General features: G+C 42.8%; 1 protein-coding gene and 1 pseudogene across 1 annotated transcript; one reads left to right on the top strand and one right to left on the bottom strand.

Annotated features, from left to right (window-relative positions):
- Window positions 1-18,346: 18,346 nt before the first annotated feature.
- Window positions 18,347-106,751, bottom strand: LOC138848176 (vomeronasal type-2 receptor 116-like; annotated as a pseudogene).
- A 19,725-nt stretch (window positions 106,752-126,476) lies between these two features.
- On the top strand, window positions 126,477-137,985 carry LOC149121520 (vomeronasal type-2 receptor 116-like). The gene is made up of 5 exons (XM_089315557.1): window positions 126,477-126,482; window positions 128,753-129,559; window positions 133,658-133,885; window positions 134,192-134,315; window positions 137,081-137,985. Exons 1-5 carry the CDS (start codon window positions 126,477-126,479, stop codon window positions 137,983-137,985), a joined length of 2,070 nt encoding a protein of 689 aa, XP_089171683.1.
- The last annotated feature ends 6,194 nt before the right edge of the window (window positions 137,986-144,179 follow it).

Genomic DNA, 144,179 nt, shown 5'->3' on the forward strand with positions numbered 1-144,179 from the left:
GACTTTGAACAGCCCTTTTCTCAATTTTTGAGGAATGGTTTATTTTTTCATACTAGTTGTTGAAGTTTTATTTAGCATAGAATTAAGCTTATGTGTATAAAGTTATTTGAAAATACATCTTGAAAAGATAGTTTAATAAAAGTGGAGTTACTGTAGTCTCAGGAAAAGGCTCGGAAAAAAATTGCAGAGGAAACACTTCCTGATCTAGTGGATATGACACAGAGGACCTACAGGGAGAGCAAGGATGCCCACGGCACAGAAGCCGAGGTGTGGAGTCTGCATGCCAGCACTAGAAGGGGAGGTGAGACAAAAACCTCGGTAACCAAGTCATTGGCGGGGAAAGGCAGAAAGAGCCTAGAGGGAAGGAGGCTTGAAGCCCCACTGTGGAAAGTTCACCAGGCTGACTGGAATGAAGAAAAAAAAATAAATAAGGGGAACTGGCATGGACACTAGCCTTTCTCTCTACTCAGCTTACAAAGCCAAGCAAGACAAAGAGCAGGCACCATTTTGGACATACAAAGCGGTGCCCACCATCAGCCAAGCAGAAAAACGTGACTCTGGTGGGGAGAAATAACTGGAGGTTAGAACATAGTGAGCTGAGCCGGCGCCGTGGCTCAATAGGCTAATCCTCCGCCTTGTGGTGCCGGCACACCGGGTTCTAGTCCCGGTCAGGGCGCCAGATTCTGTCCCGGTTGCCCCTCTTCCAGGCCAGCATTCTGCTATGGCCAGGGAGTGCAGTGGAGGATGGCTCAGGTGCTTGGGCCCTGCACCCCATGGGAGACCAGGAAAAGCACCTGGATCCTGGCTCCTGCCATCGGATCAGCGCGGTGCGCCGGCTGCAGCGGCGGCCATTGGAGGGTGAACCAACGGCAAAGGAAGACCTTTCTCTCTCTGTCTCTCTCTCTCACTGTCCACTCTGCCTATCAAAAATAAAAAAAAATAAATTAAAAAAAATAAAAAAAGATTTAAAAAAAAAAACTTAGAACATAGTGAAAGTGTGGAGCTAATGAAATGAGACTGTGAAAATCTAAGAGTGGGCGAGAGAACTCACTGAGTACACAAACTCGGTAACCTTGGCAATCTGGTGAGAGACTGCAGAGAAATTTGAGACCACACTGAGGGCTGCATAGACCCTTTGTGTGATCCTTGGGGTAGAGCAGACTAATACCCACAGGGGCCAGATCTCATACACAAACTGCCTTAAATTCCACTCAGCTGTGCAAATTACTTCCCTTCTGAGACAAGAGAGAGAGAGAGAGAGAGAGAGAGAGAGAGAATGAGCAAGGGAGAGAACAACCTGGGTGAGTCACCTTTTGTACAACCTTAACCCTGAAGAAACAAAAAGAGCTCTCTGGCCACACCCATCACAGCCTCTAAGGATCCATCAAAAGCAGACAGTCCACTTACTCTAGTCATAATACAACAAGAAAAAACACCACAGTGAAGAAACCAAAGAATATCTCTACAATGCCAAACAACAAATGCAGAGACCGAGGTAATAAGAACAAAGAAGACACTATGATGCCCCCAAATGAAAAAAAAAAAAAATTCAAGATTATGAAGATGATGAGATAGAAGAAATGTAAGAAACGGATCTCAAAATATTAATAAGAATATTAAGAAATTCTCAAAAACAAATTCTTGAACTACAGAATTCTTTACTGGACAGGATAGAAAAAAATGAAAAAATGAAATATTGAGGAGGAATCAAAATGAAATAAAGCAACTAGTAGAACAGGAAACTGTGATAGTGAGGGGAAATCATGATGGAATGAAGAATACAATAGATAAAATGACAAACAAATTAGAGAGCCTTAAAAACAGAATGAGTGAAGCAGAAGAGAGAATATCGGACTTAGAAGATAGAGCACAGGAAAACATACAGTCAAACCAAAGAAAAGAAGAGGAAATTAGAAATTAAAAAATATTGTCAGGAATCTACAGGATACTATTAAAAAACCAACATTCGAGTTCTAGGAGTTCCTGAAGGCATGGGGAGAGAGAAAGGATTAGAAGGCCTTTTTAGTGAGATACTAGCAGAAAACTTCCCAGGTTTGGAGAAGGACAGAGACATCCTAGTACAGGAAGCTCATAGAACCCCTAATAAACATGACAAAAAGAGATCCTCACCACGACAGGTTGTAATCAAACTCACCACAGTGAAACATAAAGAAAAGATCCTAAAATGTGCAAGAGAGAAATGTCAGATTACTCTCAGAGGATCTCCAATTAGACTCACAGCAGACTTCTCATCAGAAACCTTACAAGCTAGGAGGGAATGGCGAGACATAGCACAGGTGCTAAGAGAGAAAAATTGCCAGCCCAGAATATTATATCCTGCAAAGCTCTCATTTGTGAATGAAGGTGAAATAAAGACCTTTCATAGCAAACAGAAATGAAAGAATTTGTCACCACACGTCCAGCCCTGCAAAAGATTCTTAAAGATGTGTTACACACAGAAACACAGAAACATGGCCATCAATATGAAATAAGGTAAAGGAAGAGAACCTACCAGTAAAAGATCATAGGAACTTCAAAGCATACACGAGAAAATATCTTTGAGAAAATGGCAGGGCAAAGTCACTATCTGTCAATACTCACATGGAACATTAATGGACTCAACTCTCCATTTAAAAGGCACAGACTGGCTGAATGGATTAAGGAACAAAACACATCTATTTGCTGCTTACAAAAAACACATCTTTCAAACAAAGATGCATGCAGACTGAAAGTGAAAGGTTGGAAAAAGATATTCCATGCCAACAGAAATGAAAAAAAGCAGGTGTAGCCATATTAATATCAGACAAAAAAAAACTTTAATACAAAAACTGTTAAGAGAGACAAAGAGGAACACTATATAATGATTAAGGGTTCAATTCAACAGGAAGATGTAACTATTATAAATGTATAAGCACCTAATTACAGGGCACCGGTTTATTTAAAAGGTATGTTAAGGGACTTAAAGGGAGACTTAGACTCCAATACAATAGTACTGGGGGACTTCAATACTCCACTCTCAGAAATAGACAGATCGGGATGTCACACAGTCACCAGTGGGAAAGTTGGGATGCCCAGGGCTCCAAGTCCACACATCGGCTCTGGAAGGGGAGGTGAGCTCAATAACCTGAGACATTGGCGGGGAAACGGAGGTCAGAATCTAGAGGGGAGCGGGAAAGTGCACCAGACTGACTATAGGAGAGAAGGAAAAAAAGGTGGGGGGTTTCTCTCTCTGCCAACCTTGCAAAGGTTGCAAGGCTGCAAGGCTTGGGAGAGTTTGCAAGAGTTTGCAAGAGACAAAGAGCAGGCCCCCTCTCTGGATTTACATAACAACAGGGGAGAGCTAAGGAACTGAGTCACTACAATTCAGTAGCCTAGGCAACCCAGTGGGAGTCCAGAGGAGAAACAGAGCCTGCACAGACTCTTTGGGTAGAAGCCAGAGATTGGAAGCTAAATACCATCAATTCTGCACAGCCGTGCATGCGGTATTACTTACCCCCTGAATAAATAAAATAAATAAATAGATAAATAAATAAAAAGAGAGAGATTTACCACGCATAACCTGAGGGTGTTACCTTTGCACATCCGTAACAAGGAAAAACCAAGCAGAGCTCTCAGGCCACACCCATCTCAAGCCTCCAAGGCTCCTCCAACAGCATGCAGGCCACTTAACACAGACATAGTATAAAATAAAAAAAATTAAAAAAATGCACAGTTATGAAAGAAGAATTAACTATGCCAAGCAACAAACACAGAAATCGAGGGAACAAGATCAACGATGACACTATGATGCCTCCAAATAAACAAAACACCCCAAACCAAGATTATGAAGATGATGAGATAGAAGAAATGCAAGATACAGATTTCAAAAAATTTATGATAAGAATAATTAGAAGTTTTCAAAAGCAAATCCTTGAACTACAGAAATCCTTATTGACAGGATTGAAAATCTCTATCGTGAAAATGAAATTTTCAGGAAGAATCAAAATGAAATAAAGCAACTAGTAGAACAGGAAAGTGTGGCAGTGAGGAGAAATCAAAATGAAATGAAGAGCTCAATAGATCAAATGACAAACACATTAGAGAGCCTTAAAAACAGAATGGGTGAAGCAGAAGAGAGAATATCGGACTTAGAAGATAGAGCACAGGAAAACATACAGTCAAACCAAAGAAAAGAAGAGGAAATTAGAAATCTAAAAAATATTGTTGGGAATCTACAGGATACTATTAAAAAAACCCAACATTCGAGTTCTAGGAGTTCCTGAAGGCATGGGGAGAGAGAAAGGATTAGAAGGCCTTTTTAGTGAGATACTAGCAGAGAACTTCCCAGGTTTGGAGAAGGACAGAGACATCCTAGTACAGGAAGCTCATAGAACCCCTAATAAACATGACAAAAAGAGATCCTCACCACGACAGGTTGTAATTAAACTCACCACAGTGAAACATAAAGAAAAGATCCTAAAATGTGCAAGAGAGAAACGTCAGATTACTCTCAGAGGATCTCCAATTAGATTCACAGCAGACTTCTCATCAGAAACCTTACAAGCTAGGAGGGAATGGCGAGACATAGCACAGGTGCTAAGAGAGAAAAATTGCCAGCCCAGAATATTATATCCTGCAAAGCTCTCATTTGTGAATGAAGGTGAAATAAAGACCTTTCATAGCAAACAGAAATTGAAAGACTTTGCGGCCACTCATCCAGCCCTGCAAAAGATACTTAAAGATGTGCTGCACTCAGAAACACAGAAACACAGTCATCAATATGAAAGAAGGGAAAGGAAGAACACCTGCCAGTAAAAGAGCATGGGAAGCTCAAAGCATATACTAGAAAATATCTACGGGAAAATGGCAGGGCAAAGTCACTATGTATCAATAGTCACAGTAAACATTAATGGTCTGAATTCTTCACTTAAAAGACACCGATTGGCTGATTGTCTCAAGGAACACAACCCAACAATTTGTTGCCTACAAGAAACACATCTCTCTAACAAAGATGCATGCAGACTGAAAGTGAAAGGTTAGAAAAAGATATTCCATGCCAACAGAAACCAAAAAAAAGCAGGTGTAGCAATATTAATATCAGACAAAATAAACTTTAATACAAAAACTGTTAAGAGAGACAAAGAGGAACACTATATAATGATTAAGGGTTCAATTCAACAGGAAGATGTAACTATTATAAATGTATATGCACCTAATTACAGGGCACTGGTTTATTTAAAAGATATGTTAAGGGACTTAAAGGGAGACTTAGACTCCAATACAATAGTACTGGGGGACTTCAATACTCCACTCTCAGAAATAGATCATCCGGACAGAAGATCAACAAGGAAACAGCAGATTTAATCGACACTATAGCCCAAATGGATCTAACAGATATCTACAGAACTTTCAATCCTACATCTAAAGACTTCACATTCTTCTCAGCAGTGCATGGAACGTTCTCTAGGACTGATCACATACTAGGCCATAAAGCAAGTCTCAGTAAATTTAAAAGAATTAGAATCATACCATGCAGCTTCTCAGACCACAGTGGAATGAAGCTGGAAATTAGCAACTCAGGAAACCCTAGAAAGTAAGCAAACACATGGAGACTGAACAACATGCTCCTGAATGAACACTGGGTCATTCAAGAAATCAAAAATAAATCAAAAACTTTCTGGAAGTAAAAGAGGATAACAACACAACATATCAAACTTATGGGATACAGCAAAAGCAGTATTGAAAGCAAGTTTATAGCAATAGGTGCCTATATCAAGAAATTAGAAGGCACCAAATAAATGAGCTTTCAGCACATCTCAAGGACCTAGAAAAACTGCAGCAAACCAGACCCAAATCTAGTAGGAGAAGAGAAATATTAAAATCAGAGAAGAAATTAACAGGATTGAATAAAAAAAAAAACTACATAAAATCAGCCAAGCAAGAAGCTGGTTTTTTGAAAAAATAAGGAAAACTGAAAACCCATTGGCCCAACTAACTAAAAAAAAAGAAGAGAAAAGACCCAAATCAATAAAATCAGAGATGAAAAAGGAAACGTAACAACAGACACCACAGAAATAAAAAGAATTATCAGAAATTACTACAAGGATTTGTATGCCAGCAAACAAGAAAATGTATCAGAAATGGATAGATTCCTGGACATATGCAATCTACCTAAATTGAACCAGGAAGACATAGAAAACCTAAATAGACCCATAACTGAAACAGAAATTGAAACAGTAATAAAGGCCCTTCCAACAAAGAAAAGTCCAGGACCAGATGGATTCACTGCTGAATTCTACCAGACATTTAAAGAAAAAGTGATCCCATTTCTCCTCAAACTATTCAGAACAATTGAAAAAGAGGGAGTACTCCCAAATTCTTTCTAGGAAGCCAGCATCACCTTAATCACTAAGCCAGAGAATGATGCAGCAATGAAAGAAAATTATAGACCAATATCCCTGATGAACATAGACGCAAAAATCCTCAATAAAATAGAATACAACAACACATCAGAAAAATCATCCACCCAGACCAAGTGGGATTCATCCCTGGTATGCAGGAATGGTTCAACATTCGCAAATCAATGTGATTCACCACATTAACAGACTGCAAAAGAAAAAACATATGATCATCTCAATTGATGCAGAGAAAACATTCGATAAAATTCAACACCTTTTCATGAGGAAAACTCTAAGCAAATTAGATATAGAAGGAACATTCCTCAATATAATCAAAGCAATTTATGAAAAACCCATGGCCAGCATCCTATTGAATGGGGAAAAGTTGGAAGCATTTCCACTGAAATCTGGCACCAGGCAGGGATGCCCACTCTCACCACTGCTATTCAACATAGTTCTGGAAGTTTTAGCCAGAGCCATCAGACAAGAAAAAGAAATTAAAGGAATACAAATTAAGAAGGAAGAAGTCAAACTATCCCTCTTTGCAGACGATATGATTCTTTACTTAGAGGATCCAAAGAACTCTACTAAGAGACTCTTGGATCTCATAGAGGAGTTTGGCAAAGTGGCAGGATATAAAATCAATGCAAAAAAATCAACAGCCTTTGTATATACAGGCAATGCCATGGCTGAGAAAGAACTTCTAAGATCAATCCCTTTCACATAGCTAAAAAACAATCAAATACATTGGAATAAACTTAACCAAGGATGTTAAGGACCTCTACGATGATAATTACAAAACCTTAAAGAAAGAAATAGAAGAGGATACCAAAAAATGGAAAAATATTCCATGATCATGGATTGGAAGAACCAACATCATCAAAATGTCCATTCTTCCAAAAGCAATTTATACATTCAATGCAATTCCAATCAGGATACCAAAGACATTCTTCTCAGATCTAGAAAAAATGATGCTGAAATTCATATGGAGGCACAAGAGACCTCGAATAGCAAAAGCAATCTTGTGCAAGAAAAACAAAGCTAGAGGCTTCACAATACCAGATTTCAGGACATATTACAGGGCAGCTATAATCAAAACAGCATGGTACTGGTACAGAAACAGATGGATAGACCAATGGAACAGAATTGAAACACCAGAAATCAACCCAAACATCTACAGCCAACTTATGTTTGATCAAGGATCTAAAACCAATTCCTGGAGCAAGGACAGTCTTTTCAATAAATGGTGCTGGGAAAACTGCATTTCCACATGCAGAAGCATGAAGCAAGACCCCTACCTTACACCTTAGACAAAAATCCACTCAGCATGGATTAAAGACCTAAATGTATGACCTGACACCATCAAGTTATTAGAGAACATTGGAGAAACCCTTCAAGATATTGGCACAGGCAAAGAGTTTCTGGAAAAGACCCGGGAGGCACAGGCAGTCAAAACCAAAATCAACTATTGGGATTGCATAAAATTGAGAAGTTTCTGTACTGCAAAAGAAACAGGAGAGTGAAGAGGCAACTGACAGAATGGGAAAAAATATTTGCAAACTATGCAACAGATAAAGGGTTAATAATCAGAATCTACAAAGAGATCAAGAACTCCACAAAAGCAAAACCAAGAAACCACTTAAGAGATGGCCCAAGGACCTCAATAGACATTTTTCAAAAGAGGAAATCCAAATGGCCCACAGGCACATGAAAAATGTTCAAGATCACTAGCAATCAGGGAAATGCAAATCAAAACCACAATGAGGTTCCACCTCACCCCAGTTAGAATCGCTCACATTCAGAAATCTACCAACAACAGATGCTGGCGAGGATGTGGGGAAAAAGAGACACTAATCCACTGTTGGTGGGAATGCAAACTGGTCAAGCCACTATGGAAGTCAGTCTGGAGATTCCTCAGAAACCTGAAGATAACCCTACTATTCAACCCAGCCATCCCACTCCTTGGAATTTACCCAAAGGAATTTAAATTGGCAAACAAAAAGCAGTCTGCACCCTAATGTTTATTGCAGCACAATTCACAATAGCCAAGACCTGAAACCAACCTACATGCCCATCAACGGTAGACTGGATAAAGAAATTACGGGATATGTACTCTTTAGAATACTATACCGCAGTAAGAAACAACGAAATCCAGTCATTTGCAACAAAATGGAGGAATCTGGAACACATCATGCTGAGTGAAATAAGCCAGTCCCAAAGGGACAAATACCATATGTTCTCCCTGATCGGTGACAACTGATGGAACACCAAAAAGGAAACCTCCTGAAGTGAAATGGACACTATGAGAAATGGTGACTTCATCAGCATAGCTCTGACTGTAAATGAACAACTTAATACATTATCCCTCTTAGTAGTTTTTTTGTCTGTTCTACTTAATATGACTGGTTTAATTCTGTAATTAATACACAGTTATTCTTAAGTGTTGAAATTTAACTCAAATGTGATCCCTGTTAAACATAAGAGTGGGAATAAGAGAGGGAAGAGATGTACAATTTGGGACATGCTCAGGCTGACTTGCCCCAAATGGTAGAGTTAGAAACATACCAGGGGACTCCAATTCAATCCCATCAAGGTGGCATGTACCAATGCCATCTCACTAGTTCAAGTGATCAATTTCAGTTCATAATTCATCATAATGAAAGGACTAAGAGTCAAAGGGAGCACATAAACAAGTCTAGTACCTGCTAATACTAACCGATGGAATAAATAAAGGGGAGAGTGATCCAACATGGGAAGGGAGATACTCAGCAGACTCATAGAATGGCAGATGTCCTAAACAGCACTCTGGTCTCAGAATCAGACCTAAAGGCATTCAGATCTGGCTGAAAAGTCCATGAGAGTATTTCAGGCATGGAAAGCAAATACACTCTGGAGAAAAAAAAAAAAAAAAAAACACAAACCTAAATGAAAGATCTCTGTGAGTGAGATCCCAGTGGAAAGAACAGGTCTTCAAAGAAGGAGGTACCTTTCTCTAAAGGGAGGAGAGAAACTCCACTTTGACTATGACCTTGTCTAAATAAGTAAGAGTTGGAGAACTCAAAAGGCTTCCGTAGCCTTGGAATCTCATGAATGGAGAATAGGGAGATTAGTGATGCCATAAACAGGTGTGTCAATTAGTAAAGTCAACAACAGGAGTCACTGTGCTCTTACTCCTCATGTAGGATCTCTGTCCTTAATGTGCTGTACATTGTGATTTAATGCTATAACGAGTACTCAAACAGTATATTTCACTTTGTGTTTCTATGGGGGTGCAAACTGTTGAAATCTTTACTTAATGTATACTAAACTGATCTTCTGTAAAAAAAAAAAAAGAAATTATCAATTCCCAACTTGACTCTCACTGGGATTAAGCATAACAATAGTTCTGATCTGATTTCATTATCATTTAAAAAATCATCTATTATTTTTCACTTTATGTTTCTGTGTGGGAGCAAACTGTTGAAATCTTTAGTTAATGTATACTAAACTGATCTGTATATTAAGAGAATTGAAAATGAATCTGATGTGAATGGAAGGGGAGAGGGAGTGGGAAAGGGGAGGGTTGTGTGTGGGAGGGACGGTATGGGGGAAGCCATTGTAATCCATAAGCCGTACTTTGGAAATTTATATTCATTAAATAAAAGTTAAAAAAAAAGAAAGTTACACACTAGGTGAAAATATTTGCAAATCATATACCTAAAAGATATTATATTAATAATATCTAAATATTTCTTTCAACTCAGTATACTGTAAGACAATCTTAAAAAGCATAGAAGAAATCTGTCCAACAGAAATAAAAACATAGGTTCACATAAGAACTGGGGAGATTTTTTTTTTCTGGCAGTCAGAGTTGGACAGTGAGAGAGACAGAGAGAAAGGTCTTCCTTCCATTGGTTCACCCCCCAAATGGCTGCTACGGCTGGCACTGCACTGATCCAAAGCCAGGAGCCAGGTGCTTCCTCCTGGTCTCCCATGCAGGTGCAGGGCCCAAGCACTTGGGCCATCTTCCACTGCCTTCCTGGGGCACAGCAGAGAGCTGGACTGGAAGAGGAGCAACCGCGACAGAATTTGGCGCTCCAACCAGGACTAGAACCTGGAGTACCAGCGCCGCAGGAGAAGGATTAGCCTAGTGAGCCATGGCGCCAGCTGGAGATGTGTTTTTGATAATATTATTCATAATAATAAAATCTGAAAGCAATTTAAGGTCTATTCAGGTAGATGAATAAATCAAATGGGTATATTTGTGCAGTGGAATTCTATTCAGCAATAACAACCTAGATACTTGATACATGCCACAGCATGGGTGAAGCTCAAAATGATTATGCTAAATTAAAGAAGCTAGTCTTTTTTTAAACTAGAAACCTTTTATTTAAGGTATAGAAACTTCATGCATTTCATATATACAAATTAAGGATCATAGTGATTCATTCTTCCCACCCCACCCTCCCTCCCACCTTCTTCCTGCTATCCTTCTTCCTCCTCCCTCTTCTATTCCCATTATTATTTTTCACTAAGATCTATTTTTAATTATCTTTATGCACCTAATTTTTAAAAAAATTTTATTTGACAGATAGAGTTAGACAGTGAGAGAGAGACACACACACACAGAGAGAGAAGTCTTCCTTCTGTTGGTTCACTCCCCAAATGGCCACCATGGCTGGTGCTGCACCGATCCGAAGCCAGGCACTTCCTCCTGGTCTCCCATGTGGGTGCTGGGCCCGGGCACTTGGGCCATTTTCCACTGCCCTCCAGGGCCCCAGCAGAGAGCTGGACTGGAAGAGGAGCAACCAGGACTAGAACCTGGTGCCCATATAGGATGCCGGCACTGTAGGCAGAGGATTAACCAAATGAGCCACAGCGCCAGCCCTATACACCTATGATTAACCTTACATTAAGTTAAAGAGTTCAACGAATAGTATGCAAAAGAAGTCTGTTCCTCAATTGTTGAGACAAGGGCTGTTCAAAGTCATCACATCTCAAAGTGCCAAATTCAGTTCTATAGATTACATTTTAGGTACTCTATTATATTAGTTACCACAGATTAGGGAGAACATATGGTATTTGCCTTCTTGGGACTGGCTTATTTCACTAAGTGTAATGGTTTCCAGTTGAATCCATTTTGTTGCAAATGACAGGATTCCCTTTTTTTTAATTGCTGTGTAGTATTCCATGGTGTAATATACCGTAATTTATTCAGTCTTCAACTGATAGACATCTGGATTGATTCTATATCTTAGCTATTGTGAATTGAGCGGCAATAAATATGGGGGTACAGATAAAAAAAAAGAAATAGATCAACAGGACAGAAGATCAACAAGGAAACAGCAGATTTAATTAACACTATTGCCCAAATGGATCTAACAGATATCTACAGAACTTTCAATCCTACATTTAAAGATTTTACATTATTCTCAGCAGTGCATGGAACCTTTTCTAGGATTGATCACATACTAGGCCATAAAGCAAGTCTCAGCAAATTCAAAAGCATTAGAATTATACCATGCAGCTTCTCAGACCACAGTGGAATGAAGCTGGAAATTAGCAACTCAGCAATCCATAGAAAGTAAGCAAACACATGGAGACTGAACAACATGCTCCTGAATGAATAGTGGGTCATAGAAGAAATCAAAAGAGAAATCAAAAGCTTTCTGGAAGTAAATGAGGATAACAACACAACATATCAAAAATTATGGGATACGGCAAAAGCAGTGTTGAGAGGCAAGTTTATAGAAATAGGTGCCTATATCAAGAAATTGGAAAGGCACCAAATAAATGAGCTTTCACTGCATCTCAAGGACCTAGAAAATCTGCAACAAACCAGACCCAAATCTAGTAGGAGAAGAGAAATAATTTAAATCAGAGAAGAAATCAACAGGATTGAATCCAAAAAAATACTACAAAAAATCAACCAAGAGAAGAACTGGTTTCTGAAAAAATGAATAAAATTGAAAACCCATTGTCCCAACTAACTAAAAAAAAAGAAGAGAAAAGACCCAAATCAATGAAATCAGAGATGAAAAAGGAAATGTAACAACGGACACCACAGAAATAAAAAGAATCATCAGAAATTACTACAAGGACTTGTATGCCAGCAAACAAGAAAATCTATCAGAAATGGATAGATTCCTGGACACATGCAATCTACCTAAATTGAACCAGGAAGACATAGAAAACCTAAATAGACCCATAACTGAAACAGAAATTGAAACATTAATAAAGGCCCTCCCAACAAAGAAAAGCCCAGGACCAGATGGATTCACTGCTGAATTCTACCAGACATTTACAGAAGAACTAACTCCAATTCTTCTCAAACTATTCAGAACAATTGAAAAGGAGGGAATCCTCCCAAATTCTTTCTATGAAGCCAGCATCACCTTAATCTCTAAGCCAGAGAAAGATGCAGCATTGAAAGAGAATTATAGACCAATATCCCTGATGGACATAGAAGCAAAAATCCTCAATAAAATTCTTGCCAATAGAATATAACAACACATCAGAAAGATTATCCATCCAGACCAGGTGGGATTCATCCCTGGTATGCAGGGATGGTTCAACATTCGCAAATCAATCAATGTGATTCACCACATTAACAGACTGCAAAAGAAAAAACATATGATCATCTCAATAGATGCAGAGAAAGCGTTCGATGAAATTCAACACCCTTTCATGAGGAAAACTCTAAGCAAATTGGGTATAGAAGGAACATTCCTCAATATAATCAAAGCAATTTATGAAAAACCCATGGCCAGCATCCTATTGAATGGGGAAAAGTTGGAAGCATTTCCACTGAAATCTGGCACCAGGCAGGGATGCCCACTCTCACCACTGCTATTCAACATAGTTCTGGAAGTTTTAGCCAGAGCCATCAGACAAGAAAAAGAAATTAAAGGAATACAAATTAAGAAGGAAGAAGTCAAACTATCCCTCTTTGCAGACGATATGATTCTTTACTTAGAGGATCCAAAGAACTGTACTAGAGACTCTTGGATCTCATAGAGGAGTTTGGCAAAGAAGCAGGATATAAAATCAATGCAAAAAAATCAACAGCCTTTGTATATACAGGCAATGCCATGGCTGAGAAAGAACTGCTAAGATCAATCTCATTCACAGTAACTACAAAAACTATCAAATACCTTCAAATAAACTTAACTAAGGATGTTAAAGATCTCTACGATGATAATTACAAAACCTTAAAGAAAGAAATAGAAGAGGATACCAAAAAATGGAAAAATATTCCATGATCATGGGTTGGAAGATTCAGTATCGTCAAAATGTCCATTCTCACAAAAGCAATTTATATATTCAATGCAATTCCAATCAGGATACCAAAGACATTCTTCTCAGATCTAGAAAAAAATGATGCTGAAATTCATATGGAGATGCAGGAGACCTCAAATAACTAAAGCAATTTTGTACAGCAAAAACAAAGCCGGAGGCATCACAATACCAGATTTCAGACATACTACAGGGCAGTTGTAATCAAAACAGCATGGTACTGGTACAGAAACAGATGGATAGACCAATGGAACAGAATTGAAACACCAGAAATCAACCCAAACATCTACAGCCAACTTACATTTGATCAAGGATCTAAAACCAATCCCTGCAATAAGGACAGTCTATTCAATAAATGGTGCTGGGAAAACTGGATTTCCACGTGCAGAAGCATGAAGCAAGACCCCTACCTTACACCTTACACAAAAATCCACTCAGCATGGATTAAAAACCTAAATGTATGACCTGACACCATCAAGTTATTAGAGAACACTGGAGAAGCCCTGCAAGATATTGGCACAGGCAAAGAGTTTCTGGAAAAGTCCCTAGAGGTGTAGACAGTCAAAGCCAAAATTAACATTTGGGATTGCATCAAATTGAGAAGTTTCTGTACTGCAAAAGAAACAGTCAGGAGAGTGAAGAGGCAACGGACAGAATGGAAAAAATATTTGCAAGCTATGCTACAGATAAAGGATTAATAACCAGAATCTACAAAGAGATCAAGAAACTCCACAAAAACAAAACCAACAACCCACTTAAGAGATGGCCCAAGGACCTCAATAGACATTTTTCAAAAGAGGAAATCCAAAGGGCCAACAGGCACATAAAAATGTGTTCAAGATCACTAGCAATCAGGGAAATGCAAATCAAAACCACAATGAGGTTTCACCTCACCCCAGTTAGAATTTTTCACATTCAGAAATCTACCAACAAAAGATTCTGGTGAGGATGTGGGGAAAAAGAGACACTAATCCACTGTTGGTGGGAATGTAAACAGGTAAAGCCACTATGGAAGTCAGTCTGGAGATTCCTCAGAAACCTGAATATAACCCTACCATTCAACTCAGCCATCCCACTCCTTGGAATTTACGCAAAGGAAATTAAATTGGCTAATAAAAAAGCGGTCTGCACCTTAATGTTTATTGTAGCTCAATTCACAATAGCTAAGACCTGGAATCAACCTAAATGCCCATCAACAGTAGACTGGATAAAGAAATTATGGGATATGTACTCTGCAGAATACTATACAGCAGAGAAAAACAATGAAATCTCGTCATTTGCAACAAAATGGAGGAATCTGGAAAACATGCTGAATGAAATAAGCCAGTCCAAATGGACAAATATCATATGTTCTCCCTGATCGGTGACAACTATCCGAGCACCAAAAAGGAAACCTGTTGAAGTGAAATGGACACTATGAGAAATGGTGACTTGATCAGTCCTTGCTCTGACTGTTGATAAAAAACTTAATACTTTATCCCTCCTAGTATTATTTTTGTTTGTTCTATTTAATACTATTGGTTTAATTCTGTAATTGATACACAGTTAGTCTTAAGTGTTGAAACTTAACTGAAAAGTGATCCCTGTTAAAATATAAGAATGGGAATAAGAGAGGAAAGAGATGTACAATTTGGGACATGCTCAAGCTGACTTGCCCCAAACAGTAGAGTTAGAAACATGCCAGGGGATTCCAATTCAATCACATCAAGGTGGCATGTACCAATGCCATCTCACTAGTCCAAGAGATAAATTTCTGTTCACAATTGATCATAATGATAGGACTAAGAGTCAAAGGGATCACATAAACAAGACTAGTGTCTGAAAATACTAACCGATAGAATAAAAAAGTGAGAGAACCATCCAACATGGGAAGGGGGGTACACAGCAGACTCATAGAATGGCAGATGTGCTAAACAGCACTCTGGCCTCAGAATCAGCCCTTAAAGCATTCGGATCTGGCTGAAAAGCCCATGATAGTATTTCAGGCATGGAAAACAAAGACACTCTGGCAAAAAAAAAAAAAAATTGACCTAAATGAAAGATCTCCACGAGTGAGATCCTAGTGGAAAGAACAGGTCATCAAAGGAGGTACCTTTCTCTGAAGGGAGGAGAGAACTTCCACTTTGACTATGAACTTGTCTAAATATGATCAGAATCAGTGAACTCAAAGGCTTGCATAGCCTTGGCAACACATGACAAGAGCCTAGGGTGATTACTGATGCCATAAACAAGAGTGTCAATTTGTTGAGTCAACAACAGGAGTCACTGTGCTCTTACTCCTCATGTAGGATCTCTGTCCTTAATGTGCTGTACATTGTGATTTAATGCTATAACGAGTACTCAAACAGTATATTTCACTTTGTGTTTCTTTGTGGGTGCAAACTGTTGAAATCTTTACTTAATGTATACTAAACTGACCTTCTCTATATAAAGATAATTGAAAATGAATCTTGATGTGAATGGAATGGGAGAGGGAGCAGGAGTGGGGAGGGTTGCAGGTGGGAGGGACGTTATGGGGGGGAAGCCATTGTAATCCATAAGCTGTACTTTGGAAATTCATATTCATTAAATAAAAGTTAAAAAAAAGAAAATAGATCTCAGTGTAAAGTAGGAATGGAAATTGGAGAGGAAGGAGGAAGAAGGATGTGGAGATTCACAATGTTCCTAAGGTTGTATTTATGAAATGTTTGAAGTTTAGATACCTTAAATAAAAGTGTTCTGGGGAAATAAAAGAAAAAATTCATTTTGGCTATGAAATAAAAATAAATTAAAGGAAAGTAAACTGTCTGAGTGTATCATTTTGGCTGAAAATACAATGTTTTGCCATGCTTAGTTTTAAATCTTTGTGGAATAAATTATTAAGAACTACATGGTAGCTTTGGGATCCACAAGGAGAGAAGGCCTATACTTCTGGGAATGGAGAGACCCTACCCGCACTTCTGGGAAAGAAAAGTCCTTGTGAAGGTCCACCGGTTGCCTAAAGGTCAACCCACGAGGATCAGACCTGCCTCAACCTTTAACCTCTATGCCCTATATCTATAAAAGGAGCCCTTCCAACCTCTGACGCTCTGTTGGGGCTGGGAAACCTTGCCCAGGGGCGGAATCCCAATAAAAGCTTGTGAATTAATTGATTCGTCTGCCTGGGAAGGTTTGTTATGTGCCAGAAACCTTCCACTGCACACTACCATAGCATGAATGTTCAAAAGTTATTTTAAAATTTGCTACATATAAGAGAAGTTGAACATTTTTCATTGGATTATCATTTACATCCCCTGCCTATATTCCTGCAGAACTATGGTCTTCTTTCTTGGTATTTGTTGAACACGTTATGTAGTGCAGCATTAAGCCTTTGAGTCAAATGCAAACTAAAACTATACTATCTCAAAATAACAAATAAAATATTACTAGGTTGAGCAATAAAATGAATCAATAAAATTGTAAAACAGAATGATAAAAATCTGTAAGATGGAAAGTTATACAGTTTGAAAAAAAATAAATCATGCCTGCTGCAATGTGGATGGGTTTGAAGCCAGACTCCTATGCTACATATTGATCAGAATTATTCAGAAAAGGTAAGCTCAGAGAAACTAAAGAAGATGATTGCTTGCATGATATGAGTTTGAAACTGACTTCTTATTGCATAAAGAAATTTTTATAGGGTGATGAAAATGTCTTCAATCCACTTAGAGAAGACTAATGCATGAATGTGTGAACATACTATGCACAATCTGAATGTTCAATATGAATATGCATGTACTTAAATGCTTTTGACTTATCCAGTTTAAAATTGGTTCATCTTAGCTATGAGAATTTCACATTAATAAAAACAACATTGTGTCGCATGTGCAAGTGAAAAAATAAAACTTAAAACAAAGACAAAAACAAAAACCAATATATTGATGAAAGAACATACAGTTAATGATTCGGTGCCATGTTTAAATGAATATTCCATATATGTTTGATAAAGACATCATTTCAAAATAGCTCAATAATGAGAATTTATTAAGATATTTTGGGCAACACAATATCTCTACAGAGGAACACTGTATGACCAAGCACCTCCCGTGTCTGGAAAAGGAATCTCACTTAAATGACAATGTCAACAAAGAGATGTCAAGCACTCAATAGCCAGGGCAAACAGAACATAAAGCTTGTATAATTAGATGTCTTAGCAAATATGAACAATTACATTGTCTGTACATTGATAAAAAATATAAATTAATTCAGTCTCCACCATTTCAGGGATAGCCTTTTAATATAAAATAACATTGTCGTTGTAGCCTGGATGAAAATTTACATCATAATTTATTTTTACTCAATATAAAATTTTTCTCTAAAATCCATTACTAACTCTGAGAGGGAGAGAAACACAACCCCATGCCTGTCCTGGACTGAGGCTACAACCAACAACAGGCAGTCAGACCCCAGTTTTTCACATAGGTGGCCAGGACCAAGTTAACATGAAGATTCAACCCTTCCTTCCAGGGTCCCCAGGAGTCAGACGTCCATGTCAGGAGCCAAAGCCAAAGGTAGAAATTTATGCCATGCACTCAGAATGCTAGGATAATGTCCAATACAATAAGTTTTTAAAGGAAAAATCAATTTTAGTTCCCCCATATTTCTGGAATGCTATTTCAGAGTGGATTCTTGGTACTAAACTCTAAATATATGATAATAAAACAAGTGGAAAAAATTTAGAATCCTTTAGAACTTGCTTTTTTCTTTAAGCCTTTCAAAGTGTTCTTCTCAGGTCTAATAAGAATAACATAGCACTTGGGAAAAAAGATGCAGCCTAGGAGCCCTGCACTGGAGGCCAAGATGGAGAAGACCTCCACGGCCACCATGACCTTCCCCTTGGTGCTGTGGTAGACAGGCAGGAAGGTCACCCAGACACTGCAGAACACCAGCATGCTGAACGTCAGGAACTTGGCTTCATTGAAGGTGTCAGGCAGATTCCTGGCTAGGAAAGCTACAGTGAAGCTGGCCAAGGCCAAGGAGCCCAGGTAGCCCAGGACACAGTAGAAGGCAGTGGCCGAGCCCTTGTTGCACACCAGGATGATGTGGTCAAGCTCAGAGTGTGTATCTAACTCAATAAAAGGAGGATAGGTTCCCAACCAGATGCCACAGAGAGCCAGTTGGATCAAGGAGCAGATGGGTATAACAGAGTTATATATGCCTGATACCAGCAATCTCCTCATTGTTCTTCCAGGTTTTGTAACCTTGAAGGCCAGAATCACAGTGATGGTCTTGGCCAGCACAGTGGAAAGAGCCACTGTGAACACAAGGCCAAATGCTATTTGTTGCAGGAGGCAGGTGGCTGTGTTGGGACGGCCAACGAAGAGTAAGGAGCAGAGGAAGCACAGGAGGAGGGTGATAAGCAGGATGTAGCTGAGGGTCCTGTTATTGGCCTTGACAATGGGAGTGTCTCAGTGCTTCACAAAGACCCAGAGGACTGCAGCTGTGAGGACAGAGAAGCACAGAGCCATGCAGGCCAGAGCCATCCCCAGGGATTCTTCAAAGGCTAAGAAGGTCACCAGTTTAGGGAGGCAGCGACTTCTTTCCTGGTTTGGGTACTCATCGTCTGAACACTGCATGCACTGCTTTGCATCTGATGAAGGAGAAATACTGAATTTTTACTTTGCAGAAATTTTGAATTTTTTCCTATTGTCAAAAATGGTCAACTCTGCAATGCCAGTGGGAGCTTGTGATGTATACCAGGGCACACCCAATCAGGTTTCTGCATTGCTGACCAGGGAGCATGCCCATCGGCAGATTGGAATAAACTCATTCAAACAACACCTTCAGGAGATGGGGGCTCGGTTAACTCATCCTGTGACACAGTGCTGTTCCCACGAGCATGGATGCTTTCCAGCCTTTGTCTGTACTATCTCCTAAGTCAGCCTCATGTCACATCCTGTATCTCCATGCTTCAGACACAGAAATAAATAACCCAAACCTCACAAGATAAACTTACCATCATCAATACTCCAATTGCTAGCATTTCCTGACTGCATACTACTTGATATCTGCAGAAAAAGTCTTTTCTCATTTTATATTTTTATTTCCTTGAGAACCTTGTTTCAATTTTAATGTAATCTTGAGGTGCATTTTATCAAGTAAGCAATATTTGGATTTGAACAGAGGTGTTTTTTATAAATAAAGAAATTTGAGTGCAATTGATAATTTATCAAGTTATTGATTGAGAAATTAGATATTTTTCAAGTTAGTACATAGTATAAATTAATTTCAAAATGAATTTATTAATATATTACATTCTCAGGGTCACAATTGCATGATAATTACTATAACATAATTCTCACCAATTCTCATGTTAGTATGATATTAATAAAAGCAAAAGAGCTAACATTCCATTCATTGGTACCATTTTAAGATACTTCCTTTTCTCCACCTCAACTCTACCTTCCTCCGTCCCTCCCTCCTTTCCTTTCTTTTTTCTCTTTTCCTTTCTTCTTTTCTTCTTTTTCTTAATTCCTTCCTTCATTTCTTCCTTTTTATTTTTTGAAATAGCATATTTTTAATTTACATTATAGTCAAAGGCTTAAAACTCCACTAAATCAAGAATTCAACAAGTAAAAATTAATAAGACTATAGTTCAGTGGGAATGGAGGCAAAGGCTATAAACAATAACCAAAACAAAGTGTCCATTTCACTTATACATATTAAAGTTTAAAATAATCGTAGAAACTCTGAGTAATTTTTTATTTTGTATTTTTTGAACTTTTCACTCATTTTCATGAAATCATGGCTTGTTACCCCATTGTTCTTGTGGATGGTGGGGAAAAACGTCAGCTCTGGACACCATGTTGTCTCTCTTGAAATAACACTTCAGTGCCAGTACGGCAAGAAATAAGTCATAGAGACAAGTCAATGAATGGACATATCTCTGTTTTAGTTAAATACAGAAGATGGGCTCCGGCGCTGTGGCATAGCAGGTAAAGCTGCCTCCTGCAATGCCAGCATCCCATATGGGCCCCGGTTCAAGTCCTGGCTGCTCCACTTCCAATCCAGCACTTGGTTATGGCCTGGGGAAGCAATAGAGAGTGGTCCAAGTCCTTGGTTGGGCCCCTGCATCCACATGAGAGACCCAGAAGAAGCTCCTGGATCCTGGCTTTGGATCAGTGCCACCCTGGCTATAGGGGCCAAATGGAGAGTGAACTGACAGATGGAAGAATCTCTCTCTCTCTCTCTCTCTCTCTCTCTCTCTCTCTCTGCCTCTCCTTTTCTCTGTGTCAATTTGATTTTCAAATAAATAAATCATAAAAAATACAGATGATGATATTGGGGTCTGGCTATACTTGTCATAAGGTTTTGATTTAGGTTTTGTAGATGATACTTCTTCAATCATACAAGATCCCAATGTAATTTAGAGTAAATCTTTCTGGATTTCTTATCTTGAAGTACTCATTCCTCCTCTTGGGGTCTCCAGAGGCTCTGTCTTCAATCTCAGATACTTTACACAGTATTTGCACATACAAGCAAGTATTGTTTTACAACATGTTTCCAGAATTAGTTTTTTTTTAATTCTTTTTACTTGTTATTGAATTTTTGTTAAAAAAAAAAGCATAGGTTAACTCTGTTCTGTTATCTTCTCCATGTCCAAAACTATTTATTTCCTCTAGGAAATGAATAAAGCCAGATGGTTGCTACTGCTAACACAATGGGAATTGAGATGCTCTTTTGGAGGTAATCAAATCATTACTAGGTCTATTTCTAATATTTTGAAAAAAAGAAATTATTTCTCAATGAGACCTTGCATAGTTTTTACATTCTCGGTACATTTTGTTTGATAGGTAATTCTTTTTATGTTTGTCTTGTTCAAACATTTTTAATGAGTATGCCAAACTTCATATTATAGCAGGATGTGATATTCATACTTCACCTTGAATTTTTCCTTTAATAAATTCTAGAAATCTAAATGTAACTGTGGTACTAATTAGACATCCTTAATACCATGCACAAGATTAATGAAAGTGCAGGAAGAAATATGGTATTTCCATGATGACATACAAGCGCTTGCTCTGTGCTTATCATGTGTTTGTAAAGATGAATTGGTTTCATGATCTACAGGCACCAATAGAAAGTCTTGATTATTATGCTTCCTGAATTTCTCAGCTGCAATATAGCAGGTTCCACCTGCAAATCTCAGATGATGACTCATCTAATGTGTTGTGATGTCTTTTAGCATCAGTGCTAAAGTTGACTTTCTAGAATGAGCACCACCAGACAACAGCTTAAACATAAAGAAATAGCTGTAGTGATCATAAATTGATATATTGAATTAACAAGTACATATGTGCATAGAAAAAATGATGCACTAAAAATTCACTGGGTCCTACTGAAACTCTTTGGTTTCCCTTTTGTGGAGAATTAATTAGGACCATAAATTATGGATTGGAAATTTTCTACCTGTCTGATTGGCAATTTCTCTCTCAGGACACAAAACACAAGTATAGCAGCAGATAGGTCTTCCTTCCTGTGACATTTTCCTGAATCCAGGACCACAGCTCTGGCTACACACAGATCGAGGAGTCTGAAGGAAAAAGAGAAGCATGATCATGGTTTGGTTTATTATCAGCCACCATGAAGGATGTCAGTAGAGCCCTCCTCACTACATAACACCTTGGTCTTCAATTGAAAGTCACAACTATATCCCCTCCTCCTGTACCTGTGGTCAATACCTAGACATCCATTTCAGTATTTCAACTATTACCACTCCTGTTTCACTGACCCTGATTCCCAAGGATTACAAAGGAACCTGATCATTTCACACTTAATCTCCTCACAAGACTACTCACGGATCTCTCTATGGGTATTCCTTGTCAAAAGAGAATCATACCACTTTGAATGCAACAGGCCATTCTATCATCTCTTCATTGATAAGTAAGCTTTGTTCATGTGGATTCTTGGAGGAAAACTCTCCAATTTTAATAAGCAAACGAAGACCACTAGGAAAATTCACAACGTTCTGGATATAGTAATGCACCATGTGGTTTCTTGTTTCATGGAAGGATACATCATCTCCAGCGCTGTTTGTAAATTGGATTTTCCTAAGAAATGGATGGAGCTGGAGGACAGATATAATCGAAATACAGAGCACATCCAAATTAGTTGTTGGAAGTCAGATGCTCTAAACAAGCCCTCTTTCTTGTCTTCTGCATTCATTTTTTCCATTTGGTAGAACATTAGTTTTCTTTGGATGGTTAAACATCTCCTGGGTTCAGGTACTCCTCTGCTCCCTCAATAAAACATCAAAGAGTGATTGTCCCCAATCAGAAAACTATAGTTTTTGGTCCAGAGGTTCACTGGAGCATAGGCTCTATTGCAGCCTTGGTCATGAAAGATTGGTTGGGGCTTTGTGGAATCTAACTTCACTGTTACTAGTTTGGAACCACATAGATGGCTACTGAAATAACTTGATAGGTGTTGTGATATATCACAAGTGTGCATCTACATAAGTTCTTCATAAGGTTCAAAATATAGTTGATGATTAGTGTATTTTGGTTGGGGAAAAATTAGAGATTTATGCATGATCGTTTCATAAGATATTTTCCATCAAGAGACTCAAGACAACTGGTAACACCTCAGAGGTCCATATTTATAAATATGTACATTATGTACATTACATATATCAGCAATATGTCTTATACCTTATAAGGTATACCTTAACACAGGTTGAATGTGGTACAACATGGTGTTCTTCCTTTCTTTGGTTTTGGGTCACTTATTGTGATGACTGTGACTATCTTTGACATATCAGGAAGTATGGTATGACTAAAGGCAAAATTTCAAATCTTTGAAAGCTTATTATGTTTTATATAGTATGTGTTAACCTTGGACCTTCTAGATCACAACACACCTGCTATGGGATACAACTAAGTTCTTATTTTTTAAACAGTTTTCACTTAATTTTTAAGTAATGTAGAGGACAAAATTCACAAATAATTCAAAATTATATCTATGGAAGCCTTCTTGAAAAATTCATTTTCTTTACCAAGGTTTGACTCTAATCATGTGGATTATAAAATATGCTTCTTATGAGTAAAATATAATTAATTTATGAAGTAAACTTTCTCATGTTAATTTTTGCATATACATTTTACCTTTTCTACATATCACACTTATTTAATTTATTCTGCAAATTTATGAATGTATTTGTCCTTTGCATACACAAACAGAAGTTCCTAAATACATTCTATATATAGGGAATGGATTATGTAAGCTAGGGTTAAAACCCAGACAGATTCATTTGTAATCCAGAGGGCATATCCTGTGCTTACGTGCATCCTCAGTAGTCTCATGTGTAAGAAATGGGACTACAGTCCATGCTCCCTGATTGCTGCAGAGTTTGTAAGGACAATTGGTCTAACATGCTTTATTTCCCATCCATTTCCTATCATGTTTAGGATATTATGTGAAATCCATGTCTATTTTCACAAAAAGTATCTTATCTCATTAAGGGCTGAGGCCACAGATTATACAGAATTATAGATCAATTTATTAATCAATAATTAATTATTGATCTAAAATCAATTATATAATAGTTAATTATTGATATAATAATTAATTGTGTACTATATTATATAATTACATAATGTATATAATTAATTTATATTATGTATAATTAATCAATTATAGATTTGATCAATATTTGCAACAAAATACATGGAATTGAAGATCACTATGCTGAGTGAGATACTGCAGGCCCAGGAAAGAAACATCAGATGTTTTTCTGATTTGTTCAAGTTAATATACAGAGTACAAACACTGTGATGATATCCTAGCATGTTGTTTCCATGAAGCATACCATGTATATGATATATACCCTAATTTCCCTTTATTAGGAACATTGTCATTAATCCCTCACCTTTTTAATTTAATAGTCCTATTCCAAGAAAAAGCTGTATATATGAATATGTATAAATATCTACATGTGATGTACACGTAGCAGGATGCCAAAATTGTTAAATTTTACAAATGAAAAATGAATAGAAATGAAAAATAATTGGTCAATATGTCTTTTTTGGCTTTATATAAATTCCAAAGAATATTAGGGAATGACAACTTTTTATCTGTTGTTTACTCATGTGTTTCATTGTATACTTTACAGTATTTCAGCCAGCATTAGAAACTTTCCTAATATGATTTCTGATTAGAAAGTAAACATTCAAAATCTACAGTGACTGAAATTTCCAGCCAAAGCCAACAATCACAGATATACCACTAACCAAAAGAAAGAGCCCACATTCTTTTGTACCTAATCTCTCTGAACTTGAGATGAAAAGCAGGGTCATGATGCTGTACCTCAATAAAACATCTCTAGATTCCATCAAGTGGCCAGTGCTTGTTCTGTTCTAAGGGAGGTTTACCTGCCAGGGAAGAATCATGGGCTGGGCTGCTTCTCCTGGAGATCCCATTTCTACTTTCTCCAAAAGCATTTTATGGAGGACATGAGCCACTGTGTAGACAGCATTGTAGACTAAATAGCTGGAGTCAGATATGGTCAACAGGTCAATATGTCCTGGAAGAAACTCTAAGGAAGTATTTCGTGAGCAGGTTCCAATACGTCCACAAAATGACCCTGCAAGTGAGCAGTCCAGATGGAAAAGCCATAATTTACTAAAGTAAAAGTCTTCTGGGTAGTGGGAAGGGTTTGCCATCTTGACAAAATGTTGGAGGCCAGGGATTTCTTCCTTGTGGGGTGAAAATGAGAAGCCTCCATGTAGAGAGTGCAACATGTGGTTTGTCTCAGACATAACAAGATCCCACTTTGATGTCAAGATCCACACCTTCCCCATGGTTAAAAAGGACCTCACTGAAATATCCACACTGATGAGACCTCTTACATCACCATAGAGTATATGCACATTTGCAGATGAAGCTCTGATGCTACTCATGAAAGTGAGATCACTATCCCCATACAACTTCTTTGTGACAGCGAGCTTCACTGTAAAGGCCACACAGATACCTTTCTTGAGCATCTCTGCTTCAAAGTACTGAAGGAACTGCTCTCCCTTCATGTCATCAGACACAAAGAGAGCCACCCACATCCAGCCAAAATGCAGCAACAAGGAGATCATTCCATGGCCCAAAGAGCTGTCACTGGTGGCCATCTGATAGAGTGAGGGAAACTGGTCCTTATCATTTAGCATGGGATCAAAAGGGCCATAGGTGAGCTGAAAGCAAAGAAAAACATGATCACATTTTTGTGAGATTTGTCTTATCTCACTTGGAAGTGAGTGAAAAAAAATCTCCCCAAGGTGAGCTTTAAGTAGGTTACTATTGTGTGAAAAGAAAAAGTGCAGTGAGATGAAAAATCTTGCTATATTGACCACAGAGAAGACCATGCTTCACATGCACATTACTTTAGGTTAATAAATGTGACTCCTCATCCTTAGCTTTAAGGAAAATCTGTCAGTTTCTGTATGCTCTTCATGTCCTGCAGTGGGGACTGAGGAATAACTTTGGATGCTGCTTCACCCAGCCAGTGGTCTTTCCCACATCCTTGCCCAGGGTGACTGGTGGAGCAGAGCCACCTTCTCCATGGTAGATAACTTTAGACAGAAATCTCTACTGTGTTGATCTCTTGGTATTTGGTGTACACTGATTACCACAGGAATCCTGCATTGTCTCCAAGAATACAATTACCAACCCTCTTTGATTTGGGGCAAAATAATTTTTCCAAAACAGAAACTTCCGCTCACCATGTGGCCTATGTTTGGCAGGCACATTTTCTTGTGTAGTGTGTCCCTGGGGAAGTATTTTTTAGATACTGGTGCAGACCTAAGGAGGAAGTGATAATGTCTCAAGTCATTGGGTCATGGAATTCATGTGGAATGACTTCCTGGTTCTACACATCTGCTCTGGCAGACTCAGCCCAACATCATGGCAGACATTTGGTGAGCAAACCAGCAGAGCTGGTTATATTGGAGCCCCTTGTCTGACTGGCTGCTTCACTGTCTCCTGAAGATTGGATTCAATGTCCACATGTTTGATATGTAGAGTTGTATATGGCATGGCCACTGAGAATGTGAAAAAAATCAATCTGTGTGCTTGTGACTAATTAGGATTGAAAACATGATTGGTTGAGCTCCAGTATAACTGGATATGAGTCTCAACACTCCATGGTGGAGCCAGCCTTGTGGCACTGTGTGTTAGCCTATCAATGATGATACCAGCATCCAATTTTAAATTGTCAGTTCAAGTCCTGGCTAATATGCTTCCGATCTACTTGCCTGCCAATGTGCCTAAGCATTCAGCAATGTGTTACACAAGTACTAGGCCCCTTTCTACCATGTGGAATAACTGGAAGGAGATAGTGGCTGCTGGCTGCTGGCTGCTGGCTGCTAGCTGCTGGCTGGCTCAGATCTAGCTGTTGTGGGAGTTTGGGGAGTGACCCTGTGGAATAGGAGATCCACCCACCTCTGTGTGTATGTGTATGTGCCTTTCCTTCTTTCTCTATTGCTTTGCCATTTAGATAAACACATATAGAAGTCTTTTTAAAAATAATTTTTCACTGTTACACTCAGTGTTTTCCCAAAGAGAACCAAGAGGTAGATCCCCATATCCATTAGTCCTAGATCTCTGGGTGCCACCTGAGACAGTGCTGTCCTAGGATGGGGCATGTCTGTGTGCTGTGGACATTTTTTATGAGGCATAGAGGTGTGACTATTAGATAGTCAATGCTTCCAGCAGGTGGGAGATGGTTACACAGGCCCTAGACAGGAATATTAAGAATATGGTCAGCCGGCGCTGTGGCTCACTAGGCTAAACCTCCACCTTGCAGCACCAGCACACTGGATTCTAGTCCAGGTTGGGGCACTGGATTCTGTCCCAGTTGCCCCTCTTCCAGGCTAGCTCTCCGCTGTGGCCAGGGAGTGCAGTGGAGGATGGCCCAAGTGCTTGGGCCCTGCACCCCATGGGAGACCAGGATAAGCACCTGGCTCCTGCCATCAGATCAGTGCGGTGCGCCGGCTGCAGTGCACTGGCTGCAGCGGCCTTTGGAGGGTGAACCAATGGCAAAGGAAGACCTTTCTCTCTCTCTCTCTCTCTCTCTCTCTGTCCACTCTGCCTGTTAAAAAAAAGGAAATATGGTCAACATACCCTGCTATTTGCCTTTATTCCTTATCCTTCCCTTGTTAATAATCTCATGTCCCTGAAAAATCCATGGGATCTCTCCTATACCACGGTGGAATATGCACACTCGGCTGCCCCATTTCCATTTTTCAGAGGTGAGAGAATGGTGTTGGAGGAGATTCAACTATTGTTCTCCAAATTCACAACTCATTTACCTGTGGGGTTTTGTAGAGCTCCAAAAGTGTTCCAAATTCAATGGACAATGCTGATGTGGTTCCAGCAATGATGGCAACATGTCTTCCTTGTTCATGGCAGCTGTAGTTAGGAAAAGCCAGATTCATCCCAGCCAACCAATACACTAAACTCAATAAGGTATACTGTTCACTGGCAAAGGCATTGAAGAATTTGAAACCCAGGGTCAGGTTGGGGAGTAGCTGGGGGTCCTTATTGATCTCCTGGATGGCAAAGCGGAAGGCCAGCACGTATTGGTAGCTCTTCCACAGCCACCTAAAAAGAGGGGCAGCATCAGGGAGAAGGTTCAGAGCATGGATTTCAGAGCAACAACACAGCCATGCCCTGAAGCAGCAATGGTCAGACTCAGGCTTCCACTCAGTTGTGCCACAGCTCTTGCACATGGAGGAGGTGTGAGGGAGGTTCCAAGGGCTCTAGAAGATCCTGGCAAGGTCCTTGGACTCCTCTGAAGCAAACCATGTCTATGATCACTCTCACCTTCATGAACCCTCTAGGGAATCTTTGATGTGTTCAACCTAAGACAACACCCAGGAGCAAGCATTTCTGTTTTCAGTAATTTCTGGAGTAGGCTGAATACCACCTGACTCATCTGTTGTCCAAAATTTTAGAACATTCTCAGGGCCACCTGAGCTGTTTTTCCCTAGTCCTCACTTTAATTTTCTACTCTAATATTTTGCTTTGCTCAAATCAGATTTAACATTTTGTTTTCCTTGAATGTAAACATTTGACTCCTGAAATCTGTCAGATAATTGCTGATGATTGCTTAGTTTCCATTTATTTTTTTCTCTATTGAATTCACATTTGTCATTTCATATTTTACACTTGCATGTTGCCTCCTGTTTTCTATATATGTTCTTAAAATTGTTATTAATACAAAGATTTCATATATTTCATAGATATTCTAAGAGGATAACCATATGTCCCTCCCTCAATTATCCCTCCTTCCTTTCCCTTTTTTCATTTAATCTTTGATATAACATAATCTCAATTTACTCTATAATCACAACATATATCTTAAGTGAAAATAGGATTTCTGAGAATTTAGGAACTCTCACATTTTATGAGAGAGTAGATGGTCTATTTCCTCACTATGGATTTCTTTTTTCTTCTTCCCTTGGAATTCTTTTGAACTTTTATAACTTATTACATTGCTTCCATAATTTGAAAGCTAAGAAAAGTCATACATGTTAATAAGTTACCTGGGACTCAATATATTCATCCAATCATTCCTTTAGTTTCTTTGCATTGGATATTATGTTTCTGTTTTGGGCTTAATTAAGAGTTTGTCATTTATCCTTATCCTCAATATTATAAACACATTCAAAAAGTTTCTAATTGACAGTGCTTTATTTTTAGCTGAACAGTATTTATTGGGTCAGACAGTGTTGTGCATGTTGTTCTTATATGTGGAGTTTAAAATTTAATTTTGTCCTCCAGATAAAAGTCAGTATTCTAGACACACTTAATCCAAGGAGATTTTCAGATATGTCGAGGACTTACTTGTTAAAAATGAAGTCAACCTGGCACAGAAATCATGCTACTGTCATGTGTCCATAGCTTAAATTTATTTATTTGAATAATAAATTAAAACCATTGAATAAACTTTTTTTCTTTTACACATTTAGTCTTAGTAATAGAATTTTTCATTGTGAAGGGCATACTGCATTCACCCTGGGTTATTTACAGCATGTGCTATCAGCTGAAAGTTGACTAGCTTAATTCTTTTTTTTCCTGAATGCAAAGTTGTGAGTTGTTAAGTACAGAACCTGGCATGCAGAGTTATTTTAAGTAAACAGGAGTGTCTGACACCAAAGCAGACCTAGATATTAAGATATTTTGAGAAAAGTATACTAAATGTTGTTGCAAGCCACAACATGGATAAAATAGGAAAACATGGTGCACTGCAAGATGTTAGTCACAAAAGACCACAAGGGGTATGAATCAGTTCACATGGAGGGGCTATAACAGACTGATCCTCAGACACACAAGACAGATGGGTGGTATGGACTAGGAGAGAAAGAATGAAAAATGTAGAGACACTGAAAAGGACTATGGGGATTTGTGAGTGGGTGATGAACATTAACAGGTTTATCAGCAATGAGTTGGTAACTCTTTTAAAAATCTTGATAAAAGACTTTATCTCATTATTCAATGATGTACCCCAATCTTCTAAGAGAAATATGCAGCTTATTAAATGAAATTGATCATTAGAGTATTACATACAGTCACGCAAAATGAATGCCAAATTAAAGGCCAAACACTGGGTAAACAAGTGTGGGATCTGCACATAAAATAACTCCTTGTAGGCAAATAACAACACATCTTCCATCAGCTTTAAGGGAGTTCAGTCATTGTATTGAAGCTGGAGCTTGAAGCCAAAGTCCACAAAGAATTAATCATCTGGCCCATATTAACTAAAGGAGACTAAAGCATACATAATTTTATTTTAGAGTGTGACAAGCACATGAAGGCTGGCATGTCTGCACAAACAAGGGTGACCAGACACTTTTCTACCTGGGGAACAGAAGGCAGGGCAAAGCCTGTCCTCCTCTTTTTGGCGTGGGCTGACCTCACCCTGAGATCATGAACAAGACAGGTCCTCACTGTCTCCCAGTGTCCCTGAGATGAGAGATTACATGGTAACCCTGTGCCTCAGAGGTTGCCAGGCCCATTATCAGTTGCCCACACTGCATGGCAATCTGCTGAGTGGATAAGCTTTAAATTCCAAAAAGCATGGAAAAGCCAGACACACACCATTTAAACCAACAGCTCTCTGCCTCACCCTCTTCTGAACACATGAGCATGTGGTTCTCTGCAGTGAGTCAGAAACACACTCCACTGTCACCATCAACAAGGGTGCAGAGACAGGATGTTTGTTTCTAATCCTCTTCAGACATCCATGTTAAAAGTTACTAAAACACATGCTGCACAGGTACGTCAAGCCCAGAATTTTCTGTGTGATTCCTGGAGAACCACCAGGATCCAAGCGAAAGAATTGGGGAAGACAAACCCCTTTCTCCTTGTGACTTTCAGAGACTTAATGCCTGCAGTCTGTTGGGGCTAAGTTATTGACATGTGGTGAGACACAGTCTGTCACAGTCTGTTTATGGTGGCACATCTCAGACACACATTGATTCACTATCAAGTGCATTTCAACAATGCTCTTGTCAGCACTGACACCCAGAATGACCTCTTAATCCTAACGCTGACCCCAGACCAGGGTCTCAGTGTCTCAGGACACCTGTGCCCACTCCATGCATGCAGGTGGGATGGGATCTGGAGTCCCCACATTTTGACTCATCCCAAGATGTCCAGGGCTACATGGAGTGGGCACATTTCTATTGATGTCACTGCTCTGTCCCTGAAAGACTAAGAAACAAATGTAAAAATGAACAGGAAGGTGTGGAAGGAACAAGAGTGGAGGGAACCTATGCCTTTCTTTATTGGCATTTATGCCACTTTCTGCATACCTTCCAGCATTCTCAGAAAGTATTAAACACAGACATAGTAACATACACTCACATTCAAGAATAACCAGACTTAACACATATGCACAATCTTGAACTTACCACGAAACAACAGTTTTATACTGGGGACGATGTAAAAAAGATATCTGGACCTTTTCAGTTTCTGTTTCTGGATAGTAGAGAGGGAAAAAGCCACCCAAGATCAGGTCTCCGTCTTGGTTGATACTTGGCTTAAGGTAATGATGGCATTCCCTGTGAGTCATGCCCTGTAAAGTGTGTATAGTATGCAGGAGTAGGCACAGAAGGCTCACAGACAACATCTTGCCAGTGTTTTCACAATGCAGAGATGAAGCCCAGAACATCAGCTGAGGTTAGGGAACAAGGAGCTGGCAGGTGTCAGCAGGCTCAATCCCCTGCAGAGAATTGCTCTCTGTGCAGGGCACTGCCGAATCCCAGTATCGCTGTCTTCAAGTCTAGTGAGTCAGAAAGGGGCACAACTAGCAACTACAGGGAGTTATTTCTAAGGAAGTCCATGCAGTGAGACATTGCCCTTGGTGTCCATGTGATCAGCACAGCACTTGCAGCTCAGCCTTTTCATTGCTTCACTGTGTCCCACACAGTAACTCAAGGGATCACCCAGCCCTGGGGCCCTGCACCTGTCACCCTCCATTATTGGGGAAAACATGTTGGAAAAACATGTTTTGGACTCTCTTTCCTCTCCTCCTTGTATGATTTCATCATGGTCCAACAAAGCACTGGGGACCACTGAATGATTGGACTGTGTACAAAGTGTTAAGTGTTACTCCAGGGGACTTCTTGGTGTGTTTGGCAAGTTTAGAAAGAGTCGATGCTAGGATCAACAAAATATCTAGTTGCATCATTCCACATATGAGTTGGAAAGAAGTCAAGGGCTGATGTCTATCATTGATGACTCTGTGCTCCCCACCCAGACTCTTCATTGCTGTATCTAATATCAATCTCAAGTCTACAGAACGCTGCTGGGAACATTGGCTTCATGATTAAGAATGAACGGGCATATTCAGAAAAGGGGACCAATTCTTTCACCATGTATACCCCTCCAGACAATTTATCCAGTTACCCACTTCCCTGAGGTTCTCCCCATTTAACAAGCATTTAGCATTGGTATGGTTTCCATGTGACAAGTGAAAGGAATTCTGTTCTGTATCAAACATGGATTTCTCAGGCTGTCTATTTTCTCTCACTTTTTACAGGAAACATTCTAAACAATATTCCTCTACCCTTTTTTTAAACTTTTATTTAATGAATATGAATTTCCAAAGTACAGCTTATGATTACAATGGCTTCCCCCCATAACTTCCCTCCCACCCCCAAACCACCCCTTTCCCTCTCTCTCCCCGCTTCCATTCACATCAAGATACATTTTCAATTCTCTTTATATCCAGAAGATCAGTTTAGCATATATTAAGTAAAGATTTCAACAGTTTGCACCCCCATAGAAACACAAAGTGAAAATACTGTTTGAGTACTAGTTATAGCATTAAATCACAATGTACAGCACATTAAGGACAGAGATCCCACATGAGGGGTAAGTGCACAGTGACTCCTGTTGTTGACTTAACAAATGGACACTCTTGTTAATGGCATCAGTACTCACCCTAGGCTCTTATCATGAGTCGCCAAGGCTATGGAAGCCTTTTGAGTTCTCCAACTCTGATCATATTTAGACAAGGTCGTAGTCAAAGTGGAGGTTCTCTCCTCCCTTCAGAGAAAGGTACCTCCTTCTTTGATGACCTGTTCTTTTCACTGGGATCTCACTCGCAGAGATCTTTCATGTAGTTTTTTTTTTTTTTTTTTTTTTTTTTTTTTTTTTTTTTTTTTGCCAGAGTGTTTTGGCTTTCCATGCCTGTAATACTCTCATGGGCTTTTCAGCCAGATCCGTGTGCCTTAAGGGCTGATTCTGAGGCCAGAGTGCTGTTTCCTCTACCTTTTTAATTAATAATCTTCTTACCTGTTTTTAATTGTTAACTTTAAATCGTCTAGACTTATGGTTCCAAGTGAATGAGTTGCTATCTGTGCACATTGTGAATCAGATCATCCAGCTCTTTGCCATGTGTTTACCTCACATCCTCTCATCATCTTCAATTTTTTGGGTTAACCACATTAAAGTCATCTGCCTCAGACATTTTGCAAGTAAACTGCATGCTGTTCCCAGGCTCCCCATGATGTGCAACACATCACTTGAACTCATTGGTCTTGTCTAAATGAAATTTTATTTCTCTAACTTCTGAGCATTGAAACTCCCAGCCTTGGTAACCTTTGTTCTTTTCTACTTCTGTGAAAAATGACATGGGGATTTTGACATGATTTGAACAAGTTATTATATGCCTTTTCATATTATGTATATTTTAAGGCTATTAATACTTATAATACATGAATACCATATTTCTTTGCATTTATTTGTGTGCACATCCATTTATCTTATGAAGATCTTAGTTTGTATATCTTCTACTTCCTTGCTTAAATTTATTGAGTTTAGTTTCCCCATCATGATCATGCCCTTCAAGGTTGTACCAATTACCTATGAGAAATCTGGTAGCAACCAATTACACTCATTCACATATAGGCCTCCATTCTACAAGACTCACACACCAACCTAAAAAGAAATGTGAAGAGTACTTAGTGCAGGAAGAATTAGAAATTGAATAAATAACATATCATAAAACAGAAGACAAATGCTTGACAATTTCATTAGATCAGGAAAAAAAGGGGTCATGTAGGTAGTGGGTAAGAATGTGATTTTTTATAGAATTCTAGAGGAATCTTTGATAGAACGGTAGCAGTAGTGGTGGGGAAGGGGCCTGACTTCCAAGGGCCACCATGTAATTGAGAGATGGAGGGTCTAGAATTTGTGGAGGTTGACAGCTGAGCCTTATGCTTCCTGGACTTCATCCAACATCTCTCTAACATGGCAATGATTCAGGGAACATGTATGGCTAATAATATTTTTAGCAAGCTGTCATCCTTATCTAAGCTGGAACTTTAAATTCTATATAAAATATTCTAATGATAGCATATTGTAGGCACAATACTTGGGGTAACTACTCAAAAATATATAGGCCAACAGAGAAATGAATGATATCACATTGTTGACATGAACACATATAGTCACATGTACATGGTTCATGTTTAAACCATTTCTAAGATTCTGAATCTGGGGTATGAGGGTTCCACTACTTAGGAACTAACTATGCATTAGGAATTCAACCCCTGTTGTTATGGAAAACACTTGAAAAATTCCCTAGGATTGTCCCACTCTGGCAACACAGCATGAAATAATGGCCTTACCTGAGATCCTCCACAGAGAGGGGTTGAATGGAATAAAAGTGACAAAGGCAAATATGTATGGTATCTACAAAGGATGACTGTGTCAATCATAATCTCTTGAATTAGGGTGTACCATAGTATGATAATTATTCAAATCATATATACCTAAGGTTTTAGAATATATGAAGGAACACTTTTGGTATTTATATAGATGCATTTGGGTCACTGCCTCTTTCTGTACCACTTCCATCTCTATTCATTAACTTTTTTGGAAAACTTTTATTTAATAAATATAAACTTCAAAAGTACAACTTTTGGATTATAGCAATTTTCCCTCCATAACCACCCTCCCACCTGCAAACCATTCCATCTCCTAATCTTTTTCCCATTTCATTCTTCATTTTTTGTAACAGGGTGAGGTGAAACCTCACTGTAGTTTTGATTCGCATTTCCCTGATGGCCAGTGATCCTGAACATATTTTCATGTGTCTGTTTGTCTGTTGGCCATTTGGATTTCCTCTTTTTTTTTTTTTTACAGGCAGAGTGGACAGTGAGAGAGAGAGACAGAGAGAAAGGTCTTCCTTTTGCCATTGGTTCACCCCCAATGGCTACTGTGGCCGGTGTGCTGTGGCCGCCGCACCGCACTGACCTGAAGCCAGGAGCCAGGTGCTTCCTCCTGGTCTCCCATGCGGGTGCAGGGCCCAAATAGCTGGGCCGTACTCTACTTCACTCCCGGGCAACAGCAGAGAGCTGGACTGGAAGAGGAGCAACCGGGACAGATTCCAGTGCCCTGACTGGGACTAGAACCCTGGGTGCTGGTGCCACAGGTGGAGGATTAGCCTATTGAGCCACGGCACCAGCCTGGATTTCCTCTTTTGAAAAATGTCTATTGAGGTCCTTGGTCCATCTCTTAAGTGGGTTGTTTGTTTTGTTGTTGTGGAGTTTCTTGATCTCTTTGTGGATTCTGGTTATTAATCCTTTATCAGTTGCATAATTTGCAAATATTTTTCCCATTATGTTGGCTGCCTCTTCACTTTCCTGACTGTTTCTTTTGCAGTACAGAAACTTCTCAATTTGATGCAATCCCAAATGTTAATTCTGGCTTTGACTTCCTGTGCCTCTGGGGTCCTTTCCAAGAAATTTTTGCCTGTGCCTGTATCTTGGAGGATTTCTCTGATGTTCTCTAAAAATTTGATGGTGTCATGTCATAGATTTAGGTCTTTAATCCATGTTGAGTGGATTTTTGTGTAAGGTGTAATTTTGGGGTCGTGCTTCATGCTTCTGCACGTGGAAATCCAGTTTTCCCAGCACCATTTATTGAATAGACTGTCCTTGCTCCAGGAATTAGTTTTAGATCCTTGATCAAATATGAGTTGGCTCTAGGTGTTTGGATTGATTTCTGGTGTTTCAATTCTGTTCCATTGGTCTATCCATCTGTTTCTGTACCAGTACCATGCTGTTTTGATTATAACTGCCCTGTAGTATGTCCTGAAATCTGGTATTGTGAAGCCTCTAGCTTTGTTTTTCTTGCACAAGATTGCTTTAGCTATTCGAGGTCTTCGGTGCCTCTGAATGAATTTCAGCATCACTTTTTCCAGATCTGAGAAGAATGTCTTTGTATTTTGATTGGTATCGCGTTGAATGTATAAATTGCTTTTGGGAGAATGGACATTTTGATGATACTGAATCTTCCAATCCATGAGCATGGAAGATTTTTCCATTTTTTTTGGTATCCTCTTCTATTTCTTTCTTGAAGGTAATTATCATAGAGATCTTTGACATCCTGGGTTAAGTTTATTCCAAGGTATTGGTTTGTCTTTGTATCTATTGTGAATGGGATTGATCTTAGAAGAAAATTGGGTATATTAGGAGCATTCCTCAACACAATCAGGGCAACTTGTGAAAAACCCCCAGCCAGCACCATATTGAATGGGGAAAAGTTGGAAGCCTTTCCACTGAGATCTGGCACCAGACAGCGATGCCGGCTCTCACCATTGCTATTCAATATAGTAATGGAAGTTTTATCCAGAGCTATTAGGCAAGAAAAAAAGTTAAAGGGATACAACTTGGGAAGAAAGAAGTCAAACTATCCCTCTTTGCAGATGATATGATTATTTAGGGGATCCAAAGAACTCTAGTAAGAGAATCTTAGAACTCATAGAAGAGTGTGGCAAAGTAGCAGGATATAAATTCAGTGCACAGAGAGCTGGATAGGACATGGAGAAGCCAGGACTTGAATTGGTGCCCATATTGATGCCAGGACTACAGGTGGTGGCTTTGCACACTATGCCACAGTGCCGGCCCCTATGGAATACTTTTGAAAACCATAAGCAAAATTTCTTTCTTCCCTTCAGAGAAAAGTACCTTATTTTTTTAAGACCCCTTTTTTCCCCTGGGGTTTCACCCACCGAGGTGCTTCATGTAGGACATTTTTTTTCTAAGTGTCTTGGCTTTCCATGACAGATATGTTCTTGTGGACTTTTTAGCCAGACCAGAATACCTTGAGGGCTGATTCTGAGGTCAGAGTGCTACTTAATGTGATTATCATTCTATGAGTCTGCTGTGTGGACTGCTTCCCATGTTGGAACAGTCTCTACTTTTAAATTCTATTATTATTAACAGACACTTGATCCTATTTATATGATCACTTTAACACTTAATTCTATCCAAATGATCATTTTCACACTTAAGGTGGTATTTTTACCACCCAGCCTATGGGGATTTTTGGTTCCTATGGATACCTACTTCTTTGATTATGGTACTGATATTATGATGTGTTCAATGTCCAAAGTCATCAAAATATATGCATGAAATGTGCTAAATTTGTATACTATACCTAAGGAAAGCTTGAAAAAGCAATAACATACATTTCTCCCCTGTACTTCCATAGCCCAATGAGGAAGTTCAGGGTTGGCCCCTGAGAGATGTTCCTCAGCCCTGGGCTGACTTCTGACACTTCAGCACAGTTTCTCAGAGTCTTCGCTAAATTTAAATCAAAGGAGTTGTCTGGTATCTCCCTGGTGAGTAGAAATCATTATTGATTTCTTCTGGTTTCTGGTGTGTGAGTTGACCTGTCAGGGATTGTTGGAAGCCTGGACACAGCACTACTTCCAGAACCAGGTCTGAGTTTTAGACGTTATCTCAGACCTCTGGTTTTGGTTTTCTGGTTTTGGTTCAACCTAATTTGTATAGGAGTCATCTTTATCTGTTCATTCACTGTTGTGCCTTGTGTGCTCAGTGTTTTACTCATTTAGGAGATGGGACAGGGGTCTTCTCTTCCAGCTGACCCCTCATTGGGTTTCTTCCTGAAAGACTTTGAGGAAGTCAAAAAGTGTGCGATTGTATCTTTTGGATATTAAATAAATGCTCTTAATGTCCACCTTTTTTGTGAGCAGGAGTGGCCAATCTTTAATGTTGGGTGGCCACTGGAAAGAACCACTTACCTCTTTATAGTTTTACAGTTTCAATGGGTGATTTTTGGGAAGCCAGATCATCCTGCCCAGGCCCCGTATATTGGGGTCTGGATGGATTTTCTCATAGACCCCCCCCAACATGGCTAAAAGCCAGCCTAAAGAAACAGATAAGGTCATCAAAAGGAAAGAGTGTTTTGGTGGCCCAAGGGAAGGATAAGTCACCCCCTTCAGTCATTCCAAGTCTGCCAGAGGATTCAGATGTCCTAGACACTCCCCAGTTTGGAATTATGCCTATGACCATAAGTGCCCCTGACTCTTCCACTCCAATGTCCCCTGAGGGCCTGTCAACACCAGTAACTCTGAGGACCTCAGTGAGTCCTCTGTTGACAGGGTCTGGAGACGACTGGCCTCATTAGTCCTCTGCACACACAGAGTGGGATGAGGTATTATCTTTACCCAGAGCTGCCAGAGGTTCCAGTCTTCCCTTTATGTCGTTACCTCCCCATTCGGGGAGGGCAGGACCCCCTGAATGATCTATATTCCCTTATTCACTAGTGATCTCTATAATTGGAAACAGCAAAACCCTTCTTTCTCAGAAAAACCACAGGTTCTAATCTCTCCTCTTGAGAGATTGGGATAACTGCCAGCAGCTTCTTCAGACACTTTTCACCTCAGAGGAGAGATTTTATCTGGCAGGAGACCCAAAAACTGGTCTTGGGCCTCAATGGACAGCCTACCTCTGAACCCATCAGACAGGAGAGCATACTTCCCCTTAGCTGCCCCACAACACATATTCCTTAAAAAGATTTTATTCTTCAGCTGCTTGAGCTAGAAGAATTGTAAACAATGGCATCAATCAAAATGACAGAGGTGAAACTTGACCGAGCTTTCAAATGTACGAATTGTCACTGATCTCTTCACTTGAAAATACTTCAGAGGCTGACCCTGTGGCATGGTAGGTTAATTCTCCACCTGTGGTGCCAGCATCCAATATGGGTGCTGATTGGTGTCCCAGCTGCTCCTCTTCCATTCCAGCTCTCTGAAAAGGCCAGGGAAAGTAGTAGAATATAGATGAAGTGCTTGGGCCCCTACACCAAAGTGGGAGACCCAGAAAAAGCTCCTGGCTCCTGACTTCTGATCAGCACAGCTTCAGCCACTGCAACCATTTGGGGAATGAACCAGCAATGGAAGACCTTTCTCTCTGTCTCTCCCTCTTACTGTCTGTAACTCTACGTCAAAATTAAATAAATACATAAACTATTTTTTTAAAAAGAAAATGGAGGATTGCCCAAGTCCTTGGGCCCCTGCACCCATGTGGGAGATCCTGAATAAGCTCCTGACTCCTGGATTCAGATCGGATCAGCTCCAGCCTTTGCAATCAAATGGGAGTGAACCAATGGATGGAAGAACTTTATTTATCTCTTCCTCTCCTGTTCCCTCTGTGTAGCCCTGACTTTCAAATAAATAAATAACTCTTTAAAAAATTCCTCTAAAATTGGACAAGGCTATGGAAAATATAATCATATCAAGGAGTGAGGGCACTTGTTTAACAGAATTGCATACCATAGGGAGTTCTTACTGGATTGGATTTTTCTTTTACTTTTATTGAATAAATATAAATTTCCAAAGTATAGCTTTTGGATTACAGTGGCTTTTCCCTCCCCATAACTTCTCTCCTACCTGCAACCCTCTTATCTCCCAAATATTCTCCCATTCCATTCACCAAAATTCATTTTCAATTATCTTTATATGCAGAAGATCAATTTAGTATATATGAAGCAAAGATTTCAACAGTTTGCACCTACACAGAAACACAAAGTGTAAAGTACTGTATGAGTACTAGTTATGGCATTAAATCACAATGTACAGCACATTAAGGACAGAGATACTAAATAGAGAGTAAGTGGACAGTGACTCCTGTTGTTGACTTAACAATTGACACTCCCATTTATGGCATCAGTAATCACCCTAGGCTCTTGTCATGAGTTGCCAATGATATGGAAGCTTTTTGATTTCACCAACTCCAATCTTATTTACACAAGGTCATAGTCAAAGTGGAAGTTCTCTCCTCCCTTCATAGAAAGGCATCTCCTTCATTAATGGCCTGTTCTTTCAACAGGGATCTCACTCACAGAGATCTTTTATTTAGATGTTTGTTTTGTGTGTGTGTGTGTGTGTGCATGTTTTTCTTTTTTTTTTTCTTTTTTTTTTTTTTTTTTTTGCTAAAGTGTCTTAGCTTTCCATGTAGAAATTTTCTCATAGGGCTGGGGCTGGGGATGGCTATATTTGATTGACTATCATGGATAGACAGACTGCCAGACTATCATTATCCCAATTGACTAAGTTCTGCTCAGCAAACCCCACCTCTCATCAGCCCATCAGGCTTTAAATACCAGAATGAAGCCAAGGCTACCATTCCTCCCTGGCAAATCGGCTGGCTCTACCTCTACCTACCACACCTGGAGGCGTTCCCAGGAGCTCACCCTCTTTGAGTTCACTCTGCCAGTGAAAGGCCACAGGAAACCTCCCCAGTGCTCAAGTTGTCTGGGGTACCAGCTATGGAGTGAACCATCTGACTCAGGTGAAGAGAAGGAGCAAGAGCCAATGGGACATCTGCAGGAAGCAGACAATAACTGGGGTTGGCACAGACAGACCAGAGAATCTGTACCATGAGTGGCTGCTGGTGCCCAAGGAGCCCCAGTGACTCCAGTCCAGAAGGGACCAGCAGCCCTGTTGGAGACAGCAGGTATGTTGGAGGAGAGTGTCTAGGTGACAGATTGAGTGTGTTTGGGGGGGTGGATAAGCAGAGAGAGAGAGAGATGCCTCATAGGTTCCTGTCCCATGTCAGTGTGTGCTGAGGTGAGCACAGTTTCAGGGGTGGGAACATCAGCCCCCTGGGTCCAGTGATGCTCTTTTGTTCAGCCTGTGCTAAAGGATCTGTAGGTGGGACCCAGATTGCAGAACAGCAGAGCAGACTCCTTTTTAAGCTGAGTGGTTGGTATGGCCCCCAATTGATGTTGTAATATCCACATGGGCCTTGGCAGATCAGAAGTCCCCACCCTCAGGGGAGAAGAGGGATTCGGCAGCCCCAGCGTTGGGCGTTGAATGTGGGGGACTGGGATGGGCTCAGGGCTGCAGGGCTGCAATGAGTTAGGGGCTTTGTGTAACAGGTCTCGCTGGTCTCAGCTGACTGAGTCCCATTCTCCTGCAGGCCATACGGGACACAAGGCAACCTCCCCAAACGGCAGAGACTACAGCAGGGTCCCAGGCCAGGTAAGGCATTTTCTATGCCCTCTCCTGAATCCCTCCTCTAGGAAAAGTTCCCCCTTCCAAGCCTGTCTGGAACAGGAGAGGGACTTTCTCTAGGATGCCCATGGCTGGAGCCGCCTCAGCTCTGGGAGCAGCTATGCTGTCCTGGGTTTAGGAGTCCCCAGATCAGCCCCTCCACTGGGCCTCCTGCAGGACAGCTGCCTCTCCTCAACATACTCTGTGTACCCAGAGGTATAGAAGCTACACAGGTGTGCCCCTGTTCAGTCCACAGTGAAGTGTTGCCTCAAGTAACACTGAATTTATGTCCTGGGGTCCCACCCAGCTGTTTGGGGTCAAGCACCCAGGGAATGTCCATAGGTTGAGCTTGCTGAGGGTTTCAAGATGGTGAGGTTTCTGTGCGGCCATGCAGATTCGGTTTCGGGCTAGGGTTGCAGTTTGGGCTGTCCTCTGCCCTGTGCCCTGAGAGCCTCTCCTTGACTAGCCCTACCTGCTGGATTTTCCTCCCCAGGGCCAACAGAGTGCCAGCCCCTCTATGATCATTTATGTCTTGGAAGCAGGAACAGAGCTGCAGGTTTGCCTGGGAGCTGAGGGCCTGGTGCTGGCCCCACAGAGACCACTGCAGCTCACGCTGGGCCATGTGGTGGTCGTGGTGGTCCCTGAGCATGTCCTGACAGCAGCAGAGGGGCTCTGGTTCCCTGGCCAGGCCCTCTGGCTCCTGCTCACAGGTGCTGAACCCACCTGGGAGATCAGCATGGAAGACGGGTCTGCTGTTCCCCAGGGAGTAGCCGCTGTGTGTGTCCCTCAGGCAGACAGGGTGGCTGGTGCTCCCCACAGCCCCCAGCCATCTTTGAAATTCCCAGCCAATACAGCCCCAGGAGCCCGCTCCTCTGGCCACCCAAACACCCTCTTCCTCACCCCTTGCTACAGAGCTGCCGCCCCTCGGGGCTCCTCCCACATGCCCAAGCCTTACCCGGAGAGGCATCCTCTGCCAGCTGAGTTCCAGTTGAGTCTCCATGGCCTGGAACCCCTGGCCTGCTCTGCCCTCAGACCTCTGCCTCCCTCTCCCTCTCCCAGCCCAGGGCCCAGAGCCCCTCCCATCAAGGCCCGCCCCAGGCCAGGCTGCATGGGGCACAGACATGTCTTCCAACACTGATGCCCTGGGAGCCCTCAGGCCCCACACAAACTGCAGACAAGCTGACAGCAAGACCATGGATATCTGCCCCTTCCAGGATTGCCCCCTTCCTGACCTCTCCCCCTGTTGATGAGGGGGACCTTCTGGGTTTGGTGGGCTGTGGAGAAATGCCGTGTGCTCTCACATCTGCCTCATGCACTGGAGAAATAGAGGCAATGATGAATTTCAGGGTTCAATGATTTCCGGTGTCCTCAGCTGTCAATGGGATAAGAGTTTTGGTGACACCATTGTAATACCCAATTCCAACTGTAAATACCAGGTCACTGTGATGACAATCAAAATAGCAGCACTGTCAGTTCTTACACATCTTGCATTTATTGAAGGTAAATTTGGACAGTTTGGGATTGTCAAGTTAATCTGGGGCCTGTAACTCTTGTGAAACCTGTGTTCATACCTGGTGTGTTACATGAACTGAAGTTTCTTTTTTATTTTTTATTTTTTTAACTTTTATTTAATGAATATAGATTTCCAAAGTACAGCTTATGGTCTACATTGGCATCCCACACCCCCCACCCCCGATAACTTCCTTCCCACCAGCAACCCTCCCCTTTCCCGCTCTCTCTCCCCTTCCATTCATATCAAGATTCATTTTCATTTTTCTATATATACAGAAGATCAGTTTAGTATACATTAAGTAAAGATTTCAACAGTTCACACCCACATAGAAACACAAAGTTAAATATACTGTTTGAGTACTCGTTAAAGCATTAAATCTCAATGTACAGCACATTAAGGACAGAGATCCTACATGAGGAGTAAGTGCACAGTGACTCCTGTTGTTGACCTTACAAATTGACTCTCCTGTTTATGGTATCAGTAATCTCCCTATGCTCCAGTCATGATGAACTGAAGTTTCTTGTGGAGTCCTTCTGCATGTGTGAAACACACCCTGGATTTAGAATTCAGAAGGAAGGACTTTGATCTGGATTATGTTTGATCTGGATTATGGGGCTCAATCCTTGGATTTCTTGGATTGAATAAAACTGCAAATAATCATTTCCATGTGTTTTGTATTTATTTTTTCTCTCTTAGAAATGCAGATCACCGAGAGAGAAGGAGAGACAGAGAAAGAGGGAGATTTCACATACATGAATCACTTCCTAAATGGCTGCAATATTTAGAGGCTGGACCAGACTGAAGCCAGGAACCTGGAGTTTCATTTGGATCTCCCACAGAGGTGGCGGGGACACAAGCACCTGGGTGATCTTCCACTGCCTTCCCAGGAGTGTTTGCAGGAAGCTAGATCAGAAGTGCAGCAACCTGTGCTCTGAGGACACTCAGCTGGAATGCTGCAGCCATGTGGGTGGCAATGTACGCTGGGCCACCACACTGGCCCTCATGGATTTTGGTTCTTGTGTTCACTGTCACACACAATTTTCAAGGCATATTTTAGCAGTGCCAATGAGCAAGTCTGCAGGATGCCATCTCTACATTGAAAGGACTTAGAGGGCCTCAACCTGGATGCAAGGGTCCAAGCACTGGGGCCATCTTTCGTTGCTTTCCCAGGTGCATTAGCAGGAAGCTGGATGGGAAATGGAGCGTTCAGAATCCAAACCCCTGCTCCAATGTGTGATGCTGGCATTGCACAAGGGCTGTTTAACAAGCTGTGACATGATGCTGGCTACAAATGTGTAGTATTTTCATACATGTGAGCGGTGCACAATGACCCAAACCTGCTAACAAGTATATCCATCACCAAAAATATTTATCCATTATGGGGCTGGCACTGTGGTGCAGTGTGTTAAATCCCTGGACTGCAGCACTGCACCCCATTGGGTGCCAATTTAAGTCCCAGCTGCTCCACTTCACTCCAGCTCTCTGCTATGGCCTAAGAAAGCAGTGGAGAATGGCCCAACTCCTTTTGCCCTTGCACCCATTGAGTGACCTGGAGGCAGCTCCTGGCTCCTGGCTTTGGATTAGCTCAACTCTGGCCAAGGTGGCCATTTGGGGAATGAACCAGCAGATGGTAGACCTTTCTGTGTCTGTGTCTCCCTCTCTCTGTAACTCTTTTAAATTAAATAAAATAAATCCTTAAAAACAATAGGTATATTTTTGGTCATTTTAACCCACAAACGTATGAGATGTTTTAAAGATGTTCATGGAAAATATGATTTATAAAGAAAACCAGCCTTTCAACATTTTTACCCATCGTATTTTAAATCCATTCTTCACTCACATTTTAAAGACCTTTGCAGAGAAATTGTCAATTAAAAATAACAAATAGGGACAAGTCTTTGGTGCTGCAGTTAAGAAGCCACTGTGACATGGACAGTGCTGTGGCATAGTGGGTAAATTCACTGCCTGCAGTGCCGGCATCACATATGGGTACCAGTTCAAGTCCTGGAGGCTAACCTTCTGGTGCAGCTGTCTGCTATGGCCTGGGAATGCAGCAGATGGTGGCCTCAGTTCTTGAGCCTATAAACTCCTGTGAGAGACCTGGAGGAAGCACATGCCATTGGGGAGTGAACCAGCAGATGGACGATCTCTCTCTCTCTCTCTCTCTCTCTCTCTCTCTTTCTCTCTCTCTCTGGCAAACTATGTGTGTCTACCTCTCTATTTAATTCTGTCTGTCAAATAAATAAAATAAACCTTTAAAACAACAGGTATCATCCTTTGGTCATCTTATCCCAAAAATGTATGAGATGTATTCAAAATGTTCATGGAAAACAAGAAAAAACTATCCTTTCAACATTTTTACCCGAATCATGGATTTTTCAATCCATTCTTCACACACGTTTTTAAGGACCTTGGCACAGTAATTGTCATTAACTTTAGAAATAAGGACAAGTCTTTGGTGCTGTAGTTTAGAAGCCACTGTGATGGTGCCAGTGCTGTGGTGTAGCCGGTAAAGACACCACCTACAGTGCTGGCATCCCAAACGGGCACTGGTTCAAGTCCTGGCTGCTCCATTTCTGATCCAACTCTCTGCTATGGCCTGGAAAAGCAGTAGAAGATGACCCAAGCCCTTGGGCCCTTGCACCCATGTAGGAGACCTGGAAGAATCTTCAGGCTCCTGGCTTCAGATCTGCCCAGCACCTGCCATTGCAGCCATTTGTGGAGGGAACCGACAGAAGGAAGATCTCTCTCTCTCTCTCTGCCTCTCTGTTACTGTGTCTATAAATAAAATAAATAAATATTTTTTAAGATTTCTTTATTTTTACTTGAAAGTCAGAGTTACACAGAGAGAGGAGAGGCAGAGAGAGAGAGAGAGAGAGAGAGAGAGAGAGATGGTTCACTCCTCAGTTAGCCACAATGGCCAGAACTGTGCCGATGCGAAGCCAGGAGCCAGGAGCTTCTTCCAGGCTTCCCATGTGGGTGCAGGGGCCCAAGGACTTGGGCCATCTTCTACTGCTATCCCAGGCCATAGCAGAGAGCTGGATCAGAAGTGGAGCAGCTGGGATTAGAACTGGCACCTATATAGGATGCTGGTGTTTCAGGCCAGGGTGTTAACCCACTGTGCCACAGCACCAGCCCCTAAATAAATATTTTTTTAAAAAAATAAGCCACTTTGAATGTCTGTATCCAATATAGAAGGCCTGAGGTCTGGTACCAGCTCTGCTCCCAATTCCAGCTTCCTGCTGATGCGACCTTCAGAGATGAAAGTGGTAGTTGCATGGTTAGGTGCATGCCATGCCTGTGTGAGAGCTGCATTGGGTTACAGGCTTTGGAGTTGGTCCACACCCTGGTATGCTTGTTGTGGCCATCTCTCTTCCTGTTGCTCCCCCCCATCCCTCTCATCATTTCTCTTTCAAATACATTTTTAAAAATAATGAGGGGCCAGCACTGTGGCGCAGAAGGGTTAACACCCTGGCTTCAAGCCATGGCATCCCATATGAGCTCTGGTTTGAGTCCCAGCTGCTGTGCTTCCAATACAGCTCTCTGCTATGGCCTGGGAAAGCAGTAGAAGATGGCCCAAGTCCTTGGGGCCCTGCAACCACATGGGAGACCCAAAGGAAGCTCCTGGCTCCTGGCTTCGGATCGGCGCAGCTCTGGAAATTGTGGCCTATTGGGGAGTGAAACATCTGAGGGAAGACCTCTCTCTCTCTCTCTGCCTCTCCACTCTCTGTAACTATGACTTTAAATACATAAATAAATCTTCAAAACATGAGTAGAAATATACATACAGGAAATAAGAATAAAATGCAAACATAACCACATCTATATTTTTACAATTACAATTTCATCATGGTTATAAAAATACAGAATATTCACAAAGTTAATCCTTCATGAATGAATACGCAAAGTCTCAAGAAAAGGAAACATCATATTATTCAATCCTTATATGATGGGTAGTGGGGGGTTGAACAATGTACAGAGATGATGTCTTTAGGAGCCTTATTTATTTACTTATTAATTGAAAAAAATCATATTTACAGGGAGAGACAGAGAGAGCAAGCACAATCTTCCATCTGCTGGTTCAATCCTCCAATGGCCTCAATGGCCGGGGCTTGGCCAGGCTGATGTCAGAAGCCTCAAACTCCATCCTGGTCTCCCACAGGGAAGGTGTAGGCTCAGGTACTTGGGACATTACTTGCTGCCTTCCAGGGCCAGTAGCAGAAACCTAGATGGAAAGTAGAGTAGCTGGGACTCAAGCCAGCACTCCAATAGAGAGTTGCAGTTTCACAAGTTGCAGCTTAGTGCACAGGGCCACATTGCTGGCCTTGTCTTTTCATTCCAAATAAAATGAACCATACTTTTCTTTTTAATTTTTATTCATCTGAGAGATAGAATTGCAGACACAGAAAGACAGACAGACTGCTAAAAAGTTGATTTTCAAAAAGAATCTTGCAAAGAATGTTACTCATAATTTGTAGGAACTCCTCATAGAAGTAGAGATAAACGCATCACATTATGTCACTATCTTCCAGAGCCATTAGCAGAAACCTAGATGGGAAGTAGAGTAGCTAGGATTTGAGCCAGCACTCCAATAGATAGTTTCAGTGTCACAAGTTGCAGCTTAGTGTGCAGGGTCACAATGCTGGCCTTGTCTTTACATTCCAAATGAAAGGAACCCTACTTTTTTTTTTTTTTTTTTTTTTTACAGATTTATTCATCTGAGAGGTAGAATTGCAGACACAGAGAGAGAGAGAGATAGACAGACTTAAAGGTCTTCCATCTGCTGGACAACTCGCCAGGTAGCCACAACAGCCAGAGCTGAGCCAATCCGAAGCCAGAAGATTCTTCCAGGTCTTCCATGGAGATGCAGGAGCCCGAGCACTAGGGCCATCTTCCACTGTTTTCCCATGTGATGAGCAGAGAGCTAGATTGGAAGTGGAGCAGCCAGGACATGAACTGGCACCCATGCGGGATGCCAGCACCACAGGTGGAGGCTTAGCCAACTATGCCACCATGCTGTCCCCAGGAACCCTACTCTTGACCCAGCGTCTGGATTGTATCATGCCACAATTCCATAGTCAATTTCTCTGATATGTGACTGTTCTCTGAATCACTGAGTACATGAGCCCGATGCTTAGGAGGAAGAAGAGGCTGACATTTTATGCACACTCATGGAAAAGTGCGCCCCCATCTTATTTGGTCATGGCCCATGCCAGACTCCAGCTGCACGCAACTATTTCTAGTTGGACTCTAGACTTCCTGTTTATGCAGCTTCCTCCTTTTAGGTTCTGATTTGTTCCCAAGTTTTGTGGAAAGCATGGGTCATGTTGAAATCTCATGCATTAGTTTCTTTTGACAATTTTCTTGTTTGCAGAACTGGATGTTCTAGCAGATGATATTGGCACATTCCTGGGAGTGATTTAATAATTCCAAAAAGGAGGGACATATTTATCTGGGTTTCTTTAAGAAGATTTATTTTTTAATTTTTTAAAGGCAGAATAACACAGAGAGGTGTAGGAGGAATATAGAGGGAAAGAATGAGGAAGGAGGAGAGGGAATGAGAGAGATAGAGAACGAGAGGTCTCCCATCCATTGGTTCACTCCCAAAGAGGCCACAACAGCTGGGGCTGGGCAAGACTGAAGCCATGAGCTAGGAGTTTCACCTGGGTTTCCCACATGTGTGCAAATAAAAGGAACCCTGCTTTTTTTTTTTTTTTATAAAGATTTATCCAGCTGAGAGGCAGTATTACAGAGAGAGAGAGAGACTGACAGATTTAAAGGTCTTCCATCTACTGGTTCACTCCCCCAGCACTTGGGCTGTCTTCTGCTGTTTTCCCAGGTGCATTAGCAGGGAATCTAGAAGAAGTGGATCAGCCGGTTCTTGAATCAGTGCCCATATGGACTGCCAGTGTCTCAGGCAGAGGCTACACCCAAACACCAGCCCCAGAAGGAATATGTTGACCACTTGATCCGCTAATCTCGGTGCTTTCTGGTGAGTTGGAAGACTTGCTCTCTTATCCAGAAAATATTTCATAGTAGTGATATTCACTTTCAGCTATACCATATTATTCCTTCCATGAAATAATTGCTTAGGAATGTTTACACTGCTAAAAAGTTGATTTTCAAAAAGAATCTTGCAAAAAATGTTACTCATAATTTGTAGGAACTCCTCAGAGAAGTAGAGATAAATACATCACATTATGTGAGTTTCTGATTAGAACTGCTACCTAATTGTCCAAACAGACCTCCTTGGGTTGTCCTTAAAGGAAAGAGTTTTTTTGGGGAAAAAAGCTTTCCTTATTCATTTTTTATTTATTTGAGAGAGATCAAGATCCCACTTGCTGTTTCATCCCCCAAATGCATGCCATCATGGGGTTGGGCTAGGCCAGATCAAGCGCTGTGAACTCAGGCCTGGTCTACTGCCTAGGTGGCAGGGACCCACCTACTTGAGCCGACACCTGCTGCTTCCCAAGGTACAAGGACAGGGAGTAGAGCCTGAACTTGAACTCAGTTACTCCAGTATTGGAGTGTGCATATTAAGCATGCTCCACAACATCCAGCCCAGAAAAGACTGTAAAAGGGCAAATTCATGCCATTGAGAAATCCTGAGGGAGTATGAAGATGACCTTAAGTGAACTTATGTGGGAGTTGTGGACATCTTTTTGGGATTAGGTACCTGAGGGTGTGGGCCAGATGGTAGAAGGGTGGGTGTGAGCTTCTCTGTCTTTTTTGTTTGTTTGTTTCAAGATTTAACTATTGGGGCTGACACTGTAGGGTAGTGCGCTAAGCCTCCACCTGCAAGGTCGGCATCCCATATGGGTGCCGGTTCGAGTCCCGGCTGCTCCTATTCTGATCCAGCTCTCTGCTATGGTCTGGGAAATTACAGGAAGATGGCCCAAGTACTTGGGTCTCTGCTCATGTGGGAGGCCAAGAAGAGGCTTCTGGCTCTTAGTTTCAGATCAGCCCAGCTCCATATGTTGAGGCAATTTGGAGAGTGTGCCACCGGAAAGAGGAAAAATCTTTCTCTCTATCTCTCCCACACACTGGATGTAACCTCACAAATAAATATATCAATCTAATTACAGAGAAATGGAGACAAAGAGAGAAAAAGAGATCAACCATCTGCAGGATCATGTCCAAAGAGATGAAATGGCCCAGGCTGAAGCCAGAAACCAGGAAGTCCATCTGGGTCTCCTTCATGGGTGCAGGGGCCCAAGGACTTGGGCTATCCTGTGCTGTTTTCTGAGGCACAGTAGCAGGGAGCTGCACAAGAGGTGGAACAGCCGGGACTAAAACCGGTGCCTATATGGAATGCCTGCACCACAGCCAGCAACATCATCTGTTGCACCAAAATTCCATCCACGAACTTCTAACTCATGGAGGTGGATACCACTACCTTGAGAATGTCCCTCCCTGTGTGTTCACTGTGACTTTGTCAAAAGGTGACATCTTCCAGCCAACAATTTGCCTTTTCAAATGTCTGCTTGGGTAAGAAAATAAATACAACACACACACAACTCATTTTTCTGCTTAATTCAAGCCAAAGAATCCAAGTAGCATGATTAGAAACAAAGAAATCATGTAGTGAATATGTGAATAAATTTGTCCTTTTTTTTTCACAGGCAGAGAGGAGAGACAGAGAAAGAGACAGAGAGAAAGGTGTACCTTTTTCCATTGCTTCACCCTTCAATGGCTTCTGCAGCAGGCACGCTGCGGCCGGTGCATCTGGCTGATCTGAAGCCAGGAGCCACATGCTTGTCCTGGTCTACCATTCGAGTGAAGGGCCCAAGGACTTGGGCCATCCTCCACTGCCTTTCTGAGACACAGCAGAGAGCATGACAGGAAGAGGAGCAACCAGGATGAGAACCCGAGGTGCCAGTGACACAGGGAGAGGATTAGCCTATAGAACGGAGTGCTGGCCTCTCCTTTTTCTGAATTCTAAAGGCAGAGTGTATACCACAAAGAGTATGAATCTCCATATACCATTTGAATACCAAGGAGTATGGATACATTTCGTGAGTTACAAACAAGAGAATGATTGTATATGGGCAAACTGTCTCATGTAGCGGAACATTTCCTGCCATTGGAAAGTGGAGCAGCAGATGGAAGATCACACACTCTCTCTCTCTCCCTACTCTCTCTCCTTCTCCTCCCCCCACTCTCTCTATCTGCACCTACCTCTCTCTATGTCTGTCAAAAAATAAAATCACTCTTTACAAACAATAGGTATCCTTTTTTGGTCATCTGCAAGGTGCCTTTTGAAATGTATGCTTGGGATAGAAAAGAAATAGAACACACACACAACTCATTTTTCTGTTGTATTCCAGCCAAAGTATCCAAGTAGCATCATGAGAAACTAAGGCATCACACGTTGTGACTCTCTCCCCTTTTTCTGAATGCTCAACCCAGGGTGTAGATCACAAAGAGAGCACATCTCCATAGAACATTTGCATACCAAAATGTGTTGATAGGATTCACAAGAGTTACAAACACGAGAATGATTGTCTATGGGCAAACTGTCTCATGGAGCGGAACATGTTCCAAGGACTGCGTAAGTCTCAGTTCTTGATGGTGGCTTTTCCACAGAGACAATGGCAGCGCACAAAATTCTCATCCAGATACAGCAGAGGAGACAATCCTCCCAGCGGGTCACAGTTGGTGAGTTCTCTCACTGTGGAGTGAACTTGGAGTCTCTTCTTTCAGCCACTAACAAGGCAAGTGCTAGGAGCCTTTCCACCATCTTCCCCAGCCAGCACAACGGGAGGGTCGCTGGCAGCATTCCACCCCCACCCTCTCCCCCACCCCCACTCCAGCGAATCCGGAGCTCCACTTCTCCTCCAAGCATCTCCAGCTGGTGACAGTCTGGCGAGAGCCCACGGCATTTCTCCACAGCCCCCCACACCCACAGTGTCCCCCTCGTTCAGCGGGGCATGAGGTCAGGGAGGCGGCAATCCCAGAAGGGGCAGGTGTCCATGGTCTTGCTGTCAGCTTGTCTGCAGTTTGTGTGGGGCCTGAGGGCTCCCGGGGGTGGGGGGCATCAGTGTTGGAAGAGACGTCTGCGCGCCTTGCAGCCTGGCCTGGGGCGGGCCTTGATGGGAGGGGCTCTGGGCCCTGGGCTGGGAGAGGGAGAGGGAGGCAGAGGTCTGAGGGCAGAGCAGGCCAGGGGTTCCAGGCCATGGAGACTCAACTGGAACTCAGCTGGCAGAGGATGCCTCTCCGGGTGAGGCTTGGGCATGTGGGAGGAGCCCCGAGGGGCGGCGGCTCTGTAGCTGTAGCGAGGGGTGAGGAAGAGGGTGTTTGGGTGGCCAGAGGAGCGGGCTCCTGGCGCTGCATTGGCTGGGCGTGCCGACGGTGGCTGGGGGCCGTGGGGAGCACCAGCCGCCCTGTCTGCTCCCTGGGGAACGGCAGACCCGTCTTCCATGCTGATCTCCCAGGTGGGGTCAGCACCTGTGAGCAGGAGCCAGCGGGCCTGGGCAGGGAACCAGAGCCCCTCTGCTGCTGTCAGGACGTGCTCAGGGACCACCACGACCACCACATGGCCCAGCGTGAGCTGCAGGGCTGTCTGTGGGGCCAGCACCAGGCCCTCAGCTCCCAGGCGAAGCTGCAGCTCTGTTCCCGCTTCCAAGACCACCACGATCATCTGGGCGCTGGCACCCTGCGGGCCCTGGGGAGGAAAAGCCAGCAGTTAGGGCTTGTCGTGCAGTGGCTGGCAGGGCACAGGCCAGGGCACAGCCCCAACTGCAAACCCAGCCCCCAATCCAGCCCTGCATGGCCACCCAGAAACCTCACCGTCCTGACACCCTCAGCGAGCTCAACCAATGGACTTTCCCTACACCTTGGATCCCAACAAGTCACGTGGACCCCAAAACTTACCCTCGAGCTTCCACGGGGCACCGCTACAGCATGGCATGGACACGGCCGCCATTCCTGGGCAGCTTCTGCACCTAGGGGAACACGGAGTGTGTTGAGGGGAGGCGGCTGTCCCGCAGGAGTCCCAGTGGAGGGGCATAGTTGCTCCCAGCGCGGAGGTGGCTGCAGGCCTGGGCATCCTAGAGAAAGTCCCTCCCCCGTTCCAGTCAGCCTTGGAAGGGGGAGCCTTTCCTAGTGGGGGCAGTCAGGGGAGAGCATAGAAAATGCCTTACCTGGCCTGGGACCCTGCTGCAGTCTCTGCCGTTTGGGGAGGTTGCCTTGTGTCCCGTGTGGCCTGCAGGAGAATGGGACTCGGTCAGCTGAGACCAGCGAGACCTGTTACACAAAGCCCCTAACTCATTGCAGCCCTGCAGCCCTGAGCCCATCCCAGTCCCCCACATTCAATGCCCAAAGCTGGGGCTGCCCGAATCCCTCTTCTCCCCTGAGGGTGGGCACTTCTGATCTGCCAAGGCCCATGTGGATATTACAACATCAATTGGGGGCCATACCAACCACTCAGCTTAAAAAGGAGTCTGCTCTGCTGTTCTGCATTCTGGGTCCCACCTGCAGATCCTTTAGCACAGGCTGAACAAAAGAGCATCACTGGACCCAGGGGGCTGATGTTCCCACCCCTGAAACTGTGCTCACCTCAGCACACACCGACATGGGACAGGAACCTACGAGGCATCTCTCTCTATCTCTCACTCTCTCTCTCTCACACACACACACTCAATCTGTCACCTAGACACTCTCCTCCAACATACCTGCTGTCTCCAACAGGGCCGCTGGTCCCTTCCTGGCAGGAGTCACTGGGACTCCTTGGGCGCCGGCAGCCGCTCATGGTACAGATTCTCTGGTCTGTCTGTGCCAACCCCAGGCGATGTCTGCTTCCTGCAGATCTCCCGTTGGCTCCTGCTCTTTCTCTTCACCTGAGGCAGAGGGATCAGCCCCCAGCTGGTACCCCAGGCAACTTGAGTGCTAGGGAGATGTTCCTGCAGCCTCACACGGGCAGGGCAGAGTGAGCTTGGACAGAGGGAGCTCCTGGGAACGCATCCAGGTGTGGGAGGCAGAGGTGGAGCCAGGGAGGAATGGTAGCCTTGGCTTCCTCCTGGTATTTCAAGCCTGCTGGGCTGGTGAGGGGTGGGGCTTGCTGAGCGGAACCCTGTCAATCGGGATAATGATAGGCTGGAAGTCTGTCTATCCAGGACAGTCAAAATCCAATAGAACCCTCCCTGATGAAAATCCCATCCAGGAAGAACTGCCTATGGGATGCAGTTCTGGTCAACAGGTCCTCTCACTCCTTGATGTGGCTATCTTTTCCCATGAGGCTTGTGTGATTTTACAGGAATGGATTTTTTAAAAGAACACTTTTATTTATTTTGATTGTATTTATGTTTTTGAAAGTCGGAGTTCCACAGAGGGAGCTGGAGAGGCAGAGACGGAGAAAAGTCTTCCATGCACCGGTTCGCTCCCCAGTGAATTGCAAAGCCATAGCTGCGCCGATCCGAAGCCAGTAGCCAAGAACTTCGACTGGGTCTCCCCCGTGGGTACACAGGCCCTAGGACTTGGGCCATGCTCTCTGGCCTTCCCAGGCTCTAGCAAAGAGCTGGATCAGCAGTGGAGCAGCCAGGACTCAAACCAGCTTCCCCCTGGGATGCTGACACGGCAGGCGGTGGCTTGACCTGCTACACCACAGCCCCGGCCCCAGGATGGAATGGTTGAGATCAGTCTTTTCCCATCTTTACTACTGGTTTCCTTCCTTCTGTATTGATTGAGAAAGGCGGAGGGACAGTGTGAAAGGGAGACCCAAAGAGCCATCTTGCATCCACTGGCTCTTCCCACTGCTTTTCCAGGCGCATTAGGGAGCAGGATTGCAAGGGCAGCAGCCAGGACTCCAACCTGTGCCTCTATGGGATGTGGGCATTTCCACAGGTGGCTTCCTCCCCTGGGCCACAACAGCAGCACAGTTTCTCCTGTAGCCTAGTAAAACCGATGCCCTATGCAAATTGGTGTGTCTGCAAACTTGCTATTGTTTTCCAGAGAGAAAATATGTTTCCCACCCAGAGTTTTGCCTTGGCCTGTGGCTTCACCGCTGATGGGATTGTGACCGGGGAAAGTGACTGCATTTATCCCGGGAGCTGTGGAGTTCCTGATGAGTTGGTTGTGTACTGTCTTCCTCTCGAAAGATGAGCCAGACGGCAGAGCTGCAGCAGCATTGTCCAAGGATCCACAGGCTGTGTGCGCATCCCGCACTGAGGGCAGCCAGGCAAACCTTGTGAGCATGGGAGAGAGAACCTGTGTCCTTCCATTCTGCAAGCCAGCCCTCCCTGGTGAGTAGAGAATGATTGTGACTCCCCAGTGTCCACTGGTATACTTCTGCCTTCACTCACATTTCTCTCCATAACTGACAGGATGTTTTCCTTCAGATTCAGTGATCTATTTGGAAGGCTGGGTTACAGATGGGGTGGGGGGAGGGCTGGGGAGAAGCCCTCCCCCTGCTGGTTCACTCCAAACATGGCCACAACCTCAAACAGTATTATCTCATGGGTCTTCACTCCATGGTGTCGAGGGACAGGCAATGTCATCTACTCTTTGTCATGTGAACTTTCTTGGGGTCATAGACCAGATTGTGCTGAAACATTTCTTAATTGATTTCAAAGAAAGAGTTACTGAGAGCAATTGGAAGAGCAAGCGTGACACCATCTTCCACCTCCCCTTCTCTCCTTCACTCTCTGTGACTCTGCTCTCCAAGAAAAGCAAACCCTGCAACACACAGCTTTGCTTTCTCATCCCCACAAACTGCCCGTGGTCCGCGTGCGCCTGGCTCCAACCTTCTGGATGACAGTGGTGCCCAGTGGGAGGCAGCCTCACCCAGGAGAAGGGGAGGTGGAGGCAGCTGGGACCCCATCCACCGCTGGCGGGCTGCGTCTTCCACCTCACCTCGCTCTGCTTTGCCCACCATTGCAGCAATCTGGCGAGTGAACCAGCAGATGGAAGACCTACCACTTTGGAACTCTACATTTAAGATAAAAGAAATACATCTTTAAAAAAAAAAAAAGGCGTCCCACCTGGCTCCTGGCTTCGGTTCGGCACATTACCAGCCCTAGCAGCCATCTGGGGAAGCGAACCAAAGGAGGGAGGACTTTTCTATTTGTCTCTCTCTGTCTCTGTCTGTCTACTCTCTCTCTCTCTCTCTCTCTCTCTGTGTGTGTGTGTCTATAAATCTATCTGTCAAATAAATAAACAAACTCCTCCGGGGGCCGGTGCTGTGGCATAGCGTGCAAAGCCGCCGCCTGCAGTGCCGGCTCCCATATGGGCGCCGGTTTGAGTCCTGGCAGCTCCATTCTGATGCAGCTCTCTGCCATGGCCAGGGCAGGGAATGCAGTACAGGATGGCCCAAATGCTTGGGCCCTGGCATCCCTGTGCGAGACCCAGGAAGGCTCCTGCCATTGGGGAGTAGACCAGCAGATGGAAGATTTTCTCTCTCTCTCTCTCTGTCCCTCTCACCCTCTCTCACCCTCTCTCCCTCCCCCTCACTCTCTTTCTCTCTCTGCGCCTACCTCTCTCTATGTCTGTCAAAGAAATAAAATCACTCTTTGCAAACAATAGGTATCCTTTTTTGGTCATCTGCAAGGTGCCTTTTGAAATGTATGCTTGGGATAGAAAAGAAATAGAACACACACACAACTCATTTTTCTGTTGTATTCCAGCCAAAGTATCCAAGTAGCATCATGAGAAACTAAGGCATCACACGTTGTGACTCTCTCCCCTTTTTCTGAATGCTCAACCCAGGGTGTAGATCACAAAGAGAGCACATCTCCATAGAACATTTGCATACCAAAATGTGTTGATAGGATTCACAAGAGTTACAAACACGAGAATGATTGTCTATGGGCAAACTGTCTCATGGAGCGGAACATGTTCCAAAGACTGCATAAGTCTCAGTTCTTGATGGTGGCTTTTCCACAGAGACAATGGCAGCGCACAAAATTCTCATCCAGATACAGCAGAGGAGACAATCCTCCAAGCGGGTCACAGTTGGTGAGTTCTCTCACTGTGGAGTGAACTTGGAGTCTCTTCTTTCAGCCACTAACAAGGCAAGTGCTAGGAGCCTTTCCACCATCTTCCCCAGCCAGCACAACGGGAGGGTCGCTGGCAGCATTCCACCCCCACCCTCTCCCCCACCCCCACTCCAGCGAATCCGGAGCTCCACTTCTCCTCCAAGCATCTCCAGCTGGTGACAGTCTGGCGAGAGCCCACGGCATTTCTCCACAGCCCCCCACACCCACAGTGTCCCCCTCGTTCAGCGGGGCATGAGGTCAGGGAGGCGGCAATCCCAGAAGGGGCAGGTGTCCATGGTCTTGCTGTCAGCTTGTCTGCAGTTTGTGTGGGGCCTGAGGGCTCCCGGGGGTGGGGGGCATCAGTGTTGGAAGAGACGTCTGCGCGCCTTGCAGCCTGGCCTGGGGCGGGCCTTGATGGGAGGGGCTCTGGGCCCTGGGCTGGGAGAGGGAGAGGGAGGCAGAGGTCTGAGGGCAGAGCAGGCCAGGGGTTCCAGGCCATGGAGACTCAACTGGAACTCAGCTGGCAGAGGATGCCTCTCCGGGTGAGGCTTGGGCATGTGGGAGGAGCCCCGAGGGGCGGCGGCTCTGTAGCTGTAGCGAGGGGTGAGGAAGAGGGTGTTTGGGTGGCCAGAGGAGCGGGCTCCTGGCGCTGCATTGGCTGGGCGTGCCGACGGTGGCTGGGGGCCGTGGGGAGCACCAGCCGCCCTGTCTGCTCCCTGGGGAACGGCAGACCCGTCTTCCATGCTGATCTCCCAGGTGGGGTCAGCACCTGTGAGCAGGAGCCAGCGGGCCTGGGCAGGGAACCAGAGCCCCTCTGCTGCTGTCAGGACGTGCTCAGGGACCACCACGACCACCACATGGCCCAGCGTGAGCTGCAGGGCTGTCTGTGGGGCCAGCACCAGGCCCTCAGCTCCCAGGCGAAGCTGCAGCTCTGTTCCCGCTTCCAAGACCACCACGATCATCTGGGCGCTGGCACCCTGCGGGCCCTGGGGAGGAAAAGCCAGCAGTTAGGGCTTGTCGTGCAGTGGCTGGCAGGGCACAGGCCAGGGCACAGCCCCAACTGCAAACCCAGCCCCCAATCCAGCCCTGCATGGCCACCCAGAAACCTCACCGTCCTGACACCCTCAGCGAGCTCAACCAATGGACTTTCCCTACACCTTGGATCCCAACAAGTCACGTGGACCCCAAAACTTACCCTCGAGCTTCCACGGGGCACCGCTACAGCATGGCATGGACACGGCCGCCATTCCTGGGCAGCTTCTGCACCTAGGGGAACACGGAGTGTGTTGAGGGGAGGCGGCTGTCCCGCAGGAGTCCCAGTGGAGGGGCATAGTTGCTCCCAGCGCGGAGGTGGCTGCAGGCCTGGGCATCCTAGAGAAAGTCCCTCCCCCGTTCCAGTCAGCCTTGGAAGGGGGAGCCTTTCCTAGTGGGGGCAGTCAGGGGAGAGCATAGAAAATGCCTTACCTGGCCTGGGACCCTGCTGCAGTCTCTGCCGTTTGGGGAGGTTGCCTTGTGTCCCGTGTGGCCTGCAGGAGAATGGGACTCGGTCAGCTGAGACCAGCGAGACCTGTTACACAAAGCCCCTAACTCATTGCAGCCCTGCAGCCCTGAGCCCATCCCAGTCCCCCACATTCAATGCCCAAAGCTGGGGCTGCCCGAATCCCTCTTCTCCCCTGAGGGTGGGCACTTCTGATCTGCCAAGGCCCATGTGGATATTACAACATCAATTGGGGGCCATACCAACCACTCAGCTTAAAAAGGAGTCTGCTCTGCTGTTCTGCATTCTGGGTCCCACCTGCAGATCCTTTAGCACAGGCTGAACAAAAGAGCATCACTGGACCCAGGGGGCTGATGTTCCCACCCCTGAAACTGTGCTCACCTCAGCACACACCGACATGGGACAGGAACCTACGAGGCATCTCTCTCTATCTCTCACTCTCTCTCTCTCTCACACACACACACTCAATCTGTCACCTAGACACTCTCCTCCAACATACCTGCTGTCTCCAACAGGGCCGCTGGTCCCTTCCTGGCAGGAGTCACTGGGACTCCTTGGGCGCCGGCAGCCGCTCATGGTACAGATTCTCTGGTCTGTCTGTGCCAACCCCAGGCGATGTCTGCTTCCTGCAGATCTCCCGTTGGCTCCTGCTCTTTCTCTTCACCTGAGGCAGAGGGATCAGCCCCCAGCTGGTACCCCAGGCAACTTGAGTGCTAGGGAGATGTTCCTGCAGCCTCACACGGGCAGGGCAGAGTGAGCTTGGACAGAGGGAGCTCCTGGGAACGCATCCAGGTGTGGGAGGCAGAGGTGGAGCCAGGGAGGAATGGTAGCCTTGGCTTCCTCCTGGTATTTCAAGCCTGCTGGGCTGGTGAGAGGCGGGGCTTGCTGAGCGGAACCCTGTCAATCGGGATAATGATAGGCTGGAAGTCTGTCTATCCAGGACAGTCAAAATCCAATAGAACCCTCCCTGATGAAAATCCCATCCAGGAAGAACTGCCTATGGGATGCAGTTCTGGTCAACAGGTCCTCTCACTCCTTGATGTGGCTATCTTTTCCCATGAGGCTTGTGTGATTTTACAGGAATGGATTTTTTAAAAGAACACTTTTATTTATTTTGATTGTATTTATGTTTTTGAAAGTCGGAGTTCCACAGAGGGAGCTGGAGAGGCAGAGACGGAGAAAAGTCTTCCATGCACCGGTTCGCTCCCCAGTGAATTGCAAAGCCATAGCTGCGCCGATCCGAAGCCAGTAGCCAAGAACTTCGACTGGGTCTCCCCCGTGGGTACACAGGCCCTAGGACTTGGGCCATGCTCTCTGGCCTTCCCAGGCTCTAGCAAAGAGCTGGATCAGCAGTGGAGCAGCCAGGACTCAAACCAGCTTCCCCCTGGGATGCTGACACGGCAGGCGGTGGCTTGACCTGCTACACCACAGCCCCGGCCCCAGGATGGAATGGTTGAGATCAGTCTTTTCCCATCTTTACTACTGGTTTCCTTCCTTCTGTATTGATTGAGAAAGGCGGAGGGACAGTGTGAAAGGGAGACCCAAAGAGCCATCTTGCATCCACTGGCTCTTCCCACTGCTTTTCCAGGCGCATTAGGGAGCAGGATTGCAAGGGCAGCAGCCAGGACTCCAACCTGTGCCTCTATGGGATGTGGGCATTTCCACAGGTGGCTTCCTCCCCTGGGCCACAACAGCAGCACAGTTTCTCCTGTAGCCTAGTAAAACCGATGCCCTATGCAAATTGGTGTGTCTGCAAACTTGCTATTGTTTTCCAGAGAGAAAATATGTTTCCCACCCAGAGTTTTGCCTTGGCCTGTGGCTTCACCGCTGATGGGATTGTGACCGGGGAAAGTGACTGCATTTATCCCGGGAGCTGTGGAGTTCCTGATGAGTTGGTTGTGTACTGTCTTCCTCTCGAAAGATGAGCCAGACGGCAGAGCTGCAGCAGCATTGTCCAAGGATCCACAGGCTGTGTGCGCATCCCGCACTGAGGGCAGCCAGGCAAACCTTGTGAGCATGGGAGAGAGAACCTGTGTCCTTCCATTCTGCAAGCCAGCCCTCCCTGGTGAGTAGAGAATGATTGTGACTCCCCAGTGTCCACTGGTATACTTCTGCCTTCACTCACATTTCTCTCCATAACTGACAGGATGTTTTCCTTCAGATTCAGTGATCTATTTGGAAGGCTGGGTTACAGATGGGGTGGGGGGAGGGCTGGGGAGAAGCCCTCCCCCTGCTGGTTCACTCCAAACATGGCCACAACCTCAAACAGTATTATCTCATGGGTCTTCACTCCATGGTGTCGAGGGACAGGCAATGTCATCTACTCTTTGTCATGTGAACTTTCTTGGGGTCATAGACCAGATTGTGCTGAAACATTTCTTAATTGATTTCAAAGAAAGAGTTACTGAGAGCAATTGGAAGAGCAAGCGTGACACCATCTTCCACCTCCCCTTCTCTCCTTCACTCTCTGTGACTCTGCTCTCCAAGAAAAGCAAACCCTGCAACACACAGCTTTGCTTTCTCATCCCCACAAACTGCCCGTGGTCCGCGTGCGCCTGGCTCCAACCTTCTGGATGACAGTGGTGCCCAGTGGGAGGCAGCCTCACCCAGGAGAAGGGGAGGTGGAGGCAGCTGGGACCCCATCCACCGCTGGCGGGCTGCGTCTTCCACCTCACCTCGCTCTGCTTTGCCCACCATTGCAGCAATCTGGCGAGTGAACCAGCAGATGGAAGACCTACCACTTTGGAACTCTACATTTAAGATAAAAGAAATACATCTTTAAAAAAAAAAAAAGGCGTCCCACCTGGCTCCTGGCTTCGGTTCGGCACATTACCAGCCCTAGCAGCCATCTGGGGAAGCGAACCAAAGGAGGGAGGACTTTTCTATTTGTCTCTCTCTGTCTCTCTCTGTCTCTGTCTGTCTACTCTCTCTCTCTCTCTGTGTGTGTGTGTCTATAAATCTATCTGTCAAATAAATAAACAAACTCCTCCGGGGGCCGGTGCTGTGGCATAGCGTGCAAAGCCGCCGCCTGCAGTGCCGGCTCCCATATGGGCGCCGGTTTGAGTCCTGGCAGCTCCATTCTGATGCAGCTCTCTGCCATGGCCAGGGCAGGGAATGCAGTACAGGATGGCCCAAATGCTTGGGCCCTGGCATCCCTGTGCGAGACCCAGGAAGGCTCCTGCCATTGGGGAGTAGACCAGCAATGGAAGATTTTCTATCTCTCTCTGTCCCTCTCACCCTCTCTCACCCTCTCTCCCTCCCCCTCACTCTCTTTCTCTCTCTGCGCCTACCTCTCTCTATGTCTGTCAAAAAATAAAATCACTCTTTACAAACAATAGGTATCCTTTTTTGGTCATCTGCAAGGTGCCTTTTGAAATGTATGCTTGGGATAGAAAAGAAATAGAACACACACACAACTCATTTTTCTGTTGTATTCCAGCCAAAGTATCCAAGTAGCATCATGAGAAACTAAGGCATCACACGTTGTGACTCTCTCCCCTTTTTCTGAATGCTCAACCCAGGGTGTAGATCACAAAGAGAGCACATCTCCATAGAACATTTGCATACCAAAATGTGTTGATAGGATTCACAAGAGTTACAAACACGAGAATGATTGTCTATGGGCAAACTGTCTCATGGAGCGGAACATGTTCCAAGGACTGCGTAAGTCTCAGTTCTTGATGGTGGCTTTTCCACAGAGACAATGGCAGTGCACAAAATTCTCATCCAGATACAGCAGAGGAGACAATCCTCCCAGCGGGTCACAGTTGGTGAGTTCTCTCACTGTGGAGTGAACTTGGAGTCTCTTCTTTCAGCCACTAACAAGGCAAGTGCTAGGAGCCTTTCCACCATCTTCCCCAGCCAGCACAACGGGAGGGTCGCTGGCAGCATTCCACCCCCACCCTCTCCCCCACCCCCACTCCAGCGAATCCGGAGCTCCACTTCTCCTCCAAGCATCTCCAGCTGGTGACAGTCTGGCGAGAGCCCACGGCATTTCTCCACAGCCCCCCACACCCACAGTGTCCCCCTCGTTCAGCGGGGCATGAGGTCAGGGAGGCGGCAATCCCAGAAGGGGCAGGTGTCCATGGTCTTGCTGTCAGCTTGTCTGCAGTTTGTGTGGGGCCTGAGGGCTCCCGGGGGTGGGGGGCATCAGTGTTGGAAGAGAGGTCTGCGCGCCTTGCAGCCTGGCCTGGGGCGGGCCTTGATGGGAGGGGCTCTGGGCCCTGGGCTGGGAGAGGGAGAGGGAGGCAGAGGTCTGAGGGCAGAGCAGGCCAGGGGTTCCAGGCCATGGAGACTCAACTGGAACTCAGCTGGCAGAGGATGCCTCTCCGGGTGAGGCTTGGGCATGTGGGAGGAGCCCCGAGGGGCGGCGGCTCTGTAGCTGTAGCGAGGGGTGAGGAAGAGGGTGTTTGGGTGGCCAGAGGAGCGGGCTCCTGGCGCTGCATTGGCTGGGCGTGCCGACGGTGGCTGGGGGCCGTGGGGAGCACCAGCCGCCCTGTCTGCTCCCTGGGGAACGGCAGACCCGTCTTCCATGCTGATCTCCCAGGTGGGGTCAGCACCTGTGAGCAGGAGCCAGCGGGCCTGGGCAGGGAACCAGAGCCCCTCTGCTGCTGTCAGGACGTGCTCAGGGACCACCACGACCACCACATGGCCCAGCGTGAGCTGCAGGGCTGTCTGTGGGGCCAGCACCAGGCCCTCAGCTCCCAGGCGAAGCTGCAGCTCTGTTCCCGCTTCCAAGACCACCACGATCATCTGGGCGCTGGCACCCTGCGGGCCCTGGGGAGGAAAAGCCAGCAGTTAGGGCTTGTCGTGCAGTGGCTGGCAGGGCACAGGCCAGGGCACAGCCCCAACTGCAAACCCAGCCCCCAATCCAGCCCTGCATGGCCACCCAGAAACCTCACCGTCCTGACACCCTCAGCGAGCTCAACCAATGGACTTTCCCTACACCTTGGATCCCAACAAGTCACGTGGACCCCAAAACTTACCCTCGAGCTTCCACGGGGCACCGCTACAGCATGGCATGGACACGGCCGCCATTCCTGGGCAGCTTCTGCACCTAGGGGAACACGGAGTGTGTTGAGGGGAGGCGGCTGTCCCGCAGGAGTCCCAGTGGAGGGGCATAGTTGCTCCCAGCGCGGAGGTGGCTGCAGGCCTGGGCATCCTAGAGAAAGTCCCTCCCCCGTTCCAGTCAGCCTTGGAAGGGGGAGCCTTTCCTAGTGGGGGCAGTCAGGGGAGAGCATAGAAAATGCCTTACCTGGCCTGGGACCCTGCTGCAGTCTCTGCCGTTTGGGGAGGTTGCCTTGTGTCCCGTGTGGCCTGCAGGAGAATGGGACTCGGTCAGCTGAGACCAGCGAGACCTGTTACACAAAGCCCCTAACTCATTGCAGCCCTGCAGCCCTGAGCCCATCCCAGTCCCCCACATTCAATGCCCAAAGCTGGGGCTGCCCGAATCCCTCTTCTCCCCTGAGGGTGGGCACTTCTGATCTGCCAAGGCCCATGTGGATATTACAACATCAATTGGGGGCCATACCAACCACTCAGCTTAAAAAGGAGTCTGCTCTGCTGTTCTGCATTCTGGGTCCCACCTGCAGATCCTTTAGCACAGGCTGAACAAAAGAGCATCACTGGACCCAGGGGGCTGATGTTCCCACCCCTGAAACTGTGCTCACCTCAGCACACACCGACATGGGACAGGAACCTACGAGGCATCTCTCTCTATCTCTCTCTCTCTCTCTCACACACACACTCAATCTGTCACCTAGACACTCTCCTCCAACATACCTGCTGTCTCCAACAGGGCCGCTGGTCCCTTCCTGGCAGGAGTCACTGGGACTCCTTGGGCGCCGGCAGCCGCTCATGGTACAGATTCTCTGGTCTGTCTGTGCCAACCCCAGGCGATGTCTGCTTCCTGCAGATCTCCCGTTGGCTCCTGCTCTTTCTCTTCACCTGAGGCAGAGGGATCAGCCCCCAGCTGGTACCCCAGGCAACTTGAGTGCTAGGGAGATGTTCCTGCAGCCTCACACGGGCAGGGCAGAGTGAGCTTGGACAGAGGGAGCTCCTGGGAACGCATCCAGGTGTGGGAGGCAGAGGTGGAGCCAGGGAGGAATGGTAGCCTTGGCTTCCTCCTGGTATTTCAAGCCTGCTGGGCTGGTGAGGGGCGGGGCTTGCTGAGCGGAACCCTGTCAATCGGGATAATGATAGGCTGGAAGTCTGTCTATCCAGGACAGTCAAAATCCAATAGAACCCTCCCTGATGAAAATCCCATCCAGGAAGAACTGCCTATGGGATGCAGTTCTGGTCAACAGGTCCTCTCACTCCTTGATGTGGCTATCTTTTCCCATGAGGCTTGTGTGATTTTACAGGAATGGATTTTTTAAAAGAACACTTTTATTTATTTTGATTGTATTTATGTTTTTGAAAGTCGGAGTTCCACAGAGGGAGCTGGAGAGGCAGAGACGGAGAAAAGTCTTCCATGCACCGGTTCGCTCCCCAGTGAATTGCAAAGCCATAGCTGCGCCGATCCGAAGCCAGTAGCCAAGAACTTCGACTGGGTCTCCCCCGTGGGTACACAGGCCCTAGGACTTGGGCCATGCTCTCTGGCCTTCCCAGGCTCTAGCAAAGAGCTGGATCAGCAGTGGAGCAGCCAGGACTCAAACCAGCTTCCCCCTGGGATGCTGACACGGCAGGCGGTGGCTTGACCTGCTACACCACAGCCCCGGCCCCAGGATGGAATGGTTGAGATCAGTCTTTTCCCATCTTTACTACTGGTTTCCTTCCTTCTGTATTGATTGAGAAAGGCGGAGGGACAGTGTGAAAGGGAGACCCAAAGAGCCATCTTGCATCCACTGGCTCTTCCCACTGCTTTTCCAGGCGCATTAGGGAGCAGGATTGCAAGGGCAGCAGCCAGGACTCCAACCTGTGCCTCTATGGGATGTGGGCATTTCCACAGGTGGCTTCCTCCCCTGGGCCACAACAGCAGCACAGTTTCTCCTGTAGCCTAGTAAAACCGATGCCCTATGCAAATTGGTGTGTCTGCAAACTTGCTATTGTTTTCCAGAGAGAAAATATGTTTCCCACCCAGAGTTTTGCCTTGGCCTGTGGCTTCACCGCTGATGGGATTGTGACCGGGGAAAGTGACTGCATTTATCCCGGGAGCTGTGGAGTTCCTGATGAGTTGGTTGTGTACTGTCTTCCTCTCGAAAGATGAGCCAGACGGCAGAGCTGCAGCAGCATTGTCCAAGGATCCACAGGCTGTGTGCGCATCCCGCACTGAGGGCAGCCAGGCAAACCTTGTGAGCATGGGAGAGAGAACCTGTGTCCTTCCATTCTGCAAGCCAGCCCTCCCTGGTGAGTAGAGAATGATTGTGACTCCCCAGTGTCCACTGGTATACTTCTGCCTTCACTCACATTTCTCTCCATAACTGACAGGATGTTTTCCTTCAGATTCAGTGATCTATTTGGAAGGCTGGGTTACAGATGGGGTGGGGGGAGGGCTGGGGAGAAGCCCTCCCCCTGCTGGTTCACTCCAAACATGGCCACAACCTCAAACAGTATTATCTCATGGGTCTTCACTCCATGGTGTCGAGGGACAGGCAATGTCATCTACTCTTTGTCATGTGAACTTTCTTGGGGTCATAGACCAGATTGTGCTGAAACATTTCTTAATTGATTTCAAAGAAAGAGTTACTGAGAGCAATTGGAAGAGCAAGCGTGACACCATCTTCCACCTCCCCTTCTCTCCTTCACTCTCTGTGACTCTGCTCTCCAAGAAAAGCAAACCCTGCAACACACAGCTTTGCTTTCTCATCCCCACAAACTGCCCGTGGTCCGCGTGCGCCTGGCTCCAACCTTCTGGATGACAGTGGTGCCCAGTGGGAGGCAGCCTCACCCAGGAGAAGGGGAGGTGGAGGCAGCTGGGACCCCATCCACCGCTGGCGGGCTGCGTCTTCCACCTCACCTCGCTCTGCTTTGCCCACCATTGCAGCAATCTGGCGAGTGAACCAGCAGATGGAAGACCTACCACTTTGGAACTCTACATTTAAGATAAAAGAAATACATCTTTAAAAAACAAAAGGCGTCCCACCTGGCTCCTGGCTTCGGTTCGGCACATTACCAGCCCTAGCAGCCATCTGGGGAAGCGAACCAAAGGAGGGAGGACTTTTCTATTTGTCTCTCTCTGTCTCTGTCTGTCTACTCTCTCTCTCTCTCTCTCTCTCTCTCTGTGTGTGTGTGTGTCTATAAATCTATCTGTCAAATAAATAAACAAACTCCTCCGGGGGCCGGTGCTGTGGCATAGCGTGCAAAGCCGCCGCCTGCAGTGCCGGCTCCCATATGGGCGCCGGTTTGAGTCCTGGCAGCTCCATTCTGATGCAGCTCTCTGCCATGGCCAGGGCAGGGAATGCAGTACAGGATGGCCCAAATGCTTGGGCCCTGGCATCCCTGTGCGAGACCCAGGAAGGCTCCTGCCATTGGGGAGTAGACCAGCAGATGGAAGATTTTCTATCTCTCTCTGTCCCTCTCACCCTCTCTCACCCTCTCTCCCTCCCCCTCACTCTCTTTCTCTCTCTGCGCCTACCTCTCTCTATGTCTGTCAAAAAATAAAATCACTCTTTACAAACAATAGGTATCCTTTTTTGGTCATCTGCAAGGTGCCTTTTGAAATGTATGCTTGGGATAGAAAAGAAATAGAACACACACACAACTCATTTTTCTGTTGTATTCCAGCCAAAGTATCCAAGTAGCATCATGAGAAACTAAGGCATCACACGTTGTGACTCTCTCCCCTTTTTCTGAATGCTCAACCCAGGGTGTAGATCACAAAGAGAGCACATCTCCATAGAACATTTGCATACCAAAATGTGTTGATAGGATTCACAAGAGTTACAAACACGAGAATGATTGTCTATGGGCAAACTGTCTCATGGAGCGGAACATGTTCCAAGGACTGCGTAAGTCTCAGTTCTTGATGGTGGCTTTTCCACAGAGACAATGGCAGCGCACAAAATTCTCATCCAGATACAGCAGAGGAGACAATCCTCCCAGCGGGTCACAGTTGGTGAGTTCTCTCACTGTGGAGTGAACTTGGAGTCTCTTCTTTCAGCCACTAACAAGGCAAGTGCTAGGAGCCTTTCCACCATCTTCCCCAGCCAGCACAATGGGAGGGTCGCTGGCAGCATTCCACCCCCACCCTCTCCCCCACCCCCACTCCAGCGAATCCGGAGCTCCACTTCTCCTCCAAGCATCTCCAGCTGGTGACAGTCTGGCGAGAGCCCATGGCATTTCTCCACAGCCCCCACACCCACAGTGTCCCCCTCGTTCAGCGGGGCGTGAGGTCAGGGAGGCGGCAAACCCAGAAGGAGCAGGTGTCCATGGTCTTGCTGACAGCTTGTCTGCAGTTTGTGTGGGGCCTGAGGGCTCCCGGGGGTGGGGGGCATCAGTGTTATAAGAGATTTCTTTGTGCCTTGCAGCCTGGCCTGAGGCGGGCCTTGATCGGAGGGGCTCTGGGCCCTGGGCTGGGAGAGGGAGAGGGAGGCAGAGGTCTGAGGGCAGAGCAGGCCAGGGGTTCCAGGCCATGGAGACTCAACTGGAACTCAGCTGGCAGAGGATGCCTCTCCGGGTGAGGCTTGGGCATGTGGGAGGAGCCCCGAGGGGCGGCGGCTCTGTAGCTGTAGCGAGGGGTGAGGAAGAGGGTGTTTGGGTGGCCAGAGGAGCGGGCTCCTGGCGCTGCATTGGCTGGGCGTGCTGACGGTGGCTGGGGGCCGTGGGGAGCACCAGCCGCCCTGTCTGCTCCCTGGGGAACGGCAGACCCGTCTTCCATGCTGATCTCCCAGGTGGGGTCAGCACCTGTGAGCAGGAGCCAGCGGGCCTGGGCAGGGAACCAGAGCCCCTCTGCTGCTGTCAGGACGTGCTCAGGGACCACCACGACCACCACATGGCCCAGCGTGAGCTGCAGGGCTGTCTGTGGGGCCAGCACCAGGCCCTCAGCTCCCAGGCGAAGCTGCAGCTCTGTTCCCGCTTCCAAGACCACCACGATCATCTGGGCGCTGGCACCCTGCGGGCCCTGGGGAGGAAAAGCCAGCAGTTAGGGCTTGTCGTGCAGTGGCTGGCAGGGCACAGGCCAGGGCACAGCCCCAACTGCAAACCCAGCCCCCAATCCAGCCCTGCATGGCCACCCAGAAACCTCACCGTCCTGACACCCTCAGCGAGCTCAACCAATGGACTTTCCCTACACCTTGGATCCCAACAAGTCACGTGGACCCCAAAACTTACCCTCGAGCTTCCACGGGGCACCGCTACAGCATGGCATGGACACGGCCGCCATTCCTGGGCAGCTTCTGCACCTAGGGGAACACGGAGTGTGTTGAGGGGAGGCGGCTGTCCCGCAGGAGTCCCAGTGGAGGGGCATAGTTGCTCCCAGCGCGGAGGTGGCTGCAGGCCTGGGCATCCTAGAGAAAGTCCCTCCCCCGTTCCAGTCAGCCTTGGAAGGGGGAGCCTTTCCTAGTGGGGGCAGTCAGGTGAGAGCATAGAAAATGCCTTACCTGGCCTGGGACCCTGCTGCAGTCTCTGCCGTTTGGGGAGGTTGCCTTGTGTCCCGTGTGGCCTGCAGGAGAATGGGACTCGGTCAGCTGAGACCAGCGAGACCTGTTACACAAAGCCCCTAACTCATTGCAGCCCTGCAGCCCTGAGCCCATCCCAGTCCCCCACATTCAATGCCCAAAGCTGGGGCTGCCCGAATCCCTCTTCTCCCCTGAGGGTGGGCACTTCTGATCTGCCAAGGCCCATGTGGATATTACAACATCAATTGGGGGCCATACCAACCACTCAGCTTAAAAAGGAGTCTGCTCTGCTGTTCTGCATTCTGGGTCCCACCTGCAGATCCTTTAGCACAGGCTGAACAAAAGAGCATCACTGGACCCAGGGGGCTGATGTTCCCACCCCTGAAACTGTGCTCACCTCAGCACACACCGACATGGGACAGGAACCTACGAGGCATCTCTCTCTATCTCTCTCTCTCTCTCTCACACACACACTCAATCTGTCACCTAGACACTCTCCTCCAACATACCTGCTGTCTCCAACAGGGCCGCTGGTCCCTTCCTGGCAGGAGTCACTGGGACTCCTTGGGCGCCGGCAGCCGCTCATGGTACAGATTCTCTGGTCTGTCTGTGCCAACCCCAGGCGATGTCTGCTTCCTGCAGATCTCCCGTTGGCTCCTGCTCTTTCTCTTCACCTGAGGCAGAGGGATCAGCCCCCAGCTGGTACCCCAGGCAACTTGAGTGCTAGGGAGATGTTCCTGCAGCCTCACACGGGCAGGGCAGAGTGAGCTTGGACAGAGGGAGCTCCTGGGAACGCATCCAGGTGTGGGAGGCAGAGGTGGAGCCAGGGAGGAATGGTAGCCTTGGCTTCCTCCTGGTATTTCAAGCCTGCTGGGCTGGTGAGGGGCGGGGCTTGCTGAGCGGAACCCTGTCAATCGGGATAATGATAGGCTGGAAGTCTGTCTATCCAGGACAGTCAAAATCCAATAGAACCCTCCCTGATGAAAATCCCATCCAGGAAGAACTGCCTATGGGATGCAGTTCTGGTCAACAGGTCCTCTCACTCCTTGATGTGGCTATCTTTTCCCATGAGGCTTGTGTGATTTTACAGGAATGGATTTTTTAAAAGAACACTTTTATTTATTTTGATTGTATTTATGTTTTTGAAAGTCGGAGTTCCACAGAGGGAGCTGGAGAGGCAGAGACGGAGAAAAGTCTTCCATGCACCGGTTCGCTCCCCAGTGAATTGCAAAGCCATAGCTGCGCCGATCCGAAGCCAGTAGCCAAGAACTTCGACTGGGTCTCCCCCGTGGGTACACAGGCCCTAGGACTTGGGCCATGCTCTCTGGCCTTCCCAGGCTCTAGCAAAGAGCTGGATCAGCAGTGGAGCAGCCAGGACTCAAACCAGCTTCCCCCTGGGATGCTGACACGGCAGGCGGTGGCTTGACCTGCTACACCACAGCCCCGGCCCCAGGATGGAATGGTTGAGATCAGTCTTTTCCCATCTTTACTACTGGTTTCCTTCCTTCTGTATTGATTGAGAAAGGCGGAGGGACAGTGTGAAAGGGAGACCCAAAGAGCCATCTTGCATCCACTGGCTCTTCCCACTGCTTTTCCAGGCGCATTAGGGAGCAGGATTGCAAGGGCAGCAGCCAGGACTCCAACCTGTGCCTCTATGGGATGTGGGCATTTCCACAGGTGGCTTCCTCCCCTGGGCCACAACAGCAGCACAGTTTCTCCTGTAGCCTAGTAAAACCGATGCCCTATGCAAATTGGTGTGTCTGCAAACTTGCTATTGTTTTCCAGAGAGAAAATATGTTTCCCACCCAGAGTTTTGCCTTGGCCTGTGGCTTCACCGCTGATGGGATTGTGACCGGGGAAAGTGACTGCATTTATCCCGGGAGCTGTGGAGTTCCTGATGAGTTGGTTGTGTACTGTCTTCCTCTCGAAAGATGAGCCAGACGGCAGAGCTGCAGCAGCATTGTCCAAGGATCCACAGGCTGTGTGCGCATCCCGCACTGAGGGCAGCCAGGCAAACCTTGTGAGCATGGGAGAGAGAACCTGTGTCCTTCCATTCTGCAAGCCAGCCCTCCCTGGTGAGTAGAGAATGATTGTGACTCCCCAGTGTCCACTGGTATACTTCTGCCTTCACTCACATTTCTCTCCATTACTGACAGGATGTTTTCCTTCAGATTCAGTGATCTATTTGGAAGGCTGGGTTACAGATGGGGTGGGGGGAGGGCTGGGGAGAAGCCCTCCCCCTGCTGGTTCACTCCAAACATGGCCACAACCTCAAACAGTATTATCTCATGGGTCTTCACTCCATGGTGTCGAGGGACAGGCAATGTCATCTACTCTTTGTCATGTGAACTTTCTTGGGGTCATAGACCAGATTGTGCTGAAACATTTCTTAATTGATTTCAAAGAAAGAGTTACTGAGAGCAATTGGAAGAGCAAGCGTGACACCATCTTCCACCTCCCCTTCTCTCCTTCACTCTCTGTGACTCTGCTCTCCAAGAAAAGCAAACCCTGCAACACACAGCTTTGCTTTCTCATCCCCACAAACTGCCCGTGGTCCGCGTGCGCCTGGCTCCAACCTTCTGGATGACAGTGGTGCCCAGTGGGAGGCAGCCTCACCCAGGAGAAGGGGAGGTGGAGGCAGCTGGGACCCCATCCACCGCTGGCGGGCTGCGTCTTCCACCTCACCTCGCTCTGCTTTGCCCACCATTGCAGCAATCTGGCGAGTGAACCAGCAGATGGAAGACCTACCACTTTGGAACTCTACATTTAAGATAAAAGAAATACATCTTTAAAAAAAAAAAAAGGCGTCCCACCTGGCTCCTGGCTTCGGTTCGGCACATTACCAGCCCTAGCAGCCATCTGGGGAAGCGAACCAAAGGAGGGAGGACTTTTCTATTTGTCTCTCTCTGTCTCTGTCTGTCTACTCTCTCTCTCTCTCTCTCTCTGTGTGTGTGTGTCTATAAATCTATCTGTCAAATAAATAAACAAACTCCTCCGGGGGCCGGTGCTGTGGCATAGCGTGCAAAGCCGCCGCCTGCAGTGCCAGCTCCCATATGGGCGCCGGTTTGAGTCCTGGCAGCTCCATTCTGATGCAGCTCTCTGCCATGGCCAGGGCAGGGAATGCAGTACAGGATGGCCCAAATGCTTGGGCCCTGGCATCCCTGTGCGAGACCCAGGAAGGCTCCTGCCATTGGGGAGTAGACCAGCAGATGGAAGATTTTCTATCTCTCTCTGTCCCTCTCACCCTCTCTCACCCTCTCTCCCTCCCCCTCACTCTCTTTCTCTCTCTGCGCCTACCTCTCTCTATGTCTGTCAAAAAATAAAATCACTCTTTACAAACAATAGGTATCCTTTTTTGGTCATCTGCAAGGTGCCTTTTGAAATGTATGCTTGGGATAGAAAAGAAATAGAACACACACACAACTCATTTTTCTGTTGTATTCCAGCCAAAGTATCCAAGTAGCATCATGAGAAACTAAGGCATCACACGTTGTGACTCTCTCCCCTTTTTCTGAATGCTCAACCCAGGGTGTAGATCACAAAGAGAGCACATCTCCATAGAACATTTGCATACCAAAATGTGTTGATAGGATTCACAAGAGTTACAAACACGAGAATGATTGTCTATGGGCAAACTGTCTCATGGAGCGGAACATGTTCCAAGGACTGCGTAAGTCTCAGTTCTTGATGGTGGCTTTTCCACAGAGACAATGGCAGCGCACAAAATTCTCATCCAGATACAGCAGAGGAGACAATCCTCCCAGCGGGTCACAGTTGGTGAGTTCTCTCACTGTGGAGTGAACTTGGAGTCTCTTCTTTCAGCCACTAACAAGGCAAGTGCTAGGAGCCTTTCCACCATCTTCCCCAGCCAGCACAATGGGAGGGTCGCTGGCAGCATTCCACCCCCACCCTCTCCCCCACCCCCACTCCAGCGAATCCGGAGCTCCACTTCTCCTCCAAGCATCTCCAGCTGGTGACAGTCTGGCGAGAGCCCATGGCATTTCTCCACAGCCCCCACACCCACAGTGTCCCCCTCGTTCAGCGGGGCGTGAGGTCAGGGAGGCGGCAAACCCAGAAGGAGCAGGTGTCCATGGTCTTGCTGACAGCTTGTCTGCAGTTTGTGTGGGGCCTGAGGGCTCCCGGGGGTGGGGGGCATCAGTGTTATAAGAGATTTCTTTGTGCCTTGCAGCCTGGCCTGAGGCGGGCCTTGATGGGAGGGGCTCTGGGCCCTGGGCTGGGAGAGGGAGAGGGAGGCAGAGGTCTGAGGGCAGAGCAGGCCAGGGGTTCCAGGCCATGGAGACTCAACTGGAACTCAGCTGGCAGAGGATGCCTCTCCGGGTGAGGCTTGGGCATGTGGGAGGAGCCCCGAGGGGCGGCGGCTCTGTAGCTGTAGCGAGGGGTGAGGAAGAGGGTGTTTGGGTGGCCAGAGGAGCGGGCTCCTGGCGCTGCATTGGCTGGGCGTGCCGACGGTGGCTGGGGGCCGTGGGGAGCACCAGCCGCCCTGTCTGCTCCCTGGGGAACGGCAGACCCGTCTTCCATGCTGATCTCCCAGGTGGGGTCAGCACCTGTGAGCAGGAGCCAGCGGGCCTGGGCAGGGAACCAGAGCCCCTCTGCTGCTGTCAGGACGTGCTCAGGGACCACCACGACCACCACATGGCCCAGCGTGAGCTGCAGGGCTGTCTGTGGGGCCAGCACCAGGCCCTCAGCTCCCAGGCGAAGCTGCAGCTCTGTTCCCGCTTCCAAGACCACCACGATCATCTGGGCGCTGGCACTCTGCGGGACCTGGGGAGGAAAAGCCAGCAGTTAGGGCTTGTCGTGCAGTGGCTGGCAGGGCACAGGCCAGGGCACAGCCCCAACTGCAAACCCAGCCCCCAATCCAGCCCTGCATGGCCACCCAGAAACCTCACCGTCCTGACACCCTCAGCGAGCTCAACCAATGGACTTTCCCTACACCTTGGATCCCAACAAGTCACGTGGACCCCAAAACATACCCTCGAGCTTCCACGGGGCACCGCTACAGCATGGCATGGACATCGCCGCCATTCCTGGGCAGCTTCTGCACCTAGGGGAACACGGAGTGTGTTGAGGGGAGGCGGCTGTCCCGCAGGAGTCCCAGTGGAGGGGCATAGTTGCTCCCAGCGCAGAGGTGGCTGCAGGCCTGGGCATCCTAGAGAATGTCCCTCCCCCATTCCAGTCAGCCTTGGAAGGGGGAGCCTTTCCTAGTGGGGGCAGTCAGGTGAGAGCATAGAAAATGCCTTACCTGGCCTGGGACCCTGCTGCAGTCTCTGCCGTTTGGGGAGGTTGCCTTGTGTCCCGTGTGGCCTGCAGGAGAATGGGACTCAGTCAGCTGGGACCGGCGAGACCTGTTACACAAAGCCCCTAACTCATTGCAGCCCTGCAGCCCTAGCACATCCCAGTCCCCCAGATTCAACGCCCAAAGCTGGGGCTGCCCGAATCCCTCTGTTCCCCTCAGGGTGGGGACTTCTGATCTGCGAAGACCCATGTGGATATGATGGAAATAATGAGGATACTGAATAAACAAAACTCTCTGCTATCCAAATATGCAAAATATTTAAATATAAATATTTTGAGTGTTAAATTTCTAGTCAAATATTAGTTATAATATTTAACCAGTATAGTAGTATTTTATGTGATATGAATTTTACATGACATTACTTAATGGATTGCTTTTTAATGATTATTATCTTAAGTGTCTATTTCATAAACCATTTTATATTGCTTTTTAAAAATATTTTCCAAAATTAGTCATTAATAATATTGAACAATGATAACATTCTCTAATGGTTTAATTCTTTGCTAATGAGTACACTCATCCCAGAATCTTTTACAGTTACACCAATACTAAAACAATTGAATAAAACTTCCATTGTTCTTAATTGATTAAAGTCTATTAAGATAACCTGCTTATCTAAATCATTTTTAGATGTCAATTTATAGAAACAGAGGGAAGCATACTTTTAGAATTCTCTATGTAACGTCTAAAGTAAAACGAACATATGTTTTAAATAGAGATGTGGCTCAGGGATATGGATGGCCATGGCCTGGGCTTACAGCCTACTTGACTTCCTGTATCCTGTGTGTCCCCAGCTCACTGTGGGAAGGCTCACCTCTGTTGAGACTGGCTACCACTTGTGCCCAGGCATGAGTATGCTCTCGATAACATCTAAATCAGTGTTTACTTTTTCTCAAGGACAGGGATGAGAGTAGATATCCTTCCTGCACACCATGAGATGGTCAGGGCAAGTCTTGTTCTGACCACACCATGCTCATAATGCCGTGCTGTCTTCAAGACTTGCCTCCCACTTCACCCACTTATCCTGTCATGTGGTCCCCCAAAGGCCGTCTTGTCATATATCCAGGTCTTTAAAAAGCAAATCCTCTCCAAATCTCTCAGTTCAAGCCCTTTTCCAATAAAAGGTCCTGTGCTCAGAAACTGTTGACCCAGAGAAAGCCCGTTGACAATCATAACTTAGGATATTGGCAGGCAGGAGGCTCCAATACTCAGGTAAGCTCAATAGGAGAGGAATAGAACCCTTGGACCTTGGGTACAGTCAACCCTTCACACATCCTGGTGAAGAAAAGTCAGAACCATGCACAAGGACAATTCAAATCCTGGCATCAGGAGAGACAATGCACGGATGTTAACCTCCACACATCCTTTACAATTTATTTCCCAGTCACAGTGCAGAGCATCAGGGCTGGGGGTTTCCCTGACTTCCTGGGATGGAGAGGGATATAGCAATAAAAGGACACAGAGTTCTGACCTGCTCTGACCACAGAGACACATAGGCGAGGTCTCAGCACTGTGACTGACTTAGAAATCTCTCCCTTTGGCTTCGAGCTGTGTCCTTGTCTGGATCACCAGACTGTGACATGCATTCTGTAGGCTGTGGACACAGCAATCCTGGGATTGGCTATGCCCTACACAGAGACTAGTTCTCCCTGCAGAGGGCTGGCCCTGCAGACAGTATCTACCCCATGTTCTCCCCATTTCAGCTGACACTCTGGTCTCTAACTCTATGCTGAGGAGATCTTGACATGTCATCATCTCTGTATTTTCTTTGCCTGCAACTCCAACTCTTGCACACTTCACTGAATATGTCAGTCTGCAGCTACCAAATTTATCTGAGGATAAATGTCTACACAGAAAGTCTACCAATAGAGATACAACCAGACTCTAATGTTCAAACCAGAAAATACAGTGTCCTCATCTTGGTAAGTTCAAGGTTGTGTGTATGTGTTAAGTATCATTGTGACTGCAGGTGAGTGTATCTTTGTGCCTTTGTGTATTCTGTCCCTATTGGCAAATCTGACAAATGTATGGCAGAAAGGCAGATGAATGAAAGCAGAGGTCCTCACCCTTGTTCTGCCTTCCATAGAATTTTGTGTTTGCTCCCCAGCCTTTCAGAGGTAGAAGACAGGCATCAAGATTTTTGGGCTCACCCCATAAGCACATCCCCTGATCCAACTCCAGGGTCTTGGCATGGATGAATTTTGAGACCCAGGACCACTACTAACAATGCGCAGATGTGTCTGGAAAGATGCCTAGGTATTCTGATGCATGCACTACCTCATTCAACCTTGCTGCCTTGCTTATCATTCCTCCATCTTATATCTGAAATTAATTTCTTATCGGAAGACAAGAACCTCTATTTCACTTTGTCAGCCTTTGGGATGAGCTTCTTTCACTGCCCAATATTTTCATTTTTTACCCATGTTGTACTGTATCAGTGAGAAGTATACTTTTTTCAGAACATATACATGGACTTTTTGTATTAGTATATTTTTGGTTGCTTATAATAAGGTGGGAATTTTACAAGTATTTGTTCTTGAGTCTTTGATTTTTCTTCCAACTTTGTGCACAGTACAGAACTTAATAGATGACAGCTTCATATTTTGGAAAAATATTAAGGTACTCAATATTCAGCTGATTATCAGTGCTATAAATAACCCAGGGGTGAACAAATATACCCATCATAATGGCAAAGTATATCACTAGGGTAAAATGATTTTATTTTATTTTTTAATTTTTATTTAATAAATATAAATTTCCAAGTACAACTTTTGGATTACAGTGGCATTCCCCCCTCATAACTTCCCTCCCACCCACAACCCTCCTGTCTCCCACTCCCTCTCCCATTCCATTCACATCAAGATTCATTTTACTACGCCATAAACAAGAGTGTCAATTTGTTAAGTCAACAACAGGAGTCACTGAGCACTTACTCCTCATGTGGGATCTCTGTCCTTAGTGTGCTGTACATTGAGATTTAATGCTATAACTAGTACTCAAACAGTATTTTACAATTTGTGTTTCTGTGTGGGTGCAAACAGTTGAAATCTTTACTTAATATATACTAAACTGCTTTTCTGTATATAAAGATAATTGAAAATGAATCTTGATGCATATGGAATGGGAGAGGGAGCGGGAGATGGGAGGGTTGCCGGTGGGAGAAGTTATGGGGGGGGGAGCCATTGTAATCCATAAGCTGTACTTTGGAAATTTATATTTATTAAATAAAAGTTTAAAAAAAGATGCATTTTTGATTATCTTTATATACAGAAGATCAATTTAGTACATATTAAGTAAAGATTTCAACAGTTTGCTCCCACATAGAAACACAAAGTGTAAAGTACTGTTTGAGTACTAGTTATAGCATTAATTCACATTGGACAACACATTAAGGACAGAGATCCTAAATGGGGAGTAAGTGCACAGTGACTCCTGTTGTTGACTTAACAATTGACACTCTAGTTTATAGTCTCAGTAATCACCCTAGGCTCTTGTCGTGCATTGCCAAGGCTATGGAAGCCTTTTGAGTTCGCCAACTCTGATCTTATTTACACAAGGTCATAGTCAAAGTGGAAGTTCTCTCCTCCCTTCAGAGGGAGGAGATGGAGGTTTGATGGCTCATTATTTCCACTGTGATCTCACTCGCTGAGATCTTCCATGTGGTTTTTTTTTTTATTTTTTGTGGGGTTTTTTTGTTTGTTTGTTTGTTTGCTTTTTGCCAGAGTGTCTTGGCTTTCCATGCCTAAAATACTCTCATGGGCTCTTCAGCCAGATCCAAATGCCTTAAGGGCTGATTCTGAGGCCAGAGTGCTGTTTAGGACATCTGACATTTTTATGAGTCTGCTATGTATCCCGCTTCCCATGTTGGTTCATTCTAGTCTTTTTAATTCTATCAGTAATATTATCAGACACTAGTCTTAGTTATGTGATCCCTTTGACTCTTAATCCTATCATTATGATCAATTGTGAACTGAAACCGATCACTTTGAATAGTGATATGGCACTGGTAAAGCAAAATGATTTTAAATAATTTAATTCACCACTCTTATCACTCAATTACTCAATGGATCCACAGCATAATTTTTGCACCAGATATATTTAGTGTCCCACAAGCGAGTCCTCTCTGTGATCAGAAATCCAATTTGGTTCAGGTGTGTATGGAAAAGGAACACTTGTTTATATGTTTATACCACAGGAAAAATTTTAGATTCATGTGGCAGGATAATATATACAATACAGTGTGACAAAATAGAAAAGTACCTTATATTAAAAGCTCATGAGAGTATTTAAGGCATGGAAAGCCAAGACACTCTGGCAAAAGATCTCTGCGAGTGAGATCCCAGTGGAAAGAACAGGTCATCAAAGAAGGAGGTACCTTTCTCTGAAGGGAGGAGAGAACCTCCACTTTGACTATGACCTTGTCTAAACAAGATAAGAGTCGGAGAACTCAGAGGGCTTCCATAGCCTTGGAAACTCATGACTGGAGCATAGGGAGATTACTGATGCCATAGACAGGAGTGTCAATTGGTAAAGTCAACAACAGGAGTCACTGTGCACTTACTCCTCATGTAGGATCTCTATCCTTAATGTGCTGTACATTGAGATTTAATGCTATAACGAGTACTCAAACAATATATTTCACTTTGTGTTTCTATGGGGGTGCAAACTGTTGAAATCCTTACTTAATGCATACTAAACTGATCCTCTGTAAAAAAAAAAAAAAGAAATTATCAATTCCCAACTTGACTCTCACTGGGATTAAACATGACAATAGGTCTGCTCTGATTTCATCATCATTTAAAAAAAATCATCTATTATTTTTCACTTTATGTTTCTGTGTGGGAGCAAACTGTTGAAATCCATACTTGATGTATACTAAGCTGATCTTCTGTATATTAAGATAATCGAAAATGAATCTTGATGTGAATGGAAGGGGAGAGGGAGTGGGAAAGGGGAGGGTTGTGGGTGGGAGGGACGGTATGGGGGGGAAGCCATTGTAATCCATAAGTCGTACTTTGGAAAATTATATGCATTAAATAAAAGTTTAAAAAAAATGAAACACTGCCATTTTGAAACTGTGAATATACTATATGAAGTAACGAAAGTTTTCTAAAAAAAAAAAAGAGAAATGTATCCCTTTGTTATTTGATACCATAGCTTACATGTAGAATATATTTAAGACCTTGTATATCCATGTACATGGGACAAACACATTAATTAAATTAGTTGGAGGAATTAAAATCTGGGGAAAAGGCAAATAACCATATGTAAAAATTATCCTGGAAAGTTTCTTTCACCATCTAATTTCTCTTTTTATGTATAGTAATATTGATTGAAATGTTTGTGTACCAAAGAATCCTTAGAAAAGAATGAATTATGGGGCTGGACTGTGGTGCAGTGGGTTAATGCCCTGGCCTGCAGCACCAGCATCCCATATGGGTGCCAGTTTGAGATGTGGCTGCTCCACTTCCCATCCAGCTCTCTGCTGTGGCCTGGGAAAGCAGTGGAAGATGGCCCAGGTCCTTGGGCCCCTGCACCTGTGTGGGAGACCCAGAAGAAGCTCCTGGCTTCAGATCGGCACAGCTCCAGCCATTGCGGCCAACTGGGTAGTAAACCATCGGATGAAAGACCTCTCTCTTTCTCTCTCTCTCTCTCTCTCTCTCTCTCTCTCTCTGCCTCTCCTCTCTGTGTAACTCTTTCAAAAAATAAGTAAATCTTAAAAAGGACTAAGAGTCAAAGGGAGCACATAAACAAGTCTAGTAACTGCTAATACTAACTGATAGAATAAATAAAGGGGAGAGTGATCCAACATGGGAAACGGGATACTCAGCAGACTCATAGAATGGCAGATGTCCTAAATAGCACTCTGGCCTCAGAATCAGCCCTAAAGGCATTCGGAGCTGGCTGAAAAGCCCATGAGAGTATTTCAGGCATGGAAAGCCAAGACACTCTGGCAAAAGATCTCTGCGAGTGAGATCCCAGTGGAAAGAACAGGTCTTCAAAGAAGGAGGTACCTTTCTCTGAAGGGAGGAGAGAACCTCCACTTTGACTATGACCTTGTCTAAACAAGATAAGAATCGGAGAACTCAGAGGGCTTCCATAGCCTTGGAAACTCATGACTGGAGCATAGGGAGACTACTGATGCCATAGACAGGAGTGTCAATTGGTAAAGTCAACAACAGGAGTCACTGTGCACTTACTCCTCATGTAGGATCTCTGTCCTTAATGTGCTGTGTATTGAGATTTAATGCTATAACGAGTACTCAAACAATATATTTCACTTTGTGTTTCTATGGGGGTGCAAACTGTTGAAATCTTTACTTAATGTATACTAAACTGATCCTCTGTAAAAAAAAAAAGAAATTATCAACTCCCAACTTGACTCTCACTGGGATTAAACATGACAATAGGTCTGATCTGATTTCATCTTCATTTAAAAAAAATCATCTATTATTTTTCACTTTATGTTTCTGTGTGGGAGCAAACTGTTGAAATCCTTACTTAATGTATACTAAGCTGATCTTCTGTATATTAAGATAATCAAAAATGAATCTTGATGTGAATGGAAGGGGAGAGGGAGTGGGAAAGGGGAGGGTAATGAGTGGGAGGGACGGTATGTGGGGGAAGCCATTGTAATCCATAAATCGTACTTTGGAAATTTATATTCATTAAATAAAAGTTAAAAAAAAGAAATGAATTTGTCAAAAGGTTCCAACAATATATTCCTGATATACGCTATATTAAGCATCTTGTGACCCAGAAGACAAGGGTTAGCTAACACTATAGATAATTTCAAAACAATGGGAAGATTTGGAAGTTTTCTTTTTGGTCATACCCTGAACTTATAATACCAAAAGAAATCACATTCTCACAAAATAGTCCAATGGTAGAGACAGAAGAAAACCTGAGTAATATGTATACCTAGAATTGCATTTATACATTTTTTGTAAGTTTGGGTCTACCAAGTAATACAAGGTGCCTATAAACAGAAATTGTGAATTCTGAAAAATATATGATGGATTTGTAATTGTGGAACAAAAACACAACTTGAATTTCATTTTTTGAACTTAAATAGAATTATTTTAAAAAACTTAATCCTGTATGTACACAGTAGTGCAACCTACCCAAAAATCATACAAACATCTCCATCCATGTTTTGCTTATGTTATTGAAGTACTATAATTAGCTAACATAAAGTTGCAACAAAACCTCCGTGGGATGGGTTCCAGAACAGTCCATACCATAATCACCCTTGCAACTACTTCATAGACTTTTCTTGATTGAGTTAAAGCAATTCCCAATTTGTTGAAAGGATGCATGGACAATCAATTTCTCATCATTTAAACTCATGAGATGGTGGCCACCAAAAACAAAAGACTAAGCTTCTACCAAAATGAAACCTTTAGGATAGGGAGGTTGAGGAAAAATAAGGACTACTGAGTACACATGCACCTCCCACCTCTCATTTGAGTGCTCTCTCTCTTTCCAATTATGCCTGGCCTACAGCTTCAGCAACTTCCAAGGAAAAGCAAATTTGCAAACAGTGCTGGGGATAACATATTCTTCCATGATTCAGGCACTGTATGACACACTGTGATATCCAGAGTGTGTGTATTTTCCTCTGGGTCTTGGGTTGTTGGCTAAAATTGGAGAGTTCCCCTGCCAAGAGTGTACATGAATAAGTCTTGGTCATCAATGCACAGATGATAGAATGGCCTCCTGCATTCAAGGATGTGTCATTCTATGAGAAGAATTAGAAACAGAGAGAGGTGGGAGGAGATGATATGTGAAATTTTAAATATGCATTGAATTCTCATTTCACATGTATGCATAAAATATGATGTTCCTCACACATGTCCTCAGCCACTGTCTTTCATATGTGCAAGTTTGTATCAGCAGCTGAGAGAACGGTAGGAGCAAAGTTAATACATGGAGAAAGAAGCAACTTAAGAAAACAGAAGCACAAACACACACACACATACACAGATGCTACATATATTTCTTTATACACTCTAAATCATTTAGTCATATATGGTGAGAATCTTTGCTGTATTTTTATATACTTCGAAATCAAGCAGATTACACAAGAAGTTGAGTAAAAGGATTAATTTTGTGGATATGTCAGTAGGGGGATGAACTTCTGCCCTTCTCTGGATATGCTTACACATTGGCAAATCATGAAGCCCATTTCTCCATTAAAGTTCTGTAGGCCTGAGAGAGATATTAGACAAAGCCATGAAGAGACTTCCTAGGGTACACATAGGGTCATCAGTGGTGAATGTGACCTTTCACCTTCTCGATGAAGGATCATGTGAAATGATGAAACTGGATGTGTTTTTTTTTTTTAATTCGAACACTAATTCTTTCTACAATTGCCAAATCCCAAATTCCCATTACATCTACTGATGTAATGACCCTTGCCTCTGTGCACGCAGGTTACAGAGTTCTTTTCCAGCAATGCCCTAGGGAGGAATGAGAGTCCAAATCATGTTTTTCCAAAGCTGATTTTATGCTCATAGAGAGTGGCAGATGCATAGCCTCAGGACAAGGTGATGCCTACAGTTCCTGGATAGGGCAGAAGTGAAGCAATGAAAATCAGATCAGCTGATCTGATCACAGGGACATTAAGGCAAGGCCTCAACCCTGTGACTTCCTTTGAAATGTCTTCCTAGTGATTCTAGCTGTGTCTCTGTGTGACTCAGTAGATTAGCACACACTGTCTACTTGTTGAGAGCATACAGCAATACTGGGACCAGCTTTGCCCTACACAGAGATATCCCCCCTGTAGGGAGCTGAGATAGCAGACATAATCCAGTCTGTTTTTTCCTAATATCAGTAGAGACTTGGGCTTTTAACTTTATGTTGGGTGGACTTGGCATGTTTTCTGTGATTTTTCTCAAACTACTCCTGAATCCTATATGCAGTTCACAAGACATTCCTCCCTTGATCTGTTATAATTTCATGAGTGTCTACAAAGATGGAGACTTGCTATTGGGTGGGTTTTCCACCCTTTACATCCTGGAACCAGAAACAGACATGGCCTGGTTACCTTTTTTATCAGGGCCAAAGTATAAAATGTCAGTTAATTGGTAAGTTCAACATTGAGTTATGTGTCAATTGTGGTTCAGACTGCAAGTGAGTGTGTGCTTGTATTGGTTAATCTGCTTGAGAATTCTAAAAAATGTACACAGAAGTTGCAGGAATGCAGATCAAAGAACTCTGGAGTTCCTTCCTTTCTTTTGCCTTTCACAACCTTCCCTTTCCATTTTATTTTGCTCTCCACTCCTCTAGAAGAGAAGAGAGAGAGATGGACATATTTTATATCCACTCTATTAATCTGATATCCTAATCAGCCTCTGAGAATCTTGAAATGAGTGGACTAGTGGAACTCCAGCCCCCATCCTCGCCCCCACCCTTGTCTGCCACAGACAAAACCCATGGAATAGAGAATGGCCTGAGGTCAGTGTTAGGTCTAAGGCACTCACCCTGGGTGTCATTGCTAACAAATATGCCTCATGTAGAAGCTATTATTGTCTGAGATCCACCACCTGAAATAGAGCCTGTCCCCCCATACATTGCATTCTACCTACTGTTCAACTGGCAAACAATGTCCATCTCCATTCTATGCAGAAGAGAGTCAGTCATCATGTGTGTCCATCTCATGTCTCAGGAGTTACTGTGCCTAGATGTAGAAAAGTCCTATATGGGCACAGACTGCCAATTCTGTGTGTCATTAGACTTCCACATGATGCAATATGCCATGAAAGTATTTCCCCCTAACTGATGGACATTGTATTATGGCCACCAAGTGTCATTTTATATGCATAACTCATACTTGTTTACCCAATATTGAATATTTGGAATATCACTCATTTCTTGCTTCTCAATGTAATATATTAATGATAATTTTATTTGTATATTTCTCTGAATGAAATAATTGGGGCAAATTCTTGGATCATGAGGTATATTTCTTTATAAAGCTTGTGGTATTTCTTGACAAATTTTTGCTGATAAACCCACAGATTTCCATTACCCTCACAAATCCCCACACCCATTGTCAGTGTGTCCCCATACTCAGGCCTTCCTCCTGCCCAGCACACCCCCAGTTCACCTTGTGTCTCTATGGGTCTTCTTGTTGTGGAGACTGCATATAAACTGATTCATAGCCTTTGTTATCATCTGTTGATTGGCACCTTTCACTGCACAATGTTTTCAAGTCTTTTCCATTTAATGGCTTGTATCAACCTGTAGCATAATTTTCTCATAATATTTTTAAAGATTTATTTATTTATTTGAAAGTCAGAGTTACACACAGAGAGAAGGAGAGGCAGAGAGAGAGAGAAAGAGAGAGAGAGAGGGAGAGGTCTTCCATCCATTGGTTCATTCCCCAGTTGGCTGCAATGGCCAGAGCTGTGCCAACCTGAAGCCAGGAGCCAGCATCCTCCTCAGGGTCTCCTACACAGGTGCAGAGGCCCAAGGACTTGGGCCATTTTCTATTGCTTTCCCAGGCATAACAGAGAGCTGAATTGGAAGTAGAGAAGCCAGGACCCGAACTGGCACCCATATGGGAAGACAGCACTGTAGGAGGTGGCTTTACCAGGTACGCCACACTATCGTCCCCCTTCTCATAATAACTTAATAGCTAGGTCTACATTTGCTATCCAGATGCTTGTGTTTACTTATTATTGATATAAAATTAGGAATATATGTTTTTCTTTGTTATCAAAATTCTATTCAGTTTTTTTTTAACTTACATAACTTATTTCACATGATTTATATCTCACAACTTGGAAAACCTAAACTTAATGAATTTTAGAATATACTGAACAAAATATCGGGTATTCATCAAATAATTTACCGAGTACCTCTCATGTGCCAAACTAAACATGCTATGCATGGTTATAGTACAAATCATGAAATCACTGGATGTCTACATGTGAGACAGATTTTTTTTATCTAAAATGATCACACATTCTGGTTTGCTTCCTACAGCCAATTTATGCAAATAATCCTTGAGTATTCATTAATGTCATCCCATCTTGTTGTCAAAAGTGTACCAGCTTGGAATGTCAATTACATGGTCACTGTAGACTTAGAAGGAGTATGAGAAATGTTTACAGACAGGTAGGAGCTATAAATCCTGACTTTGCCTTCTATCTATTTATTACATCAAGCCTTATATTCTTCATGTGCTAATTAAGAATATTACTACTACAAAACAAAATTCTTATTATGATAGCATTAAAGGTTTATAAAATTCTTGTCCCCACTCCCTCAACTGTCCAGCATCCTTGTAGATGAAATGAAATTACTTAATATGTTTTTGTTAAGAATCCATGCTTTTCAATCTTCTGGATAGAAACTTTACCATTGGTGTTATCTTCAACTTAAATATTTGGCAAATTGGCCAATGAAGCAATCAAAGATCTTGTTCTGCCTCCAGGCTCCAGAGATTGTTGAATCAATCTGCTTACTCAGAAGTGTACCTAGTCATTCTGATTTTTGGATATTATTTTTCTGGCATGTAAAATCTGCTCAATTAATGAAAGACACATGTAAAATAGTCTCAGGCATACACATTCTCAAAATAATTATCAAATAATAAACTGAACGGCAAAGATTTCAGAGGAAACAATTCAATAAAGAGAGAAATGTTCGGAAGCATATATCTGGAGATGAATGAAATTTAAGTGATCAGGTACCCTCATATTATTTGTTACACAGATGAAAAACCTCTAATGAGCATCATAGAAACTCCAAATTGGATGCCTAGGTAAAATCAAGGAGATACAGAATCAGATTGGGAAGGACAGTGATGTCCTTGGGGGTGATGAGGCAAATAGTCATCCTATCACAGTGCCTAATGTCGTGCAAAGCAATCATCATCATTCTCTTTTCTCTGCAGTCTCCTCGGTCTTTGTGTGGCCAGAGGTGTGGGCCAGGATTCAGGAAAATGACACAGGAAGGAAGACCTGTCTGCTGCTATACTTGTGTTATTTGTCCAGAGAGAGACATTTCCAATCATACAGGTAAAAACCCTAGAACTGACCTATGAGAATCCAGCCTCTGAACTAGCTCTTGATAAAAAGGAAACCAAGAATATTTGCATTGGGATCAGAGTGCCCTATTGTTCTCCATGCACACCTTCACTCACTCTTTCCAAACCCTTGTTGTATGCTCACTATCACCATCTCATTATGTATAAGCTGTTGTCTGACGGTGCTCATCCTCTCTAGCTCAACTCTGACACTGATTCTATCTGGTGTCCTTCTCTGAGACCTAATGTCTAAACAAGAAATATAATATTTGTATTTGTTAAGGCTCACTTTGGATCTAAAGGGCTTGAAATCAAAACTTTTCCATACACAACTGATGAACAGGGCACTACTTCACATGAATTGTGATAGGAATACTGTGTTATTTTCTGTGCTACATCTTTGACACTGTGCATGGTGTGCAGTACATATAACGAAGGCCACCACTTTGTCCTTTGGCTGTATATACCAGAAGAAGAGGAAAATCTATGTGAAATGTAGAGACACAAAATCCTAAAAATGATACAACTTGGTAACCACAAAAACCATTGAAAAAGGTCAACATTTAAGCAATGTTAAATATCAAAGCCAATCATTTTGAGAAATGTAAAAATGTACTAAGTCTCAATGATAAATAGTTCCACTGTTCAATGCAGAATAAATATGTTTATAATAATTTGAATTCTTCCAAAAGCATATTTAATTTCCATAATCTTAGCTCTAGAAATATTTTTATTGCAGTATCTTCAAATAAGGTCTATATCGTTTCCTTTATGAGGAAGATAACAAAAATGACTTCAAGTTTTGTTAAAATATTCAACATGCAGTAAGTTAGTGAAATATAGAAAACTAAAGTACCATGCATTGACCCATTGTACAATGTACACTTGCCTATGTGTGTCCAGTGCATCTCTGATACGGGTGCCAGAAGCACCTACATTCTATAAAAAGTAAAGGGTGCACGTTGAAAAGCATTGTAAGAGAGAATTCTTCAAATATTTACAGATGCTTATATTCTCTCTCTCTAAAATATGTTTATTTCTCTGTTTGAATGTCAGTTACAGAGAGAGGGAGAGCCTAACAGAGAGAGAGAGAGAGAAGTGAAAGAGAAGATCTTCCATCAGGTAGATTCACTCCTAAGATAACTGCAATGGCTCAAACTGGGCCTGGACAAAGCCAGAAACCGGGAGCTGCTTCCAGGCATCGCAGAGGCCCAAGTATTTGGCCTTCCTATGATGGGTTCTCAGGCACATTGGCATGGAGTTGGTTTGGAAGAGGAGCAGCCAGGACATGAACTGGTGCCTGTATGGGATGCCATCATCCCAGGCTGTGGCTTTACCTCCTACATCACAACTTCATTCCCTGAAGCTTGTATTCTTGCATGAACACCAAGGATAAAAACTGAGTAGGACTCTTACTGCAAGTGTAGCCCTACTAATACCATTTTCTTGCTTTTTAAAAAAATATTTATTTATTTTATTTGAAAATCAGAGATTCAGAGAACAGAGGGGAGAGAGAGAGATAGAGATAGAGATAGAGATAGAGATAGAGATAGAGATAGAGAGAGAGAGAGAGAGAGAGAGAAAGTATGAATGTAATTGCTCATGCCCCCAATGAAATCAATGGCACTGGCTGGGCCAGGCAGAAGCCAGGAACCAGGAGCTTCATTTGAGTGTCCCACATGGGTTGGGGGTCCCAAGTACTTGGACCACCTTTTGATATGTTGTGTTGTTATCTTCATTTACTTTTTGATTTCTCTTTTGATTTCTTCTGTGACCCAGTGTTCATTCAGGAGCATGTTGTTCAGTCTCCATGTGTTTGCATATGCTCTCAGGATTGCTAATTTCCAGATTCATTCCACTGTGGTCTGAGAAGCTTCATGGTATGATTCTAATTCTTTTGAATTTGCTGAGATTTGCTTTATAGCCTAGTATGTGGTCAATCCTAGAGTAGGTTCTATGTACTCCTGAGAAGAATGTATATTCCTTAGGTGTAGGATGAAAAGTTCTGTAGATATCTGTTAGGTCCATTTGGTCTATAGTGTCGATTAAATATGCTGTTTCTTTGTTGATCATCTGTCTGGTTGATCTGTCTATTGCTGAATGTGGAGCATTGAAATCCCCCAATTCTATTGTATTGGAGTCTAAGTCTACCTTTAAGTTCCTTACCATATCTTTTAAATAAACTGGTGCCCTGTACTTAGGTGCATATACATTTATAATAGTTACATCTTCCTGTTGAATTGATCCCTTAGTCATTAAATAGTGCCCCTCTTTGTCTCTCTTAACAGTTTTTGTGTTAAAGTTTATTTTGTCTGATATTAAGATGGCTACGCCAGCTCTTTTTTGGTTTCTGTTGGCATGGCATATCTTTTTCCAACCTTTCACTTTCAGTCTGCATGCATCTTTGTTGGAAAGATGTGTTTCTTGTAGGCAGCAAATAGATGGGTTTTGTTCCTTAATCCATTCAGCCAGCCTGTGTCTTTTAATTGGAGAGTTGAGGCCATTTACATTTAATGTGACTCTTGATAAGTAGTGACTTTGCCCTGCCATTTGCCAAAGATATTTCTAATATATGCTTTGAACTTCTTGTGATCTTTTACTGTGAGGTTTTCTTCCTTCACCTTCTTTCATACTGCTGGCTGTGTTTCTGTGTGTAACACATCTTTAAGCGTCTTTTGCAGGGATGGATGTGTGTTGACAAATTCTTTCAATTTCTGTTTGCTCTGAAAGGTCTTTATTTCACCTTCACTCACCAATGAGAGCTTTGCAGAATATAATATTCTGTGAAATCAGTTTTTCTCTGAGCACCTGGGCTATGTCTCGCCATTCCCTCCTAGCCTGTAGGGTTTCTGATGAGAAGTCTGCGTGAGTCTAATTGGAGATCCTCTGAGAGTAATCTGACGTTTCTCTATTGCACATTTTAGAATCTTTTCTTTATGTTTCACTGTGGTGAGTTTGATTACAATGTGTCCTGATGAGGATTTCCTTTGCTCAGGTTTATTGGGGGTTCTATGTGCTTCCTGTACTTGGATGTCTCTTTCCTTCTCCAAACCCAGGAAGTTTTCTGCTGGTATCTCACTAAAAAGGCCTCCTGAACCTTTCTCTCCCTCCATGCCTTCAGGAACTCTTAGAACTCAAATGTTGGGTTTTTTAATAGTATCCTGTAGATTCCCAACAATATTTTTTGATTCCTAAATTTCCTCTTCTTTTCTCTAGTTTGACTGTATACTTTCCTGTGCTCTGTCTTCTAAGTCCGATATTCTCTCTCCTGCCTCACTGATTCTGTTTCTAAGGCTCTCAAATGTGTTGTTTATTTGGTCTATTGAATTCTTCATTTCATTTTGGTTTCTCTTCAATATCTCAATTTCATGTTCTACTGAATTCCTCATTTCATTTTGATTCCTCCTTATGATTTCATTTTCACGAGAGAGATTTTCTGTCCTGTCCTGTATGGATTTCTGTAGTTCATGCATTTGTTTTTGAAAACTTCTAAATGTTCTTATCATAAATTTTTTGAATTCCATATCTTGTATTTCTTTGATCTTATCGTCTCCATAATCTTGTATTGGAGTGTCATGAAGTCTTCCTTGTTCTTGTTTCCTCAGTTTGTTGTTTGGCATTGTGGAGATATTCTTTGGTTTCTTCTTCTTTTTTTCTGTGGTGGCTTTTCTCATTATACTATGACTCTAGATTAAGTGGACTGTCTGCTTTTGGTGAATCTCCAGAGGTTTGTGGTGGGTGTGGTCAGAGAGCTCTATACAGTTCTTCAGGGTTAAGGCTGTGCCAAAGGAGACACACCCAGGTTTGGAGTGGTAACTCTCTCTCTCTCTTATCCAGAAGGAAAGTAATTCCACTCAGCTGAGCTCTTCTCCTCGATGGCAATCAGTGCCTGAGCACTAGTCACAGTGGGTATAATCTTCGTCTGCTCTGTCCCAAGGACCACACAAAGGATCTGTTCAGTCCTCAGTGTAAGCTCAGATTCCCCTGCAATGTCTCTCACCGGGTAGCCAAGGCCACTCGAGTTTGTGGCTTCTCCCAACGAGACTGTGGTGGAATGAGAAGGCCATGCCAAGATGGCTGCTGGGAAGTGAGTATCAGTTACTCAGGAATTGCTTAAAAACCCACCTGGCAATGGAGCCTGCCTGGCAGCAGGCTTTGATTGGATGGCTCTGGAAACCACATGGCAACAGAGCCTGCCTGGAACAGTCTGTGATTGGTTAGGGCATAAACCACCCCTTGACTGGATTGGCTGCCTTGGCTGCCTTGGCTGCTGTGCCAACTGAAATAAACAAGTCTGCAGGCTGCTCACCTCTGGCCTGCTTTCACCAGACTCCCGGGGTCTGTGTGGTGACTCCGCACCTCCTGAACCCACCACGCTCCTCCTCTCAGAACAAATCCACAGCAACATGAGACTACTCACATCTCAGCCACACTGTGAGTTCTCCCACACACTCTCAATTTTTTTTTCCACAGTTCCAGTTCATATGCTCCACACATTCACTAAGTCTTAGTCTCCTGTTATTACTCCCAACCTGAGTTAGGTTTTTCTGCTTGCTTGAGGGTGGGTGCAGCCCTGAGTTGGTGCAGATGATATGTATGTCCAAAATGGTGCCTGCTCTATTGTCTTGCACACCTTTGTAAGGTGTGTGGAGAGAGAGAATCATGTCCGTACCATCCCTTTTACTTTTTTCTTTCCTCTAGTTAGGCTGGTGTACTTTCCCCCATGGGGATTCAAGCCTCATTCCCTCTAGGCTCTTCCTGCTACTTTTCTGCCAGTGTCTCGGGCTACTGTGGTTTTGCCTCACCTCTCTTTCCAGTGCTGGTGCGGAGGAGAAGATTCTCGGCAGCTGGGCTCCTGAGCCATGGGCGCCCATGTCCTCCACGTAGATCTACCATGTCCCTCTAATTCTGGAAAGGTTTCCTCTGCAGTTGTTTTTCCCCTAACTCTTCTCTAAGACTTCACTATCTCCACTTTTATTAAACTATCTCTCTTGGGCCCTGCACCCACATGGGAGACCAGGAGGAAGCACCTGGTTCCTGGCTTTGGATTGGCACAGCACACTGTCTGTGGAGGCCAATTTGTGAGTGAACCAATGGAAGGAAGACCTTTCTCTCTGTCTCTTTCTCTCTCTCTCTCTCTCACTGTCTAACTATGCCTGTCAAAAAAAAATTCTGCATCCATTGAGATGATCATCTCTTTTTTTTCCTTCATTCTGTTGATGTGATTTACTACAATATGTGATTTGTAAATGTTAAACCCAGTTGGCATTCCTGGGTTAAATCTCACTTCATCACAATGTATGGTATTTTGTTGTAGTGTTGAATTCACCTTGCTAACATTTTTTGGGAATTTTTGCACTTGTGTTTTTTTAAGTATATTGATCAGTTGTTTTTTTTTTTTTTTTCTGTTGTGTCTGTGTTTCATTTTGGTATCTGAGTGATGCTGGTAGAGTTCCATCCTTTTCAATATTTTGAAACAGTTAGAGAAGAATCAGAGTTATTTCTGTAGAATTCAGTTTTGAAGCCACTGGGCCCTGGATTTTTCTTCGATGGGATATTTCATTACTGCTTTAGTGTTATTAGGTTAGGTTTTATATATCTTCTTTCTTTAAAAAAATTATTTATTTGAAAGGCAGAGTTATAGAGAGGCAGAGGTAGAGGCAGAGAGAGACAGAGAGGACTTTCATCTGTTGGTTCACTCCTCAGATGGCTGTGTCAATCCAAAGCCAGGGATAGGAGCTTCTTCTGGGTCTCCCACATGGGTGCAGGGGCCCAAGGACTTGGGCCATCTTCCACTGCTTTCCCAGGCCATAGCAGAGAGCTGGATCAGAAGTGGAGCAGCCAGGACTAAAACCAGTGCCCATATGGGATGCTGGCACTGCAGGCGGTGGCCTTACCCACTACACCACCATGCCAGCTACCTATATATCTTCTTGATGTAATTTTGACAAGTTGCATGTATCTATGTTCCTTTCCATTTCTACAAAGTTTTCTATTTTGCTTACATACAGTGGTTTGTAGTAGTTTCTTATGGTTCTCTGTGTTTCTGTGATTTCAGTTATGATGTTTCCACTTTCATCCCTAATTTTATTCAAGTTTTTCTTCTTTTTTCTTTGTTGTCCTGAGTAAAGTTTTGTCTATTTTGTTTATCTGTACATAGTACCAGTTTTTTGTTTTGTTGATCTTTTGCATTTTTTAATTTCAATTTTATTTATGTTTGTTCAGATCCCTTTCATTTCTCACCTCCTTCTAATTTGGAGTTTCATTTGTTCTTGCTTTTTTAAGTCCTTGAAAATGCATTGTTATACTGTTTTATCTGAAATATTTCTGTATTTTAGTGTATGCATTTATTTCTGAAATTTCTTAATTCTACTTTTGGTAGAATAGATAAATACACTTCACATGCTGTGTTTTCATTTTTTGTTTCAAGGAATTTTTAGAAACTATAGTTGATTTTTAGATTTAATAAATCTTAACAGTTTGCCAAATTCCTTTCATATGTAGATATTATATATGTACACATACTATATTTATAAAAACAAGTATATTAATATGACATGATGCAGAACTCATGACAATGATCATAAACTGAGGAAATAAGGGTATATTATATTGATGTTATAATTTAGTGAAGACAATATTTATAACTTTTATACACCAAACAATATGACATACATACATTTTTTATACTCTACATGTATTAACTTTCACATATGAGAGAATATGTGGTATTTCTCTTTCTGTGTCTAGCTTAGTCAGCCTATGAAAGAGATACATGAACTCTGTTTATTGAAGCACAATCCATAATAGTAACAATGAGTAAATGAAGAAAATGTTGAATATATAAATTCTGAGACCTGATTGTCACCCAATATATGATTTATCCTGGACATTGCTTGGTGTGCTAATGAGGAGAATGTGTATTCTTGTGGTTTTTAATTAAAATGTTCTGTCAATGCCTGTGTTGTTCATTTGCTCCATGGTTTGGCTCTCTTATATACCTTTGTGGAGTTTCTGCATAGATAATGTGTCCATTAATGACAGTGAGATATTGAAGTGCATCACTATTATTGTATTGCAATCTATCTCTCCATTTATTTATAATAATATTTGCTTTATATATTTGGGGTTTTGTATTATATATGTATATATATATATATAGTTATGTCTTCTTTCTAAATGAATTCTCTTATTAATATATAATCTTCTTTGTTTCTTTTTTAATTTCTGGATTGAAATCTGTTTTTACCTGATATGAGTACATCTACTCCTGATCATTTTTTCTCTCTATTTGTATCTAATATCTTTTGCAACCCTTTACTCTCAGTGAATGTGTATCTTAACCTGTGAAGTGAGTTTTTTATGGATAATGTAGGCTTGGGTATAGTTTATTTTAAAAAAAAAAGATTTTATTTACTTATTTGAGAGGTAGAGTTAAAGACAGTGAGAGGAAGAGTCAGGGAGAAAGGTCTTCCTTCTGTTGGTTCACTCCCCAAATGGCTTCAATGGCCGAGGCTGTGCTGATCCAAAGCCAGGATCCAGGAGCTTATTCCAGGTCTCCCACATGGGTGCAGGACCCAAGCACTTGGGCCATCTTCTACTGCTTTCCCAGCAGGGAGCTGAATCGGAAGAGGAGCAGCTGGGACAACAATCAGCACCAATTTGGGATTCCAGAGCTTCAGGCCAGGGATTTACCCCACTGTGCCACAGCACCGGCCCACTATTATTAACTTTTGACAATTTGACTGCAACATTCCTTATGGAACATCTTTATTGGTTGAGTCTGTAAAGGGTTGAACGTCCGTTATCTCAATGTTCATATCTCTATCAAGAACTAAGAAGCTTTCAGTTATTATTGCATTCAGGAAGTTCTCCATAGCCTTTTCCTTCAATCATTCCTGTAACAACAAATGTTTGTTTACTTATTGATATGCCATATATCACACTGGCCTTTTCATTATTTTTACCAGACTGTATTATTCCAAAAATCTATTCTCAAGAACAGCAGTTTTTTTTTTTTTTCCTCTGTCTTGGTTTATCTGTTCTTGAAGCTCTAAACTGTATTTAATTCATTGATTTAATTTTAAATTGCTCCTCTTCCAGTCCATCTCTGATTCTGGTTCCAGAAAGTAAAGAGGGAAAAACCCACCCAGTACCAGGTCTCCATCTCTGAAGACACTTGGCTTCATGGAAATATAACAATTCCTGGGAGGTATTTCCTGCGAACTGTATGAAAAATTCAGGAGTAGGTTGAGAACCATCATAGAAAACAGCATGTCAAGTCAACCCACCATAAAGTTAAAGGCCCAAATCCCTGTTGATGTTAGGTGAAAATGGTCTGGATTATATCTGCTATCTCAGCTCCCTGCAGGGAGAATAGAGCTCTGTGTAGGGCACAGCTGATCCCAGTAGCTGTATGTTCTCAACCTGTGGACCGTGTGTGCTAGTCTATTGAGTCACACAGAGACACAGCTAGAATCACAAGGAAGACATTTCAAAGGGAGTCACAGGGCTGAGGCCTTGACTTAATGTGATTAGATCAGCTCTGGTTTCTATATATGTCCATTGCATCATTTCTGTCTCATCCGGGAACTCATGGCATCATCCCGCCCTGAGGCCAAGCACCTGCCACTCTCCATTAGGAGGAAAAACAGTTTTGGAAAAACATGCTTTGGACTCTCATTCCTCCCTAGGGCATTGCCAGGACAGAGCTCTGTAAATCTGCGTGCACAGGGGCCAAGAGTTGTTAGGTCAGTCAACTGTTTTGAGGGATTTGGCAATTGTAGAAATAATTAGTTTGGAGGTAAAAAAAATTCAATTTCATCATGTCACAAAATCCTTCATCAAGAAGGTGAAAGGTCATCTTCACCACTGATGACCCTATGTGTACCTCCAGGAAGTCTCTTCATGGCTGTGTCTAACATCTCTCCCAGTCCTGTAGTACTCTCATGGAGAAATAGGCTTCATAAATTGGAAATAGTATGTACATCCAGAGAAGGGCAGTAGTTTATCCATACACTTACCCTTTTACATCACTTTGTGTAATCTAATTGTCTTTGCAGTACATCAAAATACAGTAAAGATGCTCGCCATATATAATTAAGCCTTTCAGAATGTATACAGGAATATATATAGCATCTGTGTTTGTGTGTGTGTTGTGTGTGTGTGTGCTTGTTTCTTCTTAATTTGCTCCTAACACATGTATTAGCTTTGTTCCTAATATTCTCTCAGCTGCTGATAGAAAGCTGCACAATTGAAAGACACTTGGTGGTGGCACGTGTGAGAAACATAGGTGTTTCAGAATTCACAATTTCTCCTTAAAGACACCTTGTGTTATCTGGTAGGCCCAAAGTTACAAAACGTTCACATTCTATAAATCTAAACATATGTATACATACTACTTATGTTATGTTCTATCTCTACCCTTGGACTATTTTATGAGACTGTGATTTTCCTTTGAAATTAAGGATCAGGGTGTGACCAAAAAGAAAGCTTCCAAATCTCCACAAAATATTGCAACTATTCATAGTCTGAGCTAAACTTTATCTTCTGTGCTTATGATGCCTAATATATGGCATATTAGGCATACATCTTTGAGACCCTTTGACAAATTCACTGTAAATTATTCCAAGTTACTAACTGTAAATAAGAACACAGACTACTTCAAGAACTCTAACTACAAGTAAAAAATGAAATTAGATGCTGAAATAAACTCTCTGAGATTTTTTTTACATACAGTTATTTGCCTTTTTCCTAGACTTTAATCTCTTCAACTAATTTAATCTATTTGTCCCATGAGTTAATAAATATAAGTGTGGGTTCAGATAATGTAATAGTAAAATCCACACAAATCCAGCTATAATTCAGGAAGAAAAGGCATCCTCAGTATCCAGTGATATTGCTTTCAAGAGGAGAATAAGAGTTTCCTCTGCAAATGTGCACATGCTACCCAGTGATGTAGAGTCTTGTTAATGTACACATTGTGGAAAAACACTTCTTCATGTGGGGAAGGTGTGGACCATGGCAGCAACGTGGGGCATGGTTGTGGATGAGGTCATCCCCATGCTGCACTCTGTCATTCTGAACATAGAGAAGATGACATTTCACATGCACATTGCTTTAAGGAGTGTTTTTTGTTCACAGAAGGAATGAAAATAGGCAAGATACCCAGAGGCTCTATGCTTGAAATTCCAAGTGAGGAAAGCATGAACATCGGATGCAGCATCATCAGGACAGTGGTCTTTCCCTCATTTTATCTCCATGTCTCTGGGGAGCACAGCCCCCTCTCTCAACAACCACTGTTGTATATTTACTCTGAGACTAATATAAATCTTTACTGCATTGATGTCTTACAACTTTGGGGTTCATGTGTTACCAAAGCATGACCTGAGTTACCTTGGAATTAAAATCAATTTCTAGCTCAGAATCCTCCAGAGCTATGTTCTGTGTTTGGCAGTGATATGTGTGAAAGAATCTGGGATGGGTGTACTCATTAGCAAAGGCTTTAAATTGCTTCGGTATTTTATCATCATTCTGAATTATTTTTTGAAAGATTTTTATTTATTTATTTTAGAGATGGAGTTACAAACAGTGAGTGTGAAAGAATCTGGGATGGGTGTACTCATTAGCAAAGACTTTAAATCACTTCAGTATTTTATCATCATTCTGTATTATTTTTTGAAAGTTTTTATTTATTGATTTTAGAGATAGAGTTACAAACAGTGAGAGGGAGAGACAGAGAGAAAGGTCTTCCGTCCATTGGTTCACTCCCCAAATGGTCTCAATGGCTGGAGCTGTGCCTATCCAAAGCCAGGAGACAGAGCCTCTTCTGGTCTCCCACACAGGTTCAGGGGCCAAGGACTTGAGCCATCCTCCACTGCTTTCCCAGGCCATAGCTGAGAGCTGGATTGGAAGAGGAGAAGCTGGGACTAGAACCAGCACCCATATGGGATGCCAGCACAGCAGGCACAGGATCAACCCATTGTGCTGCAGTGCCGGCCTCATCATTCTTCATCTAAAGAACATAATTACCTACTTTTAGGAAACATTATTTAAATATTTAATATAAAATAAAGAAATGAATTATGAAATGGATATTTAAGAAAATAGCAAAACATAAGAAATGTCATGAAAATTCATATCACATAGAATACTACTGTAATGGTTACACACTTATAAGTTATATTAGCCTAGAATTTTAAAACTCAATTATGTTTATGTATGTGTTATGTTTGGATAACAGAGAGTTTTGTTTCTTCAGTATCTTCATTATTTTCAAAAACTTTTCACTTAGAAGTCACTTCTTTTGGGGAGTGTTTTTTTAGTTGTTTTAAGTTTTAGAAACTCACTTAAAACATGAATAAATAAAAACTAAAAGTTTTCACTAAAATAAACATTTATATTCACTGCATTTTCCTCAGAACCATTTGAAATATCCTGTGCACTCAAACAGTTGGAGGTACATACCCAAACATATATTTTTTTTTATTTTTTTTGACAGGCAGAGTGGACAGTGAGAGAGAGACAAAGAGAAAGGTCTTCCTTTGCCGTTGGTTCACCCTCCAATGGCCGCCGCAGCTGGCGCACTGCGGCCAGCACACCGCACCGATCCTGGCCTGGAAGAGGGGCAACCAGGACAGAATCTGGCACCCCGACAGGGACTAGAACCCGGTGTGCCTGCGCCGCAAGGCGGAGGATTAGCCTAGTGAGCCGCGGCGCCGCCCCAAACATATATTTTTAAAAGAATAGTCAGGATAATCTGTTCATAACACTGGAAGTGTGGAAACAACACAAATCATCACCTGTGAATGATTCAATAAGTTGGATATGGCAGATCCATAAGATTGAATGTTCTACAGCTATAAAAATAATGAAAGAAACTGAAACACAGCAGACCATCAACTTATAAATAGCAATGTCATTTTATATGGTAGGGTTAGCCCTGAAAATATGCATACTAATTAATTTCCTTTTTGTTTATCAGTTTAGATGCTATGAATGTTTATATTTGAAAACATGTCTCAGTTATACCTGCTTTATCTTGCTTTCCTGGAGGTTTTGAATTTATCCTTTTGTTGGTATAATTTAGTGGAATTTATTTCCCAAACACAAGAGTCAACTAATCCTTGAGCATTCTTCACTTTGGACACTGTATTGTTCACAAACATCTTAGTCAATAATTACTGTCTTGTTATTTGGACAGCGTATCTTTATCACAACTATCGGTAGATTCCATGATTATAGGCATTATTCTGTAATTGTGTCCTCCATCATTTGACTGCTTTCTCTTTTTGCCTTTGCTTAGTGTTCATATTCCAGGAGACAATGATGCTATTACTCCGGTGAAATTCACATACCCTGTGGGAACCACTGAAGTAATGTACAAGGATGTGGTGTTACAGTACTTTTACACTCAAATTCTACATCGACTTTTCATAAAGTATATTCACAGGGTTGTACAATTATCATGTCTGTGTAGATTGAAGCCTTTTGCATCATCCCATAATCAAAGCCTTTGTCCACTAAGCAGCCACTTGCAAACTTGCATGAACGTGGTTCATGCAACCATTCATCTCTTTAGTTGCTATGTGTTTACCTACTCTGGACAGTTCCTGGCATTGGAATGAGGTAATATGAGAACTCTTAGATCTAGCTTCTTTAACATGGCATTACATTTTCAATTTATCTAAATCATATCAGATATATGAAAATATTTCTAGACTGCCTTGTATTTTTTGAGAAGAATAGAGAAAAACTGTGAGAAAGGGAGAGATGGTTGAGAGCCAAACCTTTCAGTGCTTCACCTCACAATGCCTGCAGTGGCTGAGCCTGGATTGAAGACAGAGCAAGGAGCCAGGAAAAAAAATAACTGACAAGGATCCAATAGCTTGAGTTGTTACCACTCACTCAATGGGTTTTTTTTTTTTTGGGGGGGGGGACTGGGGTCAGGAGTCAGAACCAAATTAGTAACCCAGATACTATTATGGGATGCAAGATCATCTTAATTGCAAGGCCAAATGCCTAACCAACAATGGCTTTTAGTTTTGCTTATTTGACAAAGTTGAAAGGCTACTTCATCTTGGATTTTGCTTACAAAGGTAGAAATGTGAAGAAAATTTGAGAAAAATAATTTAGGGTCTCCTAAAACTGCTCTGATTCTTTAAAACTTTCAAAGAATTTTTATCAGGTTTTATGAGAATAACATAGCATTTGGGGGTAAAGATGCAGCCCAGGAGCCCTGCACTGGAGACCAAGATGGAGAAGACATCCACGGCCACCATGACCTTCCCCTTGGTGCCGTGGTAGACAGGCAGGAAGGTCACCCAGACACTGCAGAACACCAGCATGCTGAACGTCAGGAACTTGGCTTCATTGAATGTGTCAGGCAGATTCCTGGCTAGGAAAGCCACAGTGAAGCTGGCCAGGGCCAAGGAACCCAGGTATCCCAGGACACAGTAGAAGGCAGTGGCCGAGCCCTTATTGCACACCAGGATGATGTGGCCAGGCTCAGAGTATTCATCTGTGTCAATAAAGGGAGAACTTCCCAACCAGATGCCACAGAGAGCCAGTTGGATCAAGGAGCAGATGGGAATGATGAAGTTAGAAGCTCCTATTACCAGCAATCGCCTCATTGTTCTTCCAGGTTTCAGAGCTTTGAAGGCCAGAATCACAGTGATGGTCTTGGCCAGCACAGTGGAAACAGCCACTGTGAACACAAGGCCAAATGCTATTTGCTGGAGGAGGCAGGTGGCTGTGTTGGGACGGCCAAGGAAGAGTAAGGAGCAGAGGAAGCACAGGAGGAGGGTGATGAGCAGGATGTAGCTGAGGGTCCTGTTATTGGCCTTGATGATGGGAGTGTCTTGGTGCTTCACAAAGACCCAGAGGACTGCAGCTGTGAGGACAGAGAAGCACAGAGCCATGCAGGCCAGAGCCATACCCAGAAATTCCTCAAAGCCTAAGAAGGTCACCAGTTTGGGGAGACAGTGGTTTCTCTCCAGGTTTGGGTACTCGTGATCTGCACTGGGGATGCATTGTTCTGCATCTGTGGGGAAAAGGAAGACTCTGTGTTTCCATTTAACAATTTTCTCCTTTTTCCCTGTTCAGGAAAAGGGTCCCTTTTTCAAAGTCATGGTGAGTCCATCCTGCTCTGATATATACCAAGAAACACTAAAGGATATTTCTGCACTCCTGACCCAGGGACAATGCTTGACTCCCATAGGAGAAACTGGTTCAAAGAAGCTCCTTTGCACGTGGGGCTCTGTGGTCTCATCCTGTCGCTCAGACTTTTTTTCAATGTTTTAATTTCTTTTTTTTTTTTCTTACATTTAAATTTTTATTTTATTGTAAGAGAACACTTAGCATGATGTCTTCCTTCTTAATTTTTTTTTTAATTTTTTATTTATTTTTTATTTTTTTTTAACTTTTATATAATGAATATAAATTTCCAAAGTACGATTTATGGATTACAATGGCTTCCCCCCCATACCGTCCCTCCCACCCACAACACTCCCCTTTCCCACTCCCTCTCCCCTTCCATTCACATCAAGATTCATTTTCGATTATCTTAATATACAGAAGATCAGCTTAGTATACATTAAGTAAGGCTTTCAACAGTTTGCTCCCACACAGAAACATAAAGTGAAAAATAATAGATGATTTTTTTTAATGATGATGAAATCAGAGCAGACCTATTGTCATGTTTAATCCCAGTGAGAGTCAAGTTGGGAGTTGATAGTTTCTTTTCTTTTCTTTTTTTTTTTTTTTTTTTTTTTTTTTTTTTTTTTTTTTTTTACAGAGGATCAGTTTAGTATGCATTAAGTAAAGATTTCAACAGTTTGCACCCCCATAGAAACACAAAGTGAAATATATTATTTGAGTACTCATTATAGCATTAAATCTCAATGCACAGCACATTAAGGACAGAGATCCTACATGAGGAGTAAGTGCACAGTGACTCCTGTTGTTGACTTTACCAATTGACACTCCTGTCTATGGCATCAGTAATCTCCCTATGCTCCAGTCATGAGTTTCCAAGGCTATGGAAGCCCCTTGAGTTCTCCGACTCTTATCTTGTTTAGACAAGGTCATAGTCAAAGTGGAGGTTCTCTCCTCCCTTCAGAGAAAGGTACCTCCTTCTTTGAAGACCTGTTCTTTCCACTGAGATCTCACTCACAGAGATCTTTTGCCAGAGTGTCTTGGCTTTCCATGCCTGAAATACTCTCATGATTAAGAGATGGGCCAAGGACCTCAATAGACATTTTTCAAAAGAGGAAATCCAAATGGCCAACAGACACATGAAAAAATGTTCAAGGTCATTAGCAATCAGGGAAATGCAAATCAAAACCACAATGAGGTTCCACCTCACCCCGGTTAGAATGGCTCACATTCAGAAATCTACCAACAACAGATGCTGGCGAGGATGTGGGGAAAAAGGGACACTAACCCACTGTTGGTGGGAATGCAAACTGGTCAAGCCACTATGGAAATCAGTCTGGAGATTCCTCAGAAACCTGAAGATAACCCTACCGTTCGACCCAGCCATCCCACTCCTTGGAATTTACCCAAAGGAATTTAAATTGGCAAACAAAAAAGCGGTCTGCAGCCTAATGTTTATTGCAGCACAATTCACAATAGCTAAGACCTGGAACCAACCTAAATGCCCATCAACGGTAGACTGGATAAAGAAATTATGGGATATGTACTCTTTAGAATACTATACTGCAGTAAGAAACAACGAAATCCAGTCATTTGCAACAAAATGGAGGAATCTGGAACACATCATGCTGAGTGAAATAAGCCAGTCCCAAAGGGACAAATACCATATGTTCTCCCTGATCGGTGACAACTGACTGAACACCAAAAAGGAAACTGGTTGAAGTGAAAGGGACACTATGGGAAACGGTGACTTGATCAGCATAGCCCTGACTGTTAATGAACAACTTAATACATTATCCCTCTTAGTAGTTTTTTTGTCTGTTCTACTTAATATGACTGATTTAATTCTGTAATTAATACACAGTTATTCTTAAGTGTTGAAATTTAACTGAATTGTGATCCCTGTTAAACATAAGAGTAGGAATAAGAGAGGGAAGAGATATATAATTTGGGACATGCTCAAGCTGACTTGCCCCAAATGGTAGAGTTAGAAACATACCAGGGGATTCCAATTTAATCCCATCAAGGTGGCATGTACCAATGCCATCTCACTAGTCCAAGTGATCAATTTCAGTTCGCAATGTTTTAATTTCTATAACATGGTGAATTTCCTGTAATTCATATGGGCTTGGATTCTTCCAAGCCCTCTTCTCTACAGTCCCCAGTGGCTTTCTCAGGAGGAGCCTTAGATTCACATGGGTTAGAATATTTTTCTGGGGTCATCAGTGTTAAGGTTTTTCTCACTTATCCTCAAATGGAGATGACCTATATAAATCATGTGTCATTCCTGGGACCGCCATACATTTTTCTCTACTCTAATTCCTAGATGGACTTGTCTTGTCAGTATTTCCATATAACTGTTGTGATACTGTGGTTGAATAGAATTGTAGCTGTTTGTCTTTATGAGAGTATATGGTAGTAAGTGGTATTTTCATCATGTTACTGAAAAACAACTAGGCACTCTTGTTAACCTGAAAGCATGGCTTGTTCTCCATTTTAGCTCTTGTGAACACCACATTGGACACCACATTGTCTCACTTGAAATAATGCACTTCTGCTGCTACAGCATTAAAGAAGTCATTAAGAATGGGCCAGTTGGTGAATATGTCTCTTTCAATAAAATGTCAAACAAACAAAAATAGGGCCAGTATTCTGGCAAAGCCACCACCAACAATGCCGGCATCTCTTATGGACATTGTTTTGTGTTCCAGTTGATCACTTCCCAATACAGGTCCCTGCTAATTGCCTAGAAAGAACAGCAGAAGATGGCCCAAGCACTGGGGACCCCCACACCTATGTGGGAGACCCAGATGAGGCTCCTGGTTCCTGGATTCTGCCTCATCCAGCCTGGGCCATTGTTTCTATCTGGGGCCTGAGCAATTGGATTGAATCTTTCTCTCTCTCTCTCTCTCTCTCTCTCTCTCTCTCTCTCTCTTTCTTTCTCATTCTCTGTATCTCTGATTTTTAAATTAAATGAATAAATCTTTTTTAAAAAGCAAGAAAATGTTATTAGTATGGCTACACTTGTAGTAAGAGTCCTACTCAGTTTTTATCCTTAGTGCTCATGCAAGAATACAAGCTTCAGGACTGGAGTTGCCTGCAATGATGGCATCTGAACAGGTGCCTGTTCATGTCATGGCTGATCTACATCCAAACCATCTCCATGCCAATGTGCCTAGGAAACCAGCAGAGAAAGGCTCAAATTTGGGTCCTGTGCAAGACCTGAAAGAAGCTCCTGGTTTCTGGCTTTCACCTGGCCCAGAACTGGCCATTGCAGCTATCTGGAGAGTGAATCTACCTGATGGAAGATTTTCTCTGTATCTTCTCTCCCTCTCTATTATGCTCTCCCTCTATCTGTAATGCTGATATTCAGACAAATAAATAAAGATGTTTTGTAAAAAAAAGAAATATAAATATTTGCAAAAATTTAGAGGAATTCTCTCTTTCAATTCTTTTCAATGTGTTCCCTTTACTTTTCATAGAATGTAGGTGCTTTCAGCACCTGTCTCAAAGATACCCCAGGAACACATAGGCAAGTGTACATTGTACCATGGGTACATGATACTTTAGTTTTCTTTCTTTCACTAACTTACTGCATGTTGAGTATTTTCACAGAAACTTGAAGTCATTTTTCTGTTATCTTTTTTTTGACAGGCAGAATTAGACAGTGAGAGAGAGACAGAGAGAAAGGTCTTCCTTTTTCCATTGGTTCACTCCCCAAGTGGCCACTGTGGCTGGCGTGCTGTGTCAATCTAAAGACAGGAGCCAGGTGCTTCTCCTTGTCTCCCATGCAGGTGCAGGGCCCAAGGACCTGGGCCATCCTCCACTGCCTCCCTGGGCCACAGCAGAGAGCTGGACTAGCAGAGGAGCGACTGGGACAGAATCCACACCCCAACCAGGACTAGAACCTGGTATGCTGGTGTCGAAGGTGGAGGATTAGCCTAGTGAGCCACGGTGCCAGCCTGTTATCTTCTTTATACTGGAAACTATATATAGCTTGTTTGAAGATACTGAAATAAAAATATTTATAAAGCTAAGATTATGTGAATTAAAACATCCTTTTGGAAGAATTCAAATTATTATAAAGATGTTTATTCTACATTGAACAGTGGAACTATTTACCAATGAGACTTAGTACATTTTTACATTTCTCAAAACAATTGGCTCTGATATTTTATTTGATACCTAACATTGCTTAAATATTTGCATTTTGCAAATGGTTTTGGAGTTAGCAAGTTGCATCATTTTTAGGATGCTGTGTCTCTATATTTCACCTTGTTTTTTCTCTTCTTCTAGCATATACATAAAAGACAAGCGGTGGCATTCATTATGTGTAGTGAACAGCATGCACAATGTCAAGGATGTAGCACAGAAAGTCATATAATACTCCCATCACAATTCATATGAAGCAGCTCCCTTCTCGTCAGTTATGTATAAAAAAGTTTTGATTTTAAGCCTTCTAGATATCCAAATGGAGCATTAGGAAACACAAATATTATATTTCTTGTTTAGACCTTAGATCACAGATTGAGAAGATCTCATCCTGCACTGGATGGGAAAGAAGGACACCAGATAGAATCAGTGTCAGAGCTGAGCTTGAGAGTTTGAGCACTGCAAGACAACAGCTTATACATAATGAGATGGTGATAGTGAGCATACAACAAGGGTATGGAAAGAGTGAGTGGAGGTGTGCATGAGACAATAGGGCACTCTGATCCCATTGCAAATATTCTTGGTTTCCTTTTTATCAAGAAATAGTTCATAGGCTGGAGTTCTCACAGGTAAGTCAAATGTTTTCTACCTGTATGATTGGAAATGTCTCTCTGGACAAACAACACAAGTATAGCAGCAGGTATATTTTCCTTCCTGTGAATTTTCCTGAATCCTGGACCACACCTCTGGCTACACAAAGACTGAGGCATCTGTAGGGGAAAGAGAAGTGATGGTCATTGCTATGCACGACATTAGGCACTGTGATATGATGTCACTATTTGCCTCTTCATCCCAAGGTCATCACTATAACCTCACCAGTCTGTGTCTTGTCAATTTTATCCAAACATCAAATTCAAGTTTCTATGATGCTTAATCCAAGTTTGACAACGGCCTATTAAATATTATGAGGGCACCTGATGGGTTTAATATTGATCATCATCAGATCTATGCTTCTGGACATTTGTCTCTTTATTAAATTGCTTCCTCTGAAATCTTTTAGTTTGGCTTTTTATGTGGTAAAATTATTCTCAGAATGTGTATGTCTGAGACTGTTTTACATGCCTCATTCCTTAATTTAGTAGAAGATTTTACATGCCAGAAAAAATATTCCAAAAAAAATGATGACTATGTACACTTCTGATTGTAACGACTCAGAAAAAGACAAGCCTAGAAAGAAAAGATGAGCAAATATTATAAACTATGGATTGTGCATTGATCTACTTCTGGACTTCTAGACCCAGGGAGCGAATAAATTCCTGATACTACCATTGCATTTGTGGTATAACACACACTAGTTATAAAAATCACCCACAAAATTGTCTGGGGTATTTCAACAGCACAATGATGATAAAATTCAGAAGAAAAACTGAACTAATTGGCAAACACAATAAAAAAGGAAAATGGGGATGGTTTCTTCAAATAGTCAACTCATAATTTACTTGTGTTCATACTGCAGCAAACATAATTACGACTCTCACCAAAAGATTAAAATATCACCATGCTTATACATATATATCTAATACACGAAGTTTTTTCACCTTATATAAATAAAATGTTGAAATAAAATTTTAGAATTTGTGTAGACGCGTCTTTAGTAATTTTATGTCTATATATTGATCTCTATCTCTATTCCTTAACATTGCTCTTTCTAGTCACTCAACCTCAGGATACATAAATATGCCCAAAGTAAAAACAATAATACTAGTACAAATGTGCACTTCTAATACACACTGGCTCATATATGTGTAAGCAACACCATATCTTCTAAGCCAAGATGTGAAATGAGAGTTGAATGCTTATTTAAAATCTCACACATAATATCCTCTCAGATGCTATTCAGATGCTCTGTATGTATGCAACATTCCCATGGATCCACACCTCCATGAATGCTACAGGCCATTCTATCATCTCTTCATTGAGGACCAAATCATGCCCATATGCATTCTCAGAGGAAAACCCCCAGATTTTGATCAGCAACCGAAATCCAGCAGAAAAATTCACAATGTTGTGGATATCATAGTGTGCCATACGGTGTCTCATTTCATGGAAGGAAACGTCCTCCCCAGCACTGTTGGTAAATTGAATTTTCCTCAGAAGTGGATGAAGCTGGAGGGCAGGCACAATTGGAAAGAGGGAGAACATTCAGATTCAAGTTGTGAGTGCACACACACTGAGAAATCCTTCTTTTCACTCCTCTCTATCCTCAGGGAGTCTATTTGGTTTAGGCTGATGTTTGTCTGAATGAACATCATATCATGGGTTCAAGTGTGGGGAATTCTGCCTCTCTCCTATTAAAATGATAGAGAGCATCTGAATCCAAACAGAAAAATCACAGAATGTGTTCCACAGGGTGGCTGACCATGAATAATTAGTCAGAGGTTTAGGAAAGCTCATCTTAGCTCTTCCATATGAGAACAATGTGGCTTTATATGTGAAATATCTTGATTGTTGTGATGGTTCCACACGGTAGTACATTCATGTGCACTTTTAAAAGTTTAACCCAGGACCGGCGTCACGGCTCACTAGGCTAATCCTCCGCCTTGCGGCGCCAGCACACCGGGTTCTATTCCCGGTCGGGGTGCCAGATTCTGTCCCGGTTGCCCCTCTTCCAGGCCAGCTCTCTGCTGTGGCCCAGGAGTGCAGTGGAGGATGGCCCAAATGCTTGGGCCCTGAACCCCATGGGAGACCAGGAGAAGCACCTGGCTTCTGCCTTCAGATCAGCGTGGTGCGCCGGCTGCAGTGCACTGGCCACGGCAGCCATTGGAGGGTGAACCAACAGCAAAGGAAGACCTTTCTCTCTGTCTCTCTCTCTCACTGTCCACTCTGCCTGTCAAAAAAATAAAAATAAAAAATAAAATAAAATAAAAAGTTTAACCCATTCCCCAAAAAAGAATGAAATCCTCTCTTTGGCAAAATAATATTCAGCTGGATACCATTATGCATAATGAAATATACCCATTCCATAAAGAAAATATCATATAAGATTTTTGGTGATATGTACTGCATAATATAGAATGGAAGAAAAACCCATAATGTATAAAATAAAACTGGCATCTCAGAAATTGATTTGTTTTTATGGCCCTAGCTTAAATTCCTGTGGTGCAGTGATCTTTCTACATTTCACTTGTAGAACATTATGATTTGTGGGGTATTAAACCTAAAATTTAAAGCAAATTCAAATGATGTTATTGCAAAAATTAAAAGGAAAATGGAAAGGAAGCATGGGAGATTGAGAAAGCAAAGGAAGAAAGGATGGTTATCTTCTTAGAATTCTATCAATGGAATACATGAAATCTGTTCTTTTATAGCAATAATTTTTTTTTAATTTAACAAAATTTTGGCTGACCTTGTGGTGCAGCAGGTGAAGCCACTTTCCACAGTTCCCTGCATCACTGTGAGTACTGGTTCAAATCTCAGCTGCTCTACTGCCAATTCAACTTTCTGCTAATGTGCCTGGGAAAGCAGCAGATGAGGGTCCCAGTGTTTGGGCCCCTGCAGTCACACTGGAGACATCATTGAAGCTCCTGCATCCTGACTTGGCCTGCCCTAGTCCAGGTCTTTGCAGCCATTGGTGAGTGAATCAGCAGATACAAGATCTGTCTCTCTCTCTGATTCTTTCTCACACAGTAACTCTGATTTTCAAATAATTTTTTTAAAGTTTAACAAAATAGAATGAAATATCAGTTGAATTCAATTAAATGAATTATATCCAAGCACAGTTTTTCTTAATACACATTTTCCCAAATCTGCTTGTACATTTCTAGCTGCCCCTGGTAGTTCTAAACTTATAAAGTTGTGATGCTGTGTATATGTAGTTTATTTGTGTAAAATTTTCACCTCGGGCAGAGCAACAGGATGGTGGAATAGGAAGGGAGCACACTGATAGTCTGTGAAGAGACAGTTTAATAAAAGTGGAGATACTGCAGGTTCAAGGAAGAGTAGGGGAAGAAACAGCAGAGGAAACTCTTCTGGAACTAGTGATTCATGGTGGGCCTGCGTGGAGGGCACGGGAGCCCACGGCTCGGGACACCAGTGGCAGAATCAATGCACCAGCACTGGAATGCGAGGTGAGCCGAACCTCAATAGCCTGAGACACTGGCGGGAAAGTGGAAACAGGAGACTAGAGGGAATGAGGCTTGAAACCCTGTGGGGAAAAGTTCACCAGGCTAACTAGAAGAGAGAGGAAAAAAAAAAGTGACCGGTACGGACACGAGTTTCTCTCTCTCCACTCACCTCTCAAAGACGAGCAAGACAAAGAGCAGGTGCCATTTTGGACATATGTCATAAGCGGCTGGACCTCAGGACTGCACCCGCCCCCAGCCAAGCAAAAAAACCTGACTCAGGGAGGGGGTAAAATAACAGGAGATTAGGACCTAGTGAATGTGTGGTGCTAATGAAATGAGACTGTGAAAAAAGAGATGGTGGGGAAGAGAACTCACAGAATTGACATGAGTACTCTCCAGAGACACTACAATTTGGTAACCTTGGCAACCCAGTGGGAGGCTGCAGGAGAATTTGAGCCCACACTTAGGGCAGCACAGATTCCCTGTGTAGCCCTTGGGAAAGAGCTTCTGATCTCGGGCTCCTGTGGGTATATCATTCACCTGCTAACGACCTTCAATTCTGCTCAGCTCTGCAGAATTACTTCCCTTCTGAATCAAAAAAAAAAAGAAAGAGAGAGAGAGAGAGAGAGAGAGAGAGATATTTACCATGCCTAACCTGGGAGTGTCACCTTTGGCACACCCTTATCCCTGAGGAACCAAACAGAGCTCTCAGACCACACCCATCTCAAGCCTCTAAGGCTCCATCAAAAGCAAACAGTCCACTTAATACAGTCACAGTATAACAAGAAAAAAACACCACAGTGAGGGAAGAATCCAAAAAATATCTTCACAATGCCAAGCAACAAATGCAGCAACTGAGGAAACAAGAACAAGGAAGACATTATGGAACTCCCAAATGAACAAGACATCCCAAACCAAGATTATGAAGGTGATGAGATAGAAGAAATGCAAGATATGGATTTCAAAAAATTTATGATAGAAAAAATTAGAAGTTTTCAAAAACAAATGCTTGAGCTACAGAAATCCTTACTGGACAGGATAGAAAATCTCATTCAAGAAAATGAAATTTTAAGGAGGAATCAAAATGAAATGCAGAAACTTGTAGAACAGGAAATTGTGATAGTGAGGAGAAATCAAAATGAAATGAAGAACTCAATAAATCAAATGACAAACACATTAGAAAGCCTTAAAAACAATCAGTGAAACAGAAGAGAGAATATCAGACTTAGAAGAAAGAGCACAGGAAAGTTTATAGTCTAACCAAAGAAAAGAAGAGGAAATTAGAAATCTAAAAAATATTGTGGGGAATCTACAGGATACTATTAAAAACCCCAAAATTTGGTTCTAGGAGTTCCTGAAGGCATGGAGAGAGAGAAAGGATTAGAAGGCCTTTTTAGTGAGATACTTGCATAGAACTTTCCGGGTTTGGAGAAGGACAGAGACATCCTAGTACAGGAAGCTCATAGAACCCCCCAATAAACATGACCAAAAGAGATCCTCACCACGACAGGTTGTAATCAAACTCACCACAGTGAAACATAAAGAAAAGATCATAAATTGTGCAAGAGAGAAACATCAGATTACTCTGAGGATCTCCAATTAGATTCACAGCAGACTTCTCATCAGAAACCCTACAGGCTAGAGGGAATAGCGAGACATAGCCCAGGTACTAAGAGAGAAAAACTGCCAGCCCAGAATATTATATCCTGCAAAGCTCTCATTTGTGAATGAAGGTGAAATAAAGACCTTTCATAGCAAACAGAAATTGGAAGAATTTGTCGCCACTCGTCCAGCACTGCAAAAGATGCTTAAAGATGTGTTACACACAGAAACACAGACATCAATATGAAGAAGGTAAAGGAAGGAAACCTCACAGCAAAAGATCACAGGGAATTCAAAGCATATGTTAGAAAATATCTTTGGGAAAATGGCAGGGCAAAGTTACTACTTATCAATAGTTACAATGAACGTTAATGGCCTGAACTGTCCAGTTAAAAGACACCGATTGGCTGAATGGTTTAAGGTACAAAACTCATCTATTTGCTGCTTACAAGAAACACTTCTTTCCAACAAAGATGCATGCACACTGAAAGTGAAAGGTTGGAAAAAGATATACCATGCCAACAGAAATGAAAAAAGAGAGGGCATAACCATCTTAATATTAGGCAAAATAAACTTTAACACAAAAACTGTTAAAAGAGACAAGGAGGGACACTATATAATCATTAAGGGATCAATTCAACAGGAAGATATAATGATTATCAATGTATATGCACCTAATTACATGGCACCAGTTTATTTAAAAAATTTGTTAATGGACTTAAATGGAGACTTAGACCCCAATACAATAGTATTGGGGGACTTCCATACTCCACTCTCAGAAATAGACAGATCAACAGGACAGAAGATCAACAAGGAGACAGCAGATTTAAATGACACTATATCCCAAATGAATCTAACAGATATCTACAGATTTTTCATTCTACACATAAAGAATTTGCATTCTTCTCAGCAGTACATGGAACCTACTCTAGGATTGAGCACATACTAGGCCATAAAGCAAGTCTCAGCAAATTCAAAAGAATTAGAATCATACCATGCAGCTTCTCAGACCATAAAGGAATGAAGTTGGAAATTGGCAACTCAGGAATCCCTAGAGCATATGCAAACACATGGAGACTGAACAACATGCTCCTGAATTAACAATGGGTCCTAGAAGTAATCAAAAGAGAATTCAAAAAATTTCTGGAAGCAAATGATGATAACAACACAACATACCAAAACTTATGGGACACAGCAAAAGCAGTGTTGAGAAGAAATTTTATATCAATAGGTGCCTACATCAAGAAATTGGAAAGGTACCAAATAAATGAGCTTTCAATGCATCTCAAGGATATAGAAAATCTGCAGCAAACCACACCCAAATCTAGTAGGAGAAGATAAATAATTAAAATCAGAGAAGAAATCAACAGGATTGAATCCAAAAAAACATTACAAAAAATCATCAAAACAAGAAGCTTTTTTTTGAAAAAATAACCAAAATTGACACCCCATTGGCCCTACTAACTAAAAAAAAGAAGAGAAAAGACCCAAATCAATAAAATCAGAGATGAAAAAGGATATGTAACAACAAAACGCCACAGAAATAAAAAGAATCATCAGAAATTACTACAAGGACCTGTACGCCAGCAAACAGGAAAATCTATCAGAAATGGATAGATTCCTGGACACTTGCAATCTACCAAAATTGAACCAGGAAGACATAGAAAACCTAAACAGACCCATAACTGAGACAGAAATAATTGAAACAGTAATAAAGGCCCTCCCAACAAAGAAAAGCCCAGGACCAGATGGATTCACAGCTGAATTCTACCAGACATTTAAAGAAAATCTAATTCCAATTTTTCTCTAACTATTCAGAACAATCAAAAAAGAGGTAATCCTCCCAAATTCTTTCTATGAAGCCAGCATCACCATAATTCCTAAGCCGGAAAAACATGCAGCATTGAAAGAGAATTACAGACCAATATCCCTGATGAACATTGATGCAAAAATCCTCAAAATATTCTGGCCAATAGAATGCAACAACACATTAGAAAGATCATCCACACAGACCAAGTGGGATTTATCCCTGGTATGCAGGGATGGTTCAATGTACGCAAAACAATCAATGTGATACACCACATTAACAGACTGCAAAAGAAAAACCATATGATTATCTCAATTGATGCAGAGAAAGCATTCGATAAAATTCAACACCCTTTCATGATGAAAACTCTAAGCAAATTGGGTACAGAAGGAACATTCCTCAATATAATCCAAGCAATTTATGAAAGACATTCTTCTCAGATCTGGAAAAAATGATGCTGAAATTCATATGGAGACACAGGAGACCTCAAATAGCTAAAGTAATCTTGTGCAACAAAAGCAAAGCCGGAGGCATGGTACTGGTATATAAACAGATGGATAGACCAATGGAACAGAATAGAAACACCAGAAATCAATTCAAACATCCACAGCCAACTCATATTTGATCACGGATCTAAAACCAATCCCTGGAGTAATGACAGTCTATTCAATAAATGGTGTTGGGAAAACTGGATTTCCACATGCAGAAGCATGAAGCAAGAACCCTACTTTCACGTTACACAAAAATCCACTCAACATGGATTAAAGACTTAAATCTATGACCAGGCACCATCAGATTATTAGAGAACATTGGAGAAACCCTGAAAGATATAGGTACCGGCAAAGACTTCTTGGAGAAGACCCCAGAAGCACAGGTAGTCAGAGATGAAATTAACATTTGAGATTGAATCAAATTGAGAAGTTTTGGTACTTCAGAAGAAACAGTCAGGAAAGTGAAGAGGCAACTAACAAAATGGGAAAAAATATTTGCAAACTATGCAACAGATAAAGGGTTGATAACAAGAATCTACAAAGAAATCAAGAAACTCCACAACATCAAAACAAAAAACCCACTTAAGAGATGGGCCAAGGACCTCAATAGACATTTTTCAAAAGAGGAAATCCAAATGGCCAACAGGCACATGAAAAAATGTTCAAGATCACTAGCAATCAGGGAAATGCAAATCAAAACCACAATGAGGTTTCACCTCACCCCAGTTAGAATGGCTCGAATTCAGAAATCTACCAACAATAGAGGCTGGAGAGGATGTGGGGGAAAAGGGACACTAACCCACTGTTGGTGGGAATGCAAACTGGTTAAGCCACTATGGAAGTCAGTCTGGAGATTCCTCAGAAACCTGAATATAACCCTACCATACAACCCAGCCATACCACTCCTTGGAATTTACCCAAAGTAAATTAAATTGGCAAACAAAAAAGCAGTCTGCACCTTAATGTTTATTGCAGCTCAATTCACAATAGCTAAGACCCAAATGCCCATCAACAGTAGACTGGATAAAGAAATTATGGGACATGTACTCTATAGAATACTATACAGCAGTAAAAAAACAATGAAACCCAGTCATTTGCAACAAAACGGAGGAATCTGGAAAACATCATGCTGAGTGAAATAAGCCAGTCTGAGAGGGACAAATATCATATGTTCTCCCTGATCAGCGACAACTGACTGAGCACAAAAGGGGAAACCTGTTGAAGTGAAATGGACACTATGAGAAACAGTGACTTGATCAGCCCTTGTCCTGACTGTTGATGTACAATGTAATACTTTATCCATTTTAGTATTTTTTTGTTCTAGTACTATTGGTTGAACTCTTAATTAACACACAATTATTCTTAGGTGTTTAAATTTTAACTGAAAAGTGATCCCTGTTAAATATAACAGTGGCAATAAGAGAGGAAGGAGATGTACAATTTGGGACATGCTCAATCAGACTTTCCCCAAATGCTGGAATTAGAAACATGCCAGGGGATTACAATACAATCCCATCAAGGTGGCATGTACCAATGCCACCTCACTAGTCCAAGTGATCAATTTCAGTTCACAATTGATCACACTGATAGGTCTAAGAGTTAAGGGATCACAAAAACAAGACTAGTGTGTGCTAATACTAACTGATAGAATCAAAAAGGGAGAGAACAATCCATCATGGGAAGAGGGATACACAGCAGACTCATAGAATGGCTGATGTCCTAAACAGCACTCTGGCCTCAGAATCAGCCCTTAAGGCAGTCGGATCTGGCTGAAGAGCCCATGAGAGTATTTTAGGCATGGAAAGTCAAGACACCCTGGAAAAAAAAAAAGACCTGAATGAATGATCTCTTTGAGTGATATCCCAGTGGAAAGAATGGGGCCATCAGAGAAGGAGGTACCTTTCTCTGAAGGGAGGAGAGAACTTCCACTTTGACTATGACCCTGTCTGAATAAGATCGAAGTCAGCAAACTCAAAAGGCTTCCATAGCCTTGGCAATTCATGACTAAGCCTAGGGAGATTACTGATGCCATAAACACGAGTGTCAAATTGTTAAGTCAACAACAGGAGTCACTGTGTACTTACTTCTCATGTGGGATCTGTCCTTAGTGTGTTGTCCAATGTGAAGTAATGCTATAACTAGTACTGAAACAGTATTTTACACTTTGTGTTTCTGTGTGGGTGCAAACTGATGAAATCTTCTCTTAATATATACTAAATTGATCTTCTGTATATAAAGATGATTGAAAATGAATCTTGATGTGAATGGAATTAGATAGGGAGCAGGAGATAGGAGGGGTGTGAGTGGGAGGGAAGTTATGGGGGAAAGCCATTGTAATCCATAAACTGTACTTTGGAAATTTACATTTACTAAATAAAAGTTAAAAAAAGAAAATAAAAAAAATTTCAGCTCAGTAAAGTTTAACAATAATTTCCCATGGCTTTTATTTCTTTCTCTGCACTGATATGCTGGGATGGGTCAAATTTGCAAATCAATCAATGTGATACACCACATTTTCAAACTGCAGAAGAAAAACCATATGATTATCTCAATAGATGCAGAGAAAGCATTTGATAAAATACAACACCCTTTCATGATGAAAACTCTAAGCAAAATGGCTATGGAAGGAACATTCCTCAATACAATCAAAGCAATTTATGAAAAACCCATGGCCAACATCCTATTGAATGGGGAAAACTTGGAAACATTTCCACTGAGATCTGGTACCAGACAGGGATGCCCACTCTCACCACTGCTATTCAATATAGTACTCAAAGTTTCAGCCAAAGCCATTAGGCAAGAAAAAGAAATTAAAGGGATACAAATTGGGAAGGAAGAACTCAAACTATCCCTCTTTGCAGATGATATGATTCTTTATTTAGGGGATCCAAAGAACTCTACTAAGAGACTCTTGGAACTCATAGAAGAGTTTGGCAAAGTAGCAGGATTGAAATCAATGTACAAAAATCAACAACCTTTGTATACACAGGCAATGCCACAGCTGAGAAAGAACTTCTAAGATAAATCCTATTCACAAGAGCTACAAAAACAATCAAAAACCTTGGAATAAACTCAACCAAGGATGTCAAAGATCTTTATGATGAGAATACAAAACCTTAAAGAAAGAAATAGAAGAGGATACCAAAAAATATAATAATATTCCATGCACATAGATTGGAAGAATCAATATCATCAAAATGTCCATTCTCCCAAAAGCAATTTATACATTCAATGCAATACCAAACAAAATACCTAAGACATTCTTCTCAGATCTGGAAAATTTGATGCTGAAATTCTTATGGAATCACAGGAGAACTTGAATAGCTAAAGCAATCTTGCACAACAAAAACAAAGCCAGAGGCATCACAATACCAGATTTCATGACATACTACAGGGCAGTTGTTATCAAAACAGCATGATACTGGGACAGAAACAGATGGATAAACCAATGGAACAGAATAGAAACACCAGAAATCAATCCAAACATCTACAGCCAACTTATATTTGATCAAGGATCTAAAACCAATTCCTGGAGCAAGGACAGTCTATTCAATAAATGGTGCTGGGAAAACTGGATTTCCATATACAGCGGCATGAAGCAAGACACCTACCTTACACCTTACACCTTACACAAAAATCCACTCAACATGGATTAAAGATCTGAATCTATGACCCAACACCATCAAATCATTAGAGAACATCAGAAAAACCCTGCAAGATATAGGCACAAGGAAATATTTCTCGGAAAAATATTAGAGGCACAGGCAGTCAAAGCCAGAATTAATAGTTGTGATTACATCAAATTGAGAAGTCTCTGTACTGCAAAAGAAACAGGAAAGTGAAGAGGCAACAACAGAATGGGAACAATATTTGCAAATTATGCAACTGATAAAGTATTAATAACCAGAATCTACAAAGAGATTAAAAAAAAAAAACCTCCACAACAACAAAACAAACATCCCACTTAAGAGAAGGACCAAGGACCTCAATAGACATTTTTCAAAAGAAGAAATCCAAATGGTCAACAGACACATGAAAATATGTTCAGGATCACTAGCAATCAGGGAAATGCAAATCAAAACCACAATGAGGTTTCACCTCACCTCGGTTAGAATGGCTCACATACAGAAATCAACTAACAACAGATGCTGGTTAGGATGTGGGGAAAAAGGCACACTAACCCACTGTTAGTGGGAATGCAAACTGGGAAACTCACTATGAAACACAATTTGGAGAATCCTCAGAAACCTGAATACAGCCCTACCATATGACCCAGCTATCGCACTTTTTGGAATTTACCCAAAGGAAATTAAATTGGCAAATAAAAGAGATGTCTGCACCTCAATGTTTTTTGCAGCTCAAATCACAATAGCTAAAACCTGGAATCAACCTAAATGCCCATCAACAGGAGACTGGATAAGGAAATTATGGGATATGTACTCCATAGAATACTATACAGCAGTAAAAAAAGAAATGAAATCTGGTTATTTGCAACAGAATGGAGGAATCTGGAAAACATCATACTGAGTGAAATAAGCCAGACCCAAAGGGACAAATATCATATGTTCTCCCTGATCAGTGACAACTAACTGAGCACCTAAAAGGAAACCTGTTGAAGTGAAATAGACACTATGAGGAACAATGACTTGATCAGCCCTTGTCCTGAAAGTCAAAGAACAACTTACTATTTTATTTATTTTAGAATTTTTTTCTACTTAATACCATTGGTTGAACGCTTTAATTAACACAAAATTGTTCTTAGGCATTTAAATTTAATTGAAAAGTGATCCCTGTTAAATATAAGTGTGGGAATAAGAGAAGGAGGAGATGTACAGTGTGGCACATGCTCACATGGACTTACCCCTAATGGTAGAGCTAGAAACATGCCAGGGGATTCCAATTCGATCCCATCAAGGTGACATGTACTAATGCCATCTCACTAGTCAAAGTGATCAGTTTCGGTTCATAATTAATCATAATGATAGGTTTAAGTGTCAAAGGGATCAGATAAACAAGAGTAGTGTCTGCTCATAATAACTGATAGAATTAAAAAGGAGAGAATGATCCAACATGGTAAGTGGGATACATAGCAGACTCATAGAATGGCAAATGTCCTAAATAGAACTCTGGCCTCAGAATTGGCACTTAAGGCATTCTGATCTGGCTAAAAAGCCCATGAGTGTATTTCAGGCATGGAAAGCCAAGATACTGTGCCAAAAAAAGACCTAAATGAAAGATCTCTTTGAGTGAGATCACAGTGGAAAGAATGGGGCCATCAAAGAAGGAGGTACCTTTCTCTGAAGGGAGGAGAGAACTTCCACTTTGATTATGGCCTTGTCTAAATAAGATTGGAATCTGTGAACTCAAGAGGCTTCCATATTCTTGCAGCTCATGAGAAGAGCCTTGGGTGATTACTAACATCATAAATAAGAGTGTCAATTGTTAAATCAACAACGGGAGTCACTGTGCGTTTACTCCCCATGTAAGATCTCTGTCCTTCACTATGAGAAACAGTGATTTGATCAGCTCTTGTACTGACTGTTGATGTACAATGTAATACTTTATCCATTTTAGTATTTTTTTGTTCTAGTACTATTGGTTGAACTCTGTAATTAACACACAATTATTCTTATGTGTTTAAATTTTAACTGAAAAGTGATCCCTGTTAAATATAACAGTGGGAATAAGAGAGGGAGGAGATGTACAATTTGGGACATGCTCAATCGGACTTTCCCCAAATGGTGGATTTAGAATCGTGCCAGAGGATTCCAATACAATCCCATCAAGGTGGCATGTACCAATGCCACCTCACTAGTCCATGTGATCAATTTCAGTTCACAATTGATCACACTGATAGGTCTAAGAGTTAAGGGATCACACAAACAAGACTAGTGTCTGCTAATACTAACTGATAGAATCAAAAAGGGAGAGAACAATCCATCATGGGAAGAGGGATACACAGCAGACTCATAGAATGGCTGATGTCCTAAACAGCACTCTGGCCTCAGAATCAGCCCTTAAGGCAGTCGGATCTGGCTGAAGAGCCCATGAGAGTATTTTAGGCATGGCAAGTCAAGACACCCTGGAAAAAAAAAGAAGATCTGAATGAATGATCTCTTTGAGTGATATCCCAGTGGAAAGAATGGGGCCATCAGAGAAGGAGGTACCTTTCTCTGAAGGGAGGAGAGAACTTCCACTTTGACTATGACCCTGTCTGAATAAGATCGAAGTCAGCAAACTCAAAAGGCTTCCATAGCCTTGGCAATTCATGACTAAGCCTAGGGAGATTACTGATGCCATAAACACGAGTGTCAAATTGTTAAGTCAACAACAGGAGTCACTGTGTACTTACTTCTCATGTGCGATCTGTCCTTAGTGTGTTGTCCAATGTGAAGTAATGCTATAACTAGTACTGAAACAGTATTTTACACTTTGTGTTTCTGTGTGGGTGCAAACCGATGAAATCTTTACTTTATACTAAATCGATCTTCTGTATATAAAGATAATTGAAAATGAATCGTGATGTGAATGGTATGGGATAGGGAGCGGGAGATGGGAGGGGTGTGATTGGGAGGGAAATTATGGGGGGGGGGAAGCCATTGTATTCCACTAACTGTACTTTGGAAATATGTATTTAATAAATAAAAAATAAATTTAAAAATTTTTTAAAAATTAAAAAAAAATCTTTGTCCTTAATGTTTTTGTTAAACAAATTAATGGTAAAACTAGTATTCACATAGTACTTTATACTTTGTGTGTCTATGTAGGTGCAATCTGTTGAAATCTCTGCTTAATATATACTAAGTTGATCTTCTGTATATGAAGATAATTGAAATTGAATCTCAATGTAGAATTGGGGGGGTGCTGTGGCACAGAGGTTTAACGCCCTGGCCTGAAGCACCGGCATCCCATATGGGCACCTGTTCAAGACCCAGCTGCCTCACTTCCGATCCAGCTCTCTGCTATGGACTGGGAAAGCAGTAGAAGATGGCCCAAGTCCATGGGATCCTGCACCCATGTGCGAGACGTGGAGGATGCTCCTGGCTCCTGGCTTCGGATCGGCATAGCTCTGGCCATTGCAGCCATTGGAGAGTGAACCATCGGATGCAAGACCTCTCTCTCTCTCTTTCTCTCTTTCTCTCTTTCTCCCTCTCTCCTCTCTCTCTCTCCTCTCTCTGTGTAACTCTGACTCTCAAATAAATAAATAAATCTTTCAAAAAAATGAAGAATGGGATGGGAAAAGGAGTAGGAGATGGACGGTTTGCAGGTTGGAGGGTGGTTAAGGGTGGGGAACTGCTATAATCCAAAAGTTGTACTTTTGAAATTTACATTTATTAAATAAAAGTTTTCCAGGAAAAAAAGCTAATGAATAGAGATGGAAGTGGTACAGAAAGAGATGGCAACCCAAAGCATATATATAAATACCAAATGTGTTCCTTTATATATTCTAAAATGTTAGGTATATACAATCAGAATAATTATCATATTATGGTACACTATAATTCAAGAGATTATGATTGACACATTCATCCTTGTAGAGACTATACATATTTGCCTTTGTCCCTTTTATTCCATTCAAATTTCAACTGCCTCTTTATGGAGGATCTTAGCCAATGGCCATTATTTCATATTGTGTTTCCATAGTGGGACAATCCTAGGGAATTTTTCAAGTGTTTTCCATAACAACAGAGGTTGAATTCCTAATGCATAGTTAGTTCCTAAGTAGTGGAACCCTCACACCCCAAATTCGGAATCCTAGAAATGGATTAAACATGAACCATGTCCATGTGACTATATGTGTTCATGTGAACAATGTGATACCATTCATTTCTCTGTTGGCCTATATATTTTTGAGTAGTTACCCCAAGTATTATGCCTACAATATGCTATCATTAGAATATTTTATATAGAATTTAAAGCTCCAGCTCAGACAAGGATGACAGCTTGCTAAAAACATTATCAGGCATACCTGTTGCCTGAATCATTGCCATGTTAGAGAGATGTTGGATGAAGTCCAGGAGGCATGAGGCTCATCTGTCCACCTCCACAAATTCTAGACCCTTCATCTCTCAGTTACATGGTGGCCCTTGGAAGTAGGCCCCTTCCCCACCACTGTTGCTACCTACCATTCAAAGATTCCTCTAGAATTCCACAAAAAAAAATCACATTCTTACCCACTACCTACCTGACCCCTTTTTCTTCCTGATCTGATGAAACTGTCAACCATGTGTCTTCTGTTCTATGACATGTTATTTCTTCAATTTCTAATTCTTCATGCATTTATTAAGTACTTTTCTCCTTTCTTTTTAAGTTGGTGTGTGAGTCTTGTAGAATGGAGGCTTATTTGTGAATTAGTGTAATTGGTTGCTACAAGATATATCATAGGTAAGGGGTACAACCTTGAAGAGCATGATCATGATGGGGAAACTAAACTCAATAAATTTAAGCAAGGAAGTGAAAGATATACAAACTAAAATCTTCATAAGATAAATGGATATACACACAAATAAATGCAAAGAAATATGATATTGTGTATTATAAGTATTAATAGTCTTCAAATATACATAATATCAAAAGGCATATAATAACTTAGTGCAAATCCTGTCAAAATCTCCATGTCATTATTCACAGAAGTAGAAAAGAACAAAGGTTACCAAGGCTGGGAGTTTCAATGCTCAGGAGAAGTTAGAGGAATAAAATTTCATTTAGACAAGACCAATGAGTTCAAGTGATGTGTTGCACATCATGGGGAGCCTGGGAACAGCATGCAGTTTACTTGCAAAAATGCTGAGGCACTTGACTTTAATGTGGTCAACCTAAAAAAATGAAGAGGATGTGGGGTAAAACACATGGCAAAGAGCCAGATGAATGCATCCACAATGTGTACAGCTATCAACACATTCACTCAGATCCATAAATCTAGATGATTTAAAGTTAACAATTAAACAGGTAAGGAGATTATTAATTAAAAAGGTAGAGGAATCTGGTTGAGAATGTTTCCTGTAAAAAGTGAGAGAAAATAGACAGCCTTAGAAATCCATGTTTGATACAGAACAGAATTCCTTTCACTTGTCACATGGAAACCATACCAATGCTAAAGGCTTGTTAAATGGGGAGAACCTCAGGGAAGTGGGTAACTGGATTAATTGTGTGGAGGGCTATACATGGTGAGAGAATTGGTACCCTTTTCTGAATATGCCTGCTCATTCTTAATCACGAAGCCAATGTTCTCAGCAGAGTTTTGCAAACTTGAGAATGATATTAGACACAGCAATGAAGAGACTGGGTGGGGAGCACAGAGTCATCAATGATAGACATCAGCCCTTGACTTCTTTCCAACTCATATGTGGAATGATGCAACTGGACGTTTTGTTGATCCTAGCAGCAACTCTTTCTAAACTTGCCAAACACACCAAGAAGTCCACTGGAGTAACACTTAGCCCTTTGTGCACTGTCCAATCATTAGGTGGTCCCCAGTGCCTTGTTGGACCATGATGAAATCATACAAGGAGGAGAGGAATGAGAGTCCAAAACATGTTTTTCCAACGTGTTTTCCCCTAGAATGGAGGGTAACAGGTGCAGAGCCCCAGGGCAGGGTGATTCCTTGAGTTTCTGTATGGGACACAGTGAAGCAAAGAAAAGGCTGAGCTGCCAGTGCTGTGCTGATCACATGGACACTAATGTCTCACTGCATGGACTTCTTTAGAAATGACTCCCTGTAGTTTCCAGTTGTGTCCCTTTCTGACTCACTAGACTGGCAGACAGCAATACTAGGATTCAGCAGTGCCCTGCACAGAGAGCAGTTCTCTGCAGGGGATTGAGCCTGCCAACACCTGCCAGCTCCTTGTTCCTTAATCTCAGCTGACATTTTGGGCTTCGTCTCTGAATTGTGAAAACCCTGGCAAGATGTTGTCTGTGAGTGTTCTGTGCCTACTCCTGCACACTATACACACTTCACAGGGCATGACCCACAGGGAATGCAATAATTACCTTAAGCCAAGTATCAACCAAGATGGAGACCTGATCCTGGGTGGTTTTTTTCCCTCTCTACTACCCAGAACCAGAAAGCAAAAAGGTCCAGATGTCTTTTTTACATCGTCCCCAGTATAAAACTGTTGTATCTTGGTAAGTTCAAGATTGTGTGTATGCATTAAGTGTGGCTACCATTGAATGTGAGTGTGTGTTACTACTGTGTTTAATCCTTTCTGAGAATGCTAGAAGGTATGAAGAAAGTGCCAAAATGCCAATAAAGGAAGTTGCAGGTTCACTCCATTCTTGTACCTTCCGTGCCTTGCTGTTCATTTTTCTATTTGCTTCTTGGTCCTTCAGGGACAGAGAAGTGACATCAATGATTATCTGCCCACTCCATTGGCTTAGATCTCTCAAATACAGCCCTCAGCATCTTGGAATGAGGCAGAATGTGGGGACTCCAATCCTACCTGCATGCATGGAGTGGGCACAGGTGTCCTGAGGCACTGAGACCCTGGTCTGTGGTCAGTGTTAAGATTAAGGGGTCACTCTGATTTCCAGTGCTGAAAAGAGCATTGTCACTATTGTACCCAATAGTGAATCCATGTGTATCTAAGATGTGCCACCATAAACAGACTTTGTCCCACTGCACATCATTAACTGAGCCCCTTCAGACTGCAGGCTTGACTCCCTGAATGTAGCAAGATTAAAGGGATTTATCTTCCCCAAGACTTTCACTTGGATCCTGAAGGTTTTTCTCCAGGAACCACACAGAAACTGCATTAATTCTGGGCTTGACACACCTGTGCAGCATGTGTTTTAGTAACTGTTAACGTGGATGCCTGAAGAGGATTAGAAACAAGACATCCTGTCTCTGCACCCTTGTTGGTGGTGACAGTGGAGTGTGCTTCTGACTCACTGCAGAGAACCACATGCTCATGTGTTCAGAAGAGAGTGAGGCAGAGAGATGTTGGTTTAAATGGAGCATGTCTGTTCTTATCAGCACTTTTGGAATTTAATGCTTAACTCAGCAGGTTGCCATGCACTATGGGCAACTGCTAATGGGCTGGTGACCTCTGAGGCACAGTGTTAAAACATGTAGTCTCTCCTAGTTGGTGCCTTCACAGTGTTCTGTCCCTTCTCAATGTTTCATTAAATTTCTTTGTGCATTTTTAATTTCTATATTATTAGCGAAAATGCCTAATGGGATATTTATGGTAAACACTTTATGCATGTGAATCTTCTGGTTATGTGGCAGCTACTGATTGTTTGTACTCTGTCAGATTTAGGGAGATAGGATGTGATTTTCTAAAGGTGAATTAATCTCTCATCTCAGGGACTCTGTATGGGAGACAGTGAGGAGCTGCCTTGTTCATGATCTCAGGGTGAAAGGTCAGCCCATGCCACAAACTGGAGGCCAGGCTTTGCTCTCTGCCTTCTCTTCCCCAGGTAGAAAAGTGTCTGGCCACCCTAATTTGTGCAGACCTTTAGCCCTCATGTGCTTGCCACACTCTAAAATTGCATTTGCTTCAATCTCCTTTAGTTAATATGGGCTCAGATGATTAATTTTTTGTGAAGTTTGACTTCAAGCTCCAGCTTCAATACTGTGATTGAACTTCCTTAAAGCTGATGGAAGTTATGTTGTTATTTGCCTGACAGGAGTTATTTTATGTGCATATCCCACATTTGTTTACCCAATATTTGGCCTTTGATTTGGCATTAATTTTGTGTGGCTGTAATACTCTAATGATCAGTTTTATTTAATAAACTGCATATTTCTCTGAGATGCTGGGGGTACATCATTAAATAATGAGATAAAGTCTTTTATCAAGATTTTTAAAAGAGTTACCAAATCATTGTTGATAAACATCTAGATGTTTATCACCTGCTCACAAATCCCTAACTCCTTTTCAGTGTCTCCACATCCTTCATTCCTTCTCCCCTACTGCGTGCCACCCCTCTGTCTTGTGTCTCTGAGGGTCAGCCTATTACGGCCCCCTCATGTGAGTTGATTCATATCCTTTGTGGTCTTTTGTGACTGACAAATTGGAGTGCACCATGTTTCCTGTTTTATTCATGTTGTGGCTTGCAGCAACATTTAGTATACATTTCTCAAAATATCTTTTTTAAGATTAATTTTATTTATTTGAGAGTCAGAGTTACTCAGAGAGAGGAGAGGCAGACAGTGAGAGAGGTCTTCCATCCACTGTTTCACTCCCCAATTGGCCACAATGGCCGGAGCTGCACCCAGCTGAAGCCAGGAGCAAGGAGCTTCTTTCCGATCTTCCCACATGGGAGCAGGAGCCAAAGATTTAGGCCATCTTCTATTGCTTTCCCAGGCTATAGCAGAGAGCTGGATCAGAAGTGGAGCGGCCAGGACTTGAACCAGTGCCCCCATGGGATGCTGGCATTGCAAGTGGCAGCTTTACCTGCTATGCCACAGTGCTGGCACCCAAAATATCATAATATCTAAGTCTGCCTTGGTGTCAGACATTCCTGTTTACTCAAAATAGTAACTCAGCATGCCAGGTCCTGAAATTAACAACTGACAACTTTGCCTTCAGCAAAAAAGAATTAAGCTAGTCAACTTTCAGCTGACAGCAAGTGTTATAAATAACCCAAGGTGAATGCAGTGTGCTCTTCACAGTGAAAAATTATTCTACTAAGGCCAAAAGATTAACAGAAAATGTTTATTCAATGAATTTATTTTGTAATTCAAACAAATAAATTTAAGCTATGGACACATGCCACTAGCATAAATTCTGTGCCAGGTCAACCTCAATTTTAAGAACTCCTCTATGTGATCTGAAAATCTCCTCAGATTAAGTGTGTATAGAATGTTGACTTATCAATAAGACAAAATTCAATTTCAAACTCCACATATAAGAACAACATGTACAACACTGTGTGACCCAATAATTGGCAATCAGCAAAAATAAAGCACTGCCAATTAGAAACTTTTTGAATATGTATTATAATATTGAGGAAATGAAGAAATGACAAACTATTAGTTAAGCCCAACACAGAAACATAATATTCAGTGCAAAGCAACTAAAGGAATGATTGGATGAATATATTAAGTCCCATGCAACTTATTAACAGGTATGAATATTCTTAGCATTCAAATTCTGGAAGAAATGTAATAAGTTATAAAAGTTCAACAGAATTCCAAGGGAAGAAGAAAAAAAGAAACCCATAGTGAGAAAATAGACCATCCAATTTCTCATACACATGAAATGTGAGAGCTCTTAAATTCTAAGAAACTATTTTCACTCAAGATATATGCTGTGATTATAGAGTAAATTGAAATTATGTTATAGCAAAGATGAATAGAAAAAAGAGAAAGGAAGGAGGAAGAATTGAAGGAGGGAAGTGTGGTTATCTTCTTAGGACTGTATCTGGAATATATACAATCATGTATCTTTGTATTAGTAACAAGTTTTTAAGAAGATATATAGAAAAAAGGATTGAACATACAAGTGTAAAATATGAAATGAAAAATATGAATTCAATAGAGAAAAAAATGGAAACTAAGGAAACATCCTAAATTATCTGAGTTCAGGAGAAAAATGTTTACATTTCAAGGAAAACAAAATGTTAAATCTGATTTGAGCAAAGCAAAACATTAGAATAGGAAATTAAAGCAAGGACCAGGGACAAATGGCTCAGATGGACCTGGCCGAGGAGAATGTTCTAAAACTTTAAACAACTGATGAGTCAGGTGGCATTCAGCCTACTCCAGAAATTACTGGAAACAGAAATGCTTGCTCCTGGGTGTTGTCCTTAGGTTGGGATGCATTGAAGCTTTCCTGAAGGGTTCATGAAGGTGAGTGTGATCATGGGCACAGTTTGCTTCAGAGGAGTCCAAGGGCCATTCTACAATCTTCTAGAGCCCTTGAAACCTCATTCGCATCTCCTTCTTTTTCCAAAGCTGAGGCACAACTGAGTGGAAGCCTGAGTCTGACCACTGCTGCTTCAGGGTGTGGCTGTGTTGTTGCTCTGAATTCCATGGTCTCACCCTCTCCCGGATGCTGCCCCTCTCTTTAGGTGGCTGTGGAAGAACTACCAATATGTGCTGGCCTTCCGCTTTGCCATCCAGGAGATCAATAAGGATTCCCAGCTCCTCCCCAACCTGACCCTTGGTTTCAAATTCTTCAATGCCTTTGCCAGTGAACAGTACACCTTACTGAGCATAGTATATTGGTTGATTGGGATTAATGTGCCTTTCCCTAACTACACCTGCCATACACAAGGGAGACACGTTGCTGTCATTGCTGGAACTACATCAGCATTGTCTGTTGAGTTTGGAACGCTTTTGGAGCTCTACAAAAACCCACAGGTAAATGAGCTGTGAATCTGGAGGGCAATAGTTAAATTTCCTCCAACACCATTCTCTCACCTCTGAAAAATGGAAATGGGGCAGCCGAGTATACATACCACACCATGGTATAGGAGAGATCCCATGGATTTCCTAAGGATGTGAGATTATTAACAGGGGAAGGAGAATGGAGAAAGGGAAATAGCAGGGCCTGTTGACAGCCTTCTTAAGATTCCTGTCTAGGGCCTGTGTAACCATCTCCCACCTGCTGGAAGCATAGGCTGTCTAATAGTCTCACCTCTACACTTCATAATGTCCACAGCACACAGATGTTCCCCATCCAAGGACAGCACCATCTCAGGTGGCATCCAGAGACCTAGGACAGTTGGATATAGGGAATGCATCTGGGTCCCCTTTGGGAAAACAATGAGGGTAACAGACAGTGAAAAATATTTTTTAAAGACTTCTATATTTGTTTATCTAAAAGGCAAAGCAATGGAGAAAGATGGAAAGTCACATACACATACACATATACATGGCATTGGAGTGGATCTCTTAACCACAGGGTCACTCCCCAGATGCCCACAACAGCTAGATCTGAGCCAGCCAGAGCCAGCAGCCAGGATTTCCCTCCTGTTATACCACATGGTAGAAAGGGGCCTAGTACTTTTGTTATACATTGCTGACTCCTCCAGTACAACAGCAGGCAAGTAGATCAAAAGCAGATTATCCAGGACTTGAACTGGCACTTAGAAGTGGGATGCTGGTATCATCATTGGTAGGCTAACACACAGTGCCACTATGCTGGCTCCACCATGGAGTGTTGAGACTCACATCTTGCTACACTGGAGCTCAACCGATCATGTTCCCAATGCTAATTAGTCACAAGCACACAGGTTGATTTTTCTCAGGATTCCCAGTGGCCATGCCATCTACAACTGTGCATATCAGAACTGTGGACATGGGTTTATTCCAATCTTTGGGAGACAGGGAAGTAGCCAGGCAGATAAGGAGCTCTAGTATAAACAACTCAGCTGATTTGCTTACCAAATGTCTGACATGGTGTTGGGCTTAGTCTACCATTGCACATGTGTAGAACCAGGAAGTCATTCCACATGAATGCCATGACCCAGTGAGTTGAGTTATTATCACTGCCTCCCCAGGTCTGTGTCAGTATCTCAAAAATACTTCCCCAGGGACCCACTATACAAGCAACAATCAGAACATGTGCCTGTCAAACATAGGCCATATGGTGAGCAGAGGATTCTGGATTGGAAAAAATATTTTGCCCCAAATGAAAAAAGGTTGGTGATTATATTCTTGGAGACAATGCAGGTTTCCTGTGGTAATCAATGCACTCCAAATACCAAGAGATGAACACAGTAGAGATTTCTGTCTCAGAGTTATCTACAATGGTGGCTGCTGGAGGAGGTGGCTCTACTCCACCAGTCACCCTGGGCAAGGATGGGTGAAGCAACATCCAAAGTTCCTTCTTCCTCAGGCCCCACTGCAGGACATGAAGAGCATACAGATACTGACAGATTTTCTTTAAAGCTATGAAGGAGGAGTCACATTTATTCACCTAAAGCAATGGGCATGCGAAGCATGGTCTTCTCTGTGGCCAGAGTAGCAAGATTTTTCATCTCTACTGCACTCTTTCTTTTCACACAATAGTAACCTATTTAAAGTTGACCTTGGGGAGAAATTCTTTTCACTCACTTCCAAGAGAGATAACACAAATCTTACAAAAGTTTGATCATGTTTTTCTTTGCTTTCAGCTCACCTATGGCCCTTTTGATCCCATGCTAAATGATAAAGATCAGTTTCCCTCACTCTATCAGATGGCAACCAGTGACAGCTCTTTGGGCCATGGAATGATCTACTTGTTGCTGCATTTTGGCTGGACTTGGGTGGTGCTCTTTGTGTCTGATGACATGAAAGGAGAGCAGTTCCTTCAGTATTTTGAAGCAGAGATGCTCAAGAAAGGTATCTGTGTGGCCTTTACAGTTAAGCTCCCTGTCACAAAGAAGTTGTATGGGTATGGTGATCTCACTTTCATGAGTAGCATCAGAGTTTCATCTGCAAATGTGCATATACTCTATGGTGATGTAAGAGGTCTCATCAGTGTGGACATTTCAGTGCAGTCCTTTGTAACCATCGGGAAAGTGTGGATCATGACATCAAAGTGGGATCTTGTTATGTCTGAGACAAACCACATGTTGCATTCTTTGCATGGAGGCTTCTCATTTTCACCCCACAGGGAAGAAATCCCTGGCCTCAAACATTTTGTCAAGATGGCAAACCCTTCCCACTACCCAGAAGACTTTTATTTCAGTAAATTATGGCTTTTCCATCTGCACTGCTCACTTGAAGGATCATTTTGTGGACATATTGGAAGCTGCCCACCAAATACCTCCTTAGAGTTTCTTCCAGGACATATTGACTTGCTGACCATATCTGACTCCAGCTATTTAGTCTACAATGCTGTCTACACAGTGGCCCACGTCCTCCATAAAATGATTTTGGGGAAAGTAGAAATGGGATCTCCAGGAGAAGCAATACAGCCTATGATTCTTCCCTGGCAGGTAAACCTCCCCTAAAACAGAACAGAAAGTTGCCACCTGATGGAATCTAGAGATGTTGTATTGAGATACAGCATCATGACCCTGCTATCTTCTCAAGGTCAGAGAGATTAGGTACATCAGAAGTTGGGTTCTTTCCATTGGTTATTGGTATATCTGTGATTGTTGGCTTTGGCTGGAAATTTCAATCTCTATGGATTTTGAATGGTTACTTTCTGAACAGAAATGGTATCAGAAAAGTTTGTAATGTAGGCTGAAATGCTGCAACACGTGAGAAAATTTGACAGATAAAAAGTTGTCATGCCATAATATTCCTTGGAATTTATACAAAGCCAAAAAAAGACGTATTGACAAATTATTTTTCATTTCTATAAATTTTTCATTTGTAAAATTTAACAATTTTGACATCCTGCCACATGTACATCAAAGATACATATTTTATATATATCCATATCTACAGTTTTTTCTTGGAATAGGGATATTAATATCACAAGGAGAGTGATTGATGACAATGTTGCTAGTACAGGAAGATAAGGGTATATGTCATATACACCGTATGCTTCAGTGAAACAACATACCAAATGCTAGGATACCATCACAATGTTTATACTCTGTATATTAACTTTCACAAATCAGAAAAACATATGATATTTGCCTTTCTGGGCCTGGAGTACTTCACTCAGCATAGTGATCTTCAGTTCCATATATTTTGTTGCAAATATCGTTCAAATCTGACAGCAGTTTAATTTGATTTATAATCCTGCATAACCTGTGGCCTAAGCCCTGGATGAGATAAGATACTTTTTGTGAAAACAGAAATGGATTTCACATAATATCCTAAACATGATAGGAAATGGATGGGAAATGAAGCATGTTAGACCAACTGCCCTTACAAACTCTGAAGCAATCAGGGAGCATGGACTGTAGTCCCATTTCTTACATATAAGACTACTGAGGATGCACATGAGCACAGGATTTGCCTGCTCAGTCAGCTGAATATTTCTGGGTTTAACCCTGGCTTACATGAATGCATTCCCCACATATAGAATGTATTTAGAAAATTCTGTTTGCATGTGCAAAGGACAAATATGCTCATAAATTTGTAGGATATATTAAATAAGGGTGATGTGTAGAAAAAGTAAAATATTTGTAAAAATTAGCATCAGAACATTTACTTCATAATCAAATTGTATTTAAGCATTAGAAGTATGTTTTATAAACTACAGTATTAGAGTCAAACCTTGGGAAAGGAAATTAATTTTTCAAGAAGGCTTCCATAGATATAATTAATGAATTATTTGTAAATTTTGTCCTCTACATTATTTAAGAATTAAGTGGTAAACTGTCCCTTGACAATCAGGTCATGGAATCTTCGAGTCTTTTTTTTTTTTTTTTTGACAGGCAGAGTGGACAGTGAGAGAGAGAGACAGAAAGAAAGGTCTTCCTTTGCCATTGGTTCACCCTCCAATGGCCGCCATGGCCGGCGTGCTACAGCCGGCGCACCACGCTGATCTGATGGCAGGAGCCAGGTGCTTCTCCTGGTCTCCCATGGGGTGCAGGGCCCAAGCACTTGGGCCATCCCCCACTGCACTCCCTGGCCATAGCAGAGAGCTGGACTGGAAGAGGGGCAACCGGGACAGAATCCAGTGCCCCGACCGGGACTAGAACCTGGTGTGTCGGTGCCGCAAGGTGGAGGATTAGCCTAGTGAACCACGGCACCGGCCTAGGTCATGGACTCTTGAAGACATTGATTCTAAAAGTGCCATTGTTACTTTTTACCGTGTATATCCTTTTTGTTTTGTTCTGTTGGGTTTTTTTCTCTGTTTTCTATCTCTCTCCCATTTCTCTTCTTCATACTGATAACTCTAGGTTACACAGAGTTATATTTATTTTAAGGCAATTGGGAAAAGATCCCAGATAAAAATAAGAGGGGAAATAAGAGATGGAGGAGGTAGTCTATAACTGTAAAACAGTTTGGTTCTGCATACAGTCATACAGACTGAGCTCTAATGGTACAGCCTAAGAACTAGTCATGGGGCTCCAAAACCATAAGAATTGGTGGTACAAATGCCATCTTCACTGTTAAAATGGTCATATTAAATGTTAAAGGCAACAGATAGATCAGTCTAAGTTTAAAAAGGATGATATAATGATAAAAGTAACATCAAGTACCTGGGAAAATAATATAATTAAAAAAGGAAGGAAAGACCAACATGGGAAGCAGTCCACACAGCAGACTCCTAGAATAACATTTGCTATAAATAACACTCTAACCTCAGAATCAACCCTAAGGCTTCCTTGTTGGGCTAAAAGGCCTGCGAGATCATTTCAGGCATGGAAAGCCAAGACATTGTGACAAAAAAATATCCTACACAGAGGATCTCTGTGAGACCTCAGAGGACAGAAAGAGTCATCAAAGAAGGAGACACTCTTCTCTGAAGGGAGGAGAGAACATCCACTTTGCTTATGGCCATGTCCAAATACCGATGGAATCTATGGTCAAAAAAAAGTCTTCCATAACCTTGGGAACCCATGGTAAGAGCCTCAGATGATCGCTGATATCATAAAAAGAGTGTTAATTATTAAAGGAACAACAGTAGTCACTGTGACTTGCTCCCCATGTAGGACCTCTGTCCCTAATGAATGTTAATATGAGAATTGATTGCAAATTCTCTCCCTAAACTGTACTCTATATGTTGTGTGTGTGCCTTGGTGCAAATTGTTAAAGTCTGTGCTGAGCATGGTGTTGGTCCTCTGTTTATAAAGTCATACTAAAAATGAACCATAATGAAGAAGGAGATAGGAGAGGGAAAGGGAGGTGGGATGGTAGCTGGGGGGGAGGGGGGCTATGGGGGAAAGAACCACTATATTCATAAAGTCGTATCTATGTAAAAATGCACTCATTAGCCGGTGCTGTAGCTCACTAGGCTAATCCTCCGCCTGCGACACCGGCACTCTGGGTCCTAGTCCCAGTTGGGGCGCCGGATCTACCCCAGTTGCTCCTCTTCCAGTCCAGCTCTCTGCTGTGGACTGGGAAGGCAGTGGAGGATGGCCCAAGTGCTTGGGCCCTGCACCCACATAGGAGACCAGAAGGAAGCACCTGGGTGTCCTGGCTTTGGAGGGGCACAGCATGCTGGCCATAGCGGTCAATTGGGGGGTGAATTAACGGATAGGAAGACTTTCTCTCTGTCTCTCTCTCTCACTGTCTAACTCTGCTTGTCAAAAAAATGCATTCATTAAATAAAAATTAAAAAATTAAAAACACAATTAAGTGATAGTTGTTTAAAAATAACAACTTAGTTGTATCCCAGTACAGATGTGTTGTGATCTAGAAGGTTCAAGGTTAACACATACTATAAAAGCATAATAAGCTTTCATAGATTTGAAATTTTGTCTTTGGTCATACCATACTATCTGATATGTCAAAGATAGTCACAGTCATCACAATAAGTGACCCAAAGCCAAGGAGAGAAAGAACATCATGTTGTGTCATGTTCAACCAGTGTTAAGGTATAAGTATACCTTAAAAGGTATAATGTATATTGCTGATATACATAATATACATATCTTATAGATATGGACTTCTGAGGTATTACAGTGGCTTTGAGTCTCTTGATGGAAAATATATCTTATGAAACAATCATGCATTAATCTCTAATTTTTCCCCAACCAAAATACACTAATCATCAACTATATTTTGAACCTTATGAAGAACTTATGTAGATACACACCTATAATATTCATAACAGCTATCAAGTTATTTCAGTAGCCATCCATGTGCTGCCCAACTGGTAACAGTAGAGTTAGCTTCCATAAAGCCCCAACCAATCTTTCATGGCCAAAGCTTCAATAGAGTCTGTGCTCCAGTAAACCTCTGGACCACTAACTTTTCTGATTGGGGACAATCACTCTTTGATGTTTTGTTGAGGGAGCAGAGGAATACCTTAACCCGGGAGATGTTTAAGCATCCAAAGAAAATTAATGTTCTACCAAATGGAAAAGCTGAATGCAAAAGACAGCAAAGAGGGCTTGTTTAGAGCATCTGACTTCCCGCAACTAATTTGGATGTGCTGTCTATTTCCAATTATGCCTGTCCTCCAGCTCCATCAATTTCTGAGGAAAATCCAATTTACAAACAGCGCTGGAGATAAAGTATCCTTCCATGAAACAAGAAACCACATGGCACATTATGATATCCAGAACGTTGTGAATTTTCCTAGTGGTCTTCATTTGCTTATTAAAATTGGAGAGCTTTCCTCCAAGAGTCCACATGAACAAAGCTTACTTGTCAATGAAGAGATGATAGAATGGCCTGTTGCATTCAAAGTGGTATGATTCTCTTTTGATACGAGATACCCACAGAGAGATCTGCCAATAATCTTGTGAAGAGGTTAAGTGTGAAGTGATCAGGTTCTTTTGTAATACATGGGAAATAGGTTGGGGAAACAGAAATGGCAATCGTAGGAATGCTGAAATGGATGTCTAGGTATTAGTCACAGGTACAGGAGGAGGGGATATAGTCGTGACCTTCAATTGAAGGCCAAGGTGTTATGTAGTGAGGAGGGATCTACTGACACCCTTCACGGTGGCTGATAACATACCAAACCATGACCAGTGCTTCTCTTTTTTCTTCAGACCCCTCAATCTGTGTGTAGCCAGAGCTGTGGTCCAGGATTCAGGAAAATGTCACAGGAAGGAAGACCTATCTGCTGCTATACTTGTGTTTTGTGTCCAGAGAAAGAAATTGCCAATCAGACAGGTAGAAAATTTCCAATCCATATCTTTACTGTCCTAGTTATTTCTCCACAAAAGAGAAACCAAAGAGATTTGCAATTAGTTCCTAGTGCATCATTGTTCTCTATGCACACATTTACTCATTCATTCAATATATCCATTTATGATCACTAAAGATACTTTATGTTTAAGTTCTTCTCTGGTGATGCTCATTCTAGTAACATCAACTGTAGCACTGATTCTAAAAGATATCACACCATGTTAGATAAGTCATCATCTGAGATTTGCAGGTGGAACTTGCTATATTTCCAACTGAGAAATGTAGGATGTATAATCATCAAGGCTTTCTATTGGTGCCTGTAAATCTTGAAACCAATTCATCTTACAAACACATGATAAGCACAGAGCTAGTGCTTGTATGTCATCATGGAAATACTGTATTCCTCCCTGCACTGTCTTTAATATTTTCCATGGAATTAAGGATGTCTAGTACCACAGGTACATTTAGATTTATAGAATTTATTAAAGGAAAGAGTCAAGGTGAAGTATGAATATCACATCCTACTAAAATATACAGTTTGGTATGCTCATAAAAACTTTTGAACAAGACAAACATAAAAATAATTACCTATCAAAATACATGTACCAGGCCGGTGCCATGGCTCAATAGGCTAATCCTCCACCTAGCGGCACCGGCACACTGGGTTCTAGTCCCGGTCAGGGTGCCAGATTCTGTCCCGGTTGCCCCTCTTCCAGGCCAGCTCTCTGCTATGGCCCAAAAGTGCAGTGGAGGATGGCCCAGGTGCTTGGGCCCTGCACACCATGGGAGACCAGGAGAAGCACCTGACTCCTGCCTTTGGATCAGCGTGGTGCACCGGCCACAGTGCGCCAGCTGTGGCGGCCATTGGAGGGTGAACCAATGGCAAAAGGAAGACCTTTCTCTCTATCTCTCTCTCTCTCAGACACTCTCCACTCTGCCTGCAAAAAAAAAAAAAATGTACCAAGAATGTAAAAAATGTGCTATATCTCACTGAGAAATACTTCCATTTTTTTAAAATATGGGAAATAGACCTTGTAATGATTTGATTTCCTCCAAAAAGGCTTCTCAATTCCTATTGTGTTAGCATTAGCAACCATTTGGTTTTAATCATTTCCTAGAGGAAATAAATAGTTTTGGCCATGAAGAAGATAACAGAACAAAGAGCTAATCTGTGCACAAAGGTTTTGCAAAAATTCAATAACAAATAAAAAGAATTTAAAAACATATGCTGGAAGCATGTTGTACAACAATACTTTCTTGTATGTACAAACACTGTAGAAAGTATCTAAGATTGAAGCCAGAGCACCTGGTGTCCCCAAGAAGAGAAATGGGTACTTCAAGATAAGAATGCCAGGAAGATTGACTCTAAATTACATTAGGATCTTGTATGGTTGAAGAAGTGTCATCTAAAAAGTTAAATCAAACCCTCATAACAAGTGTAGCTAGACCCCAATACCATCTTCTGTATTTAACTGAAACAGAGATATGCCCATTCATTGACTTGTCTCTATGACTTATTTCTTGCTGCATTGGCAAGAAAATGTTATTTCAATAAATAGAGAAAACATGGTATCCAGAGCTGAATTTGTTCCCCACCTTCCACAAGTACAATGGGGTAACAAGTTATGATTTCATAGAATGAGTGAAAAGTTCCAATACAAAATAAAAAATTTCTCAGAGTTTCAGAATGATATACTGCTATAAATGATCTGTGATTTCTTTACATTTAGCATGTATAAGTGAAACAGGCACTTTTATTTGGGTATTATTTATATCCATTTCCTACAATTCCCACTGATCTATAGTCTTATTACTTTTTACTTTTTGAACTCTTGATTCAGTGGAGTTTTAAGACTTTGACTTAATGTAAATTAAAAATATGCTATTTCAAAAATTAAAAAAGGAAGGAATGAAGGAAGGAAGAAAAAGAAAGGAAAGAAGAAGGGAAAAGAGAAAAAAGAAAGGAAGGGAGGTGGAATGGAGGAATAAATCATCTTAAAATTGTACCAGTGAATGGAATGGAATCTCTTCTGCTTCTATTAATATCACATTAACATGAGAATTGATGAGAATTGTATTATACTAATTATCATGCACTTGCTATGACCCTGAGAATGCAATGTATTAATTCATTTTGAAATTTATATTATATACTAACTTGAAAAATATCTAATTTCTCCATCAATAACTGGGTAAAATACCAATTACATCCAAATTTCTTTATTTTCAGAACACCTCTATTCAAATCCAAATGTTGTTTATTCAATAAAATGCACCTTAAGATTCCATTAAAAATTGACAAAAGGATTCCCAAGGAAATGAAAATATAAAATGAGGAAAGATTGTTCTGCCAGATATCAAGCTAATAACTGTAGTACTGATGGCTGTAAGGTTATCTTAGGAGTTTGGGGTTGTTTATTTCTGTGTCTGAGCTACAGAGATACAGGGTGTGGCATGAGGCTGACTTAGGGGATAGAACAGAGAAAGGCTGGGAAGCATCCATGCCCATGGGAACAGGACTGTGTCACAGGATAAGTCAACCTAGTCCCCATATACTGAAGGTGTTGTTTGAATGAGTTTGTTCCAATCTGCAGATGGGCATCCTCCCTGGACAGCAATGCAGAAACTTGATCAGGTGTACCCTGCTATATATCACAAGCTCCCAGCAGCATTGCAGTTGACCATTTTCCACAACAGGAAGAAATCCAGAATTTCTACAAAGTAAACCTTCAGTTTTTCTCCTTCCTCAGATGCAAAGCAGTGCATCCCATGTGAAGATCACGAATACCCAAACCAGGATAGAAGTCGCTGCCTCCCTAAGTTGATGACGTTCTTGGCCTTTGAGGAATCTCTGGGGATGGCTCTGGCCTGCATGGCTCTGTGCTTCTCTGTCCTCACAGCTGCGGTCCTCTGGGTCTTTGTGAAGCACCAAGACACTCCCATAGTCAAGGCCAATAACAGGACCCTCAGCTACATCCTGCTCATCACTCTCTTCCTGTGCTTCCTCTGCTCCTTACTCTTCATTGGCCGTCCCAACACAGCCACCTGCCTCCTCCAGCAAATAGCATTTGGCCTTGTGTTCACAGTGGCTGTTTCCACTGTGCTGGCCAAGACCATCACTGTGATTCTGGCCTTCAAGGTTACAAAACCTGGCAGAACTGTCAGGCGATTGTTGATATCAGGAGTTTCTAACTCTGTCATTCCCATCTGCTTCCTCCTCCAACTGATTCTCTGTAGCATCTGGCTGGGAATCTCTCCTCCCTTCATTGAGTTAGATACACACTCTGAGCCTGGCCACATCATCCTGGTGTGCAATAAGGGTTCGGTCACTGCCTTCTACTGTGTCCTGGGCTACCTGGGTTCCATGGCCCTGGCCAGCTTCACTGTGGCTTTTCTAGCCAGAAATCTGCCTGACACTTTCAATGAAGCTAAGTTCCTTACATTCAGCATGCTGGTGTTCTGCAGTGTCTGGGTGACCTTCCTTCCTGTCTACCACAGCACCAAGGGGAAGGTCATGGTGGCTGTGGAGGTCTTCTCCATCTTGGCCTCCAGTGCGGGGCTCCTGGGCTGCATCTTTGTCCCCAAGTGCTATGTTATTCTCATAAGACCTGAGATGAACTCTTTGAAAGGCTTAAAGAATAAAAGCAAGTTCTAAAGGATTCTAAAATTTTTCCACTTGTTTTGCTATCACATATTCAGAGTTTAGAACCATGAATCCAGACTGAAGTAGCAATCCAGAAATAATGAAGGAACTAAAGTTGTTTTTTTTCCTTTAAAAACTATTTATGTATTGGACATACAGCCTAGCAGTCTGAGTGCATGGCATCAATTTCTGGCTCTGGCTTTGGCTCCTGACCTGGACTTCTGATTCCTGGGGACCCTGGAAGGCAGTGGTGAATCTTCACGTAACTTGGTCCTGTCCAACCATATGAAAATCTAGGGTCTGACTGACTGTTGTTGGTTGTAGCCTCATCCCAGGCACTGGCATAGGGGGTGTAGAGATGTGAGGCATTGAATGGGAGGTCTCTCTGTCTCTGTCACTAACCTTCTGTTTCTCTCCCTCTCAGAGTTAGTAATGGGAGTTTAGAGAAAATTTTTATATCGAGTAAAAATAAATTATGGTGTAAATGCCCATCAAGGCTACAACAACAATGCTATTTTATATTAAAAGGCTATCACTGAAATAGTTGAGATGAATTAATTTCTATTTATTTATCAGTGTATAGACAATGTAAGTGCTCATATATGTGAGGACATCTAATTAAACATGCTTTGCATTCTGTTTGCCCTGGCTACTGAGTGCTTGTCATTTCTTTGTTGACATTGTGATTTAAGTGAGATTTCTTTCCCAGATACGGGAGGTGATTGGTCATGCAGTGTTCCTCTGTTGAGATACTGTGTTGTCCAAAAATATCTTAATAAATACTCATTGTTGAACTATTTTGAAGTGGTGCTTTTATAACACATATATGGAATATCCACTTACACATGGCACTGAATCAGTAACTGTATGTTCTTCTGCCAATATATTGTTTTTTTATTTTTGTCTTTGCTTTAAATTTTCTTTTTCCAATTGCACATGGGACACAATGCTGTTTGGATTAATGTGGAATTCTCATAGCTAAGATGAACCAATTTTAAACTGGACAAGTCAAAAGCATTTAAGTGCATGCATATTCATATTGAACATTCAGATTATGCACAGTATGTTCACACATTCAGGCAGTAGTCTTCTCTAAGTGGATTGAAGGGTTTTCATCACCCTATAAAAATTTCCTTATGTAATAAGAAGTCACTTTCAAACTCATATCATGCAACCAATCATCTCCATATGTTTCTATGAATTCACATTTTATGAATAATTCTGACAAGTGGCAACAGTCAATATGTGGCTTAGGAGTCTTGGTTCAAACCCATACACATTGCACCATCATCACTTATTCCTTTTTCAAATTGTATAATTTTCCATCTCACAGATTTTTACCATTCTTTTTTGCAATTTTATTGTTTCATTTTTCTGCTCAACCTAATATTTTGTTATTTTTGAGATAACATAGTTTTAGTTTGCATTTGACTCAAAAGCTTAAAGCTCCACTAAATAAAGCGTTCAACAAGTACTAAGCAAGAAGACCATAGTTCTGCAGGAATATAGGCAGGGGCTATAAACAATAATCCAATGAAAAATGTTCAACTTCCCTCACATACAGCAAATTTTAAAATAGCCATAGAACATTCATAGTGTAGTAGTGTGTAGTTATTAATAATTTGTTAAACAAATTTTAAAACAAAGGCAAAATACTATATTTGCAGCCAAAATGATATAAACAGACATATTTCTTTCCTTTATTTTTCTTCACAACCAAAATGAATTTTTTCTTAGATTTCCCCAGAACCCTTTTATTTAAGGTATCTAAACTTGACACATTTCATAAAAACAACTTTAGGAATGTTATGATTTTTCCCACGCTACCTGTCCTTGCACCTACACTTCTACTCTTCTTCCTCCTTCCTCTCCTATTCCCATTCTTATTTTACACTAAGATTTATTTTCAATTAACTTTATACACCTAAAATTAATTCTATATTAAGTAAGAGTTCAACAAATAGTATGAAAAAACAAACTGTTCCTCAACAATTGACACAAGGGCTGTCCAAAGTTATCGGATATCAAATTGCTATTTTAAATTTTCATCTTGTGACTATTTTAAAAATGCTAGCTACCACATTTAAGGGAGAATCTGTGTTATTTGTCTTTCTGTCTACCATATTTATTTTATCCAACAGCCCACAGCAGGACATTCATTTTTTTACACCTTCTTACAGGTATAAACTGGTCCTCCATAAAGTCTTCCATAGCAGCTTTATCAGCTTACATTCCCACCAACAGTGCATTAGGGTATGTTTTTCCCCACATCCTCACCAGCATTTCTTGTATTTGAAAGTCAGATTACACAGAGAGAGGAGAGGCAGAGAGAGAGAAAGGTCTTCCATCTACTGGTTCACTCACCAGTTGGCTGCAATGGCCAGAGCTGCATGGATCCAAAGCCATGAGCCAGGAGCTTCTTCTGGGTCTCCCACATGGGTGCAGGGCCCAAGGACTTGGGCCATCTTCCACTGCTTTCCCAGGCCATAGCAGAGAGCTGGATCAGAAGTGGAGCAGCCAGGAGTCAAACTAGTGCCCAAGTGGGATGCCGACACTGCAGGTGGCAGCTTTATCAGCTACACCACCATGCCGACCTCAGGATTTGATTTTTGAAATCAATCTTTTCACATATTTACTGATTTACTTGCTTACTTATTTATTTAGAAAGGCATAGGGGCCGCGAACAAGAGAGACAGACCCAAAGAGCCATCTTGCATCAGCTGGTTCTTTCCACTGCTTTCCCAGACCCATCAGGGAGCAGGATTCAAAGTCTACCAGTTGGAACTCCAACCTGGCCCTCTATGGGATGTGGGCATTTCCAGAGGTGGCTTAATTCACTGGGCCACAGAACCAACACAGTTTCTACTTTAGCCTATTAAAACCAATGTCATATGCAAAATTATATATATGGAAACTTTCTAATTTTTACATACAGAAAATGCTTCCCGCATATATTTTCCCTTGGCCTGTGGCTTATCCACTGATGGGATTGTCTACTGGTGGAAGTCATTGCATTTTTCCCAGGATCCGTGGATTTCCCAATGAGTTGGTTGTCCACTGTCTTTCTCTATAAAGGACGAGCCAGAGGGCAAAGTTCCAGCATTTTCCAAGGATCCACAGGCTGTGCACATCCCACACTGAGGGCAGCCAGGCAAACCTTGTGACCATGGGAAAACCTGTATTGTTCTCATCTCCAAGCCAGCCCTCCCTAGTGAGTAGAGAAGTATTGTGAACGCAGAGTGTACACTGGTGTACTTTTTCCTTCACTGAAATTTCTCTGAGTAACTCACAGAATTTTTTCTTAAGATTTACTAATTTATTTGGAAGGCTGAGTTACTGGGTGGTGGGAGGGTAGAGAAGCCCTCCATCTGCTGGTTCACTCCAAACATGGCCACAACTTCAAACAGTATTATCTCCATGGTTTTGAGTGACAGTCAATGTCATCTACTCTTTGTTATGTGAACTTTCTTGGGATCAGAGACCAGATTGTTCTAAAACATTTCTTAATTTATTTCAAAGAAAGAGTTACTGAGAGCAATTGTAAGAGCAAGCGAGAGACGTTCTTCTGGCCTCCCCTTCTCTCATTCACTCTCTGTCACTCTGCTATCAAATAAAAACGAACTCTAAAACACACAGCTTTTCCTTCTCATCCTAACAAACCGCTCATGCCCCAAACCTTCTGGATGTCAGCGGTGTACAGTGTAAGGCAGTTTCGCCCAGAAGGGGAGGTGGAGGCAGCTGGGACCCCATCCATGGATGGCGGTCTGTGTCTTCCACTCTGCTCAAGTTTGGTTTTGCTTTTCAAGAGGAGGCTGAGAAGAACAATGATTCCTGAGACCTTTCGAAGGAATCAAGAAGCGTATGTGATGAAGACCAAGCTGAGACCCGGCACAGGCTCCGCAATGCTGCTCAGACCAGCTGCGCCTTCCAGAGCCCAGTTACTCGAGTTACTGCCCTCTCGGGCAATGCATTCCAGCGCCACCAGCCGAGGGGAACCTGGAAAAGCCCCAGCAGGTCTGTGCACTCAGGTGGCTGCAGGGCTCTGAGCCAGCAGCAGCGAGCGAGAGCCTTTACCCAGTTTGAATTTTGCAAATGCCTGGAAGATGACAGCACCGGCAATCCCAAGCAGATCCCCAGGTCCAGCTAGTGCTGTGGGTCTGCAGTCCAGGCCCACGCCCACGCCCACCCCTGGGCCAGCCTCGGAGATGACTTTGATGGTTCCACCCGCAGATCCAGGGGTTTCCTGGTCTTACTACAGCCGGCAGGTAACTCCTACGGACATCCAAAGGAAGACAAGGAAAGTGAAGAAGCTGAGTAGGAGACTTGCTGAGGCCCTGAATACAGACAAGATCATCAGAGAGGGAGAGAAGGCGGGAAGGGGAGACTGACGGGGCAGAAGCTGGAGAGAAGGAGCAGCCACGTGGTGCAGGCACTGTGGGGGCAAGGAAACCCCCCCCAAGAAAGAGCTTTCCGTGTAATGCCAGTCCCACCCTCTTCACTGATCCTGTAATCCCCAACTGTTCTTTATGAAACTCTTTAGACTGAAACTGTGGACTGCACCTCTTTTTATGGATGACAGGATAGGTTTCCCATAAGAAAGGAACTCTTTCAATAGTTCAGTTTTTCTTTACAATACCTTTTCTTTATTTTAATATAAAAGTCTACATGGATAATATAGCATGAGGGATTATATAGTATTTGATACAATTTTTTTCTTACAATACATAATGTTCAAGGGTAAGATATCTGCTCCTATGAGATTTTCTTCATGTTATGGCCATTTGAGTCAGATTAAAATCCTGATTACTTTCCTGGGTTCAGCCTTGCCCTACTCAGGCTTGGGAGCCATTTCGAGAGTGAATCAGCATATGGAAGATCTCCCTCTCTCCCCCTCTCCAATTAAATTATATATATATGACTTTTTAAACAATTAGAAGTGAGAACAGGCAGGAGCCATAAAGCTCAAGTTTGCCCTATTCAATGCAATCTTTGTAACTGTAGCAACCTCAATGTAAACTATTTTAACTGGTATTATAAAAGTTGTTGACCAGAGTGGCATTCAATGGATCTTCTTAAAAGTTCTTAAAAGAACTTATGGAATAAAGGTACTCAAGAATTTTTTTGCAAAAAAAATGTATTAAGGACATAGGTAATAACATGATTGTTTCATGCTGAAACAAGCTAATCAAAAATGGCCAAATATTATTATACAGTGTAGAGTAGGCCTAGATAATATGGTTTGACTGTACATGTTTAGGGCCCTACTATTCATGGATAGCTTTGCAAGGACCTGGAATGGGCCATTCAGGGAATCACTTTTGTTGTTGCCATTTCTACTATTAGATATGACTGGGAGTACTTGCTCAAATTTGCTTCCATGCATTTTGGGAGAATAATTTTGCTTGCTCAGATCCCAGATTTTGTGTCTGTGCATAATTGTTCCTTTCCCACTTTTTTTTCCCACTCCCCTCTTACCTCTCTTTCACTTTCAGTCCTGTCCCTAGCACCCCTCTCCCTTTCCTCTGGGGCTATTCAGCGGGGAATACAGCAGATAAAAGGATTGTGTTGGGTGCAGGCTATTCAATGGTTCGATTTTGGGGGGGAGATTTGTTGCTGGGCTCCTGCCATTCCTATCATGGGAGCTTTGGCATTATCTGTTGGCTTGTGAGAACCACTCTCGACTTTCATGTTCTGAGACAACATCCCCTGGGGAAGGAGATACTTGGTTCATTGGGGCTCTGTTCATCCACTACAATGTGGGGACAGTGATGTAGGATATTTATACTGCAAGAGAGGCTGCCTGCTGAGACTGATTATTCCTTGTGTTTGGGATAAGGGAAGTCTCACCGTGGGTGCAGTCATCTTATGCTGAGGGAGACCTGCGGAATTTGCATTCTGGGATCCCCTCATCTGTGATGAATGCTGCTGGCAGATGCTTCTATCAGCTGCAACTTTAACAATGGCATGAGAGGTAGTTTCCCAGCATATGAAATGTTGTAGACCATGGCGGGCTACCTGTGAAGACTCTCGATTGTCTCAAAGGTGTCTAAGGTGTCACTGCTAGAAACATTAATATCTAGTCTTGGAGAGAGGGAGGCAAGCTGGGACCTGCACTGAGGGACAGTGGTGTGGCATTTACTGGGTAGGGAATTGGGAGTTGCTTTTTCAGGATTTCCATCAAGTTGTGATACAGGGTATGACTTGAA

Source organism: Oryctolagus cuniculus, chromosome 16 (assembly GCF_051225735.1).
Source record: "Oryctolagus cuniculus isolate XC-2025 breed Fujian yellow rabbit chromosome 16, ASM5122573v1, whole genome shotgun sequence".
Lineage (NCBI taxonomy): Eukaryota > Metazoa > Chordata > Mammalia > Lagomorpha > Leporidae > Oryctolagus > Oryctolagus cuniculus.

What these genes read in the sequence shown, in the direction of transcription:
- LOC149121520 (XM_089315557.1), top strand. An exon ending in CTATGATTCTTCCCTGGCAG is followed by an intron (nt 129,560 to 133,657) that starts GTAAACCTCCCC and finishes CCTGTCCTCCAG; the next exon opens with CTCCATCAATTTCTGAGGAA. An exon ending in GGCCTGTTGCATTCAAAGTG is followed by an intron (nt 133,886 to 134,191) that starts GTATGATTCTCT and finishes TTTTTTCTTCAG; the next exon opens with ACCCCTCAATCTGTGTGTAG.